General features: G+C 44.1%; 5 protein-coding genes and 1 pseudogene across 6 annotated transcripts in view; 2 read left to right on the forward strand and 4 right to left on the reverse strand.

Moving 5' to 3' along the window:
- CBLC (Cbl proto-oncogene C) overlaps positions 1-7,284 on the reverse strand; it is a 17,592-nt gene extending 10,308 nt beyond the window's left edge. Inside the window, exons 1-3 of the mRNA XM_007433208.3 lie at positions 6,845-7,284; positions 1,999-2,145; positions 799-955 (exon numbers count right to left, since the gene is read on the reverse strand). Of these exons, the coding sequence (XP_007433270.2) occupies positions 799-955; positions 1,999-2,145; positions 6,845-7,275 (735 nt within the window). The 5' untranslated portion in view covers positions 7,276-7,284. The remainder of the gene's footprint in view (positions 1-798; positions 956-1,998; positions 2,146-6,844) is intronic.
- A 6,637-nt stretch (positions 7,285-13,921) lies between these two features.
- Positions 13,922-38,529, reverse strand: BCL3 (BCL3 transcription coactivator). Its single transcript, XM_007433207.4, has 9 exons — positions 38,082-38,529; positions 35,167-35,332; positions 31,633-31,741; positions 24,061-24,262; positions 22,588-22,676; positions 21,594-21,671; positions 20,589-20,756; positions 18,072-18,189; positions 13,922-16,669 (listed from the first exon to the last, which is right to left on the reverse strand). Exons 1-9 carry the CDS (start codon positions 38,527-38,529, stop codon positions 16,161-16,163), a joined length of 1,887 nt encoding a protein of 628 aa, XP_007433269.1. The 3' UTR covers positions 13,922-16,160.
- A 13,758-nt stretch (positions 38,530-52,287) lies between these two features.
- Positions 52,288-55,071, forward strand: LOC103065821 (pregnancy-specific beta-1-glycoprotein 11-like). The gene is made up of 3 exons (XM_007433206.3): positions 52,288-52,410; positions 53,743-54,096; positions 54,841-55,071. Exons 1-3 carry the CDS (start codon positions 52,383-52,385, stop codon positions 54,843-54,845), a joined length of 387 nt encoding a protein of 128 aa, XP_007433268.2. The 5' UTR covers positions 52,288-52,382; the 3' UTR covers positions 54,846-55,071.
- Positions 55,072-61,442: 6,371 nt separating this feature from the next.
- Positions 61,443-66,986, forward strand: CEACAM19 (CEA cell adhesion molecule 19). Of its 2 annotated transcripts, XM_025169829.2 has the most exons (7): positions 61,443-61,736; positions 62,499-62,861; positions 64,485-64,677; positions 64,926-64,978; positions 65,593-65,675; positions 65,894-65,935; positions 66,214-66,986. In XM_025169829.2, the coding sequence occupies exons 1-7, from the start codon at positions 61,685-61,687 to the stop codon at positions 66,259-66,261; spliced, it is 834 nt and encodes a 277-aa protein (XP_025025597.1). In that variant the 5' UTR covers positions 61,443-61,684; the 3' UTR covers positions 66,262-66,986. The 2 variants fall into 2 exon arrangements, with proteins under 2 accessions (XP_025025597.1, XP_025025596.1); XM_025169828.2 differs by lacking the exon at positions 66,214-66,986 and having other exon boundaries at positions 65,894-66,083.
- Positions 66,987-70,828: 3,842 nt separating this feature from the next.
- LOC103064858 (uncharacterized) lies at positions 70,829-80,143 on the reverse strand. The gene is made up of 6 exons (XM_007433201.4): positions 79,968-80,143; positions 78,224-78,610; positions 76,681-77,070; positions 73,988-74,104; positions 73,127-73,187; positions 70,829-71,445 (listed from the first exon to the last, which is right to left on the reverse strand). The coding sequence occupies exons 1-5, from the start codon at positions 80,017-80,019 to the stop codon at positions 73,156-73,158; spliced, it is 978 nt and encodes a 325-aa protein (XP_007433263.1). The 5' UTR covers positions 80,020-80,143; the 3' UTR covers positions 70,829-71,445; positions 73,127-73,155.
- Positions 80,144-99,187: 19,044 nt separating this feature from the next.
- On the reverse strand, positions 99,188-99,883 carry LOC148216104 (uncharacterized; annotated as a pseudogene).
- Between the last annotated feature and the right edge of the window lie 36,575 nt (positions 99,884-136,458).

Here is a 136,458-nt window from a genome sequence, read left to right on the forward strand (position 1 = left end):
ACATTTAAAACGTGCGAAGTTGGTTTTCTTCTTCCTACCAAGACTACTCCCAAACCAGCTTTTAAATAGTTTCCTTTTTATAATCCTATGTATCTGCCCGCTCATAAGAACGTCTCACTGGAGCAAATGGGGCTTGCTTTCAAGGAGCAGGGATAAGACTGCGGATTTAAGCTGGTGCATCTTCCCCCCCCCCCCCCCCCCCGTTGCAAAGGAAAGTTTTTGTTCACAATCCAGCAGAGAGAAAAAGGTGTCCCATTTCGTGCGTATTTCAAAAAATGAGGACTAACTGATGGAAGAGGAATTTTGCTCTGCAGGAAGGCACCTGTAGTTCTATAAAAGATTGCTTAAGCAAATTCTCTATATTTTCTCTCATCACATTACAGATCCCAAGGTTTGGGTTTTTTTCCCTTTTGAAGGAAACTGAGGATCAAAGAAGCCACAAATCCGTGAAGGGTATAGAAATGCAATGCAAATAACCGAAGTAGAATATTTGCAAGAGACAAATTCACCCATCATGACCCTTACATTACTTTCTACAAAATTAAAACCTGCATCCCCCAGCCACCAAAAGTTTGTCTATTCCTGGTACAGATACCGAAAATGAACTTAATGAAAACTCAAAATTCTATACCAAGAGGTTGCTAAGTTCACCCCAAATTCAGCTTGCTTGCTCCTAAGATTCTTCCTGTTTCAAACACTCTGATTTTGATAATTTTGTATTTGAGGATTAATGCCTGAGGCATGTGTTTCATTTTCAGCGTTCAACATAAATACTGTGCATAGCTTCCCGTGATGTACCTGGAAGAGGCGAGTGAAGATGTCAAATTCAAATATGGAGATATGGCCACTGCAGGTCAGGTCAATGGTAGACCTCAGAGCTATGGCCATTGCACCTGAATCTACAGGATGTACTTGCTGGAGGCCTTTTTGAAATTCTGACCAGGAAACCAGGCTCCTATGGAGAAGGAACAAAGAAAGGTTATGGGTTTGTAGGTTAAACTGAGAGTGGGGCTGAGGGGAATTTTGAAGTGAGTCCAAGTGACACTATGGGCTCGAACATGCATGTTTCAGCAACCTACGAAGAACTGTGGGAAGGGAGCTCTAAAAATTATCCAAGAAAGAGATACATAGACCTTCTTATAGATCTACCATTTCCAAGGTCTGGGAACATGGGATGATCATTAAACCATTTCAGTTCAATGGTTGATGATTCTCCTTGTTATGGTCGGCATACAATGCCTCGGAAGGGCTTATGAAAGGGTAATAACTTATTTAAGTGTTTTTTATTTTTCTGGGCTGATGTGCCACTCCTATCGAACATCAACTCTGAGAGGCTTTCAATCCTATCTATTATAGATAAACAGGATTAAAGTAATAAAGATAACAAATCAATAATCACATCACAAAAGCATTAACAAAAAGGACTTAGAATCTAGTCAAAACTGAAGAATGACGCCAACGATAGTCAATAACACTCATCCAACAGGAGAGAATCTAAATAAAATTTGCCTCCACTTTAAAGGCCTGTTGAAATAAGTTTTTATTGCTGTTCCAAATCCCGGTAGAATTGGGGCTAATTGAATCTCCAGGGGAAAGATATTCCAAAGAAAGGAACAATGATTGTGAAGGTCCACCTCAAGAACTCTGTGGATAACATTCCTTCAAGGATGGAACACGGAGGGAGATTTGTGATCTCACTGGACGGGCAGAGACCAAGAGGTCCCAGTATTATATTTATATTGTTGCTTGAATAATAAACAAAAACCAAGGCCTTGTCACAGTCCAACTATTAACTGGCACACAATTCCAAGAAATCATTGAATGAAAACTAATCGACTTAAGAAAATATGTTAATCAAGAAGAGCTTCTGAAGAAGTATTATCGATGGAAGGAGAGATAGGACACAGAGAGGAAGAGGAAGATGTATGATGAGAAGGAGATCTCATTGAACGGGAAAGAGTTGTAAGGTCCTTCTAAGACTGGTTTTCAGGGGCTTACCGTTCTCTCCACATCTTCCTCCAGAAGACCTGCGGCTCTTGCTTGCTCATCTGGTATGTCCTGCCTTGGTCTTGACCATTGGGAAACAGCGCTTGTAGTTCAGCCAACATGTGGCTGAAGATCAGGGAAAGCTTTGTGAGATGTCTCCTGCAACAAGAAACAAAGGCAAAGCTGACCAAATCAGCCAGTCAAACATGACATTCTCTTAGCTGTCAGCTACAGCGGGCCTGCAAATCTATAATTATTTGCAAACCCTGCCGAGAGGCAGAGAGTGAGAATTAAAAGACAACTCGTCAACAATAGCCCTGTGTAGCGGCCCACAGATTCAACAGTTCTGCTGATGCGTTTCAAAATTAATGGACCAAAATTAATGTGTTTGATTCCCATTTGCCTGCCAGAAGTGAAGAAGGCAACTTTAACATTAACCTCTGTTTGTCTGTAGCATGAAAACTCTGCCATATGATGGTTAACAGCTGCAGAACAGGCAGACATCTCACAGCAGTGAACTTCCTCCACCACCCATTGCTGGATGCTCGTACGTTCACGAAGGGAAGAACTGACGCATGAGAGTTGTTCAGGATGCTCATCGCTCAGCCAGAAGTGGGCAGCGGGCAACCCTGATCCCCTTTATTTGCAACTACTAACGACCAGGGGAGCGTTTACATTGAACAGGGCACCATTGTTTGAGACCGAAAGCCCAAAGAACTTGGTAGCACAAACCCCAAATAAGCCTTAGCATAAGACCACAGAGAAAACCTTCCAATTCTGCAAAATAAACAAATATTTTAGGCCAGTTCAAAGTGTGGAACCTCCCAAAATATTCACAGTGGGCTCCCCAACCTGAGCACTCACCCCTTCTCTAAGCCACATCATGGTCTGTTTACTTTCGGCTTAACCTGTTGGCGAAAAGCAAACGCTGTGGTTTGTAGACTGCTGTTTATGGCTTAGCTTAGTGGGTGAACCCAGGGATCTGTGCCTTAGTTAAAAATCTTTGGTTAAGCAAATCTGTGTGTGTGTGGGGGGGGGGGTGTCAAACGAGTCAAGATGACAGCTGCTATGGTATAGCCTTGACTTTTTGACACACATCCCCGGCAGCCAACCTTTTTAGCAAATCATGGCTTATTAGCATGATGTGTGAAGCCAGACAAGGGTGGGGAAAGTGATAAAAGCAAATTGGCCAACCGGCCTGATTAAAACACAGCTAACCTTAATCTTATTTCAAAATTCAAGATTATAACAGCAAGTAGTTACTGCAGTGTTTGTCAACCTTGGCAACTTGAAGATGTCGGGGCTTCAACTCCCAGAATTCCCCAGCCAGCCATGCTGGCTGGGAAATTCTGGGAGTTGAAGTCCACACATCTTCAAGCTGCCAAGGTTGAGAAACACCGAGTTACTGTATACATAAATTACAGCAACTGGCACATTTCCAAGTGGGTTAATTACTTAATGCAGATCCAGAAGGGTGCTAAAGGTAGTTTTATAAGCTGGCCCTCCCCTTTTCAAAACCCAGCCAGGCTCTCTCTCTCTCTCTTGGGCACCTGGGAATTTAGCTTTTATCTGGAGTTTGTGGGAAACACCTTGGGAGACCGGGCCAAGAGAGGTTGCCAAGGGAACGGTCAGATAAGAGACAGCACAGCCCGCAGCTGGATAGTGGGTAGGGCAAGAAGCTCAGAAGGGACCCTCCCTAATTTCTCGGGCTGTAAGATGGGGGGAGAGATGTACTTTCAGACTTGCAAGATTCTGTCCACGTAGCTTTACAATAAAGTAGCATTAGTTCATCTGGTTGTGATTCCTATCTGGTTTACCCCGCGAGGCCGACATCAATCTTGCAAGTCTGAAAGTGCAATTCTGCCCCTGGTCTCCTTTACGGGAGAAACTAGGGAGGGTCCCTTCTGAGCTTCTTGCCCCACCCGCTATCCAGCTGTGGGCTATGCCGTCTCTTATCTGACTGTTCCCTTGGCAGCGTCTCTTGGCCCGGTCTCCCAAGGTTTTTCCCACATACCATTACAGGGCCCCAGAGGATCCGGTGCCCGGTCTGACTAAATGGAAGGGAGAGGCTGGTTATCAAACAACCATATCACCAGTGATAAAGGGGAAAGAAAGTCTAGAACACATCTGCCAACTTCTTATTTTCTTTCATTAGCTCTTCCTCCTCTGCTTTTTACAATGGGTCGACATGCATATATTACCAAGCTATAATTTTTTGCTTTTCGGTTGCTGGCACGGCCTTGCATTATCATTAAATCAGGCCAACAGGATTTTGAGCCTTGTGGTTTCATAGGCTTTAGGATGGCCCTGGGCCCTACTTTACAAGGAACACAGTTTTGTGTTGGAAAAGCAGTCTAGGGCAGCGTTTCTCAACCTCGACAACTTTAAGATGTATGGATTTCAACTCCCAGAATTCCCCAGCCAGCCTAGGGAATTCTGGAATTTGAAGTCCACACTTCTTAAAGCAAGCTGGCTGGGGAATTCTGGGAGTTGAAGTCCACACATCTTAAAGTTGCCGAGGTTGAGAAACACTGGTCTAGGGCACATCTAGCACAAAAGAGAGTTGTTATCCATCATTCCCTGAATGAAGATGATGCCGATACTGGGGTTATGTTACCTTATTAGGGCATAAGGTATTGCTCTTTATTTATTTAATTTAGATGTCCAATTTGTCAATATATATTGAACGACTCTGGGCCGTTTACCGAACAGTGAAAATCAATTAAAATGACAAAATTGCAATCTACTACTAATAAAGAGAAAATAAATGGATGCAAGGAAAATTGGCAGTCACTCAGGGAGCATCATCAAGGTGCCAGCCACCCCCAGGATTGGGTAAAGTAGTTATTCCCCCACGCAAGGTGATAACCATTTCTACTCGCCCTTACGCTTCATTTTGAAATTGACCTTGCTATCCCTCCATTTTACCCTCTTCGTTATTACATTTCTATTTTGGCCAATAAAGACCTGATTTTCTATAGGTGGCTGGCAAAGCCGAACGTCAAAGTCCTAAAAATATATAGATATTAAAAAAAAAAAAAACCCCACAGTGTCCAGGCATGTAGAGAATGAAACCCATACAGGAAATTAAAAGGAACGAAAAGAAGTAAATGCCTTGGCCTGTTTTTCTTCCTCAAGAAACTCAGGGGTAAAATTAGCATTCAGGAGTTTTACAGTCATACCTCCAACGTTTCTCTCTTCCCAATCCTTACTTCTGGGAATGATAAAAGGTAGTCATCCCAGCTGGGTCTTTTAAACAGAGAAAACCCAATTCTATTGACATTCATCCATTCTTCCTGCAAAATTATAGGACCGCAGGGGTGACCCGCCTGCCTGCATGTCTGACTCCCTCATCTAGAATTTCCCACTTTCCAACTTTTCAGGTCCAACCTGAAATCTCTTTCGGATGGGGGATTGCCTGTTTTCTATTCTGCATGAATTATTTATATTTATTTGCAGATGAATGTGAAATTCCAATCATCATCGAGTTCTGATGATTTTAAATCAGAATCAATCCCCGATTTCTTTATTATCTCAGCTAGCTTTCATTTAGCTATGACTTTCTGAGTATCATTAATATTATTATTGCCATTAATAACAATGATTATTGATACATTTGCACCCATTACCCAAAACAGGAATCCTTTGGCCTTAAGTGGAGTGTACTTTTTAAAAAAAAACATGCCACCCGGGTCAAGAGCCTGGATGAATTATTTCTAACCAGAAGATAATGCCTCAATACATTTGGTGGTGCCTGAATTCAGAGCGTGAGAAAGATCGTACTTTTTGCTTTTAAAAAGTTCTGGATATCCCTTATGGCTCTTAACTGCTTGTGGCAGACATTAATTCAACAGGTTGAGCTTTACAACTGGGTGGTGAAGCCCCTAAGGAAGGGAAGGGGAAACCATACAGCTGTGCCTTAAATGTGGGGCAACGTTGCAGCTGGACTCCAAATGCCATGAGTCCCTGCCAGCATTGCTTATGATTGAGAGAAGATGGGGGTTGTAGTACAACAAACTCTGTCCCAGATGGAGACAGAAAATGGAGCCTCTTTTACAGCATCTTTTTTCACTGGGTAAATTTATTATCATATATTATTATCCTAATAACCATCATAATGTATTTTTGTTGTTATTATTGCCGTTATGATTATGTTTTGATTCATTAAAGAACCGAAAGAATCACTTCTTTGACTATATTTTTTGGAAATTCGACTCCCAACCTAGGAATTATCCAGGTCATTTGTAAGAAATAACAGGTGCCCGGCAAGGAGATTTTTTGGATAAATCTACAGTCGATAGATTTGAAATACTTTGCTCTTGTAAAAAATTGGTTTAATCTGTTTGTAATTCTGCAGAACGCACCAAAAGCTATAGCAATGGCCCTGCAAGATCTTTTCCGTTATCTACCCACTTCAGTCATAAGCTCTCTATATTTTGTCATTTTTTCCCCTTTTTCCCCCCCTCGATTCTGCAGTCCCTAACCTGAACAATTTAACAAGTCAGGTAATCAAGGGTACTCGATGCATATAAAGTAGGCTAAATAAAATATACAGGCTAAATAAAAACATTTTTTCGGTCCACAGGTCCTTAGGTTCCACCACCACCTGGCCATCAAGATGTCCTCGACATGCTCGCAAAGAAGGAATGGGTAGAGTGACATTTTCGACTTATTTGTGCCCAAAAGATCCTAATTTCTTTTCCATTCTTGTCCTATCTGGTGTGTTTTGTCCAGACGGCAGTCACTCCCATAACGTTTTAACCTCACATACTTCAACAACTGTTTCTATTATTATTATTATTATTATTATTATTATTATTATTATTATTATTATTATTATTATTATTATTATTTTTACCTGGCAGCCGAGCCCTCCTGAAAAATCTTGTCCTTGTCCTTCTCCCTCTTGAAAAGCCACTTGGCTTCCTTAATCTTTTCCAGCAGGTTGAGGAGAAAGATGCGAAAGACGTCACCCTCCCAGAGCTGGCCCAAGCTGGCCCCGTAATGCTCCCGGATGAGCCTCAGGTGCTGGTGGATCTGGGGCAGGAGGTAGGGCAGGTGAGGCGGGCTGTTCCGGAGGCGCAGCTGGGGCTGGCTCACCAGGTGCTGCAGCTTGGTCAGTCCCTGGAGGGCCTTCTCCAGAGAGCGGTGGGCCCAGATCCAGCGGGGAACCCAAGCTGGCCCTGGCGCCATCGCCATGCTGGGATCCCCAGGTAGGCGAGCGAGGCTGCCAGTTTCCTGCTGCCAACTGCAGTGCACCTGGAGGTTGGAGAGGGCACCGGCGCGCATCAGGAGAGAGTCTAGCCAACTAGAAAGAAGGGAGGGAGGGAACTGGAGAATTAAAGTGACAAGGAGGCAAAGAGCAGTTGGGTGTGGGGGGGAACCAAAGAGGAAATAACAAACAGCTTCAAAGAATCAGAGCCCTGACGACGGGTTGCGTCTTCTGCCCTGCAGCGGCCACAAAGCCGCCGGTGAAGTCAGCCGGTGGAGTGGACAGGTTGATGCTTGCAGGAAGGAGCAGGCTCGAATGCCTCCCGCCGGCCAGCAATTCACCTTTGGGGATGGCTTGTGTGCCGGCACTAGGCAAGTTGCAAACAAAAGACTCCTGGCCTTGATTTAACTCCTCTCCCCTCGAGTTTCTCCCACTGTTTCATCCACAGGGCAGGACAGGTCAAGGCACAGCAGTCCTGCCTAGGAAAAAAAGCCGCTTTCCCCCTTTGAAACATCTTTCTGTGCATATCTGCAGTTTGTTGCATGGGGACCGTAACAGGGGCTGATTCTTTTCCCCCTGCTCTACCGCGGCCAAGTCAGCCGAAGCAGGGCGTAATTCATGGACGAAGCAACCACTGGGTGGTTGTTACGTGGCCACAAAACTTTGTTGTAATTCGGTCCCCCCCAAAAGGTCTGAGCTGATAAAAAGCAGACAAAATTAAGAAGCCGTCATATTAGTTGATTGGTTGGTTGCTTTGTCTTGGACAATGAGTTAATGCAAAAAAAGAAAAAGGAAGAAAGAAAGAAGGAGAGAGAGAAAGAGAGAGAAAGAAAGAAAGAGAGGGAGAGAGAGAGAGAGAAAAAGAGAGAGAGAAAGAAAGAGAGAAAGAAAGAAAGAAAGAAAGAAAGAAAGAAAGAAAGAGAAAGAAAGAAAGAAAGAAAGAAAGAAAGAAAGAAAGAAAGAAAGAAGAAAGGGAAAGAGAGAGAGAGAGAGAGAAAGAAAAAGAAAGAAAGAAAGAAAGAAAGAAAGAAAGAAAGAAAGAAAGAAAGAAAGAAAGAAAGAAAAAGAAAGATGGAGGACAGGAGTTTTAAAGTTATTTTTGGCACTGTTAAAAAACTCTGAAAGTCCTCCCTTTGTGAATTCAAGAGGAGGAGGTGTGATGCAGACAGATATAACCCTAACTTTCCTCCACCAGCCCTGTTGGTGAGCTTTTCGTGTCTTTACCAATTGAAAATGGATTGCTTTTAGTTCCCCCATGTATGTTGCGGTCTTATTTGGGGGGTTTAGTTCGCAAATTATGCCGTTCTTTCTGGTTCTAACCTTCCGTTCCCGGCTTAGAGTGACTGCCGTGAGACAGGCAGCTCTAGACGTTGTTTAAATAAATAAAAATAAGTAAGCAAATAAGTAAACCAGGTATCCTCAAGAAATGTCAGCCTATAGTTTATTGCACCCCAGCTCCATTGCGCACAACTTAACAACGGAACAACAACAACAGAAACCAAAGTCCAGGGTAGGTAGAAATTTCTCAGGCAGAGTCCAACAATGCCCTTCTTCGATAAGTTATGTTTACTGCAAGAAGTACGAAAGCCGTGTGTATTGGAAATTAATATATGCATCCTTGAATAATATTTACATTAGATAAGGATATATAGAAATGTAACTGCTAACTGGCATAACGATATATATTATACTGGGTTTCTTTTTTTTTTCTGTTGTGTTTTTTTCCCTTTGTTTTGAAGCACTTTTCATGCGTTGTTTTTCTTTTCTTTGAGAATGTATGTATTGGCATTATCATTACCTTTCTATTTCGTTCCTTTTCTTTGTCTCTTAGCATTTTAGACGCAGTCAGAAAAATAGATAGATAGATAGATAGATAGATAGATAGATAGATAGATAGATAGATAGATAGATAGATAGATAGATAGAAAAGAGGCACGCAACCCATGAAAAAAGAAATCCCCCCAAAAGCTAGATATTTTTGGAGATGTGTCTACCGATCTTTCAGAGGTCCAGGAAACCCATCTTCAGAATTTTCTTTATTGTATTTTCTTTATTCAATTTATATGCCGCCCATCTCTCCAGAGGGCGACTCTGGGCGGCTCACAATTAAAATCCGAAACAGTAAAAAAAATATAAATAGTTTTGGGCTTGCTGATAGCTTGACCTTTTAATTGATCAATCCATTTTAATGAATGAATGCGTATTTATTTTTTAATTGTTTGTGGGTTTTGTTTTCATTGTGAGCCGCCCAGAGTCACCCATTGGGGGAGATGGGCGGCATACGAATTTAATAAATAAATAAATAAAAAAATAAAAAAATAAATAAAAAAAATATCCGTATTAAAATTGGCTGATAACCATTCTATATAAAAAGAATTAGCGGGGGGGGGGGAGGCAGGCGACAGGTGCGCAGGAGTGTAGTCGAAAAAGTCAAGATGGCGATTTCAGGGGAAACGTCAATCACACTGTGCCGGAGGTCATCTTGACTTTTTTGACCACACCCTGCAGACACCCCAGCTGCTGCAGGCCAGCAGCCTGTCATTCCCACACCTTGACAGTCCGTCTCAGGCATCTGCTCAAACTTGCCCCAGTGTGTCGTGTCACACTTTATAGAGAGGGATCGGTGGTGGTTTTGCTACCAGTCGATGAGGCTGGGTGGGGTGGGGTGGGAAACAAAGCTCTTCAGTTCCCCCCAGTAAACATGTAAAGACAGGACCACGTTCGAGCTCCGCTACGGAGGTGAGTAAGCACTCAGCCGTCAGGGCAGGACGAGTTACGCCATCGTATTTTCTGCTGACCCCAGGCCTGTAGAAATGCACACATTAACGCAGCCCAAAGGAAGAAGCCTGAAAGTGCCAGATGTTGTCCAGGTTTACTCCATCTGCTAAGCTTTAGTTTGGGCCAACGGGCCCTGGTTGAATAAAGCACAGTGCGCTGGATACACGCAGTGCCAGAAGGCAGGGTTTGCAAACTGAAATGGCGGGGGTCGCGCATCAAGTTGAGCCTGGCAAGCCACGAGATGGCTTAAGAGCACGAGCCCGGCGAGTTGTGATGTAGTCAACCAAATAAGCAAACCAGGGTTTAGGCTGAGTTACCCTGGGCGCCCGCAGGGGGCAAATGGCCAAATTAGCACTGTAAGATGGTGGTGCCACCTCTGCCCCATTGGTACAAGCCACATCGCATGCACACGGTGGAGTGGTGGCGTTGACCCTGTTTGGCCATCCTGACAAATAATTGGCTTCTGCGGAGGCCTTGGCGGTTCCAATTTCTTCCTTTCAACTGGGAAATGTATCCCGTGACTTTGGACCACTTATTCACTCGCTCTGGTAATGTGGAGAAATGTGATAATACTCTGATAACGTGGAGAAGTTATTTGCCAGTTCTCTTTGCAAATGGGGGAAAATAAAAATGAAATTAAGTGAAAGGCCAACACAGCACTCATCTGGGCTTAATCTTTACTGTGGCACTTGGGCTTCTTGGATAAAGTTCAGCCCCGTCTAAGAATAACTGCTGCAAAAATTAAGTACCTTAAAGTACCAGGCATTTCCCTCCCAAGAGGGCAACTGCTGTAACCTGTCATGCAACATCTGTGGTTAGATTGGGAAGAGATCCCAGAACTTTTGAGATAACCCCTCTGGGCAATCTTGAACTTGTTCATCTCTCAGATTACAAAATGAGCCTTGAACAAGAATGTCTCAGGAAGTTAAAGCCTTCCCCTACTACAGGTAGTCCTTGACTTACAACCATTTGTTTAATGACCATTTGAAATTACAACAGCACTGAAAAAAGTGACTTATGATTGGCCTTCACGCTATGACCATCGTAGCATCCCCATGGTCACATGATTAAAATTTGGGTGCTTGGCAATCGGCATGTATTTACGACAGTTGCAGTGTCCCCTGTAGTCATGTGATCACCATTTACGACCTTCCCAGGGGGCTTCTGACAAAGAAAGTCAATGGGGGAAGCTGGATTTGCTTAATGACTGCAGAAAAAAAGATCGCAAAATCAGATGTGACTCACCTAATGACCACATCACTGGGCAATGGAAGTTCCGCTCCCAGTTGTGGTCGTAAGTTGAGGACTACCTGTACTAGAAGAGCAGGGAGTAGAGGGGAAAGGCCTATGCCTGCTTAAAGATGCTCTTTCTCAACTAATTCCCTCTCCCCCACCCAGGGGAGTCTTTAGGGCATGGTCAAAAAACCAAGATGGTGGCCACGACAGTGTAATTGAATCTCTGCCCGTTTTTTAGGTGTGATTGCACCGCCGTGGCTGCCATCTTGGCTTTTTTTATCACCCCCTGCAGATACTCTTGCTGTGGCTCTTTCTGCTCCAGAACGAAGCATCATGGCAAACGGAAAGGGGCTTGCAACTTTGACAGCATTCGTGGTTGACACATCTGGATTAGGTGAGCCTGCCCCGGGCACACTCACCACAAGGCTGCCGTAGGGGCGGCTTGCACAGAACAGCTGCCCTGGTGAGCACCGCCAGCCACAGAACACTGGCTTTTCACCACTCCCTCTCTGACCCCAGTTTACCTTTCTTTTCTTCTGCACAGGTGGCCCTATTTCCCAGGATCGTTCTGGATCACAGCCATCCACCGTTTCTCTGCCTCAGTTGAACCGTGGGGACTAATTTCTCTACAATCCACAAGAGCCTGGCAGTTTCCTCTCTCTAAAAAGCCCAGGGTTTCTCAATGCCCTTGAGTAATAACGTTCAGTGCTTCTCAACCTCAGCCACGTTAAGATGTGTGGACTTCAACTCCCAGAATTCCCCAGCCAGCAAAGCTGGCTGGGGAATTCTGGGAGTTGAAGTCCACACATCTTAACGTGGCTGAGGTTGAGAAACAGTGGTATAGTTCTTTATAAAGGAGGAAGGAGGGATGGGTGGAGATAGCAACTAATAATAAAAAACCTCACACTCCTATTACTGTAACCACCAGGGGGAAATATTGCTTTTTTTCCCTGCTGTCTACGATAGAGGATACTGCTATTTATTTTTTTTTAGATTTTTAAAAACCCGCCTTTATTATTTTTATAAATAGCTCAAGGCGGCGAACGTACCTCGTACGCCTTCCTCCTCCTGTCGTCTATGCTCATCAGAATCATATTTTGAAAAGAAACTTTGAAAGGGCTTCCTAAAGGGTGGAAATGTGAATTTTATTTTATTTTTTTAAGTGTTATTACGGTAGAGGACACTGGGTTCACACAGTGTGCTGAAACCATCATCTGCCAACGTTTGGGATTATTGAACATGTGAATGAACTCCGGGGATTGTTGCTTAGGTGAGGTAGCTTAGTGTGAGGTATGAAGCTGGTAGGTGTGAATGATCTTTGCCTCTGGATGCAATTTCTCTTGGCTATCAACTCCTTTTTCTATATTCTAAATTTATTCTAGGTTTCTATCTTCTATATTTATTCTCTATTCTATTTTTTTTTTCTATTCTCTTCTATTGATACCTTTTTCTATAGTTGCTCCGCAACACTTTGGAAACTAACCACACTGGAGACAGTAACCCAGGCTGACTGACGTGCAAATAAGGGATTTGGGTCTAAGGAACTGAATGGAGGATCCACTACAAATATCCTCCGTCTTGTCCGTGGGGATAGTATTGGCCTACCTTGGAAGACTGTTGCAAGGTGACTGGGGCAAAAAAGGTCACCAGTCCTAGCTTTCACTTCTGTCCTTCTTGGCAACTGGAGAGTTGGCCATGATTCCATACCTCCACTGCTGGAATTGCTCCAAGGAGGGGATGAGGTTGGGTTCTTCCTAATGGTCTCACCTAAATTAGGCCTCCTTTCCTTCCACTTGGAGCTACCCAAAGAAACATTGCTGTGGAACTGAGTGAGGTTGGACTTGTACGTTGAATAGTCAAGCTTTTGTCGATGGCTCAAGGCCACTCATTTCCACGGCGAGAGGCCAATTCTTTGGCTGACCCTAGGCTTCTCTCTCCTCCTCCCCCAGCTCCTCCGTGGTCCTCCCTGCTTCTTTAAGAGAATGTCACAGGCTTGCTCCAGAAAGATCTCTCAACAATACACTCAGAGTTAATCACTGTTCCTTGAAATTGGATTTTGCCATGCTGCTGATCGGGCGGTTGGGCAAGCAACGCAGAGAGCTATCATTCCAAGCGGTCCAGGCCACGTGAGCAGGTGGCTCCAGAGAACTCCTCCTCCTCCCTTTTCAGGACCATGGAAGGCCGGTCCACAGACTGCAGGAAGAGGCGCTGAAAGCCAGATCCATCCCAGGGAAAGGGAGTCCCCCTAAGGACGAGGTGGAACTGGTACCTAGATCACCACCACCCTTCCGCTCTTTCCAGTCCAGTCGAGCCTAAGGTTGTGTTCCCTGGGTGACCTTCCTGGCAGCAGGAAGGAGACCGTTCTGGGAACGAGGCAGTGTGAAGAACACAGAGCAGGCACACCCTTCTGAGCATCTCTTGCACGTATAAGAGGAAACAGCTTGCCAGTTAGTATTTGCATGGGCTCTGGCTGGCAAAGGTTATTCACGTTTCTAAAAATGCTTCTTCAGGCATTTGTGCTTACAGAATAACGTTGCCTCTTCGCCGTGTCCAATTCCAGTGAACTGGCGCAGATGGCCTGAATTCACAGTATTGCTGTTCTGCTAAAAAGAGAAACCCCCCAAGGTTGCATCATTTCACTCCCCTGGGGCTGGTCTTCCTTTACTTCCATTACAGGAAAACACACATACAGCTTTGAAAGTAGAAAAATATTTTATTGGCAAATTCAAATATAAAGAAAAGGCCCCCTCCAATCTCCTTTTTCTAACATGGGTATGATCAGAGGATCTTCGTTTTCAAGTACTGGTTCCCATAAAAGGATAGATGCTAGCTGAGACAAGGGAAGGGGTGCTCAGGGAGCAGAAAAGTTAGTATCAACCAGAACAGAGGACACTGCGCTAAATGAGTCAAACCCTGAGTTTGTCTAGCCCAGTGTTTCCCAATTTTGGCAACATTAAGATGTGTGGACTTCAATTCCCAGAATTCCCCAGACAGTATACTGGCTTGGGAATTCTGGGAGTTGAAGTCCATGCCTGCTGGCTAGGGAATTCTGGGAGTTGGAAGTCCACACATCTTAATGTTGCTGAGGTTGGGAAACACTGGGCTCTATCCAGTACTACCAAACAGGGCTGACCCTACCATAAGGCAATTCTTCAGGGGATACCAAGATGGACCACCAATTGAAGCCATGATGCCAGCTAGCACAGCCCTTCTTAGCCCTACACAGAAGGAAGGTGAGTGCAAAGGTGATGGCCGATCCTCCTAGCCACCATTTCGTGCCAACTAGCCACGATTCTCCAGGATTTCAGTTAGAAATCTTTCCCACTACCTCCTGGAGATGCTGGGAGTTGAATCTAGGGTCCCCTGCATACAAAATGGAAGCTCTAGTCAAGTTGTCCCTCTGACTTAAGATTAGGCCGTCCCTATTTGTCCCATTCAAGGGCCATTCCGCCTTTTCTTCCTTTCCAATCATCGCAACCCCACTGACTCATTCGCCAGCTCTACAACTTCCTCCGATGACTAGGATCTGCCTGGGAATTTCTGAAATTTCACTCCTTAAGACGTGCCCAACATTCTACCTAGCCAGCTCGAGCCTTCCGGAAGTCCCCCAAGTCTCCCCTTCTTTTCCATCGTTCTCAATGTTGCCGTCCTTCCCTCATTCCAAGGCAATGCCAGGGCGAGTCAGCCGCATTTCTTCAGCACTGTTATGATGACAGAACTGGGAGAACTGACAAAGTGAGTCAGCTCTCCTGGGTCTTAACGGGAAAGGGCTGTTTGGGGGTTTGAAAGAGTTGGCTTCCTTCGAGCTCTAGTACCATTTGCTCACGGGTGTGCACTTCATGATCTCACCACTGGACGGAGACACAGCACCACAGCTGCTTGCAGCTTTAGCAATTTCTAGGAGAGCGTGTGTGCACGAAATCACGGCTCCTTAGCTGCTGCTGCTGGTAGCGGTCATTTAAATTTAAGTGATGTGGAAACTAGGTAAGATCTAATATGGTGGGGAGGAATCCACTTATGGGGGGACAAAGGTAGAAGGGGTTAAGGAAAATGTGATTTTTATGCTTGGCATGCCTAGTTCCTACTGGATCACACTCACTTTCCTTGTCCCACCACGACGTCCCCAATTCATTCCACAAAACCTACACTGATGTTTGATCCCCAAAAGACTACGTGTGTCAAATACACACTTGTGCAACGAGGGGTGTCTTGGGGGAGGCTCACAGCTGCCAACCTTTTTTTGCCCCCATCTGCAACGTCCCTGCACACAATTCAACCCCTAAAGCTGTAAACAGTTCCCACAAACCCGACGAAAGATGCCACCGTGTTGCAATTCCTAATAAAATAGATGCAACAAGTCTTAAATACACGTGGAGTAACTGTGCTAACTGCATTCAATTAATTTAATGCCTGTTAAATACAAAGAACACATTCAATCAACATTTATTTTTACTCCACGAAAAGGATACCTCCTGCATGTCATCGAAAGTCAAGTATGGCCCTCAGCTGAGAGGAGTGTGCAGCCCTGCTTTGCTACAACACGAAAGCAGCAGGTCGGCTTCGGATTTTGCATTTCACAGCTGCTCTCCTTGTCCTAAAATATGACCCTTGAACGCTCACCCCCAAAAATGGTCCGACCCAGGATCTGCTACGGCAGCGGTGTGAGGTACATTCAAAGAGATTGGCAGGGAGGGAGGGAGCGGTTGGTGGATCAAGCAGACCAGTGTTGGCTTCGACAAAGTTTGCAGTGTCATCTCAGGCTTGCTGCGTTATGCTACATGTCAATTTGAAAAGTCCACAGCAAACATGTACACATTTCAGGCTGGAAATCCACAGTCACAAAGCCCAAAGCCCTCGACACTCCGCCTCATTCTGCTGCCTTGTGAAATGGTCCTTGGGAAATCTTCCTGTTCCAGAAAGCAGCTGAATGTCTCCTCCCTTCCTCTTGTCAGCTGCCACCAGGCACACTGTCACCGCTACCGAGCCACTGCCCTTCGCAGCCAAGGACTGCTGGACCTTCGGACTCCAGCAGCATCTGTGATTGGTCCATCCCTGCGCACCTCAGGGGAATCCGACTGGCCAGGGGCCCTGAGGGCAGGGACATGACAGGGTGGTTCAGGCCAACTGGAAGCAGCTGGAGATGATGGGACGAGAGGGGATGGCTGGAAGGAGCGAAAGGATACAGAGCAGTGTGGAAGGCAGGATCAGTCATGTTTTCTCGCAGGAGGACCTTGGAGGTCCTTGGAAATCCCATTGGCTGCTCTAGGGTGGATGAATTTGAGCTCCTCTCCAAGTCTACTCCAGGCAGTGGGGCAGATGCTGAAGGTCCATTAGTCGAGATAATGCTTTCTGGTCTCAGACTGGCTGAGTTGGGAGATTGCCCTGCCCTATGGGCCTTTGGGATCTGATCAGGGCTGGGAATGGCGGGGCAGGATTCAGGGGAAGCATGCAGCAAGTCTGAAGGGAGACAAAAGCACTGTTAGTAGGGCTATCAACTGATTAAATATGTTCAGATTGGATTTCACGATTGATTACCGTGCACCAAATGGGAATTCATTATGGATCTGTGCATTGCATATCATTCTTGGGGGCAAACTGTTTTGAGGAACATCAACATGGGCCATTGTTCTTCTTGACCACATGATCTAATAGCTGTTCCACCCCCACCCCCCCAGAACAGTTGGATTGGTGTGGTTCAGGAGGAAAACAGAACATTTTCTTGTTCCTAAATTCTAAGTTTTGCATACAAGTAGAATGAATGCTGTAGTGATAAAGGCACCAGGCTAGAATCTGGGAGACTGTGAGTTCTAGTCCCGCCTTAGGCATAAAGCCAGCTGGGGGACCTGGGGCCAGTCCCTCTCTCTCAGCCCTGAGAAGGAAGCAATGGCAAACCACTTCTGAAAAACCTTGCCAAGAAAACCGCAGGGACTTGTCCAGCCAGTCTCCAGGAGTCAACAATGACTCAAAGAGACCAAAAACAGAATGAATGGGTTTAGAACTCAAACGTCAATCCATACATTTTTCCAGAGATACTGAAGAAAGCGTAAGATAAGAATCTCCCTCAAGTTGAGCTCATCTGCTGATGACTACACGGATATCTATTTCCTTGGCAACGAAATACAGACGTGATTTACTACTGTCTTCTTCTGACTTCCCAGTCTAGTCCAGTCCTGGAATTCTTTACTTGCTTCCCATCAAAATATGAAAGGAAACCCAACTCTTTTGAGATCAGCCAAGCCTGTGAAGATGTTGCCATCAATTCTGACAAATATAAAACAGCGGCCATAGCCTTGTCAAAGACATTGAAGTTGGATTTCATAAGGCCCCCACCAAGTGCTTGCTTGCGTGCTTGCTTGCGTGCTTGCTTGCTTGCTTGCTTGCTTGCTTGCTTGTTTGTTTATTTATTTATTTATTTATTTATTTATTTTCTACCATCGCTACGATAGGAAATAAATAAATCACAAGTCACCCGTAGCCACACAAAAATAAAAACAAGACCAAGGCTTGCCAAAACAACTAACGCAATAGCAACAAGACCTTAAAAATATCCTAAGCGAGCACATCTGGTTAAATAACCTAGCAGCGCGTATGTACTGTGATCCCAAAACCCGGTGAAAGAGAAAGAGAGGACCATTTTTAAAGGTAATCATATTTAGAAGGGCATTATTTAAACTAAATAATATACAGATCGAAGGGCAGCGTCTTAAACACGGAATCTAATTCTTCCCTTTTTGGGCTATTTCCAACTTGCTAATGTCCACGGTTGTGCTCCCTTCCCGCCCGGTTTTTAATCTGGACCAAGCGGGCAGTTGAAGAAGGGGACGAAATCCGGGCTGCCTATTTGGGCGAGCATACTCACGGGTATGGGTCCGAATGCCAGGGGAGCTAGCAGCACTGATTGTGGGAGATGATCCATCAGGGCTGTTTTCGGGTTGTGCAACAGGCCGAACAGCTTTTCCTCTCAAGATGTCAATCGCCTAGTGATTGGAAAGAGGGGGAAAGGTGTCATGACCTGCTCTTAAAAGACGGTCTCTTGTGTCTCCTGGATCCTTAATGATCCCCAATGCAAGCATTCTCCCCAAAGGATCAACAAAACCAACCATGGAGAACCTGTAGGGTTCCAGATGTTGTTGAACTACAATTCTTAGCATCTCCGGTCAGGGCTCTTCAGTGACTGGAAAAGTTTTAGCTGCGGCCACTTCCCGCCTACTGCTTCCTTTTTAACGTTATTTTTGCAAACCAGGAAGACAGAGAAGGAGAAGGAGTAGCTGTTAGAGAGAAAAGTGAGCTAGTACCTAACCAAGGATTATTTTTAAAAAGAGGGAATAATAATTGTGGGATCTTGAGGAAAATGCAAGCATTTCAAACGTCCGTATCTAACACTTCTCTGTAGAATGCCATTTGCATAGATGGACATAATCTGCTTGGAAAAACATTAGTATAAATAATAAATGGTGACCAAATTTGGCATTCAATAGAGAGGTTTCCAACTTTTTTTTTTAAGTATCACTAATCCAGTGAAAGTAGAAACCGATGGTAATTGGGACCAAGAACTCCGTCGCTAAGTGACGCGGTCGGAAAGCGTGACATCATGTGACTGCACTACTTAGTGATAGCAGTTCTGGCATTTCCAGTTGCCATTGTTAAGTGAATCACTGTGGGTCGGTAAGTGCGATATCACGTGACTGCAACCTGTGACCTCCTGCTGTCTTCCCCATTGACTTTGCTGTGTGATTACAGGACGCTGCGATGTTGTAACTGCCTACTGTTTGCTAAGTGCCCAAATCACAATCCTGTAACCACAGGAATGCTGTGATGGCCACAACTATGAGGACCAGTCGTAAGTACCCTTTGTTTGGTGTTGTTGTAACTTCAGTCACTGAATGAGTGGACGTTAAATGAGGACTACCTGTAACACTTTAGTTTTCCAGTGTTTTGCCATAGGCAACTTAGCAGCTGATAATAAGGACATAAGTTCTGAGTAAATTCCACATAAGATACGGAGAGGAGGGCCCAATTTTTCTCTGTGGCCTGGGTACTTATCAGCAGGAATGTTTTGTTTCAAGCAAGGTTGGCATCTGGTCAGTCATCACAAGTCATCTCTAGATAGGGCTTAAAAACACTCCACCCCCCACCCCCCAACTCATGCAATAATGAATCTAGATGATGATTCATGGGGAAAACCACCTGACACAAACCTCACTACAATTACACAGAAGATGCACCTCTTGTGTTGTACAGGTAGCCCCCGGGTTAAGAATGCTTGGTTTAAGAATGGCCCATAGTTAAGAACAGAGCCTATTATAGCAACATTTGAATTAAATACACAATGATTTGAATTAAATACACAATGGTTGGAGTTCATTCCACGATCCTACTTATACAGTGTTATACAATAATCCTGTTCTGGCTCGCATACAAATTCGACTTAAGGACAGACCTTGGGAACGGAACTTGTTCTTAAACTGGGGACTCCCTGTACTGTTGTTAACTTTGAGGAAATGGTTTAACCAGTTCAACCTGAATGACATTCCCTCATCTTTAAAATCTGAGTTCTCTTCCTGTCCTTTGCTACAGAGAGCAAATAATCGCTTTGTGTCTCTCCTGAGGTCCTTGTCTACAGTCCTGGAATAATTTTTTCCTTAAGCTAAATATTTACACACAGTACACAGACCGTTGGACACACCAACAGATTCAATTTTCTTTCCTTTCCCTTACCAGCCAGCCTTGCACATTTATTGAGTTGTAAACATTTATGTGCCGCCTATTCTCATGATTCTTCACCATTTGGCCCCTTTTCTCTAGAATTTGGTCTCTGGTTTGTCTGTAATTACAATGTATATACACTGAAAACAATGGTGGACCCCACTTTCCAGACTTCAAGCTGTAGTAATGAATTTCAGGGTCTGGATGACTCCTGGGAATGGAGTGGTGGGCTGCTCTGACTCAGAGTTTTTATTTATTTGAAGAAGGATGGGAGACTGCATTTCTTGGACCCCTCAGAAAAGGGATTCAGGGGCCAATTCGCATTAGATTAGGACTGGGGAGGCCTAGGTTCAAATCCTCCCTAGCTGAGAAGCACAGAATAACCTTAAGCCAGGCGCAAAAGTGTTCACTGAGTCTCTTCTGATAGGACTGCCATGACCACAAAATGAAGATGGGAGAACCTAATTACTACTTTGAAAGTAGCAAGAGACAGCACCATGAAGGGGAAAATCCAATTTTATCTTTGATGAAACTCAAATAATTCCCTGTGGATATTTCCTTGGGTCCCTCGCCCGCTCCCAACCAGTATAAACGGGCTGCGTTATCCCCATGCAGACTACTACTATTCTTGATCAGACATAGGCTAATTCACTCTCCGGTATCTTCTCACCCTCTTATTCTTTGCTACCATCAAGGCAGTGTCATTGTGGTAGTTCTTCAGGCTGCCATCCGCCCCGTTCCGCACCAGAAGCCGCAGCATGTCCAGGAGACCCCTTCCACTAGCTGCGTGGAGCGCTGTATTGCCCCCGTAGGATTGAGCGTTTACGTTGGCACCATGCTGCGAAGTGGGGTACAACACAAACACGTGAGGATGCAAAACAGCTGAGATGGCAGAGATTCAACGCTCAACACGCCTGCTGGCAAAGATCTCAGGACAGGGGAGATGTTGAGATAGGAAAAGCTAGGACGGTCCTTATGGAATGGAAAACATCTGCTCAAGGATGAATTTGGGAAACTTCCACTTTGCCGGTCCTTATAATTGTAGGCCGGACTGGTTTACAACATCCCTTCTTAGGCTGAAAAGCGGGATGACAACATTTCTGCCACATGGTTTGTCATACTGCAAGCTGAAAACTATGGTCAACGTGAACAATGGTTCGTTACAAACAGCCTTCCAAGTCATGGTTGCTGAGCTGTTGTGTAGAGACACAGTTTATGATAATCGTATTTATTAACCCAGATGACAGAACGAATTATGGTTATGCAAAAGTGGAAGCCTTTCAGTGTTTCTCAGACTTGGCCACTTTAAGATGGGTGGACTTCAACTCCCAGAATTCCCCAGCCAGCCATGCTGGCTGGGGAATTCTGGGAGTTGAAGTCCACCCATCTTAAAGTGGCCAAGTTTGAGAAACACTGCTTTAAACCCTTCCACCCAAACTCTTCTTATAATCACATAATAGAAAAATAAAGATTAACTAGTTTGTAGGGGGTTAATATTAACTACCCTCTCAAGGGATAGCTTGCTGCAGTTCAATCTTCCCATTTAGCCTGTGCTAACCTATTGTTTATTGGAACTGAGCAATTGCTGCCCATGTATTTTTCTTGTGTTTCCTTTAAAAAAAAAATAGCTTGAGACTCAACGTGGATTTTCTCAAGAAGGACAAACCATCCTTACCTGTAGTAGCAACTCCACCATATCCAAATTATTGTTCTCCACAGCATGAAGTAGCGGAGATCGGCCACTCTTTATGTCCTAAAAATAGGAGTCAATCAGGGTTGGTTAGAACAGGCACCAGTGTTGGCATCATTTGGGGTGCAAGTCCGATGCCATGATTCCTTCCCTTTTCCCCATCCCCTCTTTAGAAAACAGTAGTTAACCTAAGAGCATCCTTTTGTGACGGTCTGAACTCTGAATTCCCCTACAAACAGTGAGGAACACTGCTGGAGACCAGTAACTCAGAAATTGGGGCAATGCATTAGGCCATCTCAAGTTCTCATGGAAAAAATAATAATTTTGCTAGATCCCAGTCCAATTCTGTTGTACAGCAAACTCCCAACCTTGCACAGCAGTATGTATGTTTATAGGCAAACATAACAAACATGAAGAGCTAAACTTTAAGAGAAAGGACGCGACTTTTTTTCAAATGCATTAACCCTTCATAAAGAAAATCCAAAGTAAGATGGTATCGTATCAAAATATAGCCATTCCTCTCTATCAATAAGCCTTTTCTTGTGTGTTTCCCCCTCCTTAAGACTTTTTCTCCATCTATTCAAACACTCCATTTTAAAATTTCAGTCCTCAACATTTCGGTTGTAACATCCTATTCCATAACCCTCTCTCAGAATGAAAAAGGAACTCTTCCTCTGCTTATTCATTTACAGCTCTTTTTGTTCACTTTTATAAAACAAACTTTCCCATTTATCAGAACACCTCCCCGGTTTCATTTAACAATCCTGAGTTTCCCTAAAATAATACATCAAAAATACCATGGAACTTTACAGTTCGCCAACGTGTCTTTACATTTCGTCCCTAATTATTCATAGCCATCATCCAAGGCAGAGATCAGCAATCTTTTCTTGCAAGATCTCCAGTTCGTTTCCCCCTTCCTACACCATCCAAATGAACAATATCCATATCGACCCCTTTTCCTCTTGCACCCCGTGCTTACCACAGCATCTACATCTGCCCCGTGATCCAGCAGAGCAAGAACGATGTCGCGGCTAGAAGTTCCAACGGCTAGATGCAACGGGGTAAAACCTAGCCAGAGACACAAAAAGGGGAGGTGCAATTGGACATTTCGAAAACCAAACTGTTCTTGCCCTGGGATTTTGTCAATGATTCCAAATAATCACATCATGGAAAAATAAAGACTAACTAGTTTGTAGGGGGTTAGTATTAACTACTATCTTTAGGGATATGTTGATGAAGATTCTCAGTCATCCAGGTGGAATTATCTGGAGGTTGAGTCATGGCAACTGGACTCAAGAAGTCCAGTTGCCATGACTCAACCTCCAGATGTCTCTAGGGATAGCTTTGAATATCATATTCTGGGGCACAAAACCTTGGGGTGATTGTCTCCCAGATCACTGTTACGTGCTGCACATGAAGACTGTATTGCCTCTGAGTGATGCTAGTGAGTGATTTCACTGAGTTCATACCATCTGCATTGCCTCCCATCTGTTTCTGGAGTCCATTCAATGTGCCAGTTTTAATTCTTTGAACCTTTCACAATTTGGGACCAGGATCCTTGACGCACAGAGCGAGATTTCCATCAGATCATTTAATCTGGTTCCCTAACGTTGTTTTGTCAGAGGAGAGCAACGTTAGTCTATGGTAGCCAAAAATCAGGAGTCTGGTAGCACCTTTTCCAGCTAACAGATGTTATTAAAAGGCAGAAGTGTTCATGAGCTGTTACCTCTTCATAAAAGTTGCTAGTTGGAAAAGGTGCTACGAGATGCCTTCTGATTTCTGTTTCCCCAGCTATCTGTTTTGTAGTGAATGTTGCTGGAAAAAAGAGACGATCAGAAATGGAGCTCAGCAAATGTAGGATGCAATTGTCTGCTGGAAGTGCTATAACTGGGAATGGTGTGGGGTGGAACTTCTTCTGTGCCATTGAAGTAGCTATATATAAAGTGAGTGGCGATGTAAGTCATTTAAAATAAATAAATATATTTAAATTAAAAGACCTAGATCAGTGTTTCTCAACCTTGGTGACCTTCAGATGGGACTTCAACCCATGCTGGCTGGGGAATTCTGGGAGTCGAAGTCCACCCATCTGAAGGTCACCAAGGTTGAGAAACACTGATCTAGATAATGGTGACCCATCAATGGTGTCCCACCATGAAAAGCATGCTGGCTGGGGAATTCTGGGAGTTGAAGTCCACCCATCTGAAGGTCACCAAGGTTGAGAAACACTGATCTAGATAATGGTGACCCATCAATGGTGTCCTACCATGAAAAGCTAGACTGGTCCTTCCTTGGTGCCTTTCTGGCACCAGACAAAGCCCTTTTATAACTTCTCCAAACTAAAAACCTAACCCAGAATGGGTAAGACAATACTAAAAACTCTTAAATTTCCTAGAATCATCAACTCTCCGTCCATCATGCCAAGCAAGCTTTCCCATGACACCTCCACACTCACCCTCGAAATTCCGGGCTTCAAGATCCAGCGGGGTGGGGCTTCCATCCAGCAACTCCTGCAGGCAACAGAGGCTGCCATGCTCACAAGCCAGATGTAGCGCTGTTTGTCCGTTCCGGTCCAGCACCATGGGTGATGCTCTGTGGGATAGCAGTAGTTTCACCAAGGCTGGCTGAGCTGTGATTACCGCCAAGTGTAAAGGGGTCTGGAATTTGGGAAGCAAAAGGGGCTGATCACTGCCAGGTGATACAGGTAGACATTTCATGGCAGCTAAATTTAGGCAGTTTAAGAAAAACCCTGGGCTTTTCAGTAAAGGATGAATGTTGAAATCCTTCACATTCGGTTCAGGAGCGATTTCATCAACCCATCTGTACAGTTTTCTCGGCAACTATATGAAAATGGCTTGCTGTTGTTTTCATCCAGGTGTTGTTTTGACTTCCCCACCTAGCTTACAGCTCTCCAATTTGCTGGGAGTCTCCCCTCCTAGTACTAACCATGACCGACCCTGCTTAGCTTTCAGGTCAGACGTCAATTGAAAAGGCAAACCAGATTGCTCTGAGCAACGCAACTTCAGGTTTTACAAAGTGCTTTAGAACCGCCTTTCTCGATCTGGGGGTCTCCAGATTTGCCTGACTACAGATCCCATCAACCCGGGATTTGAGATGGCAGGGTTGTAACCCAAAGCACTGAAGGGGCACCAGGTCACAAATCTAAATCTAGATGGGTGGGACATGGGACTGGGTTCAGGCGGTCCCAGAACTCCTCCCTGAGGGAGGGGGTTGTCCTGCCGGCTCTTAAGGAGGCGATGGTGCGCCCCCTCCTCAAGGGACCATCGCTCAACCCAACCAACCTAGACAGTTATCATCCAGCCTCTAACCTTCCCTTTCTAGGGAAGGTTGTGGAGAAGGTGGTCGCACCACAGCTTCAAAAGACTCTGAATGAAATCGATTCAGGCCTGACCGAATACAATAACTTTTGTATTTCTGATGAGAAGTTGTTTTTAATGTATTTTAAGACCGTTCTCTGCCAAGAGTCCCTTGCTGAGATGGGCGGCCGTACAAACCGAATTAAAAAAAATCTGAACCTGAACCTGAACCTAAATCCAACCCCCAAACTGAGCGTGCGTAGTTCAGTTCTTTCCACTGCTGGGGAATGCGTTTTCAGTAACGGTGTCTCTCCACGCCTGGTGGGTGGAGAAATCTTGCTGTGTGGCAGGTCATTTCTGGGTAATTCACCCGACTGCAGAGGAAGTAAACACACAACAAACCGAGACGCCCACGGGCAGAGCCCACTGTCCTTGGCGCTCTTCCCTGGAACAACTGCGGCGCAACTGCCAGGCACCCCGGCTTTATCTCAACAGATCTTACTCACCCCAGCTCGGAGGAAGCCCAGCTGGTTCCCATGATCAAACCGCATCCCCGACACCTGCCTGTACTCATGCAGTCAGACGTTTCTCAGAAAGGGAGGGGGCTGGTCCCAAGCAAGGTTTATGAGAAACAGAGAGGGAAATGACGGCAGGTCATTGATAGGACATGCATGGGACAGGCGCAGCCCAAATGTGTGGCAAAGCTGCCGTCTCGCTTCTTCACAGCCCTCACGAGCCAACAGAAGTGCACAAGAAATGCAGGCAGACTTTGGTTACGAAGGCGCAGGTGGCTTTTGGGAACAAAATACAGTAGTCCTCCTTTAGCAACCACAATTGGGACTGGCGACTTGGTCATGAAGCAAGGTGATCGCTAAGTGGAACATCGTGATTTTATGATCTGACTTCAGCTTTCCTTTGCCTTACAGGCCTGCGAAGGTTGTCCAAATGCGAGGACTGGCCACAAAGTCACTTTTTCATCACCGTCGTAACTGCGAACAGTCGCTTAATGAGGCAGTCACTAAATGAGGACCTAACTGTAGTTTGTTTCCAAAGTCTAGGCCCGTGTGCTTTTTAGGAGTCATCCTTGACTGGCCATCCTTTTAAGGTAGGAATGAGGAGGTAGAGAAACAGACTAGCAAAACACAATTCTTCTGCTCCTCCCCTGTTCAAGTTTTGCCTTGAATCCTAGGGAGAGGATGGATGAATATAGAGAATCAGGGAGAAGCGCGTCTGAGCCTCTTCCAAATACTATCTTGCTCCCCAGAGGTTAAGGAATATTTCAGCCCTGTTCGCTTATATAAGAGTTCTTGCCTATCCCCCTCAAGGGCATCTCTCTGATGCTCTAGAATGGGCTACTTGATTTGCTGAATGCTGTCCATCACAATGAGCTAAAGGGGAACATCTACGACACTGCAATCTGAAAGAATAATGATGTTTTGCTCAAATGTAGACGAATCAAAATATCTGTAGGGACATTCATAATGTCTACATCCTGCCTCTTTTACATCAATACCCTGGGCAATCTGGCAGTACTTACATGTTCCTTTTTTCAGAATGTAAATTGTCTATAACTCAGATTGTAGCAAAATACTATGCAGCAGCTATGAAAATCAGGCATCTGTTGATGAAGGTCTCCCACTGTTGTAACATTCATTTTGTATCAACTATTACAATTGCTTATATTATTCTTTTATTTATTCTTTGTTGTTTTTGGTTCTACCTTCTACCTCTGGCCTTTGGCTGCAATAAGGATTCATTCCTTCATTCAAACATATCAAAAACGTACCAGACACATCGAAAAAGAAACAATTAGAATGGTGGACAGCGAGGGTGAAAAAAGAGAGTAAGACACCTTATGAGCCCTAAAGAAAACAGGATCAATCCCTGGAATTTCATTTTTTTAAAAAGCAGTCATGAAGACCTTGCAAAAGATATTCAAATGCTGTGATGTATCTATATCTTACAGAGACTAGAATTGTGCAAGTCATGGTATTCCCTGTGACATTCTATGGAAGAGAAAGCTGGACTTTGAAGAAGCAGGATAGGAAGAATATTGATGCTCCATTGGTGGTGGAGAAGACTCCTAAGAATACCGTGGGTAGCCAAGAAAACAAACCGATGGGTCATTGAACGAATCAAACCAGAGTTCTCACTCAAGGCACAAATGACCAGGCTCAAATGATCCTACTTCGGACATATTATGCAAAGTCCCAGCTCTCTGGAGAAGACTCTGATGCTGGGAAAGGTGGAAGGAAAGAGAAAGAGAAGAAGAGGACAACCAGAAGCAAGGGGGATGAATTTGGTTACAGAGGCAATGGGGGCGCCATTGGAAAAGCTGAAGGACCAGGTTAGGAGCAAGTCATCATGGAGAAGATCTATCTATGTGCTCACTAAGAGTCAACACTGACTTGTTGGCACATAATCAATCAATCAATCAATCAATCAATCAATCAAAATCCCTTCCCCTGAAATCTGAGACTGAATGCCTGGGAAGAATCCATGCTCCCCACTCATTTACTCTGGGGTACAGATGACCTCCCTTTGCAGAGTTAAGCTCCTGGCTGTTAGCAGAGGACTTCTTCCTCTCCCCAGATCCAAGAACTATCCTCACAAAGACACAAAGCAAGAGCTCTCTTGCAGCAAAGAGGAAGGGGAAGAGAATTATTTTGAATTTTCAGATTATTCTAGAAAAGATTATTTGGGAGGAAAGGAACCTTAATTTCAGCTTTTGGGCTGTTGCAGAAGGACTCTAGCCAGTTGGGATTCTCCAGGGAGTTAAAAATACACGCATATACTTATTGGAAATTAAGCTGGACCCCTGGTGACTTCATGGAGACATCCATGTACTTTTCTTAGTGATCACAAAAACATTTTGCCCTTCTGATCTTCCTGGATGTAACAAATGTTTTAAATCTAATTGTGGGACTCAGTGTCTCATGCCTAGAGATGTTTCTGCAAAAGCTTAGAAGCTGCTCAAAATGGTGACTGTTGCGGGCACTCTGTGCGTGGTATCTGTGGGTTCAAGTCTCTCTGGAACTAACCTTTGGACTTCTGAAGCACCCCCTCCCTTCATACAAATCTACTTGAATCCCAAATTCAGGAGCTTCTGTACTCCGACCTGCAGAAGAAGACTATTCCTGGGGTCTCTTCTGTGGTGACCCCGTGCATGTCAGTCACCTTCACCAAAGCCCTTTGCTGGTCCTTCATTTGTAGCTTTTAAGCAATCCTACCATCTTTCATGGTTCAATTTCATCAAGCGCTGGGCCCCTCCCTGCCCAGGCATGTTCCTTATCCAATGCTGCTTTTATTACAGCCTCCAATGTTCTCTTTGTAACCGTTTCAGTTGCATCTTCAGCTGCTGTTGCCTCAATGGGTGTGTAAGAAAAGCACCAAAATGAAGACGTCAGAAACTGACACACAAGCCCTGACCCCAATTTCCTCCACTCTCCTAGCTGTTCAGCACTTATGATCCAGCTTTGCTGACCATGAAGCGAGTTGCTCTTGAGTAATAGTTTGAGGAAGTGACACCGGGCCTCGCCACCAGCGGGGCTAGGGAAAGTCCCAAGGGCGGGGGGTGCAGAGCCCAAACAGTTGCCAGGAACTAAGCCAACAATCTGTGCTCTGTCAGGGGTGTTCACAAGGTACGATCAGGAAAGTCAAGATGGGGACTGCAACGACACCATCAAAGCTCCAGGGTATGGTCAAAAAAGTCAAGATGGCGGTTGCAATGATGCAAGCAAAGCTCCAGATATGGTCAAAAAGTCAAGATGGCAGTTGCAATGATGCAATCAAAGCTCCAGGGTATGGTCAAAAAAGCCAAGATGGGATTGCAATGACGCAATCAAAGCTCCAGGGTATGGTCAAAAAAGTCAAGATGGTGGTTGCAATGATGCCATCAAAACTCCAGGTATGGTCAAAAAAGTCAAGATGGCAGTTGCAATGACACAATCAAAGCTCCAGATATGGTCAAAAAAATCAAGATGGGATTGCAATGATGCAATCAAAGCTCCAGGTGTGGTCAAAAAAGTCAAGATGGGATTGCAATGATGCAATCAAAGCTCCAGGGTATGGTCACAAAAGTCAAGGTGCCAGCCACCATGCTGCAGTTGTAGCTCTGCCCATTTTTTTATGCATTGCACATAAAAATGGGTGGAGCTTCCATTGCACCACTGCCGCCACCATCTTGACTTTTTGGAACATACCTGACAGACACCCCTGCTCTCTGTCATAACTCTGTCAGTGAAAAAGTCTCGGGGCCGTCTTCCCTTGGCTTGTAGTTGAGATTATTTTATTGAAGGTGGTCCCGTATCGTAGTCCCCCTCATTTTCACCCCCCGACCGCAGTCCTGTTGGGCAGGCTGGGTGGGGGAGAACAACGGCTCCAAAGTTTCCCCAGTGCCTCATCCCCTCGAGCACAGCCCCTTCCCTGCCCGGCCAGCTCAGTTCTGCCGACGAACCGCAATTCCTTCTCGGCTTCTGACTTGGGAACATCCGCGGCTGCTTTTGTGCTGCTGGCTTCTCTCAAACAATCCTCTCCCCAGGACGGGAAAACCCCTCCTCCCGACCTTGCCTCTACCTGCTCCAACAACTTCCCGATTTCTCCGCTGCGCTTGTTCCCAGTTCTGTCTTGAAAAAGGCAACCCCGCTGCAGAGAGAGCTGAATTCTGCCTTCTGTGAATTACAGAAACGCAGCCCACTGGCTTCGGTCTACCCACAAGGCATGATGCAACTTTTCCTACTTGCAGGGGGTGAGGCATCAGGAAATCACCACATGCCAAAGCCGCACCCCACCATGGAAATCTGCTTCAGCTGCTCCTCTGCTTCTGTGTATTCAAGCCTATCTTCTCAGACTTAAGGGCTAGAAACTTGTTTTTTTTTTTTAAGTGCAATTCCTTCTTAGGAAACTGATTTCAGTGCTATGTTTTAACATTGATTCCCTCCTTGCCCCCTCTCTTTCTTTGAGAAAGACTTGAAAAAGACTTATTCATATTACTTTTAGGGGTGTCTCTCTCTTCTTTTTCTTTCCTTTTTTAGAAGCATGTATAAATCATAATGTACTGTAGTGAAGATCTTGGCACGAAGCTCAAACACTCATACCGTCCTTCTTTTCTGTGTATCATCCAAGCAGCTTAATGTACTTTGCTCGGCATGGCTTATCTTTTATTAATGTTATATTGAGCATTCACCGTATCACTTCAGTAACTCTCTGTCCATTTATTGATATTGTCTTTTCTGAAAGCGCACCTTTGTTTTACATTAAAACAGAAGAAAAGGAATGCAGAATATATACATGCGTGGCAACGAGGACAGGTGGCAGACGTGCTTCAAGATTTTGAAATGGGCACCCGAAAAAACCTTTCCGCCGTGAAAACTTTGGGTGCCAGAGGATTCTGCAATGCGCAGAAAAAGGTGTGTGCCTTTCTTCCAATGTAATCTCACCAGTCCCCTGCCTGAGCCAAGATTAACTGATGAATTGATGGGTGTCATCTGTATTTTATTACAGATGTGAGCTCTAACCGCGAGAGCCAGATGCAAAATGGAGTCAGGCTGATGCAGAACTGAGTGTGAGGTGAAGAAACCAACCATCTCACGCCTAGGAGACATATCCTAGAACACTGATGGTGAATCTATGACACGCGTGTCAAAAGTGACATGCCATGACATTTGGGGTGACACACCAGCGTTCACCAACACCCGACCACAACTCTTCTCCCCGTTCAAGTCACCAAAGAAACTGAGTTTGTTTTACTCGTATTTCATTTTGTAATTATTTGATGTTTCTTTATATAATATAGAGCACCACACATGATCGGACTGTATTTTTTTAAAATAAATGAATATGTAAAGAATTGCTTCTCTTTTGTTCGGGGGGGTGTGTGTGTGACCCACCAGTGGAGTCAAGTTAGGCATTTTCCGAGTTCTGGACACGCCGAGCCCAAAAGGTTTGCCGTCCCTCGGATAAACTTTGCGTCCTAAGTCAGATCTGCCCCTAATTTAGGTACAGATCAGCAATGCTAAAAGGCAGAGGTAGGAAAAGGGGGGAACAGGGCTTGTGTGCAGGCGATGATTAAACTGTTCTTACCAGTTTCCTATAAAGCACTGAGAGGTTGATAAAGAGGCAAACGGTCTCCCAGAAGAATTGATCCTCCGTGAATAATTATCCCAGTGGTCCTGCTAATTTTCCAAGAAATCTCCCAGATGCAGTGGGGACTGGACATGCACGAAGCCTCCACTGTGAGTTTACTTGCGCTACTGGAACTACAGTTGCTAACTTGGAACGCAAGATCGGCTTTGTCCCTTTCCCTGTCCCAGACTTTGCAAGACTGAAGAGTAAGCCCCAAATTGTAATCTCAAAGAAATGCTAGCAGCTTTCTCTTCGGGCTATGTGCTTTGAGGACCCCCCTCTCCCCTCAACCAGGAAGGGTGGCAGGTCAGGGTTACACCCTGCAACAGTGTTTTCCATGCAACAAAGCCCTGGGTTCGACGTGGACACATCTCCAACGAATGAAGAACGAATGCCGGCCCTCGCAAAGGACAGCACCATCTTAGCTCGGCATAAGGCAATCGCTGCCCAGAAACTCCCTGGATCTTGAAATTCGGATTACAAAAACCAGCCTCCTGCTCATGGCGGCCCCCTCCCCGCGCCAGCCCAACCCATCCCTTCCCAGAAGGCGCGTCCCACACAACGGTCCCCTTGTCGCTTGCACTAACCTGCCGTAGGTTGTTGAAGATATCCAGGTCTCGTTGTCCATGTTGGAAGAGCACCACTAAATGCTGAACAGCCAGAAGATTCCCCTGAGCTACAGCGATGTGAAGGGGCCTAGAAGGGAGCAGAGAACGTTTTCAGTGCGGGAGCGGTGCCCACTCCCAACCTGTTGGACTTTCACCAAAGGATCAGGCGGGGGGAAGAGCCCGCTGAACAGTAGGGTCTCATATCCACCTCCTCATGGGTGGGTATTGTCTAGTCACCCACCCTTCTCCTGCAAGTCCTGTGCCACAACACATCTGGAGGTCTGGCCTGGAGGCCCAGAGGGTCCAGTTCTGACCCCTGCTTGGAGTGGGTGGGATGCTTGAAAGTCCCAAACCCTCCGTCTTAGCAGGGCAGGATGGTCATCTGTGAGAGAGGCTCCAGGCAGCATTTCTCAGCCTCTGCAGCTTTAAGCCATGCGGACTTCAACTCCCAGAATTCCCCCAGTTGGGGGAATTCTGGGAGTTGAAGTCCACATGGCTTAAAGCTGCAGAGCTTGAGAAACACTCCTCCAGTGGATCCTGTGGTCGGCAGGGGGCTAGATTAGATGACCTCTAAAATCACATCCACGTCTCTCCTTCTATTACCTTAATGGCCTCCTCTGCCCACCTGAGGGGAAATCCCCCCTCTCCCCAACTGTGGCGGAAGTTTGGGTTCACAAGTTCTCCCCAACAAGCTAGACCTTCATCTCTAAACCTGGCTTCACAAAACCCTGCAGGTAGGTTAACATCACCCTGGGTCCAAACCATTCCATCCTATGGCTTCCTGCAACACGCTGAGCCAGAAACGACCCTGTTTGTGCCAAGGTGAGCAGGTTGTGTGAATCCAGACCTAAGGTGCCTTTCTTGCAGCTGAGGTGGGCACACTGGTGTGGGGACGTTTTCCCCATGACCTCGCCCCATGTGAGCTTTTCAGGGCCCACTATAGGATTAAGACACCGTCCAGAGTCACTTTTTAATGAGATGGGCGATGACAAATTTGATAGATAGACAGACAGACAGACAAAATTATGCAGACAGGTCAGGGCATTGGATAGATGACCTCTGAGTTCCATTTTAGGGCAGTGTTTCTCAACCTCAGCAACTTTAAGATGGGTGGACTTCAACTCCCCAGAGCTGGCTGGGGAATTCTGGGAATTGAAGTCCACCCATCTTAAAGTTGCTGAGGTTGAGAAACACTGTTCTAGGGTTCCCACATGCTAGGATAGCTGTCAAAACTCCCCCCCCCCCGCTTTTGCAAAGGGGAGCTAGAGTGGATCAAGAGGATCCCCCCCAACTTTGCAGTGTGTTTCACTGGCAGATGCCTCGCTGCACTTGGGGCCCAAACCACACTTCCGGCGTGCGACACCGCTCTCCCAAGGTCACGCAGCACCGAGCGATTTCACAAAAGCTCTCCGGCACTCCGTTTACAATAAAACGAAACTCTCTTCTCATGGCAGGGCCAAACCCACAGCAAAGGGAAGGACTCCGGAGGCAAAGACTTCCAGTAAGAACCAGGGACTCGACCACGACCGTGGCTTCCTGTCTCCCCACGGCAGCTTCCTCACCGTAGCAGGAAAGCCCACGCACGGTCCTTCCTCTAAGAAGGCCACCAGGTTCTGCCCCACGGCTGGGAGGACGGCTGTGACTTTCCCTGGGAGCAAGATCTCTCTTTGCAATTCTGCAGGGCAGGAGGATAAGGAAAGGGGGGGGTGTGCGTGCGTGTGTGTGTGTGTGTGTGGGTGGGGGTGTGCGCGTTGGCAAGGAGATCTCCCGCCCTACCTTCAGGGCCAAGCAACAGCCTTTGCCCCATTTCTGTAAAAGGAGCAAAGTTGCCAACAGTTACGTAGCGGGGGCAAACGTCAGCAGGGCCAGGGAGGAGCGCATAGCTCTGGGTGTGCGCCTGTGTGTGTGTGTGAGAGAGAGAGAGATTCAGCAGCAGGGCAAACTGGGGATTCCCCTTCGAACTTAAGTTAGCTTTGATTAAACAGCAGCAGGAACTGTTCTTAGGTTGACAATAGCAGAAGCACTAAGAAATGTCCTGGCTCTGAACGTCACCCTTGCCCAAGAACAGGAAGCAAAGAGAGGATATAACTGCAGATATTTGTAAATACATCAAAGCTGGCTTGTTGGAGAGAACCTTAACCTTACTGAAACCATGCTGTGGGCAACAAGACCCCTCTCAATTTGAAGGGGCAGTAGATCGTGAATGTAGTATGGATAATTGCCCGTGCAGACCATCACGGGGCAGGTAGACCACCTCATCTGGGCACCTGTGGGGGTCTTTTTTTTTTTTTCCAAAAAGTTGTCTAAATTAGAGGCCATCATCTATGCCCAAGCAATTGGTTTCCATACCCTTTAAGTCGGCATTTCTCAACCTCAGGGGCTTGCAGATGTGTGGACTTCAACTCCCAGAATTCCCCAGCCAGCCATGCTGGCTGGGGAATTCTGGGAATTGAAGTCCACACATCTTCAAGCGGCCAAGGTTGAGAAACACTGCTTTAAGTCCTACACCTCATCTGAGAAAAGATGCATGTTTGTCTGTGCTAATCCTATAAATGTCTCTGACTCCCTGGTTCTAGTTAGAGGAGACATGACAGAAGGAAGAAGCACATCTGGATAAGGGAAAGCTATGAAGGTAAGGTGGTCCACCTGAGGATCCTCCATGTAAAATGAGGAGAACAAGGAATCCTTAGCTATATATTTTAAGAGCCTATTATCACGGTCTTCTTCTTTTCAGAAAAAAGGAAGATGTCTTATTGCAATGAACAAAGGGCCACTGGGTTGATTACTCCTCTGTTCTCACTGAGGCTGGAATCGTAACCCCAACCGACGCCAGATGGAAGAGGAGGTTCACGAAACATGCAGGACAGAAAGGACATGTCAAATGGCCCTTTGCTAACCATTCAGACAAAGAGAAAGTGTGTAGGGGGGAACAACTGCCATGGCAAACAATAAGGGCCGGGGGTCTGGGAGGAATGGGTCAAAAAAGTCAAGATGGCAACTACAATTGTGGGATTGAAGCCCTCCACATAAAAAGGGCTTTTCTCTTGTAGTGGGAGACGTTGTGATTTCTTTGACCCCCTCTCCCTGGATGCCCCTCTTAAGCCCTCTGCCCCCTATCCACTCGCTCTCCTTGCCAAACAGAGAGATGGAAAACCTGCCCTACCTTTCCATCAAGCACACGTGGTCAGAAAGATGAGTTGCAAATTCATTATCCTCACCATGGGGCCCAATGACTTCTATCAAGCTAAAAGCCCTGAATTCACATTCTCTCCAGAATTTTTGCCACAGTGCCAGAAGCCTGAATCTTTTAAGAAATTAAACGTAAAAAATTTTTAAAAAATCCAGACACACGCAGCCATTGCATTCAAGCCAGAGCAATCACGCCCTCCTCTGAGAACGGCTCACAGCTCTCCCTTGCCAAAACCTGATTTCCCAGGACTTAAACCCAAGGGCTGTTGTCTTCAGTGCCCAGTTCCTCCTGGATTTCCCCACCCAAAGAAAATTTCCTCTTACGTGTCTCCATCCTCATCTTGCTGTGTGGCTGTGGCAATGTCCAAAGCGAGCTGGGCTTCTGCAGGGGGGAGTAAGGAGTAAGAAGGCAGGATTCCCAGCAGGGATGGTGCAGTCAAGGGTTGCAAAAGCGGAGGGAGCTCTGGGCTCAGAAAAGGGTTGGCCAGACCTGAGATTTGGAAGAAAGAGAGGGGAAAAAAACAGACTGCAATGAGAAGCGAGGTTTATCCCATAAGAGCCCAGGCATCAAGTGCCTTTACAACTTCAATGTTCAGAAGACCAGATCAGAAACCAGAAGCTATTGATATCCCATGATTGCGCGGATTCTGGAAGACTTCCTTTAACAACTTCCTCTTAGCACCATCTCACACAGCAAGGAAGGCCCTATTAAGCCACCGCTGTGGCCAATGGGCAAGAACCTTAGTAGGACACCTTTCAGATGAAACAGGTCCCAAAGAACCCAGCCCATTTGAAGAGCATTTCTAATGGTTCACACTTTCCCATTACAAGAGATATAGGTGGGAATTGAAGTCCACAAATCTTAAAGTCGCTAAGGTTGAGAAACACTGCTCTAGAGACCCCTTTCCTTAAAAAGCCCACATTCCTTCTCAGGAGCTCATAAGGGTGGGTGGAAGCCAGGCTTCCATCACGAATTTCTGTCCAGTGGCCTTCTTTCAAAGGTCACCTTCGCTTCTCCTCAACCCAGAGATGAAGCCAACTTGTCACTTGGTCAAGGCTCCTCTTGGGTTTTGCTAGCTGGGAAGAAACCCCAAGAATGTTGCCTAGAGGGAACATGTCCCCACAGAAAGTGAGAGAGGCCCCCAAGCTACATGTGCATTTTGTTTAAGTGGCCCAGAAGGTTTCAAAACTGATGTCCTTCCTCAAGTTCCTGCAAGTTTCAAATTGCCTTTGGGAGTCTGAACCTTTGAACCAGCATGGGGTGTCCATGTTGGGCACATTATGTAATGCAGGGAAAGAAGTAATCATCTTCACATTATCTTCCTGTGTATGCATCTGGACAAATACAGGTAGTCCTTGGTTAAAGACTGCCCTGTTTAGTGACTGTTCAAACTTACGACAGCACTGAAAAAACAGCTTTATGACCAGTCCTTGAACTTATGGCCATCTCAGTGTCCCCATGGTCATGTAATCTCTATTTGTGACCTTCCCAGCCAGCTTCCGACAAGCAAAGTCAAAGGGAGCCAGCAGAAAGTTGCAAGTCGCAGTCATGTGCCATCACGCTTAATGACTGCAGCGGAATTGATGTCATAAATCAGGCATGGTCATGTGACATTTCACTTTATGACCGTGTCGCTTGGTGACGGAGCTGCCGGTCCCAATTGTGGTTATGAAGTGAGGACCACCTGGAGAGGTCAAGCCAGCCAAAGTGGCAGTGACAATGGAAGCCTGCCTTTCTCTTGATGTCATCATGTCTGGTCAAGCGTTCACTTTTGACCCCACTGATCTTACAATCCACCCCACAAAACTGAGGTCACCTGCCTCTCCTCCCCCAGGGCCAATCTGAGGAACCTCCATGGGCTCATGAGACATCAGCATTACCTTTTTGAACTGCTGGTGGGTCGATAGCAACCTCTCCCAAGAGATACATTTAAAAAGGCATTTTTACAGTGCCCTCTCTACAAGTCCTTCTCTCTCTCTCTCTGTGGGCATGCATTAGCTCAACCCTTTGGCAAAAAACCCTGCCCTTTTTATTCTCCTATTGCAAACGGCCTGAGGATGATAGAAGAAATCATGGACCATCATGGAGCTGCCAAGGAAGGATCCGGGGGTGTAAATCTGGGGGTCCCCCATTGCAGTTCCAGTAGGAAGCTCACTGAACATGTGGAGTGACACCCCGTATTGACTAAAGAGGTCCTCCCCTAAAAAACACCAGAGAATAAAGTGACTGCCATCGCTTGGGATAAGAGAGGTTCTGAACTGGGGGTCATAATCTGGGGGCCCTTCTTTTGACGGGATCCGTTCTTCCAACCGTGCTGTTAATCACTTGCTGCAAGATTGTCTTCCTCTTCCTGAATGCCTCCCCCGAAGGCTTCTCAGGTTGGACAAAAATAACCGAAAGGTATCCTCCTCACTTCAGTGCTCTGCTAAACCGGGCCCTTTTACCAAAAACACACAACGTTGTTGAGCAATTAAGGACTGGATTGGAACTGGAGAGAGCTCAGTTTGTAGCCTCCTCTTTTGGGGAGTACACCTGGTGATTCTGGGGATGTTTCTCTCTCTCTCTCCATCTAGACTGCCTCACAGAGGAGATCTTGGGGGGATACAGTTAAAGGAGATCACTCCCACCTATTTATTTCCAGGTCAAGTAAGAAAGAACTCAGTAAGAAATCATACACCACTACTTTCTTCCACCTCGATCCACTAGATCAGTGTTTCTCAACCCTGGCAACTTTAAGATGGGTGGACTTCAACTTCCCAGCATGCTGGCTGGGGAATCCTGGGAGTTGAAGTCCACCCATTTTAAAGTTGCCAAGGTTGAGAAACAGTGATCTTCGTTCGAGACCAAAGCTTCAATCATCAACTATTAGGATGACTTCTGGCAGAAAGTCCCAGGCCTGCAGTTAATGTGTTTAGGGTGGGGGGCTTTCTTTTCATGGCTCTTTTTAGTCCAGGCTGTCTTGTTTCACGTTGTCTATGTTTGGAATAGTTTTAGTTCATTTTGTCAGCTGCCCAGAGTCCGCTGGAGTGGGCGGCAATATGAAATACATAAGTAGATGGGATTTGTAGTCCAATGTATCGCAAGGATACCAGAATGGGAAGCTGCCCCAAAGGACTGGGGGTGGGGGTGGGGAATGTAGAACATGGCTGCTGAGAAGGAAGCTGGCAGTGGGGTAAAGAAATTAGGGAAGCGAGTGAAGGGAGAAGATAAAAGTTTGCAGGAGGTGCAGGATCCTTACCTGGATAATACGCCACCGGCACCCTGGGATAGGTCACTGAGATATAAGGAGAGTGATAGCCATTGCAGTGGGGTTGCCGTGACCCACTTCCCTGCTTGCCACTCTCCGTCTTGGGGACCTTGCCAGCCAGCGGCCCCTGCGTGTCCCCGTTTGTCCCCTCCACGGCATAGCGGCGCTTTCGCAGAGGCAAATACATCTCCAGCTTCTTCTCTTCCTGCAGCCCACTCTTGGGTGACGCTGCACCTTGTGGTCTTGGCCGGGGATCAGGTTGACAGAGAGGAGACGCATCCTTGTCCATGGGTCCCAGCAGCCCCGGGGCGCCTGAGGAAATGCCAGGCATCTGCTTGCCAGAGGGAGTCAAAGGCGGGTCTCCCTTGGAGGGGGGGCGCTTGTCTTGGCCCTCGTCTTTCCGCCAGGTCCGCAGGTCCACAGGAAACTCCCCTGCCATGTTCCAGGACGCCTGCAGCGGCCGGCGGGGTGAGCCACTGATTCAACCTGCCTGGGTTCCTTCAGCTCTTGAGGAGGTTGCTTCTAAGTGCCGGGTAGATGGGGGGGCAGCTGCCTCAGCCCCCCATCTTTGCAAACCCAACCTCTCTTTGGACTGTCCAGCTCAGGAGGCCACCAGAAGACTCCCCACTTCCAGCAAAACAGGTTTTCAGCTGATTGGAAGAACCGGGCAGCGGCCCCCCACTCCGAGCATCGTGGGCTGGTTTCCAACTCCGACCCCCTCCGGGAGGGGCGCTGATTTCCCAGGTGGCACCCTGCGAGAAGCCATGCGATGCCCCCGGGACCCTCCAGAGAGCTAGTGGGGTGCCATGTTCCTTTCCTGGGGAGCCAGCCGGCAGCCCCCCGGGTGGGTGGTGGATCAGCCGCTGGAGGGGGGCAGCGCCGCCGCCAAGCTCCCCCCGCCTGATCCCTCGCCTGCTGGATTCCTGGGAAGGGAGTCACCCGTCCAACTCCTCCCGAGCGTCTCGCCTCTGCCTCTGCCAAGTCACCCTTTTGCTTTCGCTGCTTCGGGCCAGGCAGGCAGGCAGGCGGCGGGGGGGGGGGGGGCGTCCTCTGCAGAAGCCGGGAGGTCCCCCTGCCGGAGGGTCGCTGCCGACCTGGGCGCCCCGGGAGCGCAGCGCCTACGAGCCGATCCCCAGCAGCGGCGGTGCCACCCGCTTCGCCCAGCCTCCGCGGCGGTGGCGGCGGTGGCGGAAGGAAGTCGGGACTTCCCCGATCGCTCAGCTGAATAGAGGGACTTTCATAGACGCCTCTTACCGGCCTCCCTTCCCCGAGGGAGTTCCGCCTCCAGCCCCTCCTCCTCCTGGCCGCTTGCCTTCTTCGTTCCCGGCGGCCGCGAGGCGGCGAGGGGAGCCCCGCTCCGGGCGCCGGGGGCGCTTCGCCGAAGGTGCCAGGTGCGCCCTGGGCGCCCCGCCAGCTCCGCGCGGGCAGAGGAGGCGCGGCGCCGGCCGGCCCCGGCCCCAGCCCCGGCCCCAAGCGAACTTCAGCCCCGTCCGCCGGAAACGCCCCACGGGCCGGAGGCGCTGACCGCCTTCCCGCCCGGCTTCCCTTTTCGAAGCCGGGGAAGGAAAGCCGCCTGGCGTCGGGTTGGTCCTCCTCCTCGACGGGTGAGCGGGAGGCGAGCCCCACCTGCGGGCACTCGGCTGCGGCGAGGCGGGGACAGCCCCGGGACCCCTGCGCGGGCCGATCGGGCCCTTCGGGGCTCGGGGAAGGGGGGCCCGTCGAGCCGCCGCTGCGCCCAGCCGGCGCGCACGTGGGGACCGCAGCTGGGGAGCCCGGGCTGCACGGCGGGCAGCTTCGGGGAAGGGCTTTCTCTTCCTTCACCCACGGACTCTTCCCTTCCCGCACCTTTCGCAGCCACCTGGCACGGAGGAGGGCGCGGCTCTCCCTCCCCGTGCCCTCGCCAGAGGCTGGCAGCGGCAGCTCCGGGACCTTCCCGGCGCCCGAGGCGAATCCGCCGCGGGGGAGAAGACGTGGCAAGCTGCCCCTTTCCCTTCCCCATCTAGCCCCGTGGCACAAGCGTGGGGGGGGGGCGTGGGGGAAGGAAGGGGGGCGAGAGGAGTCCGTAGGAACTCGAAAACGGATGCCAGGCCGTCCGGTTCTTTCCGGGGAGGGGGAGGAACAGCGCGATGCTGCGAAGCGCACGCAAGTGGATGCGCGAGTGACGCGCGGCTTGCGGGGGGGGCGGGCAGAGCGGGATTCCCCCCAGAAGCGGATTAAAAGACGGGCGCCCTGCCCGGCGGCTCTGAAACGGCGCCCCCTGGTGGCCGAGCGAGGGACGGCACCCGATATTGGGAGGAAGCGCCCTGGCACTCCAAGCCTGGTTAGAGGGGCTGTTTGGGGGGTGAACCGCGGTGTGTGTGTGGGGGGGAATGGGGCGAGCATGTGCTTCCTAGAGGAGGTAGGGGCTGCTGTATTCCTGGGTGGAAGTCAGTGTCTTGCAAACGTGGCCACTGTAAGATGGGTGGACTGCAACTCCCAGAATTCCCCAGCCAGCACAGCTGGCTGGGGAATTCTGGGAGTTGCAGTCCACCCATCTTACAGTGGCCACGTTTCCGAAACACTGGTGTAAGTGAATGTTCTCCCAACTCTGGCTGGTTGCAGCCCTTGCCATCACATAAACCCTTTTCTCCCAGTCCTACCTTGTGAAAAGTTAGACTTCTCTTCAGCCGTGTAGGAAGAGAGCGGTTGTTAGTCTATGGGGACAAAAAAAGCCAGAGTCTGTTAGCAGCTTTCCCAGCGAACAAAGCTCCTTTTCTGACCAAGTTCTTAAAAGGCAGAAGTTAGTTGGAAAAAGCCCTCGAGGACTCCTCCTGATTTTTTTTAAGCGTAATGAGTTGAACAGGCTCGGGAGGTGTTCAGGGATGCACACAGGGGTGCGCCGGGCGCTCTCGCCTCAAGTTCATAATGCTTTAGGGTTGCCTTGGGGCGGGTAGATGGGATCCGTTGACCCCAGGAAGCCTTCCACTACAAAGAAGACCAGGGCTAGATTTGGGAAGGAGAGAGGTGGACCACCCCCCACTTGTGGGATGTTTGTGAGTTCGTGTGAGTCTTATTTATGGCCCTGATCTGGCCTAATTTCTGGATTTTTGTGTCTCTCTTTCTTGATTTTCCTCCCGCCTTCCCCGGCAGAGAATTTTGTGGAAAACTTGGAGAGCTTTGGGGGACCCCCAGTAAAGGTGTTCTTGGGCATCCATTACCTTTCTTCCCTTAGCATGATCACACTCATCCTGGTTTATTTTTATCTCACTCGCTGCACCGACAGACCTTCTTCACAAGATGGCTGCCAGGGAGGTTAAAAAGCAGCCAGGTTGAGGGCCATAACTGCACATTCCAGTCTCTGCCCCTTTTACTGGGTTTCAATCTTTTTACTGTGCTTCAAACTTGAGGTTGTGGCGAGCATCTTGTCTTTTTTGACCTCTCTTATGGATGCCCTATCTGCATTTTTAATAGTTCACGAGCAGAACATGTGATGTGCATGTAAACAATCTGAGATTTCCAGTTACAAAAGGATCAAATGTGGAAGTGGTGGTGGCTGTCCCCTGACTGTTGGGGATGGTAGCCAGACACTGCCAAACTGATTTTTAAAAATTGCCTGATGGGCATAAATCAGCTTAGTTTGTTCCCAGAATAATTAATCTGCAGCGATGGCCACCCGGGCATTTATAAGGCAGCCAGCGTGGCACAACAGTGAAGGGATTCTAGTAAGAAGACCTGGGTTCTTCTAGTCCCCCCTCAGCCACAGACACTTTCTGGGTGACTTTCTTTCAATCGAGCCTGCCTTACAGGGCTGTTGTTATGGGAGGAAATGGGAGGAGGGAGCACATCATTTGCGCATCCATTTATGTGCAGCTTGCAGCCATGTGTTATTCCCCCCCCGAGAACCAGCTCAGAATCACGTCTTGTTTTGTTTTGAAAAGTGCATGATTGTAAGGAAGAACATCCATCGAACAGCATGGCTTCAGACTGTCTTGCGCATACTCTGTGCCTTGACAACTTGACTTCCACAGGAGTAAAAGATGCAAGCGAAAGACGTCTGACGAATTCGACTCCACCCCAGCCGGTTCAAAAGCTTGTGCCTTTGTGAAATCAAAGGTCACAAGGAATGCCATGATGAGTAAACAACCAAACCAAGATCTATTTATTTCTTGGGCGTTCCAAGAAATCGTGGTCATTGTTTGCTGAAATCACTTCCCTGCATCCATGGGGTGGGGGGCGGGCTGCATTTTGGATTCCCTTTGCGGTGGGTCTCATGCAAATCCTGTTTTTAAGGAAGAGGGAAAGGCGCGTGGGTTGCTGTTCTTGGAATCCTCCTTTGCTCATCGATGGACTTTTAATCTGTTTCCCCAGCAGGCAATCTTGCTTGAACTTGCAGCTGGTTGGGTTTTCGCTCTCCTACGGAGATGGTTGTGTGTTTCATTCAGCTTCTTGCAACTGGAAACTGCGGGTGACTCAGGAATCTGGCTCTTCCTAGGGCTGTGGGAAACTGAGGACGTGAGTCACTTTGCAGCTTACGCAGAGAGCTGAATAAGGGGACCAGAATGGAAGTCAGAAGGTGCATCCTGGGGCATGCTGGTCTGTTGCAACAAAAACCCAAAATGGTCTTGTGGTTCCTTGTGGAGCAACCAGCTCCAGCCTGACTGCAGTTCCAATATGGCAGACTTCCATAACCAACCAGTCTGCTTGGGATTGTAGGAATGGGTGTCCAGGACGGCTGGACATCACCTGGAGGAAGAGGTATGGGCAGGCCAAGCGAGCTGCGGGCCATGCTAGTCTTGCGTTCTATCCCGTATAAGGCAGGCAAAGAGGGTGGAGAAAAACAGGAGGGACAAAAACAGGGTCAGACTCTGAGTGTGGAATTTGAAAGAACCAGATGGGTGAGTCATAACTGTCAACTGCACCGGCCAACTGGTCTTGCACCTATAACATCAGCTCACTATGAAGAAATCAAACATAACCACTGATGGAGAGGAATTAATCACAGAACCTTTAGCTCCTTGTTTGTGTGTGGGGGTGGAAGGAACATAGGAACAAGGTCAGGGAATAAAAACAGTAACGTCAAACACAGATTTCTGGATGACACTCTCGCAAGCGCGCACGTTGCTCTTCCTGCAACGAGCTGCTAAGTGGCCCATCTTGGATTAAAGTACAAGTTCTAGCCAGGTGCTGAAATGGTTATATTCAGAGAAAGAAGTTGATCAGAAACTTTTCAGTGTCTTTTGTGCAGTTGCTCTGCTCTTGCAGGAAATTGAGAATATTTTGGCAAGATTCTAGAGCAGTGTTTCTCAATCTGAGCAACTTGAAGAGGCGTGGACTTCAACTCCCAGAATTCCCCAGCCAGCTGGCTGGGGAATTCTGGGAGTTGAAGTCCACGCCTCTTCAAGTTGCTCAGATTGAGAAACACTGCTTTAGAGGGATAATGGCCAGCAGAGCAGGGGAAACAATGCAGTAATGCCAAACCTGATGAGATATTTTTTTTTCCAGCCTTAGCAAATTCATTTCACTCATTTTCTGTCTAAAGTTCATGAGGAATAGAAACTTGGATAGAAGGAAGCAAGTTGTTTATGTAGATTATTAACCAGTTCCATTGAGACAACGGAACACGCCACCTCTGACCATTAAATGTTTCCCTAAATGTAGCTGGATTATGGATTAGTATTTTTTTTTTCTTCCAGATTCTCCAGTGTCTTTAGGAACGCACAGGAAAGTCCCATTTTTACATGAGATAAAGGTGAAAATAATGCAATACAATACAAATAATACAAAATACAATTTTGGTCCTCCCCCAAGTCTTTGAAAGAAGTGGGAATTGGAACCCCAATGTGTGAAGTGCAATAGGCATTTTTTCCTGTCTTTGAGCTAGGAGGAAAGTACGTTGGTATGAAAAGCGCTGCCCCCACAGCTTCCACCCCATTGCCCCAACAGGCAACTTTTACCATGCCCTGGCAATGGGCTGATCACTGTTACCGTCCACACAAGCTATAATGCAGGATAGATCCAGGACAACAGTGGGTGAAATTCTCACCATCTGTCCGCTGAGCGCCATCTGCTGGCAGGAAAATGGTCCACCGTGGTTGGCAGCAGAGCTGGCATAGGAAAATGGCAGGCTGGGTGGCCACTAAGATGGCAGATGTGGAGAAATCAGCTAGCCTGGGCACGTGGAAGTGGTGATAATTTGTAGTAGTGCCTAGGAATGCTAGCTCTATCAGCCCTTCAAGGTAGACCAGCTTAGGAAACCAAAGACACCAAAGCTAATACTGCTTTTATTATAAGGTTATAGTAACAGAATCTTGCAAGTCTGAATGTGCTTCCCCACTCCCTCCCTTTATCTTCATGAGGACTAGGGAGGGTCCTGCCTGAGACGCTCTCTCACATTGCATTTCTGCCCCGGGACTCAGGTTTCTTTTATCTGACCATTGTCTTGGTTACGGCTCTTCCTGCTGTTCCTTCTTCCCATTAGAGAATATCTCCTTGGGATTTCCTCAAAGCCAGGGAAGTTGGCAGGTGAGAAGGGGCCCTGATGGGCAGGTTAGTCAATTTCAGCCTACTGGTTTGAGTCCTTTGGGGGCTTTGCAAAGAGGAGGGAAAGGAGGGAGCATGCAAGAATATGGGGGGCATCCCCCAGGAACCGAAGAGATTTGAGTTCTCCAGGTAAGCTTCGAGGTGCCAGGAATTCCTTATTTGCCATGCATTGGAGGTGGTGGGGAAAGGCAACCCCTTGTCTCTTGAGAATGATGAACAAGCAAATGAAGCCCCCCCCCCCCCAATTTGCAAGGGTGATTCCTCACATCTCTGAAGGTGAGCCCTTTTAAGATCTGGAAAACATAGAGGGTTAAATCAAGTCCCAGTAGAGCCTCTGGGTACAATGGAGGAGGGAGGCTGCCAGGTGGGCCCTGCCAAAACTTGTAACTTTTTTCCAATGGGAATAATAACCATACAGAAGATCTGCTTTCAGTTTTCCACAGTGTCGATATTCTTATAAATTGCAAGAAAAAAAAAGGAGGAGGGGAGGAGGAGGAAGAGGAAGAGGGGGTTACGTTGGTGAAGTGTCCAGTTGTACTGGCAGCCATTAGCAAACCTGGCCAGTAGGTGGTCCTCCAGGGGCCAGTTGGAGCCCTGCAGATGGCCAAGCTCCAAAGAGTCTGTGCAATGTGGAATGCGCACATGGGAGGTGTTTCCCAGTTTAGGATGGAGAGCATTAGTTTCCTACAATACCTTTGTAGGCCAACTTCAGCCTGGCTTAACAGCAGGCAGCAATCAGATGAGGATTCTGTTGTAAAGAGGTGTCCTCAGCAGGTAGCTACAGGTCTTCACACCGTAGGAACCAGGAGATGTGGATAAGTCCAAAGGAGGAAGGGATGTCTCTATTCTTAAACGTAATTTTGGCAGACAGAGACCTGCATTCCTGCATTCTAATAGCCCCTTTTCAACCGTTCTTCTTGTATTAAAAATAGGGGGTCCTGTGATGGCAGCCGGACATCCTAACACAATTTCAACCCCAGCAAATATTAAAATTCCCACTTTAAAAAAAAATTCATTATTTTTCCCACTTCAAGGTGGGAGCAGGCTGCAAGAGGTGGGGTTAGGTTATTCTAATCTGTCTGGCTCTTCCCTCTCTAACAGCGAAGAGGGGAGCAGTTCCTGCAATTGTTTTCACACCTCCGCCCCCCCCCCAGATCAAATTTCCCAGAAGTTTTGATGTCTGGAAAGTCCCATTGCGCAGTTCCACAACCCGTGCCAGAAAGCAATTGGAAGTGATCATAGTGTGGTGTGGTGTGATGTGGTGTGGGGATTAGCCTGCCTGCCCAACTTTTACTAAAAATCCCGACAGAGGAAAGGAGATTAACGAGGGGATGATCCACTAAGAGGCTAGGTTGGGGTGGATCACTGATCTGCAAAGACCGATTTGAGCAGCTTCCTCAAAAGCCCAAAGCAACGGGTACAGCTTTCAGGTGATGGAAATGAGCTCTTCTCGCTTGCTGTGCTCGAAAATGAAGGTGAGGCGCCAAGATACGAGAACTCTGTTCAAAGGTGGCTATTTTTCCTCTTCCTGCTCTGGGCCATTATGTTATTCCGACCTACAGAAATTAAACTTTCCTGTTCTTTCATTCCCCAATTTCACAACTATTAACGCCACAGAAAAAAAGTAGGTGCGGGACCTTGTCATCTTTGTAAAAACGACGCCGGATCGCAGGGTCGTGGTGTCAGGCTGCCAGCACCGACCCTTTTGCACATCCGTGCAATGTTGTGACGCACACACAAAGGGGGACGGGCTCGTGTCATGACACTGCAATGCTGCTTTTGTCATTCTGTCCCCCCTGCCCTCCTCCCCAACAGATGCTGCTGTTCAAGGCCCTTCCCATCCTCCAGAGTTGGTGCAATTCCTCCCATTCCTGAACCGGGAAAGGCCTGCATAGTCCCCGTTGCTGATTCTGACCCACACTTGACTTCTCTCCAAGTCAATGGGTAACCAAGCATAACATATCCCCCCCCCCCACCAGGTTGGAAGAAGGAAATAAAAATAAGGACTGTATACACTGAAGTCAAAAGCCAAAACACGCTTTGGAGCGACCAATACTTTCATGCAGTCTACAGTGGGGTTTCCCCCCCATTGTTATATTCAGTCCTGGATGAAAAAGCCAAATACTCTTACGCTTAGTAACACTGACATTCTCAATTGCAATTAATAATGATATAATATTTCTTTCTCTTTTCCTTGTTTCCAATAGTCTAAGTGGGTGTTTCTCAACCTTGGCAGCTTGAAGATGTGCGGACTTCAACTCCCACAATTCTGGCTGGCTGGCTGGGGGAATTCTGGGAGTTGAAGTCCACCCATCTTCAAGCTGCCGAGGTTGAAAAACAGTGGTCTAAGTTATCTAAACAATAGAGCGTTAATAATCTTGCACAAGTATGAATCTCCTAATGACCAAGAATTCCAGAAGGGCTGACTAATGTCCTTCATTCAGAACTCAGAATGCTATTAATTTTGGGACTCAAGAATGTAACAAATCTTGTCTTGGGTTAACTAGCAAGTTAAATATAAGTAGTCCCCAGTTTAAGAATGAATTCCATTCCCAAGGTCCCCTTAAGTCGAATCTGTATGTAAGCTGGAACAGTATCATTGTATAATACTGTATAAGTCAGTGTTTTTCGACCTTGGCAACTTTAAGATGAGTGGGCTTCAACTCCCAGAATTCCCTAGCCAGCATGGCTGGCTGGGGAATTCTGGGAGTTGAAGTCTACTCATCTTAAAGTTGCCAAGGTCGAAAAACACTGGTATAAGTAGTATTGTGTAATCAATTTGCACCATTGGGTATTTAACTCAGATTTTGCTACAATAGGCTCCATTCTTAACTATGGGTCGTCCTTAAACCAGACATTCTTAACCCGGGACTACCTGTAAAATCATTCTGCGTGTGGGAAGAATTTTGAATCCTAGCAATAAATAAATGAACATGGGAAAAAAGGGGGCTTTGGAGGACAGATGCTGGTGGTAGGCGCAACGCTTGTCTGCAATTCTTTAAAACAGAGGTGCAAGGCCAGGAAATGGCACACTTGTAAGGAGTTGCAGAGAAGTGTGAGATCTATTGCCCAGCCCTAAACAAGACCACTTTATGCTGGTGCAGCTCAGGATGTGTGAAGCCTGTCTCTCTCCTGGGCTGCAGATCAGAAGAAGGCAAGGTCATGGGCACGGGCACATGGACAAAAAAAGAGCCTGCCAAGGACATGGCGAGGCCATCTGAGGTGCAGATGGGGAAAGGCGATGTGAAACTTTGGTGGGAATCACTTTTGTGACCTCTAGTGGCTGCTGGAGAGATGGTGTTAGGATCTTCAGCAGGCTGAGTTCTTCAGAAGCAGGTTCTAGAGATCTTCGTGAGTTTTCCCTTTATGTTCACTGGCGTGTTTGTAAATAAGGGAGGGGCTGAATAAGACAGACAAGTAAAGAAAACACAGCTATGGTGGTCGTAAGGAACAATGTACAAATGCATCTTAAGGAACTATATTTATTCTGCCAAAGCAAAGTCACAAAAGAGCAACTTTTCGGTTTTCGAGAAGTCTTCATCGCCTCTCAGGGTTCATGCAATACCCCTGACCAGGACATGCAAAGGATTGGCTAGTCTTAGCCATAGTTGGTTTGCTCGGCCCAGCACGTTGTAGGAAAGCAGACTGTTTGGTTACTGTGTGGTTCAAAGTAATGGGTGAATTCACAAAATGGGTTAACTCAGTCACCAGGCTGACTATATTTGTACCCACAACCAGGGTGAAGCTCCAGGATATTCTGACAGAAGAACAAAGCCTTCCAACCATGTTTCTTTAATAATAACAATAATAATAACAATAACAACAATAATAAAAACACTCTGGAGGGCCATTCCTGGAAACTCTGGGGGAGAAATGGGGAGTCGTTATTAAGCCTGCCAAACACATTATGATTAGATTTTTTTATCCCTGCATTTTTTTATAACTCAAGGCAGTGAAGATACCTAATACTGCTGCCTCCTATTTTGCTCACAACAACCTTGTTGAAACTAGCTGAAAAAATTTTAAAAATCCCACATTCAGAATGCCTGTATGTGTTTGTGTAATATGCATGTGTGTGTATTCATGTGTATATGTATGTATATGTGTGTGTGTGTACATACACACACACCATTTAAAAATGATGCCACAACATTAGACCTCTGTGTGCAGGCAGCTGATACCCACCTGGTTTGGCTTTTGTGCTATTGGGTGTATTCACACAAGAGTATTAACCTGGTTCCTGAGTTAACCCATTTTCTAGACTTGCATTAAAAATGGAAGGCTCAGAACTAGCTTAGTGGGCTAGGTTCACACCTCTGGCCGCAACAAAACTTGTTAAAAGTAATTGATCTCGGCCTGTTGTGAAAACGCAGCCAGAAGATTTGTAATTAACCCGGTTATCTGTTGTGTGAATGCAGTCCTACCTCCTATATGGGGAGATTTCCCAGGGAGATTGCAGTCCCAGCCAGTAGGTGGCAGCAGAGGCTGTGGAATCCCCAGGAGTTGGGCAGATGTTTCTCCCCAAAGCAAAGATAGATGAGAATTACGTTGTTCTATAAATACAGTAAAGGAGTTTGTAATCTGTGTGAGGATCTGCTGGAGTGCCTGCAAATATTTCCAGCAATTAATTCAGGCATCAGTACATTAATTGAGCATTAGAGTTGGGCGGCTAATAAATTAAAAAAATAATTAAATTAAATTAAACATTTTCTGTCTGGATGAGGTCTAACTCTTCCGTTCGGCTAAAGAAGGACAACCCGTGAGCCATAGGAAGCCCCTAGAAAGGGGAGTCCCAACTGTGCGATCGAAGCCCCCCCCCTTTTTATGTGCATCATGACACCCCTCTTCTGCGTGAAACTGGGGGAGAAGCTTGTCCTGTCCTTCACACAGTCAAGTACCTTGGACTGGATAATTTCAGAGGGCAAAGAGAAAATAAACATGTTTTGTGCTAGAGGCACCTTCCGCACCATGGCTGTCATCCAGTTCTGGGTGTTGCGGGGGAGAGGTGGGACACATGAAATGCCCTGTAGTTTCCCCGCCGCCCCAGTCACGCTCTGGGCATCCGCCTCCCCCAAAAAAGCTGCTTAGTCCTTCACCTGGATGAAAATAGTCACTCAACGGAGTGCTGTTTTTTTTTTTTTTTAATTGAGCTCAGATTTTGAGTCCCAGAAAGATTTTGAGTCCTGGTTTGTTTAATCCTGGTTCACTGAGTAAACCACCATTATCTAGGTTCACACCTTTCTTTCTTGTTCACTCTGGATGTTGGAAAGAAATTGGGTAAATGGCCTGGGGTCTATGTCTCTGTTCATCAGCATGACTCTCCAAAACCTAAACAGAACAGAACCAGATTTGGGAGAGAAACAGGCCAGAGAAAGATCAGGTTCAAAAATGGGTCAGAGCAGGTTGGGGGCTGCCAAAAAAAAAATCCTGCACAATTCCCCCATTGCTTCCCTATGGAAGAGGGCGTGGGGCAGCGGCTCACCGTGCTGCGGACACCTCCATTGTAAGCCCCTGCGTCTTCCTTCCCAGCCATGTGACCCAGAGCAAAGCTATTAAGAATTCCAGATGCCATGCTCCATATGTGAGAGATAAGGAAGTAGGGTTAAGTGTTACGGTTATCAAATAGTGGCAGATGGAGAAGAAGTTGTCTCCTTGTGTGAGACAATGTAAATAAAAATTAATTTGGGGCAATCTTTATCAGTATATTACAATTAGCTGAAACCTTGAGCAATTACCATAAACATGCAATGGATGAGGTGGGAGGGACCAGGAAGAAATCACAGAGCGGCTGGAAAGACTGTACACCCAGAGTACCTTAGCCAATGGGGAAAAGGGGAGGGACTTGCGATCGGGAATGTATATAATTATGCTGGAGGTTGTATTTGGGTGTGGCTTCCGGCTTGCACCCTGTGAAGCTCACCAGCCTTTGCAAACGCTTCTTAATCTTTTTACTTTTGGTTAACCCAGAGATTTGTGTCGCTTGTTTCGCACACATAGGCTGTCCCAAAGTTGTCTTGTCTTGGGTTGTATTGTATTGTATTTTACTTATTTTATTTTTTCTATTTATAATAACATATCGATGTTTATCATGCCAGAGACCAGAGACATGTACTTATTTTAGGGTTTGCACTATCATTCCCCTCTGGGGAGAGAAATCCTAAAGCAAAATTCCTCCTTTCTCACAGCAACAGGAGGTAACAAAAGACTCGCTTTAGTTCTTTGGGCTGTTGGGAAACAGTTTCCTTTCTGAGAGCCAAACACTTGATCTCCTTTCTTGCTCAACATTTGGTTCCAGTATTTTCCTGCTTAAAATGTATTTTTTCTCCACTGTTGCCTTGGGCAACCTCCCCTTTTCCTGGAGAAACCACCCCACTTTTGACCCCCTTCGTGACATCATGTAGTAGTGGAGAAACTTAGGGGGCTTTGCCAAATGCAGGTTTTGTTCACCGGTCCTATGACGTGGTCAGGACCGCTGTGATCATTCTTCAACTTTGCACCATGTGCTTGGTGTGGTTATGAAAGTCACCTACTGGGGTTTTGCAGAATCCTACGGCTAAACTGGGCTAAAGCAGGCTGGGGTGTTCTTGTGCAGCAAGACACAGCCCCTGTCTTCACATGTTTGATGAATGTGACGCCATCATGTGCTTTGGGCATGGCGAGTTGTGTGAACACCTTGATTAAACTGCAATTTTGAGAATTGGGGGGGAAGGAGGAGAGACTGAAAAACCATCTATAGCTGCTTTCCATCAAGAGACATATCCGGAAGGTGGAAAGCATTAAACCAAGTTGCCAAACAATGTGGATTTGTGTAAAAAGGGAACAAGGTTGCCAAAGTTTTAGCCAGATGTTGGGGTCTTCAGCAGCTTCAATGCAGGGGCTACTACTGACACATAATCATTTCTCCTGGTCATAAAAAAAGTTTCTCCTGCTATTTCCTATAGATTCTGCTGCTGTTAAAACAAACCAGGATGAAGACAATGGCAGCTAGAGAGGCCTTTCTGCATTTTTTTGAGGTGCAGAGTAGCCACGCTATAGTGGGAAGGTGGCTATGGCTGTGCCAAAACATGATTACACCATAGGTTAATGTAAGGGCTTTGCTAAGTTTTTTCTCTTTTTTTTAATGGGGAAAACAGAGAAAAAAGTCAATATTGACTAAGCAACTTGAGCTACACTAAACAAAAAATCTGGGAAATTCCCTGAATGGGTTTGGGGAAAAAGGAGTCCCAGAACAAGGTATGAAAAGAGGGAACCCCAAAATACCAACAGGATCCTCTTCTGTCATAGATGCGGGACGAGTTACCAATTTTGAGGGTCTGGTCTAGATTGGTGCCCAACCCGAAGTCATTCAGAAAGGCTCACCAGCCAGTGGGTCATGTGACAAACCCCAAACCCTGGTTCCTTTGACCCATGGATCATGTGAATGGAGCCAAGCCAAGCTCTCCCAGGCAATTCTGGCCAGGCCATGCTCAAATTTTGGCCGGCAGCCCCCTGCTGCCCAGGACAGGGGGATCAAAGCCAAAGTCTCACAGAGCTGCTAGCAAAGAGTTGGGAAATGGGTTTTCTTTCCAAGAACATGGAGTTCTCTATCTGTTACCCAACCCTTGATTCCAGTATTCTCCTATCTCTCTTTCCCGCATTTAGCATTTGGCAGGACTTACCTGGAAACGGCCACCCCTGAAAAGAGTGTATATAAGGCTAAAAAGCACATTTTTGAGCCCAAAACAAAGCTCATCTGTCTCGGTGCCTCCTGTCTTCAGCACCTTCTATCCCACCATGCGCTGGATCGGTCTACTCCTGGCAGGTGAGAAGGGCAGGGGAGGAGAGAAAGCCACAGCACAACTGAGCATGCAGAAGATTCAAAGGGTCTGGAACAGCAACCCCTCAAATTATATCTTGGGTGGGAATTCTGGGGCTCTAGACGTATCACAGCGGGGAGGCAGGTTGGGGAAGCCTATTTTGAAGGATGTGGAGTGGAGGACTTGAGGCCATGGCTCACTTTCCATCCATGCCCCATGGCACCATGCCAATTTCTCTCATGCTCTTGCATGTTGCTCAGTTGCTCTTCATTGTGCTCAGAAGCTGACTGAGAAATGGGAGTAGAATGCAGGACACAGAGTGATGGTGAACACTCAGTGAACTCTGGAACGTCATCCTAAAAGCTGCTCCTCTCCTCTGGTGACTCAAGGGCCATGGGGCAGATCTGTCAGAGACACTCATTCAGTCCTGCATCTTGCTTAGCATGGGGTGAGGTAAGGGTGGGAGGTGGGTGAACAAAGCTTTCCCAGTGTTGCATTTGGGTATCGAATGAAACTACCTGTTGAAACATTGCTAGTCAAGACACTGACTGAGTCACAGGAGCAATGCTTGGAAAAAGTTGGTAGCTCCATAGGATTGTCTCCTTGTCTCTCTCTCTCCTTCCTTCCTTCCTTCCTTCCTTCCTTCCTTCCTTCCTTCCTTCCTTCCTTCCTTCCTTCCTTCCTTCCTTCCTTCCTTCCCGGGAGGCCAAAGGGGGCCCTGGGATGTGCATGTCAGAATAGTATATATCTAAAGCAATCTTCCCCAACTATACCTCCCATCATCCCTGCAGTCAGGAAGTAATAGCAAATCTTTTAACTGATTTCTGCTGCTTTTCCTCTAATAATGATTGAACTTTCCAATGTTTGTGGAAGGTTGTGATAAGTTTGTTTTTTTTAAAAAGCCCAATTAAGCTGCTGCTAAGAGCAGAAGAGCAGCCCAAATCATTTTCCTCCCAATCAGTTGGCAACCTCAAGTAAAGTGTGCTGTGAAACTGCATTCATCTTATGATGCTTAGAATGCAAATACTTCTGCTCTGGAAAAGACCCACATGCTCTGTGGATTCAGAAGGGTGAACAAATGTTGACGTTCTGCTCATCTCTTCATTAAGCTCCAGGCTAGATTAGAGTTAATGAAGACTTCTGGTACGCTCAGAAACTTGCACTTCTTGTTAATTTGTTTGGTCCTAATAAAGTTATAATCCGGCTAGAAGTTTGGGTGGATAGTGGTTTTTTCCCACCAAGGACCAAGATGGCTATGATGGTAATTGATTGTGTATGGAGTGTTTTGTTGAGTGATAGAAGCAGTGTTAGACTCTTCATGTTTACTTACTTTCCAGTTCTGGCTTTAGCCTCCAGCTTCCAAACATCTGAAACCATCCGCATTGTCCAACTCCCACCTAACCCTCGTGTTGGGCAAACGGTCATCCTAAATTTGGAAGATGTCCAATTTCCTACCATGTGCTTCTGGTTCCGAGGCAGCAATCAGAGCAAGGATAGACAGATCTTGCGCGTTGAATTTGATGCAGTCACTCTAAGAGGGCCAGCCTACACAGGACGGGAAGATGTACGGAGAGGATGTTCCTTAATGTTCCGAAATGTGCAGGCCTCCGATTCTGGGCCATACACCGTCTCCTTGATGGAATTGCGGGGAGACGCATTTGAAAGTGCAGTGGGACGCCTGCAAGTTTCCAGTAAGTGCTCAAGGATGGTGGCTGTGAAGATATGGGAGAAAAATTCAATTGGGGTGGGTGGGTAGGGGGTGGAACTAAGGGCCAATTGACAGGTGAAAGGGAAGAACTCCAGCATCAGGGACAGGATATGCCTGAAGTTTCAGGTCCAAACCTCTCTTTCCCTTTTCAAAGAATCATTGGTCCCTAATATAAGGATGTGTATGGGTATAGATTTTTACCTTGTCAAATTTCTTTGAAGGATTCCCTCTGCCCCTTTTAGTGAGGTTTTAGCCTTTCTTAGATGATACAATATCACTCTACTTGCAATGCACAGACTTCCCCAGTCTAGAAGTATCCATTGGAGAATAATTTCCAATATCCCCAAGCTATCTTGGGATCAGAGACACCTGCTAGGCATGTGTGTGTGTGTGTGTGTGTCAAAAAAGGCGAGATGGTGGCTGGGACTGTGGAGTATCCCATGTTCAGAAAGGTTTCAAGGTACTACTCAAACAATTGTAAAAACCCAGGGAGGCTGGACAATTCAAATTTTGCAAGCACATCCCAAAGAGCTATTTAAATTACTAAGTAAAAACGATTTACATTTTAAAATTATTATTAGAAGTTGGAAGGAAGGAAGGAAGGAAGGAAGGAAGGAAGGAAGGAAGGAAGGAAGGAAGGAAGGAAGGAAGGGCTAGAATCTATGAATCTATACCAAAAGGGAAATCTAAAGAAATAATAATATGAATATTGTCATTTACTTTGCAGACTAAAGATGTTTTGAAGAAACGTCTGTCCAGTTTTGCATTTTTATTTTTGGAATGGAAACAAAGCTGCAATTCATCTGCCATGGGGGAATCCAAAGAAGGAACAGCTATTCGGTTTCTCTGTGTTCCCTTCATCACTCCTTGCCTTCACACACTTACCTATAACAGCTGACCATTAAAATTTCTTTTGGCCAAACAGACATGTCCCCTATAAACAGCTTTGTCTGAAACAGCTCTCCTCTGAATTTTGCATTTTGTTGCAAAGCGGTTCTCAGAAACATAATCAAAATTCACTGGTAGGTTTGCTGAAATAGAAGTGTGTGTTTTGTGAGATGCATTCCCCCCCCCCCCGGATTATTCTGAACTGCCAAACGCTTGCTCAAAATGCCCCCCCCCAGCCAGATGATTTATATGAGGTAGCTAGTAGCCACCAGCCATCGAAGCCTATTAAGTGAGTGAGTAAGTCAACATGTGGCATTAGAGCAGTATTTCTCAACCTCAGCAACTTTAAGCCGTGTGGACTTCAACTCCCAGAATTCCCTAGCCAGCATGCTGGCTGGGGAATTCTGGGAGTTGAAGTCCACACGGCTTAAAGTTGCTGTGGTTGAGAAACCCTGCATTAGAGAAAGAGACTCTTATGGACACCCTTTCATACAATTGGTCCTCACCATCAAATGTAGGGGACCACAGCTTCCATCATGGGCATTGTAGTCCAACACATCTGGAATGCAGCAGATTGGAAAACCCCCACAGGCCTTCTGTACAGGTGGAGTAGAGAGGCTATGAGAGTTGAGCATCCATTCCTTTGCTCTGGAATGTCCAAATTAAACAAACCTATTAGACTCTCGATGATCACACAACCACAGGATCGGACTCGGGTGATGTAGCAAGTGGGATATATTAAATTGCCGGGTCTTTCTCAGCACTCGTAATGCGTGCCTTGAGCAGGCCAAACTGGTTTGTCAGTCCTGGTTCAACTGGTTTTTCTCTCCATTGCTTGACAGCATCTGCATTCTCATACAGTCAGAGGGCAGCGGATTCCTTCATCGATCTTCTCCTGCTCCTGTCTCCACCCGGGGTTAAATATCGGCTTGTTACGCTGGTTTAAAAGCACACAGGGGAGGGAAATGGTTTCAACCACTCCTCCCTTGGTTCTCAATCTATTTGGATAAAAAGCAGTGTCCCAAAAAGGGCCAAAGTACCAATATATTGATTTGTTAGATTTATACGTCCTATTTTTCCTTTTGAGGGCCTAATGAACCTCATTCCTCATTGACTCATGATTGGACTCCATCATAACCACCCTTACATCTTGGTTTACAAAACTACAAATCAGGGTTGGGGTGCTCGATCGCGACCTTTTCATCCTTCCCTCCTCTGGGAAAAGCCTTTTAGGAATACATCTCCTAGAGGCACCTATGGTTTGTTCTTGGGTTTAAAAAACTGACACCTCCATGCAGGCTTTGGCACAGCATCTAAGCTACTTCTCACTTCCAGCTTCTCTTCTCTCCCAGAGAACGAGCAAGGGTGTCTCTGGGCATGTGCAGAATTTTAGCGTTTTTAGCCGGTGCACTTTCAGTTTTAGTCCGGTGACTAGAACAGGGCTGATGAAGCACCGAGAGCACCCTGGGTCAGTTAAGGCGGTGAGCTTTGCTCGGCAAGACGGTCGACGCGGCCGAATTATTACCTCAGGCGCCGTCGGACTCCCCCGGATGTCTTCGATCGATTCGCTCGGCTTTCGTTTGTCGGACCTCAGTGGGTTTACCCGGATGTCTCCCATCGATTCGCTCGGGGTTCGTGGGTCACGCCTCGGCTTTCCCACCTGCTCTTGGGCGCGGTTTAGAGCCGGGGGCTCTTCCTCCTCCTCACTCTCCGGCGGGTGTTGCGTCGGGCGGCGCTCCTCTGCCCTCCCCCCCTGCCTTCCTCGCCGGCTTCGCGGTTTTTTCAGTGGGTTTCGGTTTTGCTGCGCCTTTTAGGGTTGGCCTCTTGGGACAACCGGGGGCGAAGTGCCCCTGCGGGTGGGTTTGTAACCCGCGCCGCCGCTTGTTGCCGGGCGGCGCTCGGTGCCTTCCGCTGCGGCTCCGGCGCTCGCGATTTAACTTTAGCCAGTTGCGTCTCCAGCACGGAGGCGTGGGTGACCCACCCCGCCAAGGTCCGGACCGCCGCCGGCTGCGGCAGCTCGTGGTTCAGCCCCGCCTGGAACAGCTGCGCGAGGAACCGCTCCGGCCAGTCCGGGAGCTTTGGCTTGGACGCCAAAGAGTGCTCGGGGACGGGGCTTCAGCCCCCTGGTCTTCTCCGCTGCTTGAGTTCGGGCGCGCCGGTCCTCGAACCGGTTGGGACCCCCCAGCTCCGGCGCCCCCGCTTCGTTCAGGTCGTTCACCCATCCCGCCGCTGCTCCACGAGAAGCCGGGACACGCACAGCACCCTCCAGGCACCGCTTGCAAGGAGGTGTCCCCGTGCAAATCCGCACCTGGTTCAAGCTGCCCCGGGTCGCCGCTGTACTTTTCCTCCAGCCCCCATCTCTTCAGCGGGTCCCCCTCCTCCCGGTAGAGTCGCGGGGCCCGGGGTCCCTGGGCTGCCGGCCTCTGGAGCCTCGCTCCTCGGTGCCCAGTTGGGGGTCGCCCCGGAGGAAGAGGAGGGGGAAGGGTCGGTGGGCCCAGGACGACGGGCGGAGTCATCGGACCGGGTCCAGTGGGTTGTAAGCCAAGCGGTGTCACGGGTGCAGGCTTGGCCAGGGCACCAGACTGCTCAAGAAGTTTTATATGCTCCCTTAAAGCACGAATTTCACCCTCTAGCTCCTGCACCCATTGACCCCCATCCCACAGTGCTGTGGACCCCGTCACTCCTCCCATGGCTCTTGACCACCTGGGATGGTCAGGTATCTCCAGGGTTCCTTCAGAAGCATCCCAAAAACTCAGGTTGCTCTGCGGACCCCATCGCTGAGCCAGACGCCTGGCTGGGTCTTTCTGCCTGACGACAAATTGTGCCTTGATGGGCTGAGGAGGGATGCACATCTCCTCGACCTCTATCCGAGGGGAGTGTGCCAACTCGCCTCCCCCAACCACTCCAAGGTCCAACCCAGCAATGTCCACTTCCAGTTGCAGCAACTCCCGGTCCTCCTTGGGCGGTTGTTTGGACGACTGCCTCTCCTGCTCCTCTGAGGCCATCTTTTTGCTGGAGTTTCCTCGATGAGTTGTGCTCTTGGGTAAAGTCCAGTATTCAGAGAGTTTTAGCAAAATGTCAAGTCTACAATGTCCAAATCCCAATCCAGAAGAATTCTCATGAAACCAGGCCTGGTTCAGATAAAAACTCCTTTATTGAATAGTACGTGCAGCTCTAAGCGAAGCATTGCTAAAACTAAAGCCTGTGTAACTTTCCCTCTACTTTTACCCCCTCTCTCCCCCTTCTTCTTTGGCACCAGATTTCTTTCTCACCAAGTCATGGCCTTGTGATTCCTCACCCTGATAACACCTCTCCTTCCTGGCCTTCGAGATGGCACCGGCTCTGTCGTCTTTCACTCCCCCCCTTGTTACAAATGGCAGAATCAAAGCAAGCAAACCCAGCATTTATTACCCTCAATAAATCAGTCCTCTTTCGACTATTCCTTCAATTGCTGCAGGTTCTGACAGCGTTTCTCTCTCCTAGAGTCTCTGAGTAACTTGGCTCCCCTGCCATGCTTGAGCATGGGAAAAAAAACCTTCCAATCACATTCAAACACTCTAAAGCATGCCTACACCACCAATGTGTCATTTCTTATGAATCATTCCTCACGCAAAGTTCAAGGGGAGCCCTTTAGAAAACCTAGTTGGGACCATGATGTCCCAGGCCAGGGGACAAGATCTCTCCAAAGTGATATAAAATAAGGAGGCCTTGCTTCATGGATTACTGATTGACATTGGTCCAGGAAGATCAACACACACTAACCAGATCAGAAAAGTGCTAACCGACATGTATATTCAGTGTGCTAAGTTTGGTGAGGGTAACTTGGTTAGAAGACGTTTGTCTGCTTTTTGGTAAGGCAATGTGTGTAAATCCAAGCCATTTGTTTAATTTATGGTGAAATACATGACGTGAACCCAGAAAATAGGTGTATTCAGTATAACCAGATTACTTAAGGATGTTATGCACACACAAGCAGTGTGACTTGCATCTGTGCCTTTAAGTGTTTTGTGAGTTGGGAACCAAACAGCCTGTCTAGTGCATGCAGGCTGAAAGATTTCTGCTCATCTGGAGGGCCTCAAGTTTGGGAAGACTCTAATGCAGTGTTTCTCCACCTTGGCAGCTTGAAGATGGGTGGACTTCAACTCCCAGAATTCCCCTCCCAGCAGAATTCTGGGAGTTGAAGTCCACCCATCTTCAAGCTGCCAAGGTGGAGAAACGGTGCTCTAATGAATAACTGTAGATGGAGCTGGTATCAAAGGAAAGTACTAAGACACACTGACCCCTGCAGAACATCATTTATGGTTCAGTGGGAACACCTACATTCTGGTTTGAAAAACAGCTGCTAAATAATTTGGGGTCCCAGTCTCAAGCTCTCATTTCCAACATAACCATGAGGGATGGATGAGTGCCCAGGCAGCTGCCCTCTTGACCTCCACCTGCCATATACTCTCTTCACACAACCCAGTTGTCTCAGCCATTGCCTTAATCCATTGCCATGTTTTGCGAGATGGGCAGCTATATAACTATGACGAAATAAATAAATAATACTTTCTTTGCATTTGCATCAAGCAGAAAAACATATTGTATGCCGATAGACTGGATTCCAACAGTACACTAAACCACCATCCAAACTAGCTGAGATTAAACCGGCTAAGCTGAACCTATTACACAAACACAGTGACCGTGTTGGTAACTATGCTTGGAACTACATGAATGCAGACTTGATGGCTTCCTTGTTTTTTTGGCTTGGAAGAAGCACAGAGCAGAGCAGATATTTTGAAGGGTGAAAGGTGGAGAGTCTCCAGGGCTGTGTTGAGCTAATGCAAACATTCCGGGGCTACTTCAAATACTGCAAAAGCTTTACAGCAGTGTTTCCCAACCTTGGCAACTTTAAGATGTGTGGACTTCAACTCCCAGAATTCCCCAGCCAGCATGGCTGGCTGGAGAATTCTGGGAGTTGAAGTCCATCTATCTTAAAGTTGCCAAGGTTGAGAAACACTGCTTTACAGTAATCCTGTCCACTCTGTAGTTTGGACTGCAGATTGCTGCAACTGACCCCTTTAATACCAGTACCCTCATCTCAGCCTGAGCATAAGCTACCTCTTGGGTGTGAAGCAGAAATCCAAGTAGGGCAGCTATTGCAAGTTATGGAGATCTGCCTGTTAAGTTGCCTAAAGATACCTGTGGATGTGTTCACACATGCTTAATTAGGTCACATTAAGCCCTAGCAGCTGCCTTTGCAAATTGGGCAAAGGATGGGGCTAAACTTGCTAATTTAGGTTTTCTTGAGGCTTAGCATGTTTGGTGGTATAAATCCTTCTCCTGTCTCCTCGGCTGGTTTCTGCTCCAAGGTCTTGGGGCAGTTGAGTAAGTCGGTTAAGTGTATTGTGCAAATGGAGGCAGCAGCAGCAGGTCTCCAAGCCACAGACTTCTTCATGCATCCAAATGAATGTAGCTGCCCCGCCTGTAGCTGTCAGCCTGCAATCCAGCTGGTTTGGTTGGTAAGACTCAGGAATTTGTAGGTGAGAAGCACAAAGGAAAGGAAGGAGGCTGGAGAGAGATGAAGATGGAAAACAGCTGATGGAGGTAGGGAGGTGGAGGACTCTCTGGAGACTCTAGCTCCTTTGCCGAAGGTGAGAAAGCCGGGCTGTTTTCTAGGAGTAGAGTTGAGTGGGAATTGGAAGTTTCTATGGGATTCTGAAAGCCTCACTTTGAGCATCGTTGTTTGGAAGGAAACTCTAGTAAGGACGGGAGAGATCTTGGATTCGGTTTCTAGGGGAAGGAGAGTGGTTGCGGGGTTAGAACAAAAATGGTCTGTCCTCCCCCAGACATCAGCAGTTGAGGACCACCCTCTTACTCCAATCTTCCTCCTCTCAAATTGCCCATCCCTAGCCCTTTGTGTATATTCCTAACCAAATTATCCTTCCTTAGACATAGGAAAAGTTTGGGGTAGAGTTTCACAGTAGGATGCCCACTGCTCTGGGCATTGGAAAGTAGAGAGGAGCTTGAGAACTAGGTGACTGATTGGTTATGTGCTCCCAAATAGGTGTCAGCTCTTAGTGATCCCATAGCTGAATTTTCTCCAGGACCATCTGTTCCCATCCTGGTCCTTCAGATCTTCCAGTGGTGCACCCATGGCTACTGTAATTTAATCCATCTACCTTGCTGCTGGTCATCCTCTTCTTCTTTTTCCTTTCACCTTTCCCAGCATCATGGACTTCTTAAGAAAGCTAGGTGGGAGCTAGGAGGTTGGGGAAGATCTTGAGATCCATGCCCAAAGTTGGAGATTTCTCACCTCCCTGGACCCTGGCCTTTGGCCCATGTCAGGGAGGGGACCCTGAATTACCTGGCCTCTTGGTGGGGATAATTGGGCTTTTAATATTCCAGGACATTCTTGGCAGCCAGTGAGTCAGGCTTCAGTGAGTTTGACGCCAGTTCTCGCATTCCCTACTTGCAGTCTTGCATCCTCAAGAGGCTGATCAGGACTTGGAAGACGCATCAGCTTGGCTTCTGGCATCACTGAGAGATCAGATTTAGTTTTGGGAGCCACTAAGAATTTCTTCCCATAGAATGGAACAAGGCTGGAATCCAAGAGTTTGACTGGCAAGGCCACAGCTTTTTCAAGCTTCAATTCATCTTCTGTCTTGGACAGGCATTTTTGGGATTTGCTTCCAGCAAGGAGAATGCCAAAGCAGAACATGGGAGAGCTTTTTTATAAGCACTTTTCCTGGGCAGGTGAGTTGTAGACCTGGGAAGAAGGATGGGAAGTCTTCATGGGAAATTGCCTGGTCGTGATTTGTGATGAACTCAGCCAAGGTTTTGTGGTGTGGAATTGATTAGCTGTTGGAGATTTCAGTTAGCTCTTGGCAAGATAGTTAAAGCAAGCTGAGAAACTGGAAAACCCCTATTAATAAGTGAAAGCATTTTGCTCATTTATTTCAAGACAGAGACAATGTTGGATTCCTTTCTATGTATCTAACTGCTCTCTTGTTAATCCTTTCCATAAATTCTGAGTGCAAGGAGTACAGAAATAAGTCATAACAGCCATCTGGAAAATTGGCAGTTGCCAAATGAGTCTAAAAACACCTACCTTGCTTGCTCCTGTGCCCTTTCAGGTTGCATGATTGGCAGAAATTGAAGTCCAAGGACTTTCCCGTGATGAAGAGCATGACAAGAAGCTTGTCTCCAGCAGTTTAAGCTGCTGTTAAAGGCAGCTGGTAGACAACCTGGTTGCTTGAGAAGATGGTGGGATAGGGTGGGGAATTTTGCTCTGCCAGATATTACTGAACTACCAGGACTCCCAGCCATCATGGCTGATGATGAGGGATATTGGGAGTTGTCGTTTAGTGGTATCTGGAGGGTCACTGGTTCTTGATCCCTGAAATGGGAAGGGCCTCTTCTGGTTGAGAGACATTTGAGTGAAATGGGATTGCAACCAGAAGATGTGGTAGGAAGATAATGTGCCAAGCCAAGACACTTTCTTTGTTCTCCTGACAGCCTGTTTCTTGGGCCTGTGGATTACTCTGGTCCAAGCAAGGATCAAGATTGTATCCATTCCGGAGACCCCTGTCGAAGGCCAGAACGTCACTTTCTCTGTGGAAAATGTTCAGGGTGACATCCGCGAGGTCAGCTGGTTCCGAGGGATGGCCTCTCAGGGGTCCACAAGGGTCTTTAGCTACTTTCCTGGAAATGGTCGTCCGCAGCGCAACGGGGTCCAGTTTACCAACAGAGAATTTGGTTTCCCCAATGGGTCTCTTCTCATCACTGGAATCAGGCCCAGTGACGCTGGCCGATACAACGTCATAATCCTCCTCCGGCCCAAAGAAATTCTCAATGCCTCCACTGACCTTCAGTTGGCTAGTGAGTATTTGGTCCTCTGGTTCTTGATCTAGTCCCCCTTTTTGCACCCTCTGTGCTTGTCCCAGGTCAAATCCCCAAATGCAAAAGGTGGCTGAAAAGGAACAATTGTCAACACTTTGCTTCAGTGTGTTGGTTCTAACCTTCTCCAACCTGGTGCTTGCAGGATGTTTCCCAGGCTGGCTGAGAATCAAGAGACATTCTCCAACAGGGTGCCAGGTTGGGGAAAACAACCGTCACTGTCCTGGCTCTGAACTAAAGTAGGCTGTTTTGCAACATTTGGGCTCATCCCTGAAAAAATATTAATTCACTGAAGGTGGCCCATTTGTGTGTGTGTGTGTGTTTCTAAAGCAACTGCTTTTGTGTAATTTCTTACAAAGAGGTGATATTTTAGACAGCATTCTACGCATGCATTACCTAAAACTGAAAAAAAAGAGATTTCTTTTCCTCCCTTTTCTCAAGACAATCATCTGAGTTATATACAAATGGATGCAAGTTTAGTTCATCTTCAATTAATAGCATTCACCCTTGATTAAGTGATAAAGCAGAAGCCCAGATTGGAAGCCTTGGGGGCTACTGAGGAAAAGTGCTGCTTTTCTGGGGATCCAAGCAAAAGACAACTGGGACCTTCCTCCCAGGAGGGTCATGGGGTCAAAAAAGTCAAGATGGTGGCCAAAACAGTGTCACTGAAGCCCCAGTCCTTTTTAATGCAGTCACGACCCCCCTGCTCCATCTTGATTGTGAAGCAGAGCAATGGTGCCATGAAAGCGTCTTAACAAGCCCCATCCTTAAGAATCTTATCTCCAAATCATTTTAACATGTCAACCTCCCATATTTTATGTCTTGTATTTTAGTTGTTATTAACCATTTTTTAAAAAGTTATTTCTTTTTTTTTTTTTAAGCTAGCTCAAGTGGTAGGGAAATTGGGTGTGGCTGGTAAGAAATGAAAACAGCTCCTGTAACATCTTCGATCTCCTTTCCAGCAAACTTGTAAGGGTTCAGAGAATCCTGGGAGATACCTTGGGAACTTGAGTTTCTCAGGATAAGAAGGCCAAATCTGTCAACAATCAAGGAATTGGCAGTTTGCGCTAAGCCCCTGAAACTCAAAACAAGGTGTCCATCTATTTATGGAAAAAGTGAGAGAAAGGCACACTGGGCTGAAACTGCAGAAAGTTCAAGCAGAGGCTGAATCCTCATCTTGTTAGAGGGCAATTCTTTGTTCTTCCGTCTACTACAATGTTTCTCAACCTTAGCAACTTTAAGATGGATGGACTTCAACTCCTAGAACATCTTAAAGCATGTGGGAATTGAAGTCCACTCCTCTTAAAGCATGCTCCCTGGGGAATTCTGGGAGTTGAAGTCCACCCATCTTTAAGCATGCTGGCTGGGGAATTCTGGGAATTGAACTCTATCTTAAAGTTGCTGAGGTTGAGAAACACTGGTCTCAAGTGCAATAAAAATTCTCAGCTAACAGTAACATGGTGAGTATCCAGGAAATTTTAGCTGAGTTCCAGTCAGTGAAAGGAAGGTGGCCTGAGTGTGATCTGTAGCAACTCAAAACCTCACTGGCTATTATGAGGTCAGGAATGCTTGATGCTGACCCTTCTGTCCTTATTTCTATTCTAGCACCATCTCTGACAACAGCAACCACAGCAACCACAGCGACAATAGCAACCCCACCCATTAAGGAACTGCCTCCAAGGCCTTCGATGGTGGGCTGGATCGTGGCTGGTGTGTTGGTTGGGATTTTGCTCTGTGGTGCCTTAGGAGCTGTTATGGTTTACCGGTTTGTTTTACAGAAGTCGGAACCAGGAACAGGGTATGAGTTTCAGAGTTCCTCCCCCTCCCCATTCAGTAATTATTCACATCAGGTCTCTAAATGCTGAATTTTGAAATTACAGCGTAGTTTGACAACTGTGGCTCTGATTCAGGTTGGAGAGAGAGAATTCTTTATTTCAGTTTCGATGAAAGAAAGAGCCCTCCTTATGATGTGCCCATAAGTGTAAGTGTGCAAAGGTTAGAAGTGTTGACCGATCCTCATTCTTATCCAACCCAATCTCGTTTTAGGGTAGCAGGAAAATTGGATCTAAGAGCAAAAAAGCCACCTGCGTCTAAACATGGTAAGCGTGCTATGATGTTTGTGAACCTTGGGACCCAGCTTCTTCCACCAAAAGATCTGAAGTATCATTTGAAGGGCTTGACAGGAATATCTTTTTCAATTAGGCTGGCACCCCAAAATGCCTTTTCCCCAAAAGCTAAACATGACCTCAAACTGGGCTTAGCTGCTGGGGATGAGGTGGACTCAAACATGCTGTTTTCTGGGCAATAGATCAGAAGAAGCTTATATATTTTATAGCTTCCAGTATATTTTCAATGTCTCAGTCTAGTTTTAGCCCTGGAATTCTTGAGTGGTCTCCCCTTCAGTTATTCACCAGACTGGATCCTGTTTAGGTTCCAAGCGCAGGGAAGTTCAGCCTCCATTGCTACCCCTTGAAACACTTTTCTGCCAAGTGAAGTCCATTTCACTCTGGGATTTTTGATGGATTCCTAAGGACCCAGAAAGGAATCAGCTAAATTTACGACATTCCTAACATTCCCCAAACGGTTCATATGCAGAAGCAGTTGGTTAACAAGGCAGGATGTGTTCAGACGGATTCAGCCCCCTTATTCCCACTTGCTGACACTCTCCACATGGGCTAGTGATGAAATGACACTGTTTTCTTCTGTTTTGCAGATGATAAGGAACCCATTTATGAGGTGATGGATTCTCCGGTGGAAACTCCAAAAGGTCCCCTCCCAATCTCTGGCCCTCTTCCGGTGAGTTTCCACCTGTCTTCTCCTTGGTTTCTTCTGAGGTGGAACAGTGAAGACGATTGATGGATCAGGAGATGGGCAGAGCCAAAATGGGCTGGATTCTTGAGTTGGTAAACTCATGTGAGCAGAAGATGGGTCTATGTTTCCTAGGGAGATCCTTGGAAGAATCCCTAGGTCTGAGGGACTTTTTCCATTGCTTTTATATTTGTCTCTCTTTGCAGCCTCTTCCAGGGACCTGCCTCAAGTTGGACTCAAACTATATGGTATGTGCCAAATTGGGTGATTTTCCTAAGCAGACCTTTCATGTGGTTTAATTTATAAGCACAACCCCATTTTGGTCAAAGGTTGATGTGTTGTAAGAAATCTTTCAGCCAGCCTTCCAACAGATGCCCAGTTAAAATTTAATGTTGTTGTTTGATGCTGTTAAAAGTATTGTCGCAGGATATAAGCTGTTCTAAGTAAAGCTGCCTTTTGCAATTGACTTATCATCATCATCATCATCATCATCATCATCATTTATTGGTGTATTTCTTTTTTTTAGGATTTGCTCTACAAAGCAGATTCCGTTTACTCTGAAATCAAGAGGTGATGATGCAGCTGAAAGATTGTTGTCTTCCTGATTCCTGGCTCATCTCTCATCCGCAATAATGACCCATCCCAGGATATTGGGATGAAAACAAAGTAATCCATATATTTCTACCTTTATGGGATCAAGGATTCTTTCTCTGCTAGACTGTGAATACAGCAAATAACTTTAACCTATTGTTAAGTTCAGATCTTAGTGAGTCCAAGACTGTCTCGTGATGGAATGGAGTCAAATGGAATTGAGTGGTCACTTGGCTCTCATCTTTCACCCAAAATGTGGGCCATAATTTAGAAGATCTAGAGGGATGGAAGAAGAAATGGACAGCTAGGGCCATCACTCAATATTGACTTGATCATGCAATTGTTCTGAAAAGTCCAAGGACCCCAAATAATTCATATATAGAGAAAAGCCCTGTTTTCTCTGGATGTGTGTGCAGAGCCATCAGCTTTGAGGTAGATTGTCAACCTGGAAGATTAGCTGCTCCAAGACAGCCAGATTTGGTGGAAGACTTCCTGTCTGAGGATTTCAGCAACTCTAATTTTCTATCTCCAAGGGCAAGAGCATTTAATTCCGTCTCACATCTGCAGTGTTGATGTTCTCCCCATTTTTCTACATCATCTTGTTACAACAACATCATGTCTAAACTGGTTTATTTTCATTCTATTGTTTGGGGGTGTTGTTTTTGTTTTAAATAAAGGGCCGCCCTTTTCTAAGGGTGGAGCACTTATCTCAACTGCCTGTAGCATCCCTCTAAAGAAGATGCAAAGATAAGGGAAACGCTGTTCGTGCTGGGAAATTTCCATGGTGGGTCAAATGGTAAGAAATGGTAACAGGGTCACAAGGTGGAACCAAATCATGTTTGTGATCTAGGTAAAAGAGGAAGTTCTCACATTTCAACTGAGAAAATAACTCACAATGAAAAGGAGAGGAAAGCAGAGGTTGTACGGCCTCCAGATTCAAGTATAAAAGAGAGCCCATCATACTTTCACAGAAATAAGTTCCAGTGGATTTAATGGAACTTATTCCCAGGGCATCCTTCCTCAACCTGATGTCCTTCACGTGTGCTGTTCTGCCTAGCATGGCTCAAGTTCAACTCCTTGGGAGCTTAGAAAAGGCAAGCACATTGCCTCTTGTTCAGGACATGCAACGTGCTATGTGATCTTACTGACATCCTTCTATTATAGAGTTTCACTGCAAACCCTTTAGGGCAGAGCCCTGAAACTTCTTTTTCTCACTGGTGGAACTGGTATGATGGGGAATGTTCACAAACCTCCTAGCTACTCAGAGAGTGCAAGACTTGAGAGACCAGAAAGACAATTCTTAAATTGGGGTAGAGCTGTGATTGACACCCATATCCATATGGCAAGACTAGATAACAGGGAAATTAATCAGCATTCAAGATTATGAAATAAAAGGACCATAGATGGAGGCTCTGAGGAAGAAGTGTCAAGACGTAGAATCCCGAGAAAGATGTAGAGTTAACTGATGTTACTCATGAGGTCTAGAAAGTTGAAAGACTTGAGCTAGGGATATTGGAGAAGATTGCTAAAGGAGTCATAGAGGCCCACATAGGTCAAGAAAAACATGGACTCGGGTGTCTGCAGGGTATGGTTACAGGGACAATATGTCCTTTATTATAAAGGACAGTGCTTTATTTCTGAAAGCTGTCCTTTAGATTTATTTATTTCTCAAAAACTCACTTTTGTCCTTTCTGGTGGTCATTTCACTTTTACTGTACAAAGGGTACCACTTCATGCCCAGTCTTTCACATTCGTGTGAAAAATATGGAAGTTGGATTTTTGTATAAAATAAATTCACCTGTCCTGCTTGCTTTTAGATATTTTTAGTAGAATATGCGTTTTTGTAAAGTTTTTCTTGGTCTGGCTTTTGAACTTCCCTTGTAAAGCCAAGCTACCAACATAAACAATTACATTTTTTAAAATCCTTATGAACCTCTTTCAGAATTGCCCCTTTTTCAGGTTTGTCCTTGATGTTTTCCAAGAAAATAGGGTCACCGAGGTAAGATTTAAAAAATCAAGATGGCAGTTGTGCATGAAAAGCAGGTGGAGCTTCGATGGTGCTCTTGTGCCTCCATCTTGACTTTTTTGACCATACGCTGCAGACCCATCTACATGGCTCCTTGAGAGCCTTTGAAGGTGGAATGATTGTTGTGGGAAAAAAAGAAAAAGAGGGAGGGAGAGAGGGAGAACTGAATGGCATTCTGCAGAACAGGGCATGGCTTGTTGTGAATCACTGAACCATTCCACCCTGAAGATCAAGCCACCATTTTCTACTTATTAATCTTGATCCCGGATTGAACCTTTCCCTACATTCAGCTGGCACGCTCCGGAGCATTTGCTCTGCATTGATTAGCAGGCTGGCTAATGATCAATGCCTAGAATTAGAAAACTTCCCGAAAGCAACCCGTCCCACTCCTTTGCTCCCCTGGGGCATCCTCCAAACTGGAAATCATCCAACGTGGGCCACATAATTACTTTGCCAGTTCTCAGACGTTTGGAATGCATGCTTGCTCTGCTCCCTTTTAAGAGCAGGTTGGCAACAGGCAGAAATGACCTAGGTGCAGCTTGTTCTCAGGCATGGAAAAGGGGAGGAAACTCTTCTCGCCCACCTCATCATCAAGAAATTGGGTCCGCCTGTTCTTAAAGGCGCCACCGAGGGCCAGCCCAAAGCAGAAAAGTTGGTAGTCCTCTGAAGACATCCAGATCCTGGATGTTACCTCTTCCATAGTCTGAACTTAATTGAAAGGGAGCTTTACATTTAAAATTTTTAGATTTAGGTTTTGCAGGAGATCAAAGGAAAGTCTGAGAATATGAGTTGTTCGTTCGTTTCATTGAACACAGGGTTTCTCAACCTTGGCCAGTTGTGTGGACTTCAACTCCCAGGATTCCCCAGCCAGCATATTGCTACTCATCAGCTATTCAAGGCTGCTAACTAAATGTCATATAGAAACAGCTGTTGGATCAGTGGGCACCTTAGAAATCTTCTAAAGAAATAAAATAGGGGCTGCAAAACCCTGAACAGTGGCTGACAGAAAATGAACGCAGAATTTTTGCAGACCGGATCTGGTAGCCTGAACTTCCATATATAAAATATTAAAATAAGCAACATGATAGTGTTGGAATATTTTCCTTGTATGTTTACAATACGTTTAAATGAAGGATTGATGAAAGATTGGATAGGCAGTAGTAATGCCATTTTATAGAAGGAAAAAGCTGGTTCCTGCCATTATAAATAAACGAGCACATCATGCAGCAAAACCTATGTAAAGGAAGACATATATCTTATGTATAGGAAGACATATGTATAGGAAAGATAAAACGCCCATTTATATAGACTGGTGTTTCTCAACCTTGGCCACTTTAAGATGTGTGGACTTCAACTCCCAGAATTCCCCAGCCAGCAAGCTGGCTGGGGAATTCTGGGAGTTGAAGTCCACACATCTTAAAGTGGCCAAGGTTGAGAAACACTGATATAGACATTATGGTTAACTATAGATAAGGAAACATCTGCTTTAACAGACTATGAAAGGAAGGAAAGATTGCACAGGAGGAGGATGTTCATGCTGATAGAGCATGAACTATTGGAATAAGCTAATGTATTCCATTCTATTGATAATGATTGGCTAAGTCTTTAAACTAAAAACCTATAGAAGGGAGACAGAAGAACAGTTCATCATGGCGGCCACCCAGTGCTCCTTGACCACGTTGGGTTGAATACATATATTTTCTTTGACCTCCACGGATTGTCTGGCATGTTTTACTGGATTCTCAGCTTGGGCACGAACCACGGGAAAAGAAGGAGTCTGATCCTTCGGAGAAAAGCAAAAGTTTCACTCACCGCTCAGTTTGCAACCAACGGCTCGCAAAACAGCCAAAGGTCTTCCTAGTTGCCCTTGTGGCAATCTGTTTGGGCCAGCACATTTTTCTTTCTAGCCTTAGGATGGTCAGCTTGCAACCTTAAAACTTCCCGTCCTTGTGCTGCTTCTGTGGCCTTTGCAAAAACATTGCAAAACATTGTGACCATCTGGCATTGCGTGCTTCAATCACATGTATTGGCCAGCGGGTCGCTGGTTTTTTGAGCCAGTGCTTCTAATATCCTGGAGTTCTTAATAAGTAGGAATCAGAAATTATTTAGAAAGCACTAAAACTCTCATGTTGGAGCTCAAACATCAACTCATTATAGAATAGAATAGAATAGAATAGAATAGAATAGAATAGAATAGAATAGAATAGAATAGAATAGAATAGAATAGAATGAAAAATCATGTGTTCTTCTGTCTGTTTTTACTAATCCCTCTCTCACTGTCTGGACAGGGCCAGGAGAGAGGCAAAAGGATCAAGGAAGGGTTAATACAGGTGGGAATTGGGGGCTGAAGTACAACTTCCAACAGTCTTAGGCTATGTTGGCAGAGGCTGCTGGGAGTTGTAGTTTAATATCCTCTGGAGGCCCCAAATGCTTTCTCCCACAAAAAGTATGCAGTCCAATATAGAAATGTTCATTAAACGACTGAAAAAAGGTTTCATAGGCAATTGGTTAATTCAAGTGATACATCACATTTTATTCTGAGCAATGTTAGACTGTAGAAAGAGCATTTTTCTACAGGTAGTCTCCAGTTTAAGAACGAGTTCTGTTCCCCAGGTCTGTCCTTAAGTCGAATTAGTATGTAAGCCAGAACAGTATTATTGTATAATACTGTATAAGTAGAATTCTGTAATGAACTCCAGCCATTGTGTATTTAACCTGAATCACTGTGTATTTAACTTGAATTTTGCTACAATAGGCTCTGTTCTTAACCATGGGTTGTCTGTAACCTGGGTGTTCTTAACCTGAGGACTATCTGTATTTTGCTCAAAACTGGATTACATGCATTGACTGCCAAAAAAATAAGTCATGTACAGGTGCTTAATACAAAATACAATGTATGTTTACAACATAGATAGCTTTTTTCCATCTTTTACAGGTAGGTTGCAAACATTCTCAAGTTTTAAAGCTTACGTTTTGTTCATATAAACAGAAACAAAGAAAACGAATATACAGCTTTGGTTGAAGTTTAGCTTCAAAAGAAATCAACCGCATCAGATCAAGCTTAATACCCAAACAGAGAGCTGTTCCGCTTTACACATACGGACGCAGCATAACTTGTGTGTCCCTTCTCTGCAAAGGAATCTGTGGAAAGATTTAGAAAGGAGAAAGCAATATGTTGCTGAGACAATATTATCCAGGCCAAATAGGACAGCGATCTCTGTCCTACCTAAACAAATGAAATAATGCTATTTTATTAATGTTAGATTATGATTAAAATTTAAAATGTGTTTGCAGTTAAAATTAGTGTTATTATAACGAATAAGAACACGTGTTTTTGGTCATCATAAAAAATAGGATTGCAAAATCAAGCCCACGCACATCCTAAAAGAAAAGTGGCTATTTCTTGCATCACAGTGCAGTACAAGAACTGGGATTTATCATTAATAAACAGTAAGAGGCCCAGTTGTGACTTTTCAACAATTCCTCGGGCCTGAAAAAAGGAGATGGATTTGCAGTCCTCAGACGTAAAGAGCATTTTCTGTGGTTGCCCGCAGAGGAAGTTTCTGTTAAAGTGATCCAGGAAGATTTTATTGCTGGCTTGTTTACTGACAACTTTAAGAGGGTGCTAATCGCTTTAAAGGTTGTTTATTTTTGCAATTTGGAAAGGAGGAAAGTCTGCCACCTGGTGGCCATTCCAGGATCTGTTCTGCCACTTATTAAGAGTTGAGCTCACAACTCCTAGTAACTTTATGTCCATCTACAGGTAGTCCTCGTTTAGTGACTGCCTCATTTAGCAGTTACGACGGTGATGAAAAAGTAACTTTGCAACCAATCCTCACCTTTATGACCTTCGCAGGTCTGTAAAACCGTGTTTCTCAAAATCAGCAACTTTAAGACGTATGGACTTCAACTCCCAGAATTCATGGCTGGCTTCTGGGAGTTTGAAGTCCATACATCTTAAAGTTGCTGAGACTGAGAAACACTGCTATAAAGCAAAGAAAAGCTGGAGTAAGACTGTAAGCACAGTTGTGGTTTCACTTAGCGATCACTTCGCTTTACAATCAAGTTGCTGGTCCCAATGGTGGTCGCTAAACAAGGACTACCTGTTTTCTCCTGGGCAATGAGAAAAAGTAGGTGCTGCTGTGGTCTTCTTCCAAGCCGGAACATCTAGGAGACAGGGGTCAAAAAATTCAAGATTGCAGCATTGGCTGGGCCATCAAGGTCCTGTCTTTTTTAAATGTACATCGTGCACATGTTTACAAAAGAGACAAGATTTCAATTATATGGTTGTTGCTGCCATCTTGACTTTTTGGACACGCTCATGAATGACTCTGCTTCCACAATTTTTTTTTACTTTCCAGTCTAGCCTGTAGTTGTGAACATTCCAAGCATGAACTTTATCCAGCCCAGCTGAACCTTTCAAGATCAATCCAATTTGGCTTGACACCCCTCCTGTCTGGTTTCTTGCTGTGAAATATAATTATATAAGAGTTTAAGAGAATGATTCCTTTTGGGAAAGGGAACTCAATGGCTTAGATCAGCTGGGGATCCCCAAAATCTGCCCTGTTACCCCAAAGAGTGTCTGGCCCAGAATCATATGAATTTCCATGGTCGTGGAAGGGCTGGAAGCTGGATCTCTCTGGTCTTAGTCCAACATCTGAACCACTAAACCACACAAGAAGAAGTTCCTGGAGTTCTTGGAATGCTAACCTCTTCTGAAGGACATGATTTTCATCCCTCTCATGGCTTACAGTCCATTCTTCAGATATTTGGCTGTCTAGGCAAAATCAAGTCTTACCCTTCCAGGATCCCATCAACCTACCTTTCAAAAGGGAAAGAACTGCTTCCAATTTAGCATTCAGGAAAGAATGATGAGAACATGCCTATCGAAAAAGAAGAAATGTCACTTCCTATTTCACATGTCCTTATTCCCCCCTTGCTTCAAGTTGCTGAAGATCATTTTAGCCTCAGAAAAAGCTGAGGATGAGTGAGTGTTGTTTCTAAAAGAATGCAAAAGAAGGATGAACAAACTTGACTCCTCAAATCCCTCCTCTGATGCTCCCCAAGAAGAAATACTTGAGAACTCTGGTTACCTCCATGGTTATCTTGAAGTTTCTTTGTTTTCAAGGAAGAGCGTTATGTGCAGAGTGGAGGGATTACTATTTCAAGCAATCCTTCTCCCACCAAAAATTATTATAAAAATTACACCCCCCCCCCAAAGTTCTTTAAACTACATATTCTTTGGGCCAAGGCAAAATTGGGATCTTATTTAGAAAGCCTACAGATGGACAAGTCACCCAGGGAAATTGGCCACCCATTAGATTGACTCAGAATATAGACCAATTATTTCCCCAAATTTGAAAAACATCTTGGATCATTTCTGAGTCAACTGAGATCTAACTCCCCCCCTGCATTCCCACGCCATGCATTTGACAATCAAGAGTTGCAAGAAGCCTGGGATAGTTTTGTGGGAAAGCAAGGGAAGGAAGGAAGGAAGGAAGGAAGGAAGGAAGGAAGGAAGGAAGGAAGGAAGGAAGGAAGGAAGGAAGGAAGGAAGGAAGGAAGGAAGGAAGAAGGATAACTTTTTTCCCCAGAGCTGGGAAATAATTCATTTGGAAGCTCACCTTCTAGTGTCTCATGTGTCTAGATTCAAACCCATTCATCAAGGAGTGGACCTACTTACAGAAGAGCAGTGAGAAGAGGGAGAGTGTGCTGGTCCAGGCAAGGGATCCAAACAAAGCTGCAGCAATGATTCCTGCACTGTATTTCAAGGAGGCTGAGCCAGAACCCGGACTTTGCCCTGAAAAGACAAATCGGTTTCAGGAGAGTTTGCAGGAACAGCCCCTAATTTAGCCCTGATATTGACCAATCTAAGATGCACATGTGGATTTCTGCACCCCCAACCTTGCTACTGATTACAGGTATTATGAGATACAGTATTTATTACAGGTATTATGAGATACTTGTCATTTTGCTGGAAAATATTCACCAAGCAAACCAAGTCTGGTTTTTAACATGGAATGAAAGAGGAATTCCCATCTGTGACTTGGGCCAATTCTGTCTCTCTGCTGGGGTTTGTAGAAGAACTTACTTTCACAGAGAAAAGAGTCAACTGGCATTGATTAGATGTATTGGACCACAAACCCCATCAGCCTGCTAGCTGGATTGGATGGGAGCTACAGTCTTGAAGTTTTCTTTTGGACTTTGATTTTGTTTTTTTAAGGAAAGGTCTACCAAACCATTATTGGTTGTATAAGTCAGCGGATGGATCACTGGATCTAATGCTTTTTCCCAGAGGTTGATCATTCTTGGAATTAAAGAATTTGGAATCCAGAAACTAGATATGAGCATTAGAAAGAAAAAATAACAGTGAACACAGTCCTTCCAAATAAGAATCTACCTTTTGTTAACCACAGCTTTTCTTCATTTCAGGAGATGCATCATTAAACAAGTGGGGCAGGAAATATATATAATCCATTGCAAAGAACCACAACTGAAGTTTCAGTTTTATCTCTTTGCCCATCCTTGGGGTATTAGAGGCCATTTCAGAAGGGGACCTTTTCACGGGTTTGCTGCTAAAATTCCTTTTTCTACACCAGCCTTCAAAGTATGGCTATGTTCTTGTTCATTATTTTTCATCTGAGCACCTCCAAGAGGAGCCTTCCCCAAGCTGGATACCCTTGAGATGTGTGGACTTCAACTCTCAGCATCTTCAGCAGTGATCACACTGGCAGGAGATTTCTGGAAGCTGAAGCCCACCCATCTGCTGGGCATCCGGGTTGGATTAGAGAAGGCTGCTTGGCATGTAGACTAGAGTTATGATTGAGATTTTTGGTTTCTTTGCCTGCTTCTCCTGTGCCACTCTGCTCCTTGCTGGAGAAAGAAGGCCTTCTCAATGTTTTTCTCTATATATTTGTAATAAACCAGTTTCTTTGCTTCATTAGCAACCAAGGATTGGTCTTGGCAGGTCTTCTTCCGACAAACTGTGATGTTTATCTTTGCGATTTTCTTCTACTAGGAAGCTGGCTAGTGGGCAGGAAAAGCAACCCACTCACCCCCACCCCATTGTCCTATTTCCTGGAAATGGCAACAGTAGCTGGCTGGGGAATTCTGGGAATTGAAGTCCATACATCTTAATGTTGCTAAGATTGAGAAGCGCTGCTCTTGAGGAAGACACAGCCCCACCTTCCTTTGATCAAGGAAGTTCCTACAGCTTCTCAATTCTGTGCTGTAGGAACTTCTCCTTTTCTATACTGCAGGGCTTATACAGGCTGTTGACTTTCAAGAAATTCTGGATCTTTCACTTAGTCGGGCATCCCTTCTCTTGGTTCATTTCAAAGTTTAATTTTAATGCTCCAACCAAGGTCCCCAGATACCAAAATCCAGCTGGAGCTATTGGGAGAGAACATGTTGATCTCTAATCACAGGAAGCCCATCCTAAACACTAATCTTCTGTAGTGGTAGATGATCCCACAGGCATTCTTAGAAAATAAATACAGGGGATGGGTGCAGCCCAGTTCTTTGTTTGGAAGTAAATCCACATGCTCAGAAAAACAACAAAGTTAGGGTGGCAGAGAACATGCTCCCCAATTTACCAGCTGTTTGGCTACATTGGGGAATTCTGGGAGTTGAAGTCCACTCATCTTAAAGTGGCCAAGTTTGGACAACACTGGGCTACACCTATCATAGCAGCCATTTTGTGATAAAAACACCTTCCCCCTTGGCAGCCATTTTGAGAAAGCTTCCACCCACAACAAGCCCTCAGAATTTCAAACAGGTCCAATGGCTCAGAACAGCTGCCTATTCTGTATTTTGTCAGTTTCCCTTATATGCAGATAAATGCAAATTTAACTATTATTAGCTAGCTTTGGGACAGGTAATTATCTAGGGCCACCACCTTAGCTCCATTCCAGCATAAGCTCTGTTGAGCTAAGCGGCAGTATTTTTCTGCAGATATTACAACTGTAATTATGAGGAAGCATTTCTTTAGTATATTTATATATTTATCTTTAGGTTGAAGGCATGGAATGCTCCTCTTTGCTTTCCTCATTGCTCTCCAAGCTCCCTGTCTTAGGATTCTCTTGAACTACTTGAGAATAAGGTTGCTTTGGGGTAACTGGTATTGCTACAGAGATTTAAAAGCCAGCGGTTGTACAAGGTAACTTAGTTGTTGGCCCACGTCAAGCTGGGAACATACTTTTCGTACTACTGTACATCCACCTTGTTAGAGATTTGTTTTGGAACGCTACAGCGTTGAGTTGGTGACTCAAGTTGCCTCAAAGCCTCATTCAAAACTAAATCTCTAACAAAACATGGTCTCGGCAGTGGGGTTTGAATGAGCAGTTCAGTTCAGTGAGCAGAAAAAGCAGTACACACCAGGTTGTTGTTTGGCTGTTCCACCATCTTGTGTTCTGGCTTGTAACACCACCTGGCCTCTATAGAACTTTGGTTCCACACTAGTCCCCTTCCCTGGACTGGGGTTTTGGTCTGAAGAAACTTCAATCTCAACAATGTAGTTTCCAAAATCATTTGCGGTCAGCTGGGTGATATGCAAGGAGCAATCATCCTCTTGTACTGTCTTCTGTCGGTCCTGCTGTTTCTTGGACTCTGACTCAGAATTGTAGATTTTTTCTTTCGCTCCAGATTTGGTTATTCGGCTCCAATCACACCCCACAATGTCTTTTTGTGGCATCCCTGGAATCAACGTGATGTTCTGGCCAACAGAGGGGTTTGCTGGTATGATCTGGATAGTAATTTGGAAAACGACTGCAAACAAAGTAAGAAGATCATCACATTGTCTCATGATCAAAGAAACAAGTGCTCTTGTTTTTGAGCCAGGCAAAGAACCACATTTATTCTTGTGGTTTGCAACACTTGGATTGTTGTAATTTAAGCTTCTTTTAAAGGCAGATGCCAAGATTGTGCTTGCCCACTCTCATAAACTAGCAGCCTTCTTTCAAAACACACCAAGAACTAAACTTTCCACCCAACAGATCTTGTCTTTCTTACTTCCTATTGTGTGATTGCCATTTTAAAAAACTGTCTCTGCTTCAGTGCCTTTAAGGAGCACAGAATATTAGCAAGAAGAAAGATTTCCTGGACAGTGGGGTAGAAATTCAGCTTCTAATTTTTTGGTGGGCTACAATGAAAGATGTACTGTAATGGCAAGGACAATTTAAAAAAAGAAAGAAAGGAAGGAAGAAAGGAAGAAAGAAAGAAAGAAAACCTAATAGCTCCAGTGGTTGTTTTTGCTGCTAAAATAGGAATATAAAAAAATGGTCAAACCCTCAAGCAGCTTCAGGAAACAGATTGAATCAATAGTGCACGGGCAAAATTGATATTGCAGCTGTGAATGAAACTTAGCTGAAAACTTTTCACACTTTTTCAGGCCAAGGAGCATGTTGATTTTTAAAAATCCTGAACTTCTGATCAAGAGGCAAAGCATTAATGGCAGAAAATTGGGTACATCCAAGTAAATGTTTTGTTTTACTTAGTTTCTCTCAGAACTTCATGAAGTTCTCAAGGAACTCTGTGGTCCCGGAAAAACTCTGATCTACATCTTAGAGATTTTCAAACATAGCAGTGCATTAATAAGAAACAGCTAGATTTCTGCCTGTTAGATAACCTTAAAGGTACACATTGATCCCAGTGTTTGCAAACATGCTTAACCAGGTCAGTTAAACATCTAGCAACAGCATCTACCTTACGTTTGGACAGTATGAACCTTGAGTTGTTCTTTTAGGGTTAGCAAATGCAAGCCAGGGGAGATGGGCAGCGTACACATTTAATAAGCAAATAAATAAATAACCCTGCTTGTTTAATTGGTGCTATAATATATTTTATGAACCTCCAAAAGCTTAGAATGCAAGTTAGGCATGGTTGGGTGAATGCAGCCTGCAAGATAGCATTTAAAACTTACTAGAAATGTTTAGAACAATGGAACCCGTATAGGTTTGAGTTGCTTCATCTTTTGTATCTAGCTTCTTTGCGGGGTCAGCAGTTATGGTTACCATATAGTTTCCTGTAGCTGACTGTGTCAGATTTCTGATATCCAAGGAACAATTCTGATGTACAGTTATTGTCTGTACAGCATCAGCCTTGATAGTTTTTGACCCGGAACTTTCTTGGGGGGGAAAAGTAACTTTGTTCCCAGAGGGCGGCGTCCACTCGCATGTCTCAAACTGGTCCGGGACACCCTTCAGAACCAGCAGGACATTTTCACCCTGTTTAGGGTTTGAGGGTTTAGGAATGACAGTTAAACGTTTCTGGGCTGGTACCAACTGCAATAAGCAGCATAGGATGCAACCTGCGAAGAAGGGGAAACAACCAAAGTTATTCCATTCTGTTTTCCACAGCTCGGGTTAAGCACACCATGCCCCAGATAGAAACTCTCTATCCAGACCTCTGCATGAAGGACTATAATCTGAGAAGGGGGCTTTACATCTGGATGCTCTGTGTGTTCAGCATGGTCCATTCTGCTGGATTTCTCCTTCTACCCCAACTCTGGAGTTCTGACATATGACTGCCTTTCATTGCTTGAGTCAGGAGAACAAGTGATGGTCTCTCACTTGAGTGGAGGCACAAATACCCTAAGCCAGTGTTGTCCAAACTTGGCCACTTTAAGATGAGTGGACTTCAACTCCCAGAGCTGAATGGCTGGGAGAATTCTGGGAGTTGAAGTCCACTCATCTTAAAGTGGCCAGGTTTGGACAACACTGCCCTAAGCCAACCAAGTTATTTGGGGCATAAATGAGGCACTCCCCAAACAAAAAATATATCAGCTATTTGTCCCTTCTCTTACAGTACCTAACAAGGTAGTAAAAAGTATCTTAAGTGTAGACTGCATGTGCCTCCTATCTGGTGATATGTGGGAAGAGTATATTGGTCTGCAACATAGCTTCTAGATTAGACATCCTAGCTAGCTTGTGTTGAATTGAGCGAGGATGTGTAGAACTGACCAGTACTATAATGAGCAGGGAATGCAACAAATGGCATATGGATAATTCTACTTTATTTGCTTCTCTTGCAAAAAAGAGAGCCAGTTTGGTGCAGGGCTTAAGGCACCAGGCTAGAAACCAGGAAACCTTGAGTTCTAGTTCTGCCTTAGGCATGAAGCCAGCTGGGTGACCTGGGGCCAGTTCCTCTCTCTCAGCCCTAGGAAGAAGGCAGGGGCAAACCACTTCTGAAATCTTGCCAAGAAAACTGCAGGGACTAGATTTAATTAGGTTTCCCTTTCTTTTGTCTAATGTCTTAATTTTTTTTCCTCACTCTTTGCTCACTCTTTTTTGTGCTGTGTATAATGTTGCTTACCCTGATAGCATGATGGATGTGTGTGCAATATGGTAGAGAGGTAGCTTATTAAAAAAAAAAAAACCATGTTATTACCTACCTTTTCACAACACTAAAAATTTGCCATCCAAGGCAGCTGCTTCATTCTGTCTAATGGTTGCTGAGTTTCCTCCAAATTTTTCCTTTTAACCATATACAAATATATACCAATTTCACAGATGCACTAATCCAGCAAAAATCATTCTGATAGACTAAGATGTCTTTAATCAATAGACAGCCTTTACACACACAAAAGAATGATTAAAAATGGGCAGTGTCATCTTGCACCCAAGACGTTATAGAAAAAAGAAATAATGTTCTCTGTTTTGACTGACCTGCTAGAAGAATCGCTTTTTGAGATCCCTGATGGTTCCTGAATGGATCCATGGATTCTTGGTCCTCCAGGTAAAGTCAGTGGAATTGGTAAGACCACAAGTAATAGAATCTTCTTCTTCTCCTGAGATCTCTCTGGTTAGCGCCCTTTGATGTTGATGTGATAAGGCCCCTGGCTCTTCTGCTTTTGTCGAGCAGAGGGCCGGAAGGAAGGAAGAGCCGTTACACAAGGCAGGCAGGGTGATGCTACAGCGATCACAAACACTTCCTCTCACTCTTCTGTTGTTTTGGACAGTTACACCATCTAAAATGACTAAGGTAGAATTTCTGCTTCATTCTGTCTAATGGTTGCTGAGTTTCTTCCAATTTTTTCCTTTTAACCATATACAAATATATACCAATGAGAGAGAGGGACTGGCCCAAAGTCACCCAGCTGGCTTCGTGCCTAAGGTAGGACTAAAACTCATGGTCTCCTGGCTTCTAGCCTGGTGCCTTAACATCACCCCCCACCCCATGAGGAGACAGCTGGAAATCTAGGAGCTCTAATCTTGTATTTCAGGGTTTTCTCAGAGATCCCCAAACAGTTTACATTTTCTGGATTAATAATGATTTGGTTTGAACCTTGATTTTGTGAAGGTACTTGCTTTGGTCCCTTTGCAGAAGGAAAGAGGGAAGTGTAACCCACTGAGTAATTTGCTTTGGGAGGGGTGGAGACACATGGTTTATGGGCCAAAATAGACATCTAAACCACTTAATATGGAGGAATTCTGCCAATTTCTTCTCCCATACAATCTTCTCTAGGTTAATTGTATTGTTTTCTCCATCCTGCTTTGCCTCCAGCACAGGCTGAGGAAGGACAGAGCCTGTGTGTGCTTGTTGCCTCTTCTCTAAGATTACAATGAAGAGAATAACTCAGTGTGTTGTGGGAATCCAACCATTGTCTTAATATGTCATGTGAACTAGGCCATTATATAAACCACAAAGTGGGTTACCTTTAGAGGTATAATGTTTTCTGTGAATGTGGCAGTTGGGTTTTGTTAACCCAAGTTTAGATTCAACATGTTGTATGAATCCAGCGGGAATATAATGTAGAAGGTTGAAAGTCATAACCATGGCTCTGTTCATTTAGGGTCTGGCCACTCTCAGTACTAGAAAGACTCCCCCAACAGATCTGGACAATGTCTCCTTAATCCTTTTGTTGAGGAACCTGACCCGCTTTTCTCCACGTATCTTTCAGGAAAGAGCCACCTGCCTGAACACTCTTCTTTTGTCAACTGACCAGGAATGAAACCATCAGTTCTTGTGCCCTTAATGAAGTTTAGATGAAAATCCTGGTTCATGAGTACTTTGAGATAAACAGAACACTTTGTATAAGAGGGTCCTGACTGGACATAAGACACCAGTAAAGCTGAGCTCATCCTTACTTATCCCCTAGTACAGGTTTCTCAACCTTGGCTACCTTAAGCTGTGTGGACCTCAACTCCCAGAGGCTGGGGAATTCTGGGAGTTGAAGTCCACACTTCTTAAAATGGCCAAGGTCGAGAAAGACCACCCTGGTAGAACACAACCATGCTTTCTCATCTCTTCTTGGCCTCTTTGCCAGTTGCACAATTGCAGCTGGTGTCCGTGTGGCAACATGTGGCTATGAGCTTTGCGGACAAGATTGGGAAAGGCATTTGCTGTTAGCGAGTTTGTTTCCCCATCATCATCCCCCTCATCTCAACCACAACTGATGAAAGTCAGGAAAACAACGAGATGGAAGGGCTAGGCAGGTGACAGAAATAAGTTGGGTCATCTGGTCTCCCGCTGGAAAGGATTCTCCACCAAGTGGTCATGTCGGAATGTGTCATCATCATGTTGTTTTTTTAATCCACTCTTAAAAGGGGCAAGGTTTATATCATCAGGCATTCTGTTTCACAACTATTTTCAACATGGAAAAAGATGGTCATTTAGGTTCATCTGAGAAAAACATCGTTTCTGTCAAACTTTTCTTAGAGTCTCAACTGGAAAACAGTAAATCCACAGAACAAGCACCTGAGCTCTTCAATTAATAGCTGTTATTAGAATGAAGATTAAGGTCCCCACACAACAGTCCTAGCAAGGACTCTACTTTCAAATGAGACCCCCATAGATAGGCAGAATTTTAATAAGCATCAGCCCTTTTAACAATGTGAGAACTCTCATTCTGTTCCCACAAACATACAGTATTCATTCTATTCGCCCCCCTTGCCCATCCCTAGAGTTACAGTATACCCTAGATATACCCAGTTGTCCTAGATTTTAATGTGCATTGAATTATTTATCCCTTGTCTGAAGCATGAAGGAACCGTCATACAAGTTCTCATCAGCCCAAGTAGTTTTTCTTCTGCCCAATAAGTCTTTCCACTTCATGAAAGTGAAAAATGTGCCATAGAGTAAAAGGAGAATTTCCACCCAGGTCTCTTGGTAGATACTTTTTCCATTGGATTTTAGAACTGTGTGTTCTGTTTCCAGATCCCAACAAATCAGTCCGGGTGACCATTACAGAGCCCTCCAAGGATGTTCTAACAACCGCTAGGATCTCATTTTCAAGGAGGTAGCCTCCAGTCCCAGTTACTTCTGCTATTCCTTTATCCTAACCATCCAGTTGAACTGAAAAGCACAAAAGCAAATTGTATAATCCTGGGTGACTAAGTTTATATTGCAAACAGGATAAATCTACAACATGAACGTTGCCCAACGTTGTGCTGCTTAGTTCAGGATAATATGCAGGATTGCTTCATCCCCATTTCCTTTTTGCTGCATCTTCCTCCAGGTTCCCTCTCCTCCTCTTCCTCTTCTCTCTAGGTGTTAGTCACTGATGGTCAGGGAAAATGGTCCTCCTGCACTCCTGTTTTTGCCACCTGGGCTTGAGTCAGGATGTTCGATGATTGCAAGGAAAGTGCACAGAGAAGGACAAGTTCGTTTTAACTCCAGGAGAGCAGTAAAATGACGAGAGGGGAAGTTTAATTCATCTACCCTATACCCTTTCCCCAACTCCAATTTTTTTTTTTTTTTTGGTCTCATCAGTCATCATGAAGGTGAGATATGAATCAGATAGCTTGTTGACTGGTCCAAGTGAAATGTGATGGTATTTTTTGTGGCTGAATCAGGGTCCACGTCAAATATCGGAGTGGTGCAAACCCCAGAATGCATGACTATGTGTTCTGAAATAGACACCTTGTTCTAGAATGGTCCTGCAAAACACTGGTTTTCCTAGCCATTCCACTTCTGTCTCCTTTTCCATTCCCCCTGCCTCAACAGGCAATGAAGGGGGATGAAAAATAGGAGGGAGGATGGATCCCTTCCTCCATTGCAGGGATACTGACCCCAACTGAGATATAACAGACTTGGGATACCAGCAACTCAGCTTCCTAGCCATCTTTGGGGGCCATACAACTTACCAGGACAATGGTGATTCAGGTAGGTTGTTATTACCTGGAGGTAAGACATTTGCCCAGGTAACCAGCTGACTTGGTCAATTGTATTGTGCAATGGAGCTAAATTATGCCAGTGAATAGGCTATGGAGGTTCTTATGCCTCAGGGGTGGTTTTAGAAGGCCATTCCCAAGGCCTGTACCACAACAGGGGGCCTCCTGCACACCTGAGGAACTCTCAGCCTTCTTGCCTTTCTTCATTACTGTTACTTTTCATCTCTTTCTCCAGAAAGAAGGAGAAGGAACATCAGTTATGCTTCCTTTGCCCTCAGCATCTGGGTGGATGGGGATCAGAGCAAGAGGGCATGTGGATAGGTGGGATCTTGTAATCTGAAGGTGGGATCATCCCAAGGATATATCAAAACCCAGACCCTCTCTCTGGTTAAAGAAGAAACCCACAGAAGTGGATTCTGGAAGATTTTATTTTCATGAGGAGATCCAACAAATTCTTTTTATCTCCAGATCTGGGTGGGTGTCCTGGTGCATAAGTTGCATTGGGATATCCTTGATTGTTTTATTGAGCTGTCCAAGTAGGGGGCAGATTTCTCTTTAGGATGAATATGTAGTTCATAAAGTCCACAGGGATGGCAGATGTTTTTCCGTACTGGCAATCTTCTGGATGTGGTCTCTATTTTGGACCACAAAGAGCTGTTCTAGAATCAGGTCATGGAAACTGGAAGCAGAGGTATCTACAGCCATCAGTAACCACGAAGGTTGCAAAATGACCATACGTGTGTCATGGTATCACAACCCAAACTCTGGCCTTTCATAGTTCTGTTCCGACAGCAGATGCAAATGCATAAGTCACAAGGTTGGTGTTGTGTTGTCACAACACACATTTTGTCACTTCTCTCTTTTGCTCACTGCTAATGCCTATGATTGTGGGCCTTCTGGTTTTTAATTTTACTTCCAAGGGACAAGGCTGTAATTCAGCAGGTTGTGTCTGCAGACAATTGTGGGTTGAATCCCAATAACTCCAGTTTGAAAAAGAGGAACGGGTAGTAATTTCTCTAGATTAGGAGGGGGTTCTAGTTTTTCTTCAAATGAGGGTATGCGAACAGCCTCTTGTAGATTGATACTGAGTTCTGGTCAGGGTTACAGCGTATAAGTTTCAGTAGAATGCCTAAGGAAAGAAGAGCAAGGGGGAAGCTAAGGAATACTGAGAATAAATACCTTTGGTCTGCATTTCTACATCACTAGAACAGATCAGGGGCTTAATTTTTGGAGTTTGTGGGCAGGTTTGGAATTTTAGGAGCGTTTGGGGGACAGTCTCCCAACATGATTTCAAGGAGAGGCTTGCCTGTTTATAATACGGCAGCTGTGAGGCACGTGGAATTGAAAATCTTTGAAGATGCACAGTATTTGAAGACTGGGCTCCATAGACAGTATGACATCAAAAGCATCAACCTGCATGCAATCACATCTTTGGGTACTACTCTGTTCTCTGCCTTATCTTCCTGGTAGCATCATCATTATTATTATGGTTAAAATGCCCAAGGAGCAAAAGGCAAACCGTTGAGTTAGCACCAATCTCTCTACCTTTCCAAAGGCACTCTACCACTCTACTTTATCTTTGCCTTTTTCTCAGTAGTTGGATATATTTCCAATGAAAGCTACCACGTTTATTTTCTAAAAGTGCCTTTAGGGCAGTGTTTCTCAACCTCAGCAACTTTAATATGTGTGGACTCCAACTCCCAGAATTCCCCAGCTTTCTAACAGGCTAATTTTCCAATAAAGATAATAATAATACCGTTAACACCATCAAACAACAATATCTGCCTATTCCAGGTCCTTGGGAAGGACTCAATAGGTGGATAAAAATGCCAAATCCAGTCTAAACATCTGGCTGACTGGGCAACTAACCATAATAACAATGATGATGCTACCAGGAAGATAAGGCAGAGAACAGAGTAGTACCCAAAGATGTGATTGCATGCAGGTTGATGCTTTTGATACCATACCGTCTATGGAGCCCAGTCTTCAAATACTGTGCATCTTCAAAGATTTTCAATTTCATTATATCTCCTTTCTTGGTAAGCCTTTCATCCAGGGGTGTCCACAGATTAGGTGAAAAAAGTTAAGATGGTGGCTGCAACTGCACAATTGAAGCCCTACTTCTTTGTAACATATATTGCAACCCATGTAAAAAAGAGATGGGTTTTGGTGGAATGATCTGGGCCACCACCTTGACTTTTTTGACACCTCTTCTAGCCTCCACCATGACTGTTTTGAGAAACTACAGGCTAATTTGACCAAAAGCAACTAGCCAGGATGAAATTATGGTAAAATAAATAAATAGAAATGTCCATGCCTCTTAGAAAATTGACAGAAACAAGCTTCCATCCCTTTACCCCATTGTTAGTAGCTGGAGAATGGGACTGCAAACATAGAGACAAGTTTTGGATTCAGCTTAACCGTAATAAATTGTAATATGAAAAATAAATCACATTCTCGGCTTTTAAATCAACGAGGGGCTAATGTAGGCTCTCAATATTTAATTATTCCTGTCCTAGTCTTGTCATTTGCAGTGACTTTTTAAATACTTGGGGCAGGTAGAGTTTCTCCTTTCAGTTTTAGGAAAGATTTTAAAAAAAATGACAAATAACAGAAATTACCTTGGAGTGTAATGTAGGCTCCAGTATGAAAACGCACCTACAAGAACCATGAATCCCAGCAGACATCCGACAACTATTCCTGCTGTTTTCCGTCCCACAAGCCTGATGTTCATCTTTTGCTGGATTTCTGAAGCTTCTAAAAAAAACCCAACATGAACAGGGTGGTTGGGTTATAGCTGTAGACCAGTCATCAAGCATTTAAAATAAAGAGAAACAGAGAGATCTGCCACTCCAGATTAAAAGACACTACAACCCAACTTGATGGTTCCTCCTGGGTTCTTAAAGTGCTTTAAACAGCTGTGGATCCACAAATAATACAACTGGGTAGCTCTGGGCTGTGTTTCTAGCAACACCTGGTTTCTGGTCAGTTAATGGATAATTTAAGTGATGTGACTTGGCGCATCCTGTATTGTCCCAAGAGGGGGAATTACCTACAAAACCCAGAGGGCCCTACAGAATATATAGCAAGGATTGTGTCTCTAGAACAGTGTTTCTCAACCTTGGCAGCTTTAAGATGTATGGACTTCAACTCCCAGAATTCCCCAGCCAGCCACACTGGGGACCATCTCTGAGCTGGGAATCTCAGGCCCTGATCATCAGTCTGTCTTCTTTTTTGATTTCATACCTTCTTCACCACCTGGTTTATAGTGGTCACGTGGCATGTTTTCCTCTAAATTTTCCAGGTCAGTGAAGCACAAACTAAAAGGAAGGACCAGCCTTGACTGTATTTCCTGTTTTGGTTGGACTTTTGCTGGTGCGGGGAGGGGAATCCTTCCTTGGATTGCAGTATTTTCAGACAAAGTCAAATATATTTGATATTTGGGTACAGGAGAGCCCAGCTTGTTACGTCTACAGCTCTTCATTTCACATGAAGGCATGCCCCCTTTGAGGGCTTCCTGAGATCAGAGAACCTTGGTAAAAGGTTGAGAAGCTGGCAGGGAGATGCAACAAGAAACAGAAACAGTCTCACAGCCCCAGGGGACGTGGTGTTGCTCTGCCTTTTTCAGGAGCTGAGTTTCAGAGTCAGCTTTCATGACTATCTGTCCATTAAAAGCTTGGGCAAGGATCAAATTGGAAAGTTGAATCAGAATGGGTCTTACAGTATACCTTTGTGCCCCAGACTGAATGATAGAATGAGGATTCGGTACATGGGAGAAAGGGGTCAAGATAATGTTGCACCTTTCTTGAATGTTATGCCTTCCAAAAATATTGGACTCTAGTCATCCCTAACCAGTGCAGCCTTCCTGGTAAATGTGGTTCAACACTTTCAAAGGTGATGTTCTATGGGATATGAAAGGATCCATTAGCTAGTTACCTGTGATCCGTAAGAACACTTCACCTTCTTCGTATGCATTCGGGACAGATCCTTCCTTCAGTATTGCATAGAAACCGGTGTCCGTGAATGTTAAATTAGTGATGTGCAGGGAGCAATCCAGTTGTATATGCTCACGCCCTGTATAAGCATTGCTGTAATTAACTCTAAAATTTGGTGATGCTTGATACATCAAGATTTCATTCTTCTTCTCGATTGGACCTCGGTACCACCAGCAGACAGAGACATCTTGCATGCTTCCTATTGGGATTAAAGTGACGTTCCTCCCTACCAAAAGTGTATGTGGTTCTATTCTGACTGCAATAGAAATGTTCACAGCTCGAGTCACCAGGAAGCAAGATGTACCTAGGAGGTAGCCTGTGGGAGGGTTCAGAGAGAGAGACATTGATTTCAAAGAAGATATTGACTTTTAATCTATCCTCCCATTGATTGCCGATTCATGTTAAAGGCTGTGACCCCTTACAGCTACTTAAATTCTAAAATTTTCTACTACTTAGCCAAGTCACCCGATTCAAAGTTCCCTGCAGAGAACAGACATCCAAGGAACCCTCCATTAGAAGACTGGAACACTGTCATCATCAACTTGTTAAAGCAGCTTAAAATCTCAACTCTTTTATCTTGCAATTTCTTATATTATTTACCATCTACCAACCGTCCTGTCCTTCCTTGTCAATCCCTACAACCTGTTTTAAGCCAACACTTTCTTCATTTGCATTTCTACTTTATGAGAGTTACCACTGCTTTAGCTTGGCCTTGCTATGAAATAATATATTTATTTTGGACTGTAAGAAACTCTGGAATGGTATGCATTAAGATGACTGTTTAGTAGGATTCAAATATATATTTCTCATACAACTGAGGCCCCAGTTTTAATCCTCACCAGCTTGAAGTAAGAATGGACAAAATCATGAAGACTCATTGCTGCTCCAGCCTAGGTGAATTGAAGGTCTAACTTACTTTCCTAATAATTTGTATAACCCCAAGAAAAGGAGATTTTACCTGAATGTTAGAGCTGTCAAAAAATGACAATATTGTTGTATCATAAATTCAGAATTTAGGAGGTACAGCTTTAGTTGAGCATCTGTAGAACTTAAGTCAGTTCTTTATAGAAGAACATCAGAAAAGTCTTACAGGATCAGGCCAAGGGCCCTTATAAACAGGTATTCTGGGCCACATGGTGTTCAACCAGATACTTCCAGGACACTCACAAGCATGGTTGTCCTCTTCCATCTCTCTCCCTAGCAAGTGGTATTTAAGGTAAGCTTGTCAGTGATCCAGGAGGTTATATAATACCGTCAAGCTTACTAGCCATTAATAGCATAATTCTCCATGACTATTGAGTCTCCTCTTCAAACTGGTTAAATTGGGGTCCATCACCCCTTTGGATAACAGTGAGTTCTTTGGCTTAATTAGGCATTCTGTGATGACATATTTCTTTTTCCTGGCTGCCAATCTCTCCACATTTAATTTCCAGGAAGAACCCTCCAAACTGAACACTGAAAACAAGGGAAGCAAAAAAGAGTCTCCAACCACCAGTTCTACATGATTTTGTAGGCCTCTATCCTGTCTTCCCTTCCCCTTGGTGCAAGACTGTGGGGAGTCTGGGAATGGGGCAGAGACCCCAGGCACCAACAATCCAGAGACTCCGGGCAAGTCAGTTGATAGCATGTCTCCTAAAGAGCAACTTGATCCAGGTGGAGAGAAATCTGGGAACAAGCGTTTGGAGCCATTCAGAGAGACTTCACTTCAGTTACCCCTTAGAAATTCCTCTTGTAGTTTCCAAGACTCTATACATACCCCTAATTCTAGCATTAAAGACATCTTACTAAAATCTGTGTCATTCTGGCTTCCTTGATCTTACCCAGCGGAGTGGAGTTTAATACTCTTCTTTGCTCTGGGCCAGTGTTTCTCAACCTTGGCAACTTTAAAATGTGTGGACTTCCACTCCCAGAATTCCCCAGCCAGCCTTCCTCACATCTTAACGTGGCTAAGATTGAGAAACACCACTCTAAACTGAAGTCTTTCCTGGTAAGGACGCTGCTGTATGGCCCCTATTCATTTAGATTGCCCGTTTCTGCAGAGTGTCTTTCTCCAGACCACAGCCTGCAACCCCACTCCTCTGAATTCTTCTCTTGTACACGCACACGTTGCCAAATGTCAACTCCCCCCCAAAGTCCCATTCTTTTACCTGCCAAGAACATTGCTGCCCAGAGCCATTTTTGCCCCAAGGACTGCCTAGTTTCCAAGCAGCCTCTCCTTGATGTTTCCACCTTTCTCAAGAACTGGAGCATCTTATACATGATGGAGAATTATTTTTAAACGTGCCTCCCCTTGCCAAATTGTCTGGGAGGCTCAGCTGAGTCTGCCTACTCTCTGTCCCAGGATCTTTTCTGCCTTACTGGCAGCATCTTCCCTCCCCACTTGAGGGCACCCTGGTAACAAGAAGAGGTAATAAAGCCAAGGTGTGAGCTAAGATGACCTGGGGGAGGCTCTATTTTGGGGAGGGGTCCAAATATGAAGATTTGAACACTGACCTCTGATAGGTCGCAGGGATTTGGATTTAGATTTAGTTAAAGGGCTTAAGGCACCTATTTTTTTCTCTTAAAATTCTTCCCAGCCATGAAAAATCAATCCAGTTTGGAAGGTTTATTAGGTTATAGTGAAATAACCAACAAGCTGAATTGGCAGGGGCATGTGGGTAGAAACCAGAGCAGAATGTACATGTTTCCAGTATACGTATTCATTGGACTAATTTTAATTCAATTAATAAACAATAGCCCAACAATATTACATCATAAACAGGCACACATTTGTTCTTCAAGATGATTGCTCCCTGGTTTCTTGGCCTGTAAAGGCGAGGGGGGAGAGATCTACTTTCAGAATTGCAAGATTCTTTTACTGAAGCCTTACCATCAAGTAGTGTTGCTGGTGATTCTTGTCTGGATTACCTCTAAGGGCTGACATCAATCTTGCAAGTCTGAAAGTACATCTCTCCGTTCACGCCTTTACAGCCCGAGAAACTAAGGAGGGTCCCCTCTGAGACATTTGCCACACCCCCATTTCTTCTGCGGGCTCAGCTGCCTCTTATCTGACCATTGCCCAGTCTGAAGCTCTTCCTCCTGTCTCCCAAGGACATTCTCATAGACCATTACAGTTGGGCTGTGATTGACTGTCCAGGTACACAAGTTTTAAGTTGAAGTCTTTCCTTGTAAGGAAGCTATCCGTTGCACTGGAAAAGGGTATTATTGAACCAGAAAATGTTATCTAGTTTATTTCTGCTTTCCGGTATTGGGGGTTAATGTCCTAAATATGCATCCTTCAAAGTTTATGGAGGATGATAATTTCATGAAATGGAATGATTTTCTCAAATGGAGATTACTAAGTGTATTTAAGCATGCCTACAATTCCCGGAATTCATGTTTTGGGGAAAATCCGGCTTAGGATTAGGATTATGAAGCTTCCTATAACGTTTGAGAAAGCTGGGTATATACAAAGTAAGGGCAAACCGTTTTTGTTTCAGAAAGTTACACATACGAAGAAATGTTGCTTTTCTTACATAATTTTTTTCATTTGGAAACATTTGATGGAAGTGGTTAATATATCTGCCAATCCACCTTGACTTTATGTTCTCTTAAGTCCACCCTCCAGTGAAATACACGATCTCCTTCTGTTCTTTTACAGCAACGGGAGACAAATCAATTAATGTTTTTAGTTGTTTTTACGTTTTCTCTAGTTTTGCACACCACCCAGAGTCCACTGGAGTTGGGCAGCCAATACATTTAAATAAATAAATCAGTAGGAACCTATCTTGCCATATATTTCAGTACCAGTTTGATGTCAAAAGCATGTCTTCATTGATATTTTGAAAGGAACTAAAATAGTATTCACATTAGTTGAAACACTATCTCCACTCTTGGTGTAGTGGTTAAGGGTGCTGGACTACAATCTGGGAGACAGTTCTAGTTCTGCCTTAAGTGAGGAAGTCCCTCACTTTCAGCCCTAGGAAGAAGGGACTAGGCAAACCGCTTCCAAGAAAATGGCATGTAGTAACCAGGAGTCAAGATTCACTCAAAGGGCCGTAACAGCAACAGCCTATTTCTATAACATTCTGTAAAATCATGCTATGAGGAACTAGTCCTAACTCCCTGGCAAAAAAGTTTGGGTCCAGTCAGAGGTGGGCAGTGATGTCCTTTATTTCGTAAAAGGTGATAGATTCTTTTGCCCCTGAGGACCATGGAGGATTTAGAAATGTCGAATTTCGGAGTCATCAGAATGTCCCTCATTATTTTGCCTTAGTTCCCTGTAGATGGTATCTTTCTTGGCGATGGAGGGTAGGTGAGCAAATGGCCTCTGGGGCTGGTTGCTGATGTTTAGACTTGAATGTGACCAATATTCCAGGCTACAGTAATCTTCTTCATTTTCTTCTTCATTATCTGGAAGACAACCAGTCTAAAATCAGTGTGTCAAGATCTAAATAACCTGATTCATCAGGCTGATTCAAAAGCTCCAAAACTGAGATGTAGGCATGGATCCAAAACCCAGTTCAGGAATTGGTCTCTTCCATCCACTGCCATTGGAAATCATTAAGTAGGCATCACATTTTTCTGTCTGATATAGTTGGATGGTGTTCACAGGAATAATAATTCCTTATGGGTAGATGAAATCTGCCAAGCTTCGAAGAAATAGAAGTGAAAGGTTTTAGTTTAGGAGCTATTCAGTTCTGATGTTTCTATGCAAAGATATGGCCAATTACTTTTTGTTTCTTTGTGAGACTGGATGAACTTTACAGACACCTTTGTTTTTTCTGGATCAATCAGGCTTAATAAGTTTTAGATTAATTGATTCAGATATAAATATATATCTTTTCTAACCCTAGAAAAGCATAGACATTATTGTGGGGACTTGTATTCTCTGAGATGAGTTCTCATCTTCATGTTGCATTACCATGCTCATAACATCATCAGTGCATTGCTATGAAAACGACATACAGCAAAGCTTGGAAATCTGACAGATTTCAGAAAATTAGGATAGGTCCTAATCTTGGATTCCACCTGAAAGTAGGAGATGGAATCACATGGACTCAGTAGTAGTATAGTGATTAATAGTTGAATGACATTGGCACCTCAGTGTCATGATCAAATCTACTAATAGTACTTACGGAAGACTGACATTGAGGACACTCTGCTGACTCAGCATTCAATCCCTTGCCCTGTGTGGGGAGAAAAAGGGGGACTTAAGAGGTATATTTGATCAGGCTCAAATTATCGTACTCATTACGCAAAGACCCAGCTCTCTGGAAAAGGTCCTAATGCTGGGAAAGGTGGAAGGGAAGAGAACAAGAGGACAACCAGCAGCAAGAGGGATGGACTCAGTTACAGCAGTGTTGGGGGGCATCATTGGGAGACCTATTGGGAAGTTAGGGATAGATCATCATGGAGAAAATCTATCTCTGTGGTCATTAGGTGTTGAAAACAAATGGCACATAATCAATCAATCAATGAATAAGAGGTATATGTGGAATGGGAATTCTTCAACAGCTTAGCAGCATTTCCACTTTCTTTCCTTCAAGTCTCTTTCCAATGGCTGGTACCGAACAAAATCAGACCAAACAGCTACTGAAGACTTCTTTTTCCAGAGAAGGAAGTAAAGGAAGTGACTAGATTCCTACTAACAACAAAAAGGTGGGAATGGAATTTGTGCCCTGGCAACCTTCATTATCTAATGCTAACATTATCTAATGCTTTTTCCTGGTGAAGAAGATCCAATGGCTAGCTATGAAAGCTGAGTCCAACCAGAGGATTCAGGATTGCCTGAATACTGTATATTTTCTTCATATCTTCATATCATACCATAACTTCAGGATTGCCTGAATATTGTATATTTTCCAACCTGGCACACCTCATGGGGCAGGGGCATAGAGAGTAGAAAACAACTCCCCCCAAATGTACTGTCCTTGGGTTAGCCAGTCACAATTTGTGCAAGTGTGATTAGGAATGGAATCATGAGCTGTAGATCCACCAGGTCCACTTGGAGTTTTCAGATCAGCTGAGTATGCACTCCTGCTATGGTAATTAAGAGCTTGCAATGGAAACTTCTATCAGTTCCACCTCCTATAATTGTACTTACTCATGTTTAATGCTTTGGGCGCTTAATTTCTGTTGACTTCCCATCCTGCTTTCTATCCTATGAGGGGTAATGGAAAGATGGATTTTCAGAGATGTATGTTCAAAAGAACCCCCCCCCAACACACGAGAAGCCTCTCCCCTCTTCTTGTTCTCATCCTTTCCCAAGAAGCACCCTTGAGCAGGCCTCCTTGTACAACCTAAAGATCGGGCCAAAAGTACTGTATGCCTTATCCAGAATCCCATTTCCCCGGTGAGTAAGCATAGTACTAATCCTCTTTGGTTGTATTAACGATTGATTGATTTCAATGATTTATATGATTGCCCAACTCACAAATCACAACTCTAGATGGCTTACCTAGGGTTAAAGACTTAAAAGCAACCCAACCCATAACATACAGAGATTAGGTATCTAAAATGAGACTTGAAAGATGATGAAATGGTTACAACAATCTCTACTGCAGTGTTTCTCAACCTTGTCAACTTTAAGGAGTGTGGACTTCAACTCCCAGAATTCCCCAGCCAGAATTCTGGGAGTTGAAGTCCACACTCCTTAAAGTTGACAAGGTTGAGAAACAGTGCTCTACTCTAGTTAATTCTCAATTGCTCTCTCCTATTTACAGGAAGCCACTGAATCTCAAGCATCCCCCCTTTGCATATTCCCACCTCCCACATCTTTATAGCCCCACTTTCAGTGAAGTTGAAGCACTTTATGGCCCATGACCAAACAACCAATTTAGATGAATTATTTTCACTCCTAGTTTTGCCATTCATGTATAGGGTTATTGTGTTTGTCGCAGGTAAAGAGCCATGCCTCTCTCTCCTTTCATTTGAAAAATCAGACTTGCCTGCTCACAGACCCCTTTGAAGACTCATTCCTCTGTCTCCATCCAGAGTCACTGGACCACATGGATTCCCACCCAAGAAAAACGGAATCTTGGGACACTTATGCACCATATTTCAGGCCTGGTACTTACTTGGCTTGAGGAAGCTGCTCAGTTCCCAGCTCTGTAGCATTTCTAGGCCTTAGAACAGGAGAAAACACACACACACACACACACAGAATGAAAAACTTGTTTTGTGCCTCTACGATTAATATGTGTCTATGGCTTCCCTGTCCTACTTTTTTTTGTGTACTTAAAACTCTGTCCCAGCAGTTTTTTTCAGCACATAAAAATGTGTGGGATTCTGCCATTGTTGGACCGTTGTTGCCCTCTGACACTGGCAGGAAGCTGGCCTGCACCTCATCTTGACCTGAAGCTGGTTTTCGGTGTCCTCACCCCAGCTAGGTGGCCTGTGGGAAGGTGGCTGGGCTGGTGGAAACCAGGTCCAGCTGGCTCCCTTGACCTCTGCTGTATGGGTCTACATTTCATCTGGTAAGGTTAGGAGAAGCCCTAAGGACAGTCTGCCTTACATTAACATCTGAATAATTGTAGCATGTTTTTATTTTGCAACCCTGGTTCAACCTGGACATCTTCCACTCTAGGACATGTTTAAGAGAAAGAAGGCATTCTGGGGGAGATGGGCAGCATATAAATTTAATAATAAAATAAATTAAAATTAAAATTAAAAAATGTCTTGGTTTCAGGAGAGAAGGGAGCATAACTAACTAAAGAAGAGGGGTTATTTATTTATTTTAATTTTGGGGGTAACAAAGCCATCTTTAATCCTAAACAAAAAGAAACTTAAAAAACTAAATATACAAACTAAGGAGGAAAAGGGGAAAAAAATCTTATATTTTATATTTATCCATAGTCCCTGGTTTACCAATGAATTCACTACTATAATATGAACAATGCAAAGTATTATGGTAAGATATCACAGAATCTCTGCCATAATAACACATATCGCTGCATCCTTTGGTTGATAGAACATATTGCCATTGCCGAAACAGATAGATCACCCATTTCCGACAATCATTCCTTGACATCTGGAATCATATCACATTTCCAATTTGTTAATATAATTCTTTTTGCCCCCCCTTCCATGCTCGGTGCAATCCCAATTCCTGACAACTAACTAAAGAAGAGTTGTGTAGCTCACTATGTACAGAACAACACTGGGAAACGCTCTTCCTTGTTTCTATATCGTCCTCTTTTTTAGCAAGTTCAAATATTCAAAATTCAGACATGGAATCACACAAACTCCCCACCTTTTTCAGTCAGTGGCTTAGAGGTTGCACTTTTCTTTAAAAAAAAAAAAGTTTACGAGAAGTGACATTTAGTCTTCTTTCTAAAAGAGACGTAAGGAAAAAGAGGAATCGAGTGTTACCTTCTAACACGGCCCACGGTACGGTAGAGTACCAGCATGACCATGAATGCAAACCCAGTGCCGCTGGACACTATGATCCCTAAAATGGCCATAGGAGATAATTCGGTTCGCCCGACGTGGAATCTTTTGTCTGGCAAGAGAGAGAAAAGTCATGCAGAACTTCTACATTGTCAGGTTCAGCCCAAAGAACTCCACGAGACAGTCCAGATACAGTTCTGTTGTGTTTATTAGCTTCAGCCTCTCAGACAGAATCTCTCCAGACTGAATCTACACTTCCCAAGCCAGCCAGCCAAAACACTGTGAATTCCTTAGGGTGGTACCAGTCTCATCCTCTTCACCTTCCCACGCTCCTGCTGGGGGCTAAGGAAATGCTTATCTCCCCGAGCGCGGCCTTCATCAAACCATTCCAAACCATTCCATCACAGACATGGAGCTATCATGCTTCGTCCTGGATTAGCTCATACAGCCATCAGATCATTTTGGACCTGTGGTGCCCCATCTAGGCCCCCTGGCGCCTTGGATATGTGACTCCCCATGCTTCCACATACATTTTCTTTCGTGATTTCCTTTGTTTATATTTTATTTATTTTATGATACTAGTAACCTGCCCCAACACAAGGTTGCTGGGTAGCATACAAGGTCCCTGTATCAACCCCAGTTCTGAAAATGACATTGCTGCTGAATCAGGAGCATCCGGGGGGTGGGGGTTCAACACAGTCAGGATGTCAGTGGTGACCATGCAAAACCCAGACCCTTTTGTTTTGCATGCGTGGCAGGCCCAACATACATTTTTTTAAAAGGGCAAGGCTTTGACTGCATAATTTTACTCACCATCTTGATTTTTTTTTTATATTAAAGGTCACTTTAAATATAAGAGAAGGGGAAATTTTAATAAATACCTGGGGGATTATTTATTTCAATAAATATCTGGATTATTTATTTCAATAAATACCTGGAAGATTATTTGTTTTAATAAATATATTAATTATTTATTTTAATAAATACATGGGGGATTATTTATTTTAATAAATACCTGGAGGATTATTTATTGAAATAAATACATTAATTATTTATTTTAATAAATACCTGGAGGATTATTTATTTCAATAAATACCTGGAGGATTATTTATTTCAATAAATACATTAATTATTCATTTTAATAAATACCTGGAGGATTATTTATTTTAATAAATACATGGAGAGATATTAATTGCATTAACTGCATTTCACTTATATTTACATTTAATTATGACAAGTGACCCAAAGCGGAGTATCCATTACCTCTGACTACTAAAGTTGTCATCCCCACTTCAGATCGGTTACCGCCTCTCTTATAGATAGCGTAGAAATCAGAGTCTGTGACTAAAAGATTTGTGATATAGAGGGAACAATCTGATCTTATACTCTCCCGGTGGCGGGAAGCAATGCCATATGTCACAGACTTATTCTTTATTTGATAGGCTAAGATCTCAAAAAAGTTATCTTTCTCCCCGCGGTACCAGTGGCAGGCCTCAATGTTTTCCTTCATTCCTCCTGGAATTAATGCGACGTCCCAGCCAATGTCGGGTTCCCAGGGATCCACCTTCACCTCGATGGAAACATTGATAGCTGCTTCAGCCAACAGGAAGCCAGGAGGTTTTAAGACGTGGTCTGGGTGGGAAGGGTGGAAGAAAAAAAGAAACAGGGCCACTTTGAGAAGATGCCAACCCCAGGAGAGCAGCGGATGGAGACGGGCAGCTTTGTAGGGTCACAATCAAGAATCAGCAAAGGGGTAGCCACACTCAGCTTTAGAGAGGAAGGGAAATGTTATAGTATACCAATCACAATTTAAAAAAAAGAAGACATGACTGTATCATATTACCACACCATTTCAGAAAGACAACTGTAGCTTCATTGCAGCAGCGCACAGGAGTTTCAGCTACAGCAGTGTTTCTCAACCTTGGCTGCTTGAAGATGTGTGGACTTCAACTCCCAGAATTCCCCAGCCAGCCATGGGGAATTCTGGGGGTTGAAGTCTACACATCTTCAAGCAGCCAAGGTTGAGAAACACTGAACTACAGTATTCAGTCTGTTCCCCTGGATCTTCTTCCATCACAACATTACTCTCTGGGAATCTCGCTCCCACCCCCAGTTCCTAGTTTCTTACTTGCTAGAAGCAGCATAAGCCAATAATTTTGATACATAGAGGGGGTCCTCAGCGCTGGGCAGTAGGCATATGATATTCCTGCCATCCTTGGAGATGGTTGGGCCTTGGACCTCCTGAAAGACTGTCTTGGTGCCCACCTTGATGTCTGTGTTCCTCCCATATTCTTGGCCCCCACCCCAGGCTTTCCTCCCCCTAGGAGTGGGACGCTTCACTGCCAGGTCCACTCCCATAGCCATTGTGAACTCACAGGTCACAGAAAGAGGTCATAAAGCAAAAGCTGAGCTGAGGATCATGGTGGGAAGGGTCATTTGGGTTCATCCAAGGAAACCTTATAAAAAATAATGAAGGGCATTATTTTGATACACAATTTTATATTCTATATATACACAATTTTATATTTTATATATATACAGTATATATATGCTTCACATAATGTTTAACCATACCTGTAACAGTGCACTCTATTTTATTTCTAAAGGGTTAACTTGCTTTTGCTTTGTAAAGAGCACTGGTTTCTTCTTCCCCCCCCTTATCTCTTTGCTGAATGCCCGATTGTCTTCGAATAAGCAATTAGCCGAGTACAAGTTGTTTGTTTTACCAAGCTTTTGCAACAGTTGTGGGGCCCTGCATTCTAGAGAGAGATAAGAAAAATCTTGTATGCCATTCTCTTGGTAACCAGAAGAAAAAGTTACATTTAAGTTTACCTTCCTAAGAACCACCTTTCACTTGCTCAGACCGTCCCAAAAATCCCTTGTATGGGTGTGAGGGGATGTACTATCTGATTACAGATTTAAATGTCTATAAAGCCTTTGATGTTAGTTTTGTGAGGTGTGATTTCATCAACATCTCTTCTGAATGTGTTGATTGGGGTCACCCAGCTGTGTCTTGATCAAAATACATCTGTTATCTTAAAGAAGCCTCGTCTCAAGTCTTTTTATTTGGCTTTATTGAGACTTGGGAAATAAAAGGTGCCATACAATAATATTTCTGCCCAAGAATGTACGTGTGTGTGTGTGAAAGGAGGTTGCTGCGGGAGTCTGGCCTTCCAGATGTGTTCAGATTTCATGTCCAGCTAAGTAAAAAATTGTAATATGTCTTTTTGACGTGTAAAGCTATAAGAAACAGGCTTCTCTCCACCCAAGAATGAACTTTTAACCTTCAAACGTTCTTGCTGATCAGTAAAAACACATTGGGACAACCAACCAGTGCTTGATTTCAAGAGCATTTTGGATTATTGTTATTATTATACACAACAACGTGAAATCACAGCTGCCAGTTCTTTAGCTGGTGTTGGTCTTCATTCGCATCGACTTCTTCCCAAGAATCCAGGACGTCGTAATGTATCGGTGTAGTATATGCATGGATCCAAGCAGTGTGACCTTTTGTAATTGACAGATGGAAAATTTGTCAATATGCAGATTTTCTAAGTGCTATCCAAGGCTTTTTGGCACGGCACTCAGTGTGCTGATAACCAGTGGGACCACCACTGCCGGTTTATGCCGTAATCTTTCATGTTCAATTTTCAGATCTTGATACTTTGTGATTGTCTCCAATTCTTGTCTTCTATTCTACTATCCCCTGGTATTGCCACCTCGATTATCCACACTTTCTTCTTTTCAAACACAGTTAAATCTGGGGTGTTATGTGCCAAAACTTTATCAGTTTGTTGTCAGAAATCCCACAATATTTTAACCTGCTCATTTTCAACTACTTTTTCAACTATATGTTCCCACCAATTTTTCATTGCTGGCAAATGATAATTTTTATAGATGTTCCATTGCGGCAACTGTGTTAAACGGTCATTGTTTATAATCAGTTTGTGCAATCTTCTTGCAAGAGCTGAGTATATTATCTACTGTTTCTTCTGTTTCTTTGCACAGTCTCAACTTTGAAACATTTGATGATTTTTCAATTCTAGCCTTGATTGCATTAGTCCAAATAGCTTGCTCTTGAGCAGCCAAAATCAAACCTTCCATTTCTTTTTTTAATGTTCCAATTGTAAGCCATTGTCAGGTTTTATCTTTATCAATTTTCCCCTCAGTCTTTTGTAGAAATAGACTATGGAATCCTTTTCCTTGCCAGCATTTGTGTCTTTATTACATTATTTCAATATTCATGTTTTGTTTCCTGCACGTTGAGTAAGTTGCAATTTTTAGCTTGCTTCAGTGCTTGTTCTTAACTGTCTTTTACATAATCAGCCAACGCATGCTTTTCTTCTTCAACAGTTTGTTGGACTTGAAGTCAACTTCAACCTCCGTTTTTGCGGGGCAGGTATAATCTATCAATATCACTATGGGGATGTAATGCATAGTGAAGAGTCATGAGTTTTCTTGTTTCTCAGTCCAAACGGTCCAGTTCAGCTTGTGTCCAGTTAATAATTCCAGCAATGTGTCGTATAACAGGTATGGCCCAGGTATTGGTGGCTTTGATGGTGTTTCCACCATTCAATTTTGTCTTTAACAATTTTCTCACTCTTTGGATGTGTTCTTTACAAATCACATTTTTAACTTGTTCATGCCTGATGTTATCCAACTGTAAAATGCCCAGATACTTCTAGGCATCATCCTGATGGCTCCTGATGGTTTGGCCATTCGGCCTTTCAATTCCATTACTGTTTGCGATTTTACTCCAATTTATTGCTATGTAGGTCAAATTCCACTGCTATATCTACACTAAACATTTTTACAGTATGTCAATAACTGGATTTTTGATTTTCTATAAAGCCTATCCATATAAGGCAAATGTGAGATGATGATATTATTATTATTATTATTATTATTATTATTATTATTATTATTATTATTATTATTATTCCAGTTCACTTCATTTACTCCCAAATGTTTTCTACTTCCTCAAGTCATATCATGCCCACTCTAATATGCCTAACTATTGGTTTACATCAGTTGTTGCATTCTTGAAGGTCATAGGATATATTGAGTATGAAATAGAGAAATTTTGTTTAATTTCTCCAAGGATTCTTGGGAATCCACTTACCAAATGGGGAAAAAAATCAATGGGTTGCCCTTTTCCGCATCCTGAGACACAGTGATCTGATTTTGCACATATAGATGAACAGATCCTATTGGACCTGTTTGCCATCATTGTAGCATGGAAGGCTCAGAGGATAACAGTCAAGAAAAGTTACCCTGTGCAGAAGACAGCAAAGGACAATCTCTCTCCCTTTTTCTTTTGGAACTCTTGATTCAGGACAGTTTAGTTCATGTGCCTTATAAATTAGCAAGGATGTTGCAACCTGATTTTGAACAGAGTGCACTTCAATTATGGAGCACTCCAGCTATCAAGCATTCCAACATTTCTAAACTCTGTGCTAAACAGAGCAGAAGCAGGAAGAATAATTTCAATACTGTTCCTTCTAAAAGACCTCTCTCCTCCCCCCTTCCCCCCTTGGGCTAAAAAGTTACTTGGAGCTGGTCTTAAATGTTCAGTGCAAAGGAGAGCATAGCAGAAAGCTTAAAGATCTGACGATCATAACAGTTCTTAGGATCTTCTCAGTTGCTCCCTGGTATGCCACTTGAATAAATTTATAATAGCAATGCTTCTCATATGAGGGAACCCAGCTTCACAAGCCAAAGTGGACAGCTGTGGAATGGATCCAACACTGGTTCTCCCCTTTCCAGGTTTGGCACTTTATGAGCCAATGCTGTTCTGGGATCATAGGATTGTCCCCATCCATCAAAATGACTTCATTTACTCTTAGTACAGCTCAAAAACAATGCTATTGGGCATAACATAATTGCACCGTGCCATCCATTTTGGGACAAAGATCCAGGTTAAGCCTAGAAAGGACTAGATGTTTCCAAATGTATAAAAAAACCCATTTCCAGTGTGAATTTCCTGTGTTTCAGTCCTGCAGGGACTGGAAGACTCAGAGGCATTTTGAAAGCTGGGTCCTCAAACTGGCTGGCAAAAAATGAATGATGCCAGGAGTAGACACTGCAATGGTTTAATTTCATCAGTGCATAGCGTTGGTGGCTTTTTTCGGACCCTAGTGGGATCAGGATGGCTGTGAGAATTGATTGTTCATTTGTGTGTGTGTGTGGGGGGGGAATGTCATGAGTTGTGAGTTGGTTCTTGTACAGACCAAAAGGGATCCATTTTTGTTCTTGAAAGCTGAATATCTGGGTACAGTCTGTTCTGTTTACCTGAAAGAGAGTCAATCAAGAATCAGAAACGGCAGCCAGAAATGAACTATCTACCTTCTGCCATCTTTGGTATCTCAGGAAAAGCAACATCTCTTTACAATGGGGGAAATTCCTGCCATAGAACTTCCTTGCTGAACTGGCTTAGATACCCAAATGTAGAAATGGAATCTGAGAGATGCCGTTCCCAAATTCTAACGTCTAATGCTTTCTAAACTCAGAACATGCTGACTTCCATAGAACACAACAGCTGAGTTACTTAACTTTCATAAATGCTTGATGCATTAACCCATCAGGGGGATTGCACGATACACTGAATTCTAACAAAAGAGTCACAAGTCAAGCCACACACACACAAAAGATAACCAAGGTTAAAATTAACAGTTCTTGACCAAGTGATACAAATACTGGTCCTAGATTTGTATCTGATCTGGTTAAGCTTGATGTGTGGACATAGTCTGTATGTGACCCTCTCAATGTTCCTCATATCTCCCAACATTCCTCATGACTGGCTGGTTGGCTGAGGCTACTGGGATTTGTAGTTCAGCGACTGCTAGAGAGTTAGGTATTGTGCAACTATAAATTTAAAAAATATATGTGTAAAGCCCCTTTTAAAAATTGGAGCTTTTTTGCTTAACATCAGACAAACATACCACCCCCCACCCCAAAACATCCCAGATACAGAAGAAGCAAAATATTCACTAGTATAAAATATTATAGCTCTCTATTCCATCTGTAAAATAAAACAAATCTAAGGTTGTACTTTTGGCTTTGTGGATCACTTGTCTGGTAAAAGTACTATATTAATATTGAGCCATAACAACATTAATAATTTAAAGAAAATAATTAAATTTGAATCTGTATATCCAAATAAAACAGCAAAAATGGCACACTTTTATAACATAAAACTGTTTAAGTGAAAATAAGAAAATTCAAAGCCATATTTTTAATGTGAAGGACAAACCAGCATGTTTTTGCATAATGCTTGAAATGTGAGTTTCATTTTGAAGGCAGCCTTTCTTGTTGACCAGAGTCAGAAGAAAAGAGAAAAGGGTTCTCCTAATCTTAAATCAGCTTCTCTTCAATTACTGCAGCTTGCAAAACACTGGCAGGCTGGGAGCTGCTTTGCGTTCTCCCTCTCCCAATGCAGCTGCACTGAAGTCCTCTCTACCCTTCCTACATGCACCAATGCAAGAACAAGCTTCTATTGTTTCAGAAGGGCAAGTACAGGTGACACCTAGGCTGTTGAGAAGGTGTCAGCCCTTTGAGATTGTCCAGACCAGGAAACCAAAACCATGAATACTAATACTACCTTGATTTTAAGATTATAGTACTAGAATCTTGCAAGTCTGAAAATGCTTCCCCCTCCCCTGCCTTTATATTCCAGAGAACTAGGGATGGTCAACTCTGAGATGCTTCATCCATCCCCATTCCTGCTTTGGACTTTCTCTTATCAGACTGTTGTCTTGGCTGCAGATCTTCCTCCTGTCTCAAAGGTTATTCTCACAGCCCATTACATCAGGTGACTTCTATCCATGTTTTGCCTCAAAAATGGTATTTTTTTGGACTTCTGGGGAAGAAATGGTGAATTGAAGATGGCTGTGCTGAGAGTGAAGCAGACTATCACAGCGGAATGAAGAGCCAACAAGTGGACTGGCTCTTTGGGATTTCTCTCCAGATAAGGAGAGGACTTGGGATCGCCCACAGTATTTGCTCCTCGCGAAGAAACTCTGGTGGGTTTAGAGCCCTGGGAGACAAGGGAATGCCATCTTCACCCAAACTGCGGTTGCCACCTTTATGGACACAGCGTTCACATACTTCCTTTTCTAACCACTTTTGGAAATTGCTTGTTAACTGCTTTTTAGATATTAGGAACCTTTGGAACAACACGTTTTATAGAACCGGATGAGTTTCCTTTAATCAAGTTTAGTATGCTAGGTGAATCATCTGCTAAGTTTAGGAATGGCCTGGCTAACTATATTGTATGAACGTAGTGGTATGTTCTAAAGAATGAGAATTCACAGACTGAGTTTTTCATTTCATAGGTCTAGTACTTACCGTCCTTTCCGTGGTACATTTTTTGGGCCTTTTTTGGCACCACCTTTCTTCCCTCGAGGTTTTGTCTTATCCTTTATAGATATTTTCCTACAAACACACACACAAAGAGAGAAACACAAAATTACTAATAGAGATGTTGCAATGGAGCCAACTTTGCCCTTAGTTCTAAACTAAATCTGCATACACCTTCCATGGAAGTAATCAGCAACATTTCCTAACTCCAAACACAGTAGATGCCTTGAAAGGAGAGTGGAAAAGATACAATATTTTGGATGGTCTTCTTCAAGCCTGGCTCCTTGGCTATATAGAGCTTAGACGTGTACCACTTATTAAAAGTGTTTTAATTAAGTTGTGGTTCAGCAGCTTCTGAGTAGTCAATGTTGCTCGTGTAGAGTCTGCTGGGAACTGTCCATGGACCTACTTCTAAAGCCATGAAAGAGTATGATTGATTGACCCAAAGTCACATAGCTGGCTTTCATGGAGATGGGGCAGAGTGTAATGGTATGTAGGAATTATCTTGGGAGTTGGGGGAAAGAGATGCTGCCTAGCAAATGATCAGATAAGAGAGCCTGAAGCTGCATAACAGGAAGAGAAAGAAACTCAGAAAGGAACATCCCTAACTTACCAGGCTGTAGAAGAGACGGTGGGAGATTTGTACTTTCAGACCTGCAAGATTCTGTTAATGTAGCCTTACAATAAAGTAGAATTAGCTCATCTGGTCGTGTTTCCTGTCTGGTCTACCTGGGAAGGCTAACAGAGAGGACTAGAATCCAGGTCTCCCCACTCCCAGTCTAGTGCCTTAACCACTATACTGGGTTTTATTCTTAGCTGGGTTCTATTCTTAGGCTCCCTCTTGTTCTAACATCATTCAAAGGGCAACCTGATAGTGTAAACAGCTTTGATACTCCTTCTCTGGAGAGAAGTCAGGGAACTGACAATGACTGGGGACAAGGGCAATAGAGTCAGGATAGAGATCAACAAGGGGAACAGCAGAAGGAAGAGTGATCTGTTGACTTAAAGGTAGGTGGGAACTCAGCAATGCAAAAAAGTCTATGATTAGCTCAGACTATTCAATCTCAAGCTATCAACCCTTTGAGGTAGTCCAAACAAAAAGCATAACAAGGAGTAGTAGCTCTATAATTAACAGAATCTTGCAAGTCTGAAAGTACATCTCTCCCGCCCTACCATTTGCAGCCCAAGAAACTAGGGAGTGTCTCTTCTGAGATGTTTGCCACACTCTTATTTCTTCTGCGGGCTCAGCTGCCTCTTATCGGACCATTGCTTAGTCTGCAGCTCTTCCTCCTGTCTTCCAAGGTCATTCCCACATACCATTACACAAACCTAGGTGGGGTACGATAGCACGTGGCTAAAGGGCATTTAGTAAGTTCTTTAATTTAAATTACATCATATTCATCTGCATCACTAGATGCCAATTTACTCCCAAAATTGGAAGGAGACTCCAGGACTTCTGATGTACCACCCTCTTCCCTGATGTATGCAGAGTCCAATGACCAACACTGTTCTGCATAAACAAGAGCATTCAACAACTATTAATTAGATGACAACTTACTTTGGTTGTGGTGTTGATGATGGTGATGGTGCTACGTGGCTGGTGGTTGGGACAGGTTCGGAAATACTACTAAAGAACGAGAAAAAGAAATATTGTGAGAAGCTTGTTCAGTTCATCCTATCCCTTTTTCTCCTTTTGGGATATGCCCTGGTATGAGATGTATTCTTTAAAAAAAATAGTTGGAGCAATTTTAGTCTCCTCTTTAGATAAAAAAGATCCTCAGAGCAGCTTACAAATGTCCGAAAAACATTTAATCTTTACCCAGTGTTCTTGATTAGAATTCTCTCCCTCCATCTTGAACTGTTTTCATTTAGACTACTTTTTATACAAAATCCTGGGAAAGTTGATTAAGACAGAGAAGAAGCAGACTAGTCAGAAAGAGGAAGAACTGGGGAGGCAGGGAAAAGGAAGAAAACCCCACCATGAAACCAACACAAAACATATGTAGATGATATTGTGATGAATGGCTCCCTAAAGCATACCTAAGACTCTTCAAACAGTGGAACTTTCATTCATAGAGTTCTGGTGACCCCAGTTCAGAGACAGAGATTTTTCAATAACACTGACACCTCTTTCCTGGGACAGCCACTATTTTCTAAGGTGGCTTCAAATTCCAGGTTCTTCAAGAAAGATTTATAATCGGCTTCCAGAAAAGGAGTCATTTCTCTTTTTACCAGTTACTCTGCTTACGTAAACTGGTGCTTCCTTAATTTCACTGTTGTTTCTTATGTGACTATTTCAACTGTTCTGCTGCTTTGATATTTATATAGTTTTGTGTGTATGGGGGTGTGTGTTTCAAAGATTAAGCACATATTTTGAAAAACTGGACTCTAAATATTACCTTCGAGGAGAACTGAGCATCTGATAAGAAGTCAGGCCTACAAGGGTTGAGACCACAAGAAATGAAGCCACCACAATTCCTATGATAGTTCTTCCAGAAAGACGTTTGGCTGCCTTGGGAGTTGGTCCTTTTTTGAAACAATAAACAATGCTTTGAAAACCAATACTAAAGTCAATAACAACAAAAAGCAGCCAATAAAATAACTCCTATCCAGCAAAGGGCCTTTGCACACCTTTGTATTGTGCACCATTGCGCCTGTTCCTGGATCAGAGGGACCTACTCACGGTCGCTCATGCCCTGGTCATCTCCCAGCTAGACTACTGCAATGCGCTCTACCAGTGAACCAGGGGCATTGGGGAGGGCTCAAAAAGGTTAAAATGGCATTGTAACTGCACAATCAAAGCCCATCCCTTTAGTGAAGCGGTGCAATGCATGTAAAAAACAGTGATTTGCACCAGTCACGGAGGCCATCTTGACTTTTTTGACTCTCCCTGCAGGCAACTCTGCAATGAACCAGATCTATTTTCTGCCAGACCCTATCCTACAGGATAAAAAAGATTACCTCTGACACGCAGATATAATTTCCCCACTTCAGTCAAAGTTTCCTTCTGTATCTCTACTTTATATAAGCCATCATCCTTGTTAGTCACATTTTTGATGTACAGGGAGCAATCTGAGCTAACAAATTCCCGTTCTGTGTAGCCTTCTTTGAAGTTCAGTAAAGATCGTGGGGGTGGTTGATAGGTCAGAATTGGCTTAGTGTAGGCATCGTCCCCTCGAAACCAGGTGCAAGCGATAATGGTGCTCGTGTCTCCTCCCAGGACAAAAGTGATGTGTTCTCCTGCCTCAGGAGTCTCTGGCTGCAATGTAATCTTAATAGAAACAGGTGGAACAGCAGGAGGGCCTGTGGAGGGGGAAGTTGGAGGCCTGCGGGAAGGGGGAGGGGCAGTGGGTCGTCTTGTGGGAACAGGACGGCGAGTGGGAGGCCTGGGGGAGGGGGCGCCTTGTGGTAACAGGAGGGCGAGGGACGGGAGGAGGACGGGGACGGGCAGTGGGTCGCTTTGTGGTAACAGGACGGCGAGTGGGAGGCCTGGGGGAGGGGGCGCCTAGTGGTAACAGGAGGGCGAGGGACGGGAGGAGGTCGGGGACGGGCAGTGGGTCGCTTTGCGGTAACAGGACGGCGAGTGAAAGGCCTGGGAGGACGGGGGCGGGGGCGGGGGCGGGGGCGGGGACGGGCCTGGGCATGGGGAGGGGGATGCTTTGTGGTAACAGGAGGGTGAGTGGAAGGCCTGGGGGGAGAGGGAAGAGGAGGAGGACGGTGAGTGGTAGGGGGACGCTTAGTAGTAACAGGAGTGAGAGGATGAGGAGTTGGATGTTTAGGGATAGGAGGAGTGGGAGGAAGAGTTTTGGGGGTAACTGAAGCAAGAGGAGCTTGAACCAGCTGGAGGCAAGAACTCAAGACATACGCTGGGTGGGGAGAAAAGAAACCAATATTTAGTTCGGCAAGAATCTAATATCAAGGAAGAAATGTAACTTTTGCAGCTTGCCAATCAAAGCAAAAGAAGTATCTTCCAAGCTCAGGTCCCTGAGGAAAGGAGCTAAAGGAGTTGTTCTAGAAGGATGCTCTTCTTCTTGCACCATTATCTAGGAACTTACAAGGCATAGTTTGCCTTGAAGCTGTTGTGGAACTCAGGCTAGCTCTTAACAAAAAGCTTGGCTCTCCAATCCAGTTTAAGATCCAACCTATCTTCATTTCCCCAAGCCCATTATTGGCTCAGCTCCCTCATTCCAATGGAGTCCCTATCTCTTACCTGCTAGGAACCAAATCAGCCAAGATCGTTCACATCCAGAGATGGTGACCACTGTCAAGAGGTGTCTGGGTAGTATTCCTGCCACTCTTGGGGATGGGTAGGTCTTAGACATGGTAGGGGATTTTCTTTATGCACAGCTGGATGTCTGGATTTTCTCCATGTATTTCCCCACCAGGTTCTCAGAACCCTAAGCCGAGTCCACCTATTAGTCACCCATCCCCAGTCTATCCTCTGTAGTCTGGTTCATTGGCAGGAATTCCCATCTCCCTTTTCCAGGTAACAGGAAGAGGTCATAAAGCAAATATGTGAGTCATGGTGAGCAAGGGATTCTGGAGAGGATCCCTCTGAGACAAGCAAATGATAAAAATCTACCTTTCCCCAAAGCTGTAGCTATGCTGAGCCAATGGGAAGGTTTGTGGGCTTTAAATCCCTCTTCTTTGGAAAACTTACCCTCTGAATTAGGATTTTAAAACAAATTTAAGTTTTGTTTGCTCCTTGTGGAATAGTAAGGAAAAATTTTCCAGGGAAGATACTTTCCAGCTGCTGAGTAAGAGATAAATTGCTTCCATCTTCCAGTTCTAATTCTACCTTCTCCAACATGCATTTTCTAATAGTTGATTGACTATAACCATGGAATTATAGTCCAAAATATTGGAATGAGCCAGATGGTGGAAAACTATCCTGGGCCTAAAATCTGAAAATCGAATGGTAGTAAAGTTGAAGCCAATCAAAAAAAATGTCACCAACTTGGAGCTATCTGAATTCATGAGCGAGATGCTTTTTCACACAGTTTCCCACCAATTCTCATCATAAAATGAAAATGTCCCTTTCTTCATGTTTGCGGTTAAGAAGGTGGTAACGAATCAGCTACAAAGGATGCTAGGTGAAACAGATTATCTAGATCCTTTCCAGACAGGATACAGATCTGGAGAGAAAGGGCGATGGTCATACTGGTCAATGAATTTGGTCAGGATCTTTTTTTCCCCCCTCATTTTAATACATTGTTATAATCTTAATGCATTATATTATTTCAATACAATGATATTTCTGCAGTATGAATTAAAGTTATTAACCCTGTGTAGATAATTTGCAATACGGGAAATAGAGAAAAAAGAAAGATATATTCTATCAGTATGAATTACAATTTAGAATATCGTTATTACAAGCATTACATTGTTTGACTTTTTCATACAAAATGGAGTATAACAGTAGAGAGAAAAACCAGCTGCAGATTCCTTCAAAACGTTTGTTATATGATATAAAAGATTCAGTCTTTTCTAAACAACTAGAGGCCACTTCCCTCCAAACCTTCCCACCTAGGGGAGTCCCATGGCCATCGTGAGTAAAGGGAATGGTCCGGAAACCAGATACAGTGGTACCTCTACTTATGAACGCCTCTACTTACGAAGTTTTTGAGATACGATCAGCTCCGGCCCCAAAAATTTACCTCTACTTACGAACTCGCCTCGACTTACGAGCCATTTTCCGCCCGTTCCACGTGGTCCACGGCCATTTTTCCACCCGTGCCATGTGGTCCGCGGCCATTTTTCCGCCCGTGCCATGTGGTCCGCGCCCATTTTCCGCCTGTTCCATGTGGTCCGCGGCCATTTTTCCGCCTGTGCCATGTGGTCCACGGCTGTTTTTCCGCCCCTGACACGTGGTCCGTGGCCATTTTTTCCGCCCTGACGCGTGGTCAGCGGCCGTTTTTCCGCCCCTAACGTGTGGTCTATGGACGCCGGAATGGATTAACGGTGATTACATTGAACCTTATGGGAAAATTTACTTCGACTTGCGACCAACTTGACTTGCGATCACAGTCACAGAACGGATTAAGTTCGTAAGTAGAGGTATCACTGTACTTTGGCCGCATACTCTGATATGCAGTTCTCAGGTTCACCATATGGAACAAGTATATAGAGCAGTGTTTCTCAACCTTGGGAACTTTAAGATGGGTGGACTTCAACTCCCAGAATTGAATACTGTTTGCTTAGTATTAACGTTTCTATTGTATGATTGCTCTCTATCTGTGTGTGTAGATGTGTGTGTTTGTGTGTGTGGAGAGAGAGTGAGTGCAGGAGCAATGTCTTTTTCCCCCATGGAAATGACTGGTCTACCATGCTTCAGCAAAGAAATAAAATAACAGGCATGCAGAACTTATCATGGCCTAGATTCTACGCAGTTGGTTGTTATTTCCCACATTGTTAGCCTTCCAGCCTGAGGAGGGATCAGAAGTATTATGAGTAGCACTAGAACATGGAAAGCCGCACCACAGCTGTCACAGAGTCAGAAATGGACACTGAACTTTATTTCGTCAGGAGATAGGATGCTATTTTGCTGCCCCTGGGATTTTAGAGGTTAAAAATGTGGGTGTTCAAGCAGCTTTTAGATGGTCTTTGCTTCCCAGATGGATGGAACTCCTTGGACTGAAAGCTGCAAATTCCATGGTGCTGGTTGAATTAGGATCTCCTCTCTTTTTTTTTAACCTGAAAAAAAAAAAAGTAAAATCAGAACATAGCAATCAGAAATAGAAGCATTCTGATCCTGCAAGACCAACCTTTCAAAACCATAGGAGGTGATTTTTCTAAACAATTAGGGGCCATTTCCCTCCAAACTTTCCCACCTAGGGAAGTCCCATGGCCATCGTGAGTAAAGGGAATGGTCTGGAAACCAAATACTTTGGGCGCGTACTCTGATATGCAGTTCTCAGGTTCACCATATGGAACAAGTATGGCTAGCTGGAGAATTCTGGTAGTTAAAGTCCACCCATCCTAAAGTTCCCAAGGTTGAGAAACACTGATATAGAGAATCAAAGAATCTCATTTCTATCTCCAGAAGGTTTTGAGAAGAGTGAGATGGGCGGTGACAAATTTGAAATATAAATAAATATAGGTGTCTTATGTTTGGCTTGATGACTCAGAGGGGCATACTGATAATAGCCTAATTATTTCTTCACCAATGGCTATGGGGGCCTTCTATTACATTCTTAGTCAATGTATGTAGATTTTAAGAAAGATAAGCACCAGTATTCTGAAAAACTGATCCATCACACGTTATTCCTAGTTGCTGGGGCCTCCTTCAGATTCCATGGCATGGGTGTTTCCTATCTGTTGATTTCCCCCCTTCTTTGCCAACCTATGGGAAAAAATGATTAATGGAGATACAGTATAAACTAGACAGGAATTCCCACAAATGGCCAGCACATTCTTTCCTGCCCTACCTTCGTTTTTCCCAAAGTTCCTCTCTGTTCTCCCATCCATTCTTGAGACAGTATGGGGTATGGTTGATTTGTTAAAGTATTTAAACTGATAGTTATTTCATTTGGGAAGGGGGAAAAAACAGCTTTAATGTAAAACCTGCCTATGGAAATTGTGGGTTCTCCAACTCTGGAGGATTTTAAGAAGAGGCTGGATGGCTACCTCTCATGGATGGCCACCTCTCATGGATGGTGTAACTGATTTTCCTGCACATGGCAGAGGGTTGGACTAGATGATCCTTGGGGTCCCAGTCCACTCTAGAATTCTGTGACTTTATGACTAAAAGGTCCAAACACTCATATTCTTACTTACATTCACTGATATATGGGTTCCTAATACTCCTCTTCATGGACTGAAAGCTGAATATCTAAAAACCTAATACATCGGTACATGCCTAGGCAGAAGAACTACGATATAGCTGTCCTAATCTACTTTTACAAATGGATGATAAGCTTGTAGTCTTGATATAAAGTTCCAATAAAGAGACTTCAGTCAAGTAAGCTAACCTATATATGCCAATATTGTAAAGACTAGCAAAGTGGAATTCATCTCTCCACGTCTAAAAGAGGACATGGGTTAATATCGCACACTAAATTTCTGCTGATCTGAGTGATATGAAGGTACATAGAAAAGGCGACTTGTTCCTTCCACACTTAGTCCATCATGTGGAATGAAACCAGGCATTATTTGAAAGGCATGTTACAGAGGTATTTTGTTGGAAATGGGGTGATATTACTAGGTACTTCACCCCAGTAGAGGCTAACAGTTCTTAACTTAGTACCATGAATATTAATGCTATAGGGAAATCCAGGCACTCTAATACTTGGACAGCACTGTATCCCATGGAAAAGTGATGGACATCTCATAAGGTTGGAGAGATCCTAAAGGTTCTTTTGTTGTTGTTTTTCTAGGACTTTGGGAAATTTGGGATTGATTCTTGGGTTTCATTTTGAGAATTACTATGCCAGGAAGATGGTCTGGATTTTACGTGTGGTGGAAGATTGTGCTGTTGGTAGCCAAGAGGCTTCGCTTCAAAAAAAAAAAAAACAGAATTCGTGTACTACAGGTAGGTCACAATTAATGCGAGTTCAAATAGTGTGAAATTCGATTTAGTGCAAGTTATAAATTGATACCAGGCCGCATAAATAAGAACCAAAATTCAGTTGGTGCGAGGCTAGCACACGCACCGTTGCAGTTAGGGTTTTAGACACTAATCGTCATTTGTGCAAGATGGAGAAAAGGAAGTTTCCATTCAAAGAAAGCTCAAAAAAGAGTCACTTGTTGAGATGGGTGGCTATAGAAATCCAATCAATAAATAATACATAAAAAAATAAAAAAAAGAAGAGGCTTATTTTGAAGAACTACAGCAGAATACAGGAGATAGCAGGTATATTTTGGGTATAGGTTTATCCTCTTTTGCTGCTACACAGTATTTCTTTAATCAACATATAAAAAAATTATGCTTAAAAATTTTAATGGCCTATTTCTGTCAAGCTGGAACCAATTCCCCTATCTTCCCTAGAAGTATCACTTCGAAGAGTGCGAATTTGAATAGTGCAACCATTTCATGGGATTCATTAACCGTGCTGATCGAGACCTACCTGTATATTTGTACATAACACAAAGTTATATTTGTGACTCCATGTTCCTTGCAGAGGGGTGGAGAGGGAGAGAGGGAGAAAGAATTTCTTAGTTATTTCAGATATAAGAGAAGGGCATCACATAATTCCAAACGATGGAGTATACAGCAGGCTGTCCTGAATAAAGGAAATTTAGCTTTTCTTTTCCTAAATTCTTCTAAGTTGGTCTAAGAAGTTCTAGGAGATTGGATTTCCCTGTCCACCACACCACCATTGTCCTACCAGCTTTCACATTGTCAGGCCTGGAAGGAAAAGCTCGTTTTCTGAAAGAAGATCATTGAAGGTCTATCTCCCACTTCTGGTACTTACGTGTCTTTGGACTGATGACTGCCTCCAGATTGTGTTTCACCCCTAAGGAGGGAAGGAAAAGAAGAAAGAGAGAGGGTGTTGATTCTAGGAAATGCCTTTTGAATTTCTCGGGCCAATTGGTTGAACCACCTCTCCAAATTTCTCCAAGAGAAATCATTCAAGAATTTCTCAAGGGCAATTAAATAATGAAAAACAGGATGTCCACACCTTGGCTTCCTTGTTGCTAAATAGTGCAAGGACACTTATTATGTACAAAATTCTCTTTCCTTTGACATGATTTGTAAAGCAAATTCTCTTTCTTCAAACACAATGAAAACTGGTAGAAGAAAGATGGTAGAAGAAATTGCTTTCCCTATCCAGCACTAGTGGATTTCCAATTTCCCAAACTATGGCAAATGGCTGGGGAATTCTGGGAGCTGAAATCCACCCATCTTAAAGTTGCCAAGTTTGAAAAACACTGGTATAGATTACAAAAAGATCATCCATTTCTTCTCCCCTACTATAAAACTTTCCCATGATCTTCCTAGCTTGACAGTCTTGGCTTCTGTACTGCATACCCTTTTGTCCATTTTGTGTCCATTTTTCTGATTTTTCTCACTTTTCCCTTTCTTTGCCTTTTCCAAAATCTTAAAATCAAATCAACTTAAAGTAAAAAATAAAGAGTGAGTCAACGTTACCTGGAAGGGATTCCTGTAGTCTGATAAATCACTAAGCCTATAACCAGCATGGTCCCAACAAGACATCCAGCAATAATGCCAGCAATGGTTCCTGCACCCAGACCTCTCCCATTCTTTGATGGCTTCTTCTCTGAAGACACAAGAGAAACCTTCTGAGAAGTGGAGCCAAAATGCTTTACTATGATTTTTCTCAAGTACAGTAGCACATGTTAAATACTTTCATCCCAGACCAAGTATTAATCAATGTTGTTTTTGTTGTTTGATTTGGCTTTCACAAACATCAAGCTCGTATTTGACTCATCTCTCTTCCTCCTCACTGCCAGGGTCCCAGATTTGCTTGTGACTTAGTCAAATCCTGACATTAGGTATCTTGCCAAGCTTCCCTCTGTTGCAGTGTTTCTCAACCTTGGGAACTTTAAGATGGGTGGACTTCAACTCCCAGAATTTTGGGAGTTGAAGTCCACCCATCTTAAAGTTCCCAAGGTTGAGAAACACTGCTCTGTTGGAATGGGCAAGTCAATGGAGGTTTAACTCGGCCCACATTGATCCCAAGTAGCTAGCAAACTTCTTTCTGGAGCTTTCAGGAGGACCCTAGGAGGCCAGAAGCATGGTTAAAACACTGCTTCTCCAACAGTCAAAGCATGAGAAAGAGGAACCAGTTTTCCTTCAATCCAGAGGTGTCTGGGGGAAAAGAACTTGGTTTTGTCTCCTTTTAATGAAACTAGTAGATCGATATGAAAGAAGACAGTTAAATCACACTTTACTGCAAGGATGGGCAAATCTATCAATTTCAAATTCTCTCCATTGCCAGATCAGACAAGATTGCTAAGTCAGGTGAGATAATGGAAGTTCTCTTTTTGATGTTTCTAGAACAATTTACCTGATTTTGGTGGTCTTAAAGTTAGCAGGAGAAGGATTTTTTCCCTCTGAAGTAGAAATAATCTGCATTTTTCTGGAACAGATTCTTAGCAGGTTCAGAACACGATTTTACTAAGCCTACTCTTAGTGGCAATAGGCCTTCTATCCCCAGCTTGAATAGCAGAATCTAAAAGGTAAACTCCATCAGCCAAAATCAACGATCCGCTTTTAATCACAAATGCGAGAAAGGTATGGAAAATGGTGCCTTTTCAATTGATTCATGAATTGAATTAAGAACTACGTGGTCCACATACTGCTCTAAAACAGTTCAGATGTTGCATTTCCCTTTCATTAGTCTTTAACCATTTCTTAAGGCAAGGGGAATTATTCTTTGATTCAAACCAAACCAGGTTTGAGTTACACAATCCCTGTTATTTCTCACTAATGAAGGGATGGCAAACCATATACTATTGGGTGAAAAAGGAGATTATGTTTCTCCAGAAAGGCGTGAACTTGGGGGGGAAGGGTGTTGAAAAAAGAGTTTTTTCACTATGCCTTTCCTGCGTTGTGCATATTTTATAGTGCAGCTTTTGATTAATTACTTTTCATGTTAAGAAGGGTGCAATAAACAAAAAAAGGCTGGATATGTAATGACTACATAATATTCTGTCAAAAAATATGGGCAAACTCTGGTAGCCACCTTTTCCAGCTAACAAATTGATCTCACATGCAACGTGCCTCTTCATAACCAACTTACCTTTTCCACCCTTCCCATCTTTTTCCCCACCTCACCCCAATTTAAATCCTATATCAGTCTAGTCACTCTGTGCATCTGATGAAGTGGGCTGCCACTCACAGAAGCTTCCACCTTTGAATAAGATTCATCAGACAGAAGGGGTGCTGCCAAACTCCTTCTGATTTTTTGCCACCAAAGAATAACACAACTCTTGTCCTACAATAATACTGTGCCCTAGTTAGCAGCAACCCCCGCTGACCTTGTTTGGTTCAGAAGCTAAGCAGGGTCAAGCTTGTTTGGTATTTGGATTGGAGACCATTAAAGAGTACCATGATAGAAACTAGGTTGGAGAATCAAAAAATATCCTGGGAAAAAAACAAGCAAACTGCATGGTCATGTTCATGGAGTCATCAGGAGTGAAGCTCAACCAATCCAGGTTTCTGGATGTCTGCTTAATTGTTCCTGGCCTAAACAAGTCCAATAATTCAAGGAGCAGCTGAACCAGAATGAAAACTGGAAAAAACAGTAAATGGATGAATTTACCTCTGGAGACCAGTAAGAACGTTTCCCCTAGTAGGGTTTTTGTAGGGGTGGTCTGGAGTATTCCATAGGTGGCCATATCAAGATAATCAACTTGAGCAATTTTTAGGATACAGTCTTCCCTTGTGGAGTGCCTTTTATTGTAGCCTGCTTTGTGATTGACTGTATTATTTGATGGATAATAAACCAAGATTTCAGAGTAGGTTGTATTTTCCCCCCTGTACCACAAACAGGAGATGGTGTCATTGGTGGGTTTTTCTGGAAATAGGAAGACATCCTGCCCTTCCAAAGGATACTCTGGGTCCATAAAAATTTCAAAGTCAGGTTTCCTCAAAGCGTGGGTGAACATAAAGTAGGAAATCACGAGATGAGCTAGGAGGAAAAGAAATCCAACATTCACTTCTTTAAAAAAAAGCCAGATGCCAGACGAGAATACCAAAGAGGAGAGAATCCCCACTTTAGGCTCCTGAAGACATCCAAACCTACCCCCTTAGGCGATCAAGGAGCATTTTATATTCTTTTCATATTACTCAAACTATCATGATTGTCTTATCATCTTAAAATGTCAGGTGCATGGCTAATTGCAAGCAGCTATCTGATAAGCTGTGCCAGTACATGCTAGTCCAGTGCTTCTCAATCTTGGCAACTTCCCCTGGCTGGGGAACTCTGGGAGTTGAAGTCCACACATCTTCAAGTTGCCAAGGTTGAGAAACACTGCCTTAGACATTCTCAAGTGTCCTTCTAGATTTCATGCCCCACACCATTGCTACCCCAGACCCCTGCTCCCCACAGAATCCCAGTCAGACCTTCTAGAAGCCAGACCAGGCACGATTTTCCATGCTCTGATGGAGTCCAGTTGTTGGGCAGTGTCCCCATGATGTTACTAGCAGTCCTGGGGCAAAAGGGCCTGTGACATGCTGGGAGATCATCAAAGTGTCCAGCCAAGTGCCTCAGTTCCCCTTTTGCTTTTTGCCCACAGGGGAGGCAGAGGAGGCCACACCAGCTTTCCCCAGCCTGCTTCACTGCCAGCTCCTCCCACCATTCCTTTATGAGCTCCCAAGTAAGAGGAGGAAGTCATAAAGCAGGTGACTGAGCCATTGTGAGGAATAAGTGACTATTGTTCCTTTCACACTGTCAGATTCTCCATTCAGTGATGCTGTAGGATAGGGCTCCTCCTGGATACCTTCCCCAAGATGGAGATTGTAATGGAAGGCATGCGAGAGGAGGATACTGGAATGAAAGATCAAGGCCATCAGGAGGGAGGGAGTACATTCCAGGGGAGGGTACCAGGCAAGCACTTTCTCAGCCCACAGCAAGACTGTGAGAAGAAGAAGAAGCTGAGGCTAGCCCCTCCCTAGAGTCTCACGGGGCATATCCACTAGTTGCTTTAGTATAGATTTACTCTGGCAAGATTCTGTCTTTAGGGTTAAGCTATTAAAGGAACTATACTAGACTGGACTGCCTCACCGTTGTTCTTGGGCTGGGCCTGACAGAAATGGAGAAACCATAGCTGGAATTCAGTTGAAGACCCAACTGGAAAACAAATTCTTCCATTCATTTCTATCCCTTCTCCAAATCAATATCTCTCACAACCTAGTAAAATTCCTTCAAAGTTAGTTATAGATGTAGTTTATTTCTTGGTTTTAGCTGGAGGTATATGGTCCAAACAAGTTAAATATGTTCCTACCTAACAAAAAAGGAAGACTAGTGTAGAACAGCTAAAGGCAGATTTACTTTTGGTATGTAGCTCGATAATTAAATATGTTGAACATTTCTCTTTTTCATGCACATATATATGTCACCCCCTTACCCCATGTTACATTTTTAGCACTACAAAAAATGATGGTTGGTGTTCTTGGCACCAAACAGTCTAGATTATTGTCTCTCAACCTTGACAACTTGAAGAGGTATGGACTTCAACTCCCAGAATTCCCCATGAAATTGAAGTCCACCCATGCTGGCTGAGGAATTCTGGGAGTTGAAGTCTACACCTTTTCAAGTTGCCAAGGTTGAAAAACACTGGTCTAGATCACTTCTGTACTTATACTTCTGTAATTATGTATGTATTTACTTATTTGTTTCCCAGCTGAAAAATAATCATAGAAGGGTTTAGCCGAAGCCAGTTGCCATCATAAACCCCACAATACACAATGCAGCACAAGAGTGAGGACAGATTCCACCGAATTATATTCAGAATGAGCTGTTTTAGTTGACATTAAAACAAAAATAATGATGACCACTTCCAAACTGAGCTCCCTAGATGTTCCATCTGGGTACAAATGCAAAAAACAACTTAGTTGCAGTTATTATACGATTAAGATAAAGTCTCTTTGAAGTCAAATTCCACACATCCATACAGTTTTCAACATTACAGAAGTGATTTGCTTTTCTTCTGGGTTGTTTCAGCTTCCCAGCCTAGCATATGGTCCTGGTATTCCTAGGAAGTCTCCCATCCAAGTAATAACCAAGCTTGCCCCTACTTAGTTTCCTGGCTCAGTTAAGGTCAGCCCCACTTGCCCACTTTAACCGTCAGGCTATCATCATTATCTACATGTTAAATAGTTTCTTCCTTGTTTCCCATGTCATTAAGCCTCCTGTCCTAAAAGGACAACCAAGGCACCTGAAAGCCCTATTAGATAGGAAGCTGAGTGGCCTCTGCAAAAATACTTGTAATATTATGAATTTCACTGAAATAGGAAGGAGCTCACTGCTCTAGATTGGGGAACATGGATACAACAGGGCTTTTATTTCCTCATCAGTTAGCATGTTCCTTGGCTGCCCCTTTGGGCTTTGGATATTTGGAAAAGCTGGTGCTTAAGCAACCATGAGGATGATTGTTTTCATGATTCACGTTTTTGAGAAGTTGGGAGAGCAGAAAGTCCCTAGCCCTTCCAAACTTTAAGGATGGCATTCTTTGGAGCTATGGGTTTTGTTGCTGTTTTTCATCTCAACGAAGAGCACTCTGGAGGCCTGGAAGTAGCCTCCTCATCACGCCAGTCTCATTTCTGAGCACCTCAACAGCTTCTTTCCCCAACTGCAGGCTAGGCCACTCCTCTGAAGGGGGACACAGACCAACCCCAGCCTTTTCTGCTCAAGGTGACAAAATGGGTGGGATCCCTTCAAGATGGACAGTAAAGGTACCATTTTGGAAAGCTACTCCACTCTCTTTCAAAAGGAAAAAACTGCCCGAAGTGATCCAGCACTTGAAGGAAAAGATGTCTTGCCTGTTCCAGCCAACACAAGAGACGTCATGCTGTATGATGTATTAAGACACTCAGAGGTCTGGCTACCATCTTTTCTGCCACCTCACTGAACTGGAGATGTTTATTTTGCCCAATGCCTAACAGGTATTTCTGCTGTGGTCACAGGCAAGGGAAAAAACCAGGATGTTCTTGAGTAACCAGGCTCAGCTAACCAGGGAGTCAGAACTGAGAGGCTAAAGAGCCCTCTCTGAGGATCGAAGAACAAGTCAGGATCTGCAGGAAAGCCTCCAGCTGAAGAGATACATCCTTCTTCAGTCCATCAAATCATGAATATAAGTCCTTTTTCAGGGCTACAATGCAATGGGAAAGTATCAAAAGTATGTTATGTGCCATTTCCTTGAATTGCAGTGAAAAGAAAACATGCGCATGTTTGCATGAAAACATGTCAATTTCATCAAAAGCAAATAACAGCAGACGGTAAAAACTGGCAATTGAGGCTTAACCTTTTTCATCGCAAAGCCTGATCTACCCCATCAGCAGGACAGCCACAAATGCAGATATGACGGACCTCTCTTTTGTTCTGTTCTCTTTACCCCCAAATGTTCCATCCCATCCTGGTGGTTTTAGCAAATGGATTTTTGTTAGCACAACAGATAAATATCCTGCAGGATGTACTACATGTTTCTGTAATGTTCTCCTGGCAGAGAAAATGGTTATCTGAAACTAGAAGATTCCACCTCACTCCTTCAGCTCCGGAAGACTTCAGTCTGCTGTCTGCTAGTGGGTTCCTGAACAATTGCATTCCTAATACTGTAAAAGAGGACAATGGACAAAAAGATGGGGATTTGATTTGCACACCCTCTCACAAAAACAGTTGTAACAAGTAACAACTTGATTTTATGATTGCTACCTTTCCTTTCCTTTACTCTCCATTCACTTGAATATCAGATTGTTATCCGAGCATTTTTCTAAGATACCTTTAAGATCAAAATAATCCTCTTGGTTATAATCAGCAGAAGATGGGCTAATTATGGAATACTTATAGCAAGCAGAGCAGAGCAATTATAATTTTAGGCTACTTTTTAAAATTAAGAGTAGTGGGGGCAATTGATCCAGGCCCTACACACAGAGGGAGGTCATCATCCAAAATATAGCTGGGGGGGGATGAGAAAATTAATTTCTATTTTACATTCAAGGTAAGAAAACTAATCAGTTAGAAACATAAACCCAATATGTGGGAGTTTCTCATATGGCTGTTGAATACATGATACATTGAGAAGAAGGTATGGGGGAAGAATATTTATTAGGAAATGTGTACAGAATATGTATTTGGAGATAAATGTACACAAAACTGTATAAATTGCTATGCAGAGTTTTAAAGAAAAGATCTCAGGCTGAAAAGAAGACAAAATAAAATTTAATAAGGGAAGGGAAGGGAAGGGAAGGGAAGGGAAGGGAAGGGAAGGGAAGGGAAGGGAAGGGAAGGGAAGGGAAGAGAGATGGAAGAATCAGATTTGTTCATCTCTGATAAATAAGAAATAGGGGTCATTATTCACCATTTGTGGGGAAGGGCTTTTTTTCCTGATTAACATCCCTAATACAGGCTGATAAGTTAATTACCAAGGCCTATCCAGCCTTGACTGATCTGAAAAAAACTAAGCAGAGTTAGTCCTACCTAATGCTTGGATGAAAGACCACTAAGAAACTCCAGAGTTGTCTACTAGATCAGGAAGTTGGAAAACCATTCTGAAAGAAATCCAAGGAGGCCAATTCCATACCATGACCAAGAAAACCACACGCATGTTTCTATGAAATCACCAGAAGTTAAGGTGCTTCAGAGATTATCTATACAGCTTGCTAACTGTGGGTGGGTAACAGTTTAGCACAGTGTTTCTCAACCCTGGCAGCTTTCAGATGTGTGGACTTCAACTCCCAGAATTCCCCAGCCAGCAAGGTTAGTATTGCATTGGCAGAGTTTGAATGGAGAGCATTGCTGTTAGCTCACCTTTCTCTCAGTGTGGTGGCAACCTGCAATCATGCTTTCCTGTTCTGCTTCCAAGTGGTGTTTTCAAACTTGCACTGTATGGTCTTTCTCCTATCCTTTAATTCAATCTAGGTGATGTCTGCACACTTACTGAGTGTGGAGCTGCGTGCATACCCACCTCCCCTCTAGTCACCAGTACTATGAGAGATCCTTCCCTTCCCTTCCCTTCCCTTCCCTTCCCTTCCCTTCCCTTCCCTTCCCTTCCCTTCCCTTCCCTTCCCTTCCCTTCCGAAATTAACAAGAATTCTTCCAGTTTTCCTTTCCAGCCCAAGTGAGTGAAAAGTTTAAGTTGGGTGTTATTTTTTGCTTTTCTGCAGTGGGGCTTAAAAGTTGTGAACTCTTTTGAGTGTTCAATATTTCTGCATCAGTATGACCTAAAACACGATCTGCTCTCCACACAAGTCCTAAAACTAGAGAAAGAGAAGACCATTAAACAAATGGCTTTATCTAGTTGCACTCAAAAGGGTTCACACACTTTTAAGCACGACTGTATTTGTTTTTCACTGTCCCAGCCAGGCAGAAGGAATCATGTACAAGAAGGAGTCAATGGAGGGGTGGACTGACACGAAAGATCTCTCAGTGGAAACCACCTGTCCTCAAAGACCTATGGAATGGGAATTCATGGGTGTTCTCTTTCCAGATACAGAGGGGCCATATTCCTGTGTATCCCTATCTGTACCCCTTGTCAGTTGTAAAGCAATTCTTATCTGAGATCAAATGTATACCTACACTCAACTGTAAGCGTGTAAGTGAACACCTTTGACCAGTCTCTTTGATAGCAAGAGAGGATAACTCACTGTAAACTCCTAGCTTAATAAAAGAATGTTTGGATCCTCTCTAATTGTTGGCATGTTCTTAGGTGAATGTTTACATATGTACACAAAAACACACACACACACACATATTGACACGTGTGGGAATGCTCTATTGTTCTATCATTATTATTATTTTTTTAACTCTCCTAATTCCATCTGGGTTGGCCCCTTGATTAGAATACATGGCGAATACAGACAGATAATAACTAAACATTACCTCTGGCAAGACTGGGACTGATAAGTAATTGTACCTATAACAAGGAGTAACCCCATAAGAAAAAGAGAAATAATCCCTGTGATTCCTTCTTTAGGGGTTGTTTGTAGTTTTTTTCCTGAAAATACAAGGGAAGACCAGGTAGGATCCATAATTGCTTTCTTTCCATGTCTCAGGTGATCCTGTTCATTCCACCCAACCCAAACCCCACATTGACTTAGATTCATATGTCTGGAAATTACAAGCCCCCAGAATTATCCTATTGCCTTGGCTGATGAGATCAGGTTGTCTTCTTTAAAAACAAAATGGAAAAATAATCCAAGTTTTACATTCCCCTTCAACTCATGACGATAGATAGTAAAAGAGAAGGATGTTCTCCCTTGATTACCATTTTTCAGGAGAGCACCTAACTGGTTCCCACTTGACCATGAAGTTCACTAGGTGACTGAGACAGTCATAATCTCTCAGTCCATCCTTCCTCACAGGATTGTTGTCCTCCTCCATGAGATCCCCCATGAATAACATCTTCAGGTCCAGAGGAAAGGTGAAAGAGAAGTGTAATAATATGAGTTGGTTAAGTTGAACCTTTCACCTGCTGGAGCGTTGTTCCTGCTGAGTGTGCAGGCTACTTTCTGGAAAGGCTGAAACTGATTCTGGCTCCTTCGTTATAATGTCTGTATGACATGAAGTGGAATTACTGACCCAGTTCAGATGGGATGGGTAACAGAATTTTATTGGCACCAGACTCAAAATGGAACAATGTTAGTAGCGGTGAACCAAATGTAGAACCATATTAAGCATCTATATGGGAGAAGTGGGGAAAGGCTGTATTTACCTCTGGAGATCAATAAGAATGTCTCCCCCATTTCTGTTAGGTTAATCCTATTCTTGTGTATTCCGTAAATGCCCATATCATCCAATGTAAGTTTACTGATGTGTAGGGCGCAGTCTTTCCCAGCTGACTGCGGCTTATTGTAGCCTGCCGTAATAGATTGTATGTTTCAGTACATAATAAATCAAGATTTCAGAGTAGTTTGTATCTTCTCCTTTGTACCAGAGATAAGAGATTGTGTCGTTCTTGATTTTTCCCAGAAAAAAGGTGGCATCCTGCCCTACTGTATGAAGTTTTGGCTCCAAGTCGATCTTAATGCTCACATTCTTGGCAGCTTGTGCAAACCCCAAGTATGAAGTCAAAATACGGGCTGTGGAGGGAAAAATGGAGCATGCATTTCTAAGAAAAAGCCAACCACCAAACGAGAGTAGCTAAGAGACAACTCCAATTTTACTGTCAAGAAATCCCAAAGATGCTTTCAAATGTTTGCCCCTGAGGGAACTCAAGAGGGAATTCCTTTTTATGACTATCAGACTAACATGTCAAAATGTGACATGATAAGGCATGCTAGCTCCACAATGCACTGTTAGCTTCCAGAGCTGATGCCCTCCAGAAGTTTTAGATGAATCCCACTATCAACCAGCATGGCCTTCCAAGGATGGTGGATAGCAGATTGAGAAAAGTGCCTCAAGGATTAAAGGGGTTCCAAGAAATAAAGTCTCTTCTCCCCATCACATACCTTTACCATCTCATACCATAATTTAACAAATCAGAAGTGCCAATCTCTCACCTGTTAGAACAAGTACCAGACAGCCCCAATTGCTGAGCAGTGCCTCCATGGTGTCCTCAGTGGTCCTGGAGATGGAAATGACTTGGGCATGCTGGGAGCTTATCTTCAGGCCCAGCTAGAAGCTTCAACCTTTCCTCCACTTTTTCCCAACAAAGCTGGGGTCTTTCAGCTAAGCCCCACCCCTACCCCCTCACCCCACCCCTACCCCCTCACCCTAGGCTTTCCTCTCTTTGGGCCTGGTGGCTTCTCAGTTTTATCTTCCCATTCATCTCCACTCCCATTATGATTTCCCAAGTAAGAGGAGGAGGGTCATAATGCAGAGGACTGAGCCATTCTCGGGAATGGAGATGATTCTGAGGAAATTCCTCTGTATGGCTAGACCATACAGTAGTCTACTGGGTAGAACCATGAGAAAAGGAAAAAAGCATGAGAATATAAATCCAGATTTTTTGAGGAAATTATTTTTTGGTTTAGGGAAGCAGACAAGCAGAATAGGATGGCTACAGGCCTCCACCACTGTTGTTCAGGGGTTCATTGCTTTTGAAAATGGAGATTCCACTAGGACAGCTAAGAAACTTTGATATTTTTTCCCTAAAAGAATATACATTTTAATTAAGGGGCCTCATATGATCTTCAGTTACACATTCTTTGCACGTCACACCAGAAAAACGGTGATTGAATTAAAAAATCGAGTGGCTCCATTTTAATGTTATTATTGTCACTTTTCACAAGTTACTGTTAGGAATACCAGCACTGCTCTCTTAGTTATCATTAATTAGGGTGACTGCTATATAATCAATCCAGTGGGGAAAGAGAATGACACAGCACGATACCCATTTTCCAATGGAGAAGAATGAATGGACGATCACTATCAGAGAGGGAAGTCCTTAAACTTGGATTTACGTAAGGCTGGAATAAGTCATTTCCTACCAAGGAGAAGACGCCACCCTATGGGAGAATCAGCCATTTGATAGGATGATGGATGTAACATGTTGGGGACAACTGTTGAAGGGTGTTCTTTCATTTTACGTATTAATCGATCAATATCGATTAGGAACATTTCTCTACCAATATCCAATGGACCAATAACTTCAATATTTAGCAAAGCGGAGAAGAGAAACCAGATGAACACAATGCAGTGCAAGCAATCATCAGAAAAGGTGATGCCTAACTCCTGATGGTTTGCCACCATAGACTAACACAGCTCTGCTCTTACAGTGCAAGAGTTCAGCAGAATTGCAATTACATATATATAAGAGACAGCCATTCCTATAAACCTGAGCTTCTATTATTTTCTTGGTCCAAAGTGTTGTTTAAGAAATGACTAAGTCATTTGGAATCACCTGCTCCAGCAGGTACAAGTTATCTTCACCAAACTAGCCAATCTGGATGGATCTTGAACAATTAGGCAGGATTTGGACCAGTTAGCATCTGGATACGAAACCAAGGCTTTCAAAATACATTTTGGAAGAAGGCAGTAGCAAATTGCTTTTCTATCATTGGTGGGAAAACAAGATGAATGTGTGCATGAAGTCACCAGAAATCAAGCTTGAGTAAAAAGAGACTTCATATAGTATGTTTCATAATTATGATGAATTCTATTGCTTGGGTTCTGATGTTGTTTACTAATTTTATAATGTATTTGGATACTTAATTATATTTGGTTGAGCATTGGGGTTCTATTTTTGTCGTCGGGGTTTATATTGTAATCTGCCATAGACTAGCTGAGACTAAAAGTGAGCAAGTCATAAATTGAGAAGCGAACAAGTAAATAAATGTGTTTCGGTCAGTTCTTTTGTCTTTGATATTAATTTTCTGGTCCTATAGGAAAATTTGTGCCCTTCCCCACCCCACAACCCTGGTCACGTTTGATAGGGTGATCCATGATGTCTACAAAATATTCCCTGTAAAATAGAAAACATTACACTTTCCAATATTATACAAGGCATTTGGAATATGAAGAGACCCTTTCTAATAGTCCAGATAAAAAGTATATGGATACATTTTGAAGAGGGCACCAGAGGTTTTTTTAATTCATCAGCAGGTATGAATGATGATTTGGCCCTGGGATTCCAGATGTTTATAAAGGCTGGTGTTTAAGAAGCCATTAATGTGAGCTTGATTGTTTCGTGGTAATTCCCAAGAAGGTAGAGTTCCTCTTCTTGGAGATGGTGGGGACTGGAAAATCCATGGCTGTGCTCCAAACTTCAGTGCCGCTGTGATTTTCGGTCAGGATGCTCCTACCTGAAAGAAAGCCAGTCTAGCATCAGAACATAGTGATCAGAAGTGGAAGCACCTAGAGCATCTTCATCTCTGAAGTCCTGGATGAGATCTATATCTAACCCAGCACATAACTAGCTCTGTTTTGGGGACCAGACTCAGCCCAATCTTTTCTGCCTAAGATGGCAACATGGGCAGCAGTTCAGCCTCAGATTGCTTTTGGAAATGCCATTTCAGAATGTTCTTCTAGCCTTACATAAGCTTATATGGTGGGTATAAACTACAGTTACCTAGATTTCATTTAACTATAAGGAAATCCTGACAGTAAGATCTGTACAACAATGCAATATGGGGGTTATGGCCCCTTCCAACTATGATTCTATGATATTTAAACAATCATTAATGGGAGAAGAACATTAGCAATCAAAAAGAAAGTATCCTCATTGAACTTTCTACCCTGGGAAAAGACACCATACTATTAAACGCATACAGAAGTATAATTTCCCAGACAGAGTTTAAGGCAGTTAAACCTCATTCATTGGGATTGTAGGCCATTCCCCTTAATTTTACTGCAGGTTACATCTTTCCAAGTTCACGCTTTTCTTTTTCTGGCCACAGGCAAAAAAGGGAAGACCAAGTGAGTTGATCCAACATGCATCTATTAAGCCAGGCTGGATGAAGTCAAGAGCTGCCAATTATACAATGTTCTGTGGAGTCCTTGGGGTACTCTGAGCTTAGTTTTTTCTTGCAAACATTTCATTATCCAGCTAGGTAGCCAGGTAATGAAACGTTTGCAACAAAAGAGCCAAGCTCAGAGAACCCCAAGGACTCCACAGTTCAACCCTGAGCTACACATATTAGCCTCTATTGGTATACAGTGTTCACCAAACACCAAAGACCAGTGGCTAGCTTGCCAGATCAACTAAGAGTCTGTGAATACTTTCTAATAAGTATGATGTAACATACTGGATTCTTCCTTTTTTGGACCTCAGAGGGTATAAATTTAGAAGTTCTCTAACAACGGTCTATTTTTTTCCTTCCTGTTGGCCCAGCTATCAGAAAGTTTGGGGGCTTATTAGTGCAGTCTAAGTGAGTGGCTGGCCTGCTTTTTTTTAACTTCCCATTTAGATTCAACAATAAGCAAAGCCTAGTTGTTACCTTTTAGAGCTGTCTTTCCACACTTGGTAAGAAACCAGGCCCACAACAGCAGCAGTTCCAACCAGACACCCAACAAAAATTCCTGCAATGGATCCGGAAGATAGACCTTTTCGCTTGTTTGCATCTTTGTTATCTGAAGATACAAGGAAAGCCACCTTAAAACTGGGAAGTTAAATGATGATGCCCGGTTTCAACACATCCATTTTCTCCACTATTCCCAAATATCCAAATGCATTGATACAGGGACCATAGCATTTTTGCAGATTTTCCCTCCCAAAGGAGAGCTGTGATCCTGAAAACCCAGCATTGGGGTCCACCTACTCTCATTTTCCCCTGGAGCTTCTTTCTGACCTCAAATCTCAGATGCTGGCACAGCCATAAGAGAGAGAGTCAAAAAGGAAATACTGGTGTCAAAAGTATCGTTGAAGAAGTAGGGAAATTCACGAATCCAAACTGAATGGTTTAGAACCATAGCGAAATCCATTTCTTTACTTTTCTGGCCTAAACTGAGCCAGTTCCCATAATACTGAGCCAGAACTGAAAACCATTTTTGGAATCCACTTGACTTTCTATGCCTTGCGTGTGGGGCCTGCCAGAAGCCAAATCTCTATACAACAGGAAAGCCTACATTTACCTTTTATGACCACTAAGTATATCTTCCCACTTGCAGTCCCACTGGTTGTATTCCTCTGTAGTCCATACATGCCGATGTCAGCCATGCTAACGTTGTTTATGCGCAGGGAACAATCATTGTTTGGTACATGCCTTACATCATAGCCACTTTTCTTAAGGATCTGAGGAGGCGTACTTAACTGATAGACCAAGATCTCTACATAGGTCTTTGCTTCCCCTTTGGACCACAGACAGGCAGTAATATTTTCTGAGGTGTTTTTTGGCTTGAGAAAGATGTTTTGACCCACCACTGGAAACTCTGGGTAAACGGTGATATCAATGGTATTGTTTGTAGCTGCTTGAGTAAACACCAAGTAGGAACTCAAGATGCAGGCTGGGGGAAAATGAAAAGAGAATCCAAAGGAAAGACGTCAGTGTGAAAGAGCGGGGAGGAATAAAAATAAATATCCTATACGATTTTACAATTAGAAAGCGAAACTCTCAAGAAGTAAGGATGAAGGGAGATTTGGAAGCATTTTAAGATTTTTCAAAGAATAATTTGATTATTTTAAGATCCCATTTTGGTAGCAATAGCTTCTAGTAGAGGTAGACAAGTTGTAATCTCAGCCTGCCTTCCCTCCTTCCTCCACATCTAACTACTGTACTGAAATTCAGCAGCACCATTTCCCCAAAAATGAGCTGCATGACTTCTTGCCACAGGTACATGGAGAACACACCAAAAGGGTATGATGCCCTGAAATAGATTAAACCTAAATTATTAGGTTTATTGTTAAAAATAAACAAATGACTAAGAAAATTCCCTTCCAAATTGAATGGAGAGATGAAATCTCCTGGCCCAACTCATTTTGTATCCTTACTCTGGCATTTGCCCCCCTCCCATCCAGAAGAACTGTATGGCTGTCAGCCAATAAGTATTGCCCACCTATCATAGAATTCATGGCTGTTGTTCCAACACAGTTTTGGTGCCCAAGCAGAACATTTAGGTCTTCCAGTTGAGCCAACCACAGCCCACCTTCCCAGGGTCTTCTCTCCCCAGCATCAGATATCTTGTTGTCAACTCTCTTCCCACACACTTTATTATGATCTCCCAGGCAACTGATTAGGTCATAAAGCCAAAGACTGAACCATGAGGAGAGGGGGATTTGACTCCCTTTGACATGGCTTCTTCTCAGATGGGTGAACTCTATATTAATGCATCATCCTGGGCTTCAAGTGGCCTACAAATACTTTTTTTTAAAAAAAATCCCAGGGAAGGTGTAATGAATTAGATGAATTAAAAGAGTTAGAAGATAGAGATCATGCAAATTCAAGTCTACCTTCAGCCTTAGATGGTTATTGAAGATCCTTGAGTCAGTTACTGTCTCTTAGCCCAGCCTACCTTGCAGGTTTGCCATTGTAAAGGTCGCAGGAGAAAGCTCTCTATATTCCAATGAAGGCCAATGAAAATAAATAAAATACACCTGGCTACGAGTAAACACATTCATCAGCCTTAGAGTTTGAATTTTTTCCCCCTGGGCTTACAACAAGCTGTCAGAATGTCCTTGATGATTTCATTCCAGTTTCCAGTTTCCAGGTAAATATCCATGAGCCTGCCTGATGCTGCTCCAGCCTTGAATCTTGAGAGTATTATGGAATAGATTACTTATTTTATTGATTTATATACACCCTTTCAAATCACCCCAGTTGTCAGATGCCAGGAGGTGGCAGCATTGCTCCAGGAGAAGGAACTATTTCAGCTAGTTGGCACATGAGAGAAGGAATATATTGTTCTCCATTTTAGGCAACGAAATGTCTTGGTTGACACCTGCCACTCACCCCCATTCTTTTACAAAAGATCCAGTCGTCATTCACAATACGAAAACCAGAACTGGAACCCACCATTTTATAATCTTTAGCTATAGTTTTCCACTTCTTTTCTCGAGTTTAAAGCCCTTCCTATGTACAACATAAACTGGTAGTGTATAACAATTAAGCCTCCTCTCCACTCCACATATACATGATATAACCTATGGATAAAACAACATGTTTGTCCACAAATGCAGTTTAGTATATTTTAAGAATAAATACAGCATGACCGTGCTGGTGGTTTGTTAAAGCAAGCCATCAAAAAAAAAAAAAAAAAAAAGACAATTTATAAATTGATTTAAAAAACCACAGATCTTGCTAAAATGTATCTAACCAGAATAAAAACAGTGAAAAAAAATGTAAAGTGATGTCATAAGAGAAGAGCAGCTGCTAGAAATATCACAGTACACCCCCAGAATGATGTTTTTTCTTCCCTAATCTCCCCTTATAAAAAAAAGAGAGAGAAAAAATTTGAAGTACATCTGCAGAGAGCTGTACTGTTGTTCCATCCTTTTGAAAAAAACACAAAAATGGTTTTGAAGTTCTCCAAGATAACACAAAGCAGCACTGAAAAAAATCACAGGGAAATTATGATTTGATCACAGTGTCATTGGGCTGGTGACCCTGTAGATGTAAATTAGAAAAAGAGTGACTATTCTGGTATGAAAGATCACCCCCCCCCCCATTATTCTACTGTCCATAACTGTTGGTCCATTGTCACCATAATCTGAACTGGTAAAGTTCATTCTACCACCTCAGCACTGTGGTGTCATTTCACTTCTACCTCATTCTCTTGTAGTTTAAGCCAAAGGTCCATCTCATTTTTTCTACCAGGTCAAATTCACATCACCGGCCTGAAATCCAGCCAGTTCTTTTGAAATCTGTGGCATGCTGAAAAATCAGAATGTTTCCTTCATCCACAATAGTTCATCACACCTGCATCTTGGCAAAGGAGTGGCCACTAACGGCTCAGATTTATTGGTAGGTCTTGGAATGAAGTGTTACACAGGTATGCACCAAGGTCATTCACCCAAACTCATATCTGACCCTGTCATTCCCATGCTGTACTTATATCCTTATCTTAAGCACTTTACAGTTTGGGTTAATTCACCCAGCCCTAAGGAAAGATACAGTGGACAAATATTTCTCCAACTTCAGGATCAGGATGAGATGTAAGGAAGATGAATAAGCACCATGTCACACATAAACTAAGCACTGGAGAGATGTCAGCCATTCAAGGCAAACCATGTTAGCAAACAGATACCATAAGAATTACTGGAACTCTATTGTTATAGGGTATAATGACAATCCTGAAAGCCTGACCGAGTTTCTCTGCCTGCCCTCTTATACCAAATAGAGTCAAGGCAGGGCAATCTTGAGTTTCTTCCTCATCCCCTCCTGTCTTTCTGGCCTAAGCTCTTTTTGTAACAGCTGCCACCTACCTTCTCCAAAGCTCTCCCCATACTCCTGTGCAAGTGATCTGAGTACTTTTCTCTAGACTCAGATCCAGGAAGATGCTACTCATACGTTGGCAGAACCCACTCTAGCTCCTCATCAAGAACTAACCTTCCACAGACATTCCCCATTCTTATACCAAAGTAACAGTAATGACAAGAAGTTTATAGCACTTCAACAATGACCATGAAATACTATGAAAATGGTACCAGTCTCTCGTGGGAAAATGTCCTGTGTCTCTATGGATCTGAATCATAGAGTTTAGGTGAGAAAAAAACTTTTAAGCACACAATTTTAGATACCCAGTTCTCACTTACTAGGAGTAGCATCTGGCAGGATTGACCACACCAAGAGGTCTACTTGGCTGAGGCAGGAGTTCCATTACCCTCTTTTTAGAAATGGAACTAGCCAAGTTTATACGTGGATGCTGGGGGAAGAGGTATTTTTGCACCCAGAAAAATGTCTGGATTCTTCTGTCTCCTAAGCCTCTCATTCCATCTGCCCAATGAATGAGACCTTCTGCTCTTTTGCAGGCCCTGCCCTTTCAGAGGTAAATTCCCAGGTAACAAGAGAACATTATGAAGCAGAATCTGTACCGTGGTGTGATATGGAAGACCTCCTTCCACGCAAAGACTTCTACTAAAGCAGATTAATGGCTTACAGAATTCTGTTCTTGAATTCATTCCAGAATCCAGAAAGTGTGTTTTTTTTCCCATCGAAAGATGTGTATTAAAGGGATCCAATATTTAACTCAAAATTAAATTCAAAAGATATTCCCAATGTCCTAAGATAGTACTTGAGAATGTTACAAAGAGTAGACTAGGTGATGCGTAATCAGGAGTCACCCAAAAGTGTATGTGGCCCCCAGGGATCCTCCAAATCAGGGTTCCTCAACCTTGGCAACTTGAAGATGTGTGGACTTCAACTCCCAGAATTCCCCAGCCAGCATGGCTGGCTGGGGAATTCTGGGAGTTGAAGTCCACACATCTTCAGGCATTATAATTCACCTTAAGCATTATATAAATCTGCTTAATTTGTCCACTGTATCTTTCCATGCTGGCTGGGGAATTCTGGGAGTTGGTCCACACATCTTCAGGTTGCCAAGGTTGAGGAACCCTGCTCCAAAGGTTGCCACTGAATTGTAATGCTTAATGTGACAAAAAGAAGGAAATTATTCAGTAAGTTACTAAAATAGTAAAGACTCATTCAAGTCACTCCTGATTTCTAGTGACTCCATGGATACATCTATGGAGTTTTTTTAGCAGCTATTTGGGTTGCCTTCTTGGTTCTATTATTAGGCCAAATTTGTAAGGCATAATAGGAAAGTTTCCTTTTTTGGCCACTCTATCTATCCGGCTCTTTTTCTTGGAGGGCTCAGTAGGCAAATAGGGTTATTTGACCATGTTTCCCAAGAGTATCATTGCTTTTATTTTTGAGTACTCTCAAAGCCTGCATGGGAAAAATTCATCGATCCTGTTAATTGCTGGTTCTCTTTTGGGCTAAACTAAATTCCTTTGGGTTAATTAACTAACAAATTGAGCCCTTTTTGGTGTTCCCACATCACAGGAATCCTTCCACTGGCCCAGTTAAACACATTATGGAAATAGGACCAATATGGTTTTTCGAACCTCAGCTATTCAGGAAATAGATTTGGGATTAATTGTCCTTTCTGCTTTCAGAGCTGTGAGAACATTTCTTTCTTTTGTCCCTGAATGCTGGGTGCAATCTAACGCCTATCACACCTGCCATCAACTAATGCCAAGATCACAAAGGCCGTCCTGAGAACGTTTCCATCACGCAGCTCTCATAAGGCATCTGAGCAAGAGTGTCCGTAGGAAGGAGGGTGCCAGAAAAATCAAGATGGTGACATAATGTGCATAATCAAAGCTCCATCCCCTTTTGAAGTGTGACAGCTGTGAAAAAAGGGGGCAGGGCTTCAATTGTGTGGTTGCAGCCACCATCTTGCCTTTTTTGACCACACCACACCCCAACCATGGCTGTCCCTACATTTGGGCTAATGCTTTGTCTCTTGTCTCTCCCCTGCTTTTCATATCAGGTGAGGAGTTTTGGTCAACTCAAAAACTTCCCTACTCTATTATGCCATTTTGGTTGGTGCTAATTAAGGTATTACCCAATTACAGAAACAGAGTTTACATGGCTGCTGGGGAATTGGCAACTCTGTTTGCAGAGTTGTGCCCTTTGCATAGCACCCAAGGTAGGTCTGCAGGATGGACATCACTGCCATTTTGCATTTATGTCTGTGGCCTGATGGTTGTAAGCAAATGCAAAGATATTATAAGCTCCCAGGACAACACCTGTAGGGAAGGACTAGTGGCTGTTCCAGGTGTGCACCTTTCTTCCTCATTCCATTCTCTACTTTTGTTCCCCACTTTTCAATCCTGACACCCACCTTTGCAAGAATGACGCCAGAGAAAGGGAGGAGACTCACTTGGAGCAAGTGTAAAACTTGTGGATCAGGGCAGGGAGCTAAATACCCTCTCCTTCTGATTGGAGAGTTGGTCAGTCAGCATTGGTAGCACAGAGTCCTGGTGGCAGAAAACGGATTCCAGAGTTCTGGTTGTAATTGTGCATTGGCATCCTAGGCAGATAAGGTGACCCCAAGAAGTCAACCTACAAGATGGAAAAAGGAGACTTCACTCCTGGATGGAAGTTGCCATCCTTAGCAGGTGAGTCATCAGGAGTGGGAAGATTGTTGAGGTCCCACTGAGACAAATGCAAATATGGCTAGATACTATCTTTATATTATATGGCAGGAAATGATAGCCATATATGACTGTTGACTTAAATGGGAAGGGCATTCCAGATTTTCTACCTATCTGTTCTCAAACCTTTAGCATTCTCTTTCAGGGTCACCCACTCAGAAAAGATTGAGATTCCTTCTTTTGTCTAGCCGCATAGTCTGATGATGATGATGATTGATGCTGGCTTACATTCTATGCATTTCTGCTCTTCTTACCAAGAGAGGCTGAAATCTTCCCTCCACTAATTGAAGCCTGACACAGAGGCTACATGGAAAACACAGTTCCACAGGGGCTGGGTCTTCATATGGAAAAGGAGTGTTAGCTCTGTGAGGGGATTCATCAGCTTCCTCTAGCAATCCAAAGACTATCAATCTACAGCAGATATACAGAGATCATTAGCTCATCTATTATTGACCATTCCATCCATCCCTATCTTAGGATTGGATCAACCAGATCAAATGTCAAAACCCCCAATAACAGTTGGCTGTGTTAATAGGATAGGTTACCCATGGTTAACCTAATCGTGCTTCATGGAATTAATTGGAATAGTCTGGGTTCACATAACACACCGAGCAATAAAATTCAACACATTGCTTGCCTTTGCACCACAAGCTAGGTGAAAACATAGTTGGTTAATTTGTGGTTCTGTATGTCTTGAAGATACAGCTTTGGCTCCCTCTGCAGTCCGTCAAAGGTCAATCAAAAAGGGGGGTCATAAGGATGTGTAACTGCTACATCCTTTCAGATTTTGGACAAGTGGAAATGGTTTGATTTTTTATGTACCTCAGCATGATTGTAACCAATACTTTCAGACTACTACTTGTTCTCATCCCTCCATCAGTTAGATCAGTGCTTCTCAACCTCAGTAACTTTAAGATGTGTGGACTTCAACTCCTAGAATTCCCCAGCCAGCCAGGCTGGCTGGGGAAATCTAGGAGTTGAAGTCCACACATCTTAAAAGTTGCTGAGGTTGAGAAACACTGCCTTAGACCTTAAAACAGAAGTTTAACTAAATTTAAGCACCTTATTGCTGAAAATGGGCTATGTTTTCCCCCTTTGAGAATAAAATCACCTCCCTTTTCTTCTGACTTTGCATGACAATCTCCTCAACTCTAGCTTTGGGCCAATGCAAATGGGAAGTGAATTCCCAACAGCTCTCAAATGGCAACCATCGAAGCTGATGCAGATGCAAAACATACATTAATCAGAGAGATTGTGATAAAGATTAAACTTGGGTGGTCCTGAAGAACAGCTGATGAAGAACTTTTGGATTCTTTAGGCCAAGTTTAGCAATCAAATAGGAGAAGCTAATTTTTAAACTTTTATTATAGCAAGTATTGTTCATTTTTAAGGGCTGGTCTCCTGCCTTCCTAAGAGAGTAGTTCAGATTGCAATGATAGCATAATTTTCCTTCCCTATTATATGAGGTAATCTGGGCATTGCCTTTACAATAGTTAACGTGAATGGAAATGATAGAAAATGAAGACAGGGCGGGGTAGGGATCTTCCATATATGCTTGGTAAATGTTCTTTGGATAGAATGGGTATTTTGATTGAAATCCAATTCTCTTTTTTCTCCATGCTATAGCTTCCATCCTCAGCTCTTGTCTCCTGTTGACTCAAGCCCAAGTAACTGAGTACAACATTCCAGTTTTCATGAACCCACCGAAAGCAATAGAAGGACAGAGAATCAATTTAACATTAGGACATGCCCCAGCCACGTTCTTCGTCTGCAGCTGGTACCGAGAGATAGATAATAAAGAAAACCTGATTGTCACTATCTATCTACCACCATTACATGGAATGGTGTTTGGACCTGCCTACACTGGACGAGAAATTCCAGGCCCAAACTGCTCTCTTCTCATTACAAATTTAAATCAAGATGACTCTGGAATCTACATAGTGACCAAAGACGGAGCTTCAGTATATGGAAGAGGAGACACCAGCATTGAGGTCCTAGGTATGACCCATGTCCTCTCTCCCTGTTCAGCTGGCTTTTAATGGCTCCCTCTGTAGATATCTTGCCCATATATTCACCAGAAAAATGGATTTGCCAAGGTCCAGTGAAGAACCAATGTTGATTGCTCCCTTCAAATCTCAAACATCAAATAACATCCAATAATTCTG

The sequence above is a fragment of the Python bivittatus genome, unplaced genomic scaffold (assembly GCF_059951505.1).
Source record: "Python bivittatus isolate LINGU-HERP-01145 unplaced genomic scaffold, Pbiv_v1 ctg000310_np1212, whole genome shotgun sequence".
In the NCBI taxonomy this organism is placed as follows: Eukaryota; Metazoa; Chordata; class Lepidosauria; order Squamata; family Pythonidae; genus Python; species Python bivittatus.

Coding starts and splice junctions, on each gene's coding strand:
- CEACAM19 (XM_025169828.2), top strand. CDS start 61,685: ATGCCAAAGCAGAACATGGGAGAGCTTTTTTATAAGCACTTTTCCTGG. Junction 64,678..64,925: donor AAGTCGGAACCAGGAACAGG/GTATGAGTTTCA, acceptor ATCTCGTTTTAG/GGTAGCAGGAAAATTGGATC. Junction 65,676..65,893: donor CAATCTCTGGCCCTCTTCCG/GTGAGTTTCCAC, acceptor CTCTCTTTGCAG/CCTCTTCCAGGGACCTGCCT.
- BCL3 (XM_007433207.4), bottom strand. CDS start 38,529: ATGGCAGGGGAGTTTCCTGTGGACCTGCGGACCTGGCGGAAAGACGAG. Junction 24,263..31,632: donor TCTTCAACAACCTACGGCAG/GTTAGTGCAAGC, acceptor CCCAAATTCCAG/ACCCCTTTACACTTGGCGGT. Junction 20,757..21,593: donor TGGTGGAGTTGCTACTACAG/GTAAGGATGGTT, acceptor CCCACTTCGCAG/CATGGTGCCAACGTAAACGC.
- LOC103065821 (XM_007433206.3), top strand. CDS start 52,383: ATGCGCTGGATCGGTCTACTCCTGGCAG. Junction 52,411..53,742: donor GATCGGTCTACTCCTGGCAG/GTGAGAAGGGCA, acceptor CTTACTTTCCAG/TTCTGGCTTTAGCCTCCAGC.
- LOC103064858 (XM_007433201.4), bottom strand. CDS start 80,019: ATGGATCCATTCAGGAACCATCAGGGATCTCAAAAAGCGATTCTTCTA. Junction 77,071..78,223: donor CATTGTTCTAAACATTTCTA/GTAAGTTTTAAA, acceptor CTTTGTTTGCAG/TCGTTTTCCAAATTACTATC. Junction 74,105..76,680: donor AACAGCCAAACAACAACCTG/GTGTGTACTGCT, acceptor TTGTCTTTTCAG/GGCAAAGTCCGGGTTCTGGC.